At 48.1% G+C, this 142,544-nt stretch overlaps 7 protein-coding genes across 8 annotated transcripts; 3 read left to right on the top strand and 4 right to left on the bottom strand.

The window, feature by feature from the left end:
• Nucleotides 1-19,387: 19,387 nt before the first annotated feature.
• LOC127238650 (histo-blood group ABO system transferase 1-like) lies at nt 19,388-20,479 on the top strand. Its single transcript, XM_051207306.1, has one exon. It carries the CDS (start codon nt 19,520-19,522, stop codon nt 20,456-20,458), a length of 939 nt encoding a protein of 312 aa, XP_051063263.1. The 5' UTR covers nt 19,388-19,519; the 3' UTR covers nt 20,459-20,479.
• Nucleotides 20,480-32,750: 12,271 nt separating this feature from the next.
• Nucleotides 32,751-33,875, bottom strand: LOC127238902 (histo-blood group ABO system transferase-like). The gene has a single exon (XM_051207673.1). It carries the CDS (start codon nt 33,873-33,875, stop codon nt 32,751-32,753), a length of 1,125 nt encoding a protein of 374 aa, XP_051063630.1.
• Nucleotides 33,876-43,891: 10,016 nt separating this feature from the next.
• Nucleotides 43,892-54,352, top strand: Znf599 (zinc finger protein 599). 2 transcript variants are annotated; one of them, XM_051207284.1, is made up of 4 exons: nt 43,892-43,974; nt 48,907-49,033; nt 50,695-50,790; nt 52,562-54,352. In XM_051207284.1, the coding sequence occupies exons 1-4, from the start codon at nt 43,957-43,959 to the stop codon at nt 54,151-54,153; spliced, it is 1,833 nt and encodes a 610-aa protein (XP_051063241.1). In that variant the 5' UTR covers nt 43,892-43,956; the 3' UTR covers nt 54,154-54,352. The 2 variants fall into 2 exon arrangements, with proteins under 2 accessions (XP_051063241.1, XP_051063240.1); XM_051207283.1 differs by lacking the exon at nt 50,695-50,790.
• A 5,502-nt stretch (nt 54,353-59,854) lies between these two features.
• LOC127238658 (androgen-binding protein homolog) lies at nt 59,855-61,803 on the bottom strand. Its single transcript, XM_051207318.1, has 3 exons — nt 61,687-61,803; nt 61,028-61,209; nt 59,855-60,032 (listed from the first exon to the last, which is right to left on the bottom strand). Exons 1-3 carry the CDS (start codon nt 61,745-61,747, stop codon nt 59,931-59,933), a joined length of 345 nt encoding a protein of 114 aa, XP_051063275.1. The 5' UTR covers nt 61,748-61,803; the 3' UTR covers nt 59,855-59,930.
• Nucleotides 61,804-69,046: 7,243 nt separating this feature from the next.
• Nucleotides 69,047-69,687, top strand: LOC127238901 (major allergen I polypeptide chain 1). The gene is made up of 3 exons (XM_051207672.1): nt 69,047-69,107; nt 69,238-69,425; nt 69,517-69,687. The coding sequence occupies exons 1-3, from the start codon at nt 69,047-69,049 to the stop codon at nt 69,685-69,687; spliced, it is 420 nt and encodes a 139-aa protein (XP_051063629.1).
• A 15,355-nt stretch (nt 69,688-85,042) lies between these two features.
• On the bottom strand, nt 85,043-103,183 carry Wtip (WT1 interacting protein). Its single transcript, XM_051207294.1, has 8 exons — nt 102,576-103,183; nt 95,046-95,147; nt 90,982-91,049; nt 90,781-90,843; nt 90,537-90,667; nt 89,526-89,577; nt 88,710-88,778; nt 85,043-85,716 (listed from the first exon to the last, which is right to left on the bottom strand). The coding sequence occupies exons 1-8, from the start codon at nt 103,150-103,152 to the stop codon at nt 85,576-85,578; spliced, it is 1,203 nt and encodes a 400-aa protein (XP_051063251.1). The 5' UTR covers nt 103,153-103,183; the 3' UTR covers nt 85,043-85,575.
• An 8,824-nt stretch (nt 103,184-112,007) lies between these two features.
• Uba2 (ubiquitin like modifier activating enzyme 2) lies at nt 112,008-138,995 on the bottom strand. The gene is made up of 17 exons (XM_051207324.1): nt 138,787-138,995; nt 136,101-136,184; nt 135,163-135,233; nt 134,219-134,283; nt 132,732-132,832; nt 129,126-129,247; nt 127,248-127,315; nt 125,732-125,853; nt 124,501-124,600; nt 123,268-123,434; nt 119,962-120,055; nt 119,756-119,868; nt 118,321-118,476; nt 117,128-117,224; nt 115,785-115,890; nt 114,083-114,219; nt 112,008-112,810 (listed from the first exon to the last, which is right to left on the bottom strand). Exons 1-17 carry the CDS (start codon nt 138,922-138,924, stop codon nt 112,629-112,631), a joined length of 1,923 nt encoding a protein of 640 aa, XP_051063281.1. The 5' UTR covers nt 138,925-138,995; the 3' UTR covers nt 112,008-112,628.
• Nucleotides 138,996-142,544: the final 3,549 nt, after the last annotated feature.

The raw sequence follows: 142,544 nt of genomic DNA, 5'->3' as shown, positions 1-142,544 counted from the left end.
GCTGGATTCATTGACCTACTATACAAACCTGAGCTTTAAGGATGCCTCAATTATCAACCCTATAGCAGTCTTGATAATGAAGTCATCTTTTCCTCTTGCATTGGAGTCAGCTTAAGTCCTAAAAGAGGGGAAAGAATTAATAGTGAAAATGTGACTGTTCGACTCCGTTTACCACACAGGCCTTTCCTTGGTGTGGAAGTCTGAAGCCCCAGGTCTCCAGAAGGATGCCATACTACCATGGTTCAGTGTACACAAACCTTGTTATTAGAAGTGTAGAGTTAGAGACGGGGAGAACTCTAAAGGGATGGTCCAATGGGCACCTGGTGAAATATGGTGGCCCTGGGGGTACAGTGAGTAGCGGATGACCACCCTGACCCATGGTATCCAGCTGTCACACTGCCCCCACCTCACCGGCGCGGCGTTCCCCATCCTTGCCTGGGCTTAGTACCTTTAGCACATTCTACTGACTGACTCTTGGCAGAGCTGGACTTCCGCTTAATGTGCATTTCAGACAGAGTTGAGGGGTAGAAAACAAAATGACCTTGGGTTTTTGAATCATCTGAATTCAATGACCTTGGAAACTGGGAAAGCACTGTGTGACGGTTTGAATGAGAAGGGTCCCACAGGCTTCTATATTTGAATGCTTGGTCACCAGGGAATGGAGCTACTTAAGAGGAATTAGGAGGCGTGGCTTTGCTGGAGGAAGTAAGCCTGTGACTGGGGTGGGCTTTCAAAAGCCCATGCCAAGCCCAGTCCGTAATGTATTCTCTCTCTCTCTCTCTCTCTCTCTCTCTCTCTCTCTCTCTCTCTCTCTCTCTCTCTCTGCCTGTGGATCAGGCTGTAGCTCTCAGCCGCTGCCTGTGCCGCCATGCTCCTAGCCATGACGATGACAATAATGGATTAAACCTCTGAAACTGTAAGCCAGCCCCAATTAGATGTTTTCTTTCTGAAGAGGTACCCCGGTCATGGTGTCTCTTCACAGCAATAGGAACTCTAACTAAGACTATCAGTTCTCTGTTACTGTAACAAATACCCCCCCAAAAGTGATAATTTACCAAGAGGAAAGGTTGGGACCATTACCTGCATTGCTGTGGCCTGTGATGACCCAGTACTTTGTGGTGGAGATAGATGGGGAAGTTGGTCACCTTAGGGCTCAGATGTGAAGTACAGGAGGAAGAAGGGTCCCTCCTCCCTTGCCTCAGTGGCAGAACTTCCTGCTGCTACTAGGCCCCACCACTTCCTAATAGCATCAAGCTGGGAAGTAGGTTTTGAACACTAGGCCTTAGGGGGACGCTTTAGTTATAAACTATAGTGCCTCCTCTGCATTTTGCCTTCCTTGCCCACATTCAGGGAAGTGACAGGGTCCTGAGACTGCCCACTGGAGTCCCAGATGGCATTGGGCGGTGGGCCAGATGTCCAGAGTCTGTGTCCTTTCTAGAATTCCCTTCGTGAAGACAGGTGTGCAGGCGGTACCCCCAGACATGACCACGTGGGCTCGCTCAACAGGCTTGCATTTTTCTGGTAAACAGCAAGCTGTACCAGGATGGCTACACAGTTTCCAGTGAACTGCGGTGTCGGTTGTTTTGTTTTTGATTCTTTCCCTGCATACTCCCACCCGTGAAGTTTTGACATCTGGCCAACCCTCACCCACACTCTGAATGTGAAAGATTTCTGTATCAACGTGTCTGGTTTTGACCACAGCCCACCACACTCTTACCACTCCGGAAAGTCTAGAGTTGTTTTTATTGTTAAGAAGGGGATCTCACTGTATAGCCAGGCTGGCCTTGAGTTGGTTATTCCCCTGCCTCAACTCTCCAGGGGTTTGGGATTACAGGCCCCCACCAACTGTTACACCAGGCGCCAATTCCTTGACGTTTCCCTGTCAATCCCTGTTCATGTCTTAGGAATTCTGAAGCATTTCCACATGGTGACCGGATGTCTAGGGACGAGCTGTCAGGTCCTTGTCAATCACCTTGCTGGTGACGCGTGAGTAAAGCAAAGGAAGGCATGGAACATAAAAGTTCTCATGAGTACACGTTTGATGCTGGGCAGCTTGAGCCCGTGGTAGTGGCCAACCTTTACTGGTTGTTTTAAGCAATGAGATGGGACCACCAGTAACAGACTCTAACGGAGACCGAGGGACAGGTGACCAGACTGCAAGATGGAGGACACTGAGCTGTCTGTGGCCGTGAAAGTCCCCGGCTCTGGCTGTGTTTGGCATCACCACTACCACAGAGCCACTCAGACTTGCTTGGCCCCTGAGGCAGAAGGTTTTCAGTCATCTTAAGGATGTCCCAGGCTTTCTCTTCTGCTGGACCGGTATGCCCACCGTCAGACGCTTCCGGGCTTTCTCTTCTGCTGGACGGGTATGCCCACCGTCAGACGCTTCTGTAAGGAGTTAGACTGTGCTTGGTAACAGCCTTGTAATGCCAGCCCCTTATGAGATCGGAGTAGGAGAACTGTAAAGACATGGCCTGTGCGAGTGAGGAGAGGATTCAAGTCCAATCTGGTCAAGGAAGACTTAGGAAGAGCCTGTTTCAGAATAAATAGTGAATAGGGATGGGGGCACAGTTTAGTGTTTGAGCCCTTGCTTAGAATCCCCCAGTGAGGGGCTGGGGTGTGGCTCAGTGGTAGAGCCCCTGCCTAGAATCCCCCAGTGAGGGGCTGGGGTGTGGCTCAGTGGTAGAGCCCCTGCCTAGAATCCCCCAGTGAGGGGGCTGGGGTGTGGCTCAGTGGTAGAGCCCCTGCCTAGAATCCCCCAGTGAGGGGCTGGGGTGTGGCTCAGTGGTAGAGCCCCTGCCTAGAATCCCCCAGTGAGGGGCTGGGGGCGTGGCTCAGTGGTAGAGCCCCTGCCTAGAGTCCCCCAGTGAGGGGTTGGGGGCGTGGCTCAGTGGTAGAGCCCCTGTCTACCACATGTGAGGCCCGGGGTTCAAACTCTAGCACTGAAAAAAAGAACAAGGAAACAAGAATTAAGCTGAAGAGGAAGTCCTTGCAGTTTATATACCTTGTCTGCCGAGTATTAGCAGTGTACCCACCCGCCTTAAGAACTTTTAGGAGACTCTAAGGTGATCCTATAAGTAAAAGACTCTCCCAGGCTGGAGCCAGCACCAGAGTGTCCAGCAACTGTTGTAGGAAGCGATTGCTTGCTTTATGTTTCCAAGGAAGCGTTTGCTTCATGGTCACGATTGATCGTGACACCCACATTGTACAGGATGCCAGGAGCCAGATGCTGGGGATCAGAGCCAGAGCCTGTCAGTTCCCTACGTTGGTTTTGTTGACCTCACGGTGTTTTTCCACACTGCTTACTAGAAAAACTCTTTTAAAACTAGCTGGTGATGCCTGTATGTTTGCAGGGGGAACAAAGATGGGAGGAACTGTGAGGAGCCCTTTTCCTCTGGCTCAGCAACACCATCGCCATCATGAAGTACAGTTGCCTTGGTAACCTTCAGAAGACCTTGGCCCACAGTCAAGGCGAAAGAACAAACATAGCGACAGGTCTGTGGTAACAGTAGTAAGGCTCTAACATGCCCCGCTGGGAAGTGAGAGCAGGGACCCCCATCACAGGAGATTCTAGTCACCATTTTCTCCTTCCCAAGCTGCCTGTGGTCCTGGGAGGGCTGAAGCGTATAGGAAGTGGAAGGTTTACTGGGATTTGAGACTTTAAAGTAATGTTTAAAGAGATGTTCATGTTCTGGTTTATAACCTCAAACTCACTGGCGTGGATAGAATCTTCCTTTTTTCTTTTTCTTATTGATGTATGTATGTATGTATTTATCCGTGTGTGTGTGTATGTGTGTGTGTATTCACATGTGTCATAGCACTCATGTGGAAGTCAGAAGGCAGCTTGCATGAGTTGGTTCTCTCCTTCTACCCTGTGGGTCCCAAGGATCGAACTCAGGTTGTCAGACTTGGCAGCAATCACCCTCACCCTCTGAGCCATCCTGCCAGACCCAAAGAATGGAACGTTTCTGTGGGCTGTCAGTGCCCTCTGTCCACAGGATGTTTCTTCTCATCTCCTAGTAAGACACTCTCAAGGGACTTGAGCCCCATGTGTCCATGATCAGGCTGCGGAGAACTCTCTAAACCAGCTTCTTTGGTTAGTCAATTTCCCCCTTTTATGGATTGCAATTTTATGTACTTGGTTTTGCTTTTAGAAAACTGAAAGTTTTTAAAAATCACACACTGAGCCGGAGAGAAGGCTCAGCTGTTAAGAGTACTTCACTGCCCTTGCAGAGGACCCCAGATCACAGTGTGGCTCGCAAACACCTGCAAGTTCACTGGCAGGGGATCCAGTGCATCTTCTGACTCTTCGGGCTCCTGGATGTATGTGGTGCACAGACTCAGGCACACACACATAAAATAAACTAAATCGTTCTAAAAAAAGAAAGCCTCTGCCATATGGGGCCTATGTTAGTTTTTGTTGCCTTGGCAAAATAATGGACAAAGGCGGTTTTTAAGAGGGACGGTTTGTTGAGACTTGCAGTTTGGGAATATAGTCCATCATGGCGCGGAAGGCACACGGCGGGAACACAGGCATTCATAGTCGAAAGCAGCGGGGATGAAGGCAGCTGTCCAGCTTGCCTTCTCAGTTCAGGACTCCACAGTTAGGGTGGGTCTTCCATCCCCTGTGGAATTTCTGAACCCTCCAGTTAATTATCAAGATTAACCATCGCCAGGCATGGTAGGACATGCTTTTCATCCCAGCACTAGGGAGGCAGAGCATGTGGATCTTTGTGAGGTGAACTTGATCTATGTAAGTTTTAGGCTAGCCAGAGCTATGTCGTGAGACCCTGTCTCACAAAGCAAGCACATTAATCGTTGCAGAATGGGCTTCCACTTCTAGAACCGCGAATCGTGAGTCAAATAAACTTCTGTTCAGTCTGAATTGTCCAGTCTATGGTAGTCCATTAAATCCCTAGAGGGCAAAGATGGAGGCCACTCTCTCAATACTTCACGTTACACAACACCCCACTTGCACTGGCTACCGGTAAGTATTTTAAAAATTTCCGGTAGTGGGTTCCTCCGTCCATGCCATAAGCCAAATCCAGGGGAATTAATAAATCAGGCTTAATAAACAGACAAAGCACAGCAGAAAGGAGCAACTCCCAGCTAACGATCAGGTCTTAAATACCCTGTGGGCGTGGTCTTGCGTAGCTCTGGGGGAGGAGCTGACCCTTGGAGGGCTGTCAGAAGGGCGGGGCCTGGAAAGAGGTGAGTGGAACCAAGTTCCAACCAGTGGGGCGGTTTTGCAATGGGGGAGAGTGAGTCTGGAGTGGAGCTTCCGAATAAAACAGCTATCCTTTGTGTCACTGTGACCAAAATACCTGCCAGGAACAGTTTAAGGGAGAATGGGCGGGTCTGCTTCACAGTTTCAGAGGGATTTCTATCTAAGGTGGGGAGGAAGTCTTGGGAGAACAGCCCATCAGGAGTCTGTGCTGGGGCCTCCTCCTTCATGGTGGACCGGGAACATGAAAGACACGACAGGAAGCTAAGAGGACACCACAGGAAGCAGGCTGTAACCTTTAATGGCCTGTCCCTATGACCTATTTATGCCAGTCACACCTCGCCTGCATAGCCTGAATATACTGTCTGGAGTTGGTGGGGGGGAGCAGTGTTCAAAATATGAACCCACGAGGGCCGTTTTGGACTCACACATCACCTGTTCTCAGTTTAAAGTGATGGCTTGGCGTGGGAAAGTCTGTTCTCAAAAGACTTTATTGACATTTCCCTTTGAAAGTGCCTGTGCTGTGCTCCACACCTGCTGCAACAAGGCTCTCAGCTGATCTCTATAGGTGCTTGGACTTCCCAGGGTTCACAGCTGTATGGCAAGCCAAATTCAGTTGAAAATGAAATAGATGCACACTTACCATAAATGTGGACAGACTCGAGCTGGCAAAATGCTCGAGTATTAATTGTATTTACTTGTCTATTTATGCGTGTGTGCGTGTGTGTGCGCGCGCGCGCGTGTCTCTCTCTCTCTCTCTCTCTGTGTGTGTGTGTGTGTGTGTGTGTGTGTGTGTGTAAAAGCTCTCTCCTTCCAGCACTTCAAGCCTCAGGGACTGAACTCAGGCCATGAGACCTGGCAGCAAACACTTCTACCCACCCAACCGTCTTGCCCACCCTCTGATACTTTGGTCAGGGTGTTGAAAGTAAAGCCTAGACTCCTGGCCCTGGGGCCAGACAGCCTGAAAGAACCCTGGCTACTCCTGAGAAGGGGTAACCCTGTGCTTAAGTTTTCTGTAAAATAGTACCCAGTTTGAATTCTTTTTCAAGTTTTGTATACAATAAAAACAAATACAAATGGATATTACTGAAGTTATTATATTTTTAAAGACAAGGTCTCACCCTGTAGTCTAGGCTGGCTTCAAACTCATGGTAATCCCCCTGCCTCGGCATCCTAAGTGCTGAGACTTTGCTAACAGTCGAAAGTGTCTGTTTGTTTCCCCGGGGTGCTATGACAAATGACCACAGACGTAAGACTTGAAACAACAGAAATGCTGTGCCTCCTTGGAGTTCTAGAGTCAGCTGTTAGCCAGTCTATGCAGGTGTGAGGGGTCTATGTAGCTGTTAGCCAGCCTATGCAGGTGTGAGGGGTCTATGTAGCTGCGAGCAGGTCTGTGTAGGTGTAGGTATCTGGAGATCGACACAGGTGTAGTTGTCAGGAGGTCTGAATTCCTGATTGCCTTGCCTTTTCCAGACTCTCTGGCACACCTTAGCTTGTGGCTATCCCGTTCTGACTTCTGCCTCTGTCTTTGCATAGTACCCCACGCTACACACGCGTGCGCGCGCGTGTGCACACACACACACACACACACACACACACACGTGTCTCTCATGAGCACATTGGTTTTTTGTTTTGTTTTTGTTTATTTTTAAATTTATCTTCTTTATTGATTCTTTGGTAGTTTCACATCACCCCAATTCTGCTCACCTCCCAGTCCCCCCATATCTTCCCCTCACCCCTGATGCCCCCCACACAAAAGAAAAGAAATGAAGTAAGCGAGCAAACAAACAGAAACACGACAAAAACAAAAACAACAAAACATTTTGCTTCTCCTTCTTTCCTGACTCTCCAACACCCTTTCATTCATGCTGGTGGAATTGAGGGCCTCTGTGTGTCACGTGGTATAACCTATGTCCAATCAGCTTTCCTAGATGTCAGGGTGGGCCAACCCAAGGTCCAGCTCTGGATCTGGGTGATAGCTGAGCTGGTCAGTCCATGCCCTCATGAGGATATTTATAATTAGATATAGTTCCTTTCTGGTTGCTTGGTTTTTGGTCTTGTCAGGAGTGGGGAGCAAGGTCTGATCCAACCCAGACTGCCTGTGAGCTCACCATGCAGCAGTGGCCACCGTGATTCAGCCTCGAGTGTTGGGATTACATCTAGCCCAGAGGATAATCCAAAACAGCTTCAATTTGGGACCCTGAACGTTATCTCCTACAGAAATCCCTTTTCCAAATAGAGTAAGGACCACAGTGACTCGGGGTTAGGACATAGATATTTGGGGGACAGAACAATTCAGCCTGCTACAACACTCAGGTGAAGATTCTAAATGTCCACTGAAAAGCTATATATCTTGAAGAATTATATTAGCAGCTGTCTTCATAGTGGCCCCAAGCTTGAAGAACACAAATGTTTATTGAAGATAGAATGACTAAGCAAATTGTGATACATTCATGATACAGAATACTGTGCAGTAAGGGAAGTGAGCAAATTTACCATTGACACAGCTCCAGGCAGAACGAGGGGTTAGGAAGATGGCTAGACATGTAAGAGCACACATTGCTACAGTGGACTGAGTTCAATTCCCGGCACTCACATGATGTAGCTATGACTCCAGTCTAGGGGCAAGTGAGCTCTACAGGCCACTACACTCATGCACACAAACCCACACAGACTCACCTAAATACACATGACTTTAAGCTAAACGTTGTTTTTAAATCTTTCCATTTTTCTTTGCAAATAAAGTCACTGCTATCTTCCTTCTTGTGGGATTGCGCCTGAGCAGCAAGGGCAATGCAGAAATGCCCTGTCCGCTTATAACTGAGCCGTTGGTGTCTGGAAGGCCAAGCTGTGGCCTGGGAGCACAGGCTGCTAGAGCAGTCACTGGTCTCTGAGGAGAGCTGTGCTGTCATCTGCCTGTGTCCCCGGTGGGAGAGGTTGAGGCAGCAAGATAAGGAGTTCAAGGTCAACTTGGGTGACATGAGACCCTGTCTCAAGAACAGAAGAAAGGGAGGGAGGGGGATGAGAGGAGGGTGAGGGAGGGGAGGAATGAGAGAGAGAGAGAGAGAGAGAGAGAGAGAGAGAGAGAGAGAGAGGAGAGTCTACAAAGCAGGGAAAGACAGCGTGCCCTTGGTGACGGTCTCAGACTCAGCCAGCAGAACACACGCGTTCATCCTTGCTGGACAGCTCAACAGCCACTTGTTTTGAGTGTGAAGAGCAAGACCTACTCTGGCAGCTGACACTGAGGTCTGGGGTGAGGAATTCAGCACTAGAGGAGTCAACACACACTTGTCTGGGCAGGAAGTGGCTTGTCTGCCAGGGCCAGGGCAGGGCTGAGGGCAGAGGAAGGCGCAGACACTCTCAGGAACGATGCTAGAAGTCACATGGTTCCTGTCACCAGGAAAATGTCCTGACAGGAAGAGACAAAAGCTCTCCTCTCTTTCCACAAAGCTTCTGGTTAACTGACACGAAGGAAGACAGTCCCCCTCAGCCATGTCTGAGCCACAGTAACTTAAAGGCCCCAAAGGTAGGGGTTAGTAACCCCAGTCCTCAGGAGGCTGAGGCAGGAGGAATCACGAATTCAGGGCCAACCTGGGCTACATAGTATTTTGTCTCAAAACAGAAAAATGAGGTCTAGAGAGTTAGTTGGCTGGGCACTTAAGAACACTTGGTGTTCACGCATAGGAGCCAGGTTCAGTCACACACATGGCAGCTCACAACCATCTGTAACTCCAGTCCCAGGGGATCCAGTGCCCTCTTCTGATCTTTGCAGGCACCAGGCACGTTCTTTGTGCACATAAATGCATGCAGGCAAAACACTCATACACATAAAAACATAAACAAATATAAAGGAACCCCCAAAACAACAGAGCCCATACAAGAAATAATAATGGATGGACAGGATGGACATTGGAGGGAAGATGATTCATAGTATTTGTGTTGTTCAAGGGGAGAGGGAGTTATTGCGAAGAACCGGTGAGAAGATGTAAAACAATAGAGTATGGAATCCAAACAGAAAGCAGAAAAGACACCAAAGGAAAAAGAAGAAACATGGAGGAAAAATTAAGGAGAAAATAAACAAGACACAGCAGATGGAATTTTTAAAAACTGAACAACCTTAGGGCTGGAAGGATGGTTCCATGCTTATCAACCCTGGCTGCTTTTCCAAAGGACCAGAGTTTGGATTCCCAGGACCCACAACACTGGCTCACAACTGCCTGTAACCCCAGCTCTAGGAGGATCCAGTGCCCTTTTCTGGCCTCTGAAGGCACTGCACTCACATGCACATATACACATAAATAAATGTAAAACAAATATTTGAAAAAATGAACAATGATAATACGGGAAAATGGACCATTTACTGAAAGTTAAAAAAAAAAAAAACTGTCAAACAAGAAACAAAGATCTAGCTGTGCAGAATTTACAAGACAAATCACAGGCACATGGTAAGAGAAAGGACAAAATAACAAAAAAGCCGGTGTGGCTTTCACAGTGGACAAAGCAAACACATTCTTAGAAGGACAAACATCAAGGGGTGTGACGGCACACGCCTGTGACCCCAGAACTTGGGAGGTTGAGGCAGAGGGTCCTGAGTTGGAGGCAAGTCTGGACTACCTGAGTCCCTGCTTCAAAATAAAACAGGAAACAGATAACATTGATAGAGCAACACAAAAGTTCATTCATTGGGGGATTCTAGACTTGGGTACACTGATAAGCAAATTTCATACAGTTAGGAGGACATCCGTATTCATTTCATTACATATAGAAGACCGATAAGACTTTGGGGACATTGCCAGGGAAGAAAGGGAGGGAAAGGAGAGACAGAATGAATGTCAAAGAAGAAGGTTCTTATCCCACAGATATAAAACTTTATTGACTGTATTTTAATCAACTTCTTGTTGGTGTATTTAAAAACTTGGACACAGTGGTCCGATTCCTAGGAATTACTGAAATGTATTTAAAAAAAGCATAAGAAGTTACACTAAAAGCCAACAATTGAGCTACTAAATTGAACACATACTCACACATCTTGCACCTCAGTGTCTCATGTCACAGTCTCCACACAGACACAGACCAAAGGTTCTGAACCCGGGTCTCCAGGGAAGGATAAGCCCATCTAAATGAAATTCTCTCCAGAGAGAAAAGTGACCTGAAATTAGCAATTTAAGTGGGAACAGAGGCCACCACAACTAAATGGAACCCTGGGATTTGAACTCTCGGTAACAGCAGGAAGCTGGCAGAGAGTTTGCTGACACATTAGAAATGTCACACAGTCTCCAGAAGAGTCACAAGGCTCAGAGCAGCAGGCCTCAGGAATGGCAGGCCTTAGTGGGCAGAGGCAGCAGCATGTGTGGATTCTGGTCTGGCAGGGGGAGATAGGGCCCAGAGGCTGAGACAGGATCCAGTTTCCTTGACTGTTGGCCACAGGACCTGTCTTGGAGGGTGGAACAGTTGGGAACCTCAGTGAGTTCCCACCCTGAGGCAAAAGCCTCTGGGGCCCAGGTCTACAGGAAGGCTATTTCCTACTAGGTTTTTTTTTGTTTTGTTTTGTTTTGTTTAAGATAAAGTCTCTCTAGGTACCTCTGGCTGTCCTGGAACTCACTATGTAGACCCACCTATCCTTGAACCCCAAGATTTGCCCACCTCTGTTTCGAGCAGTTTTCCTGCCAGCCTGGTCCCACAGCCGTGTCAGCCCCAAAGAACACACAGGGACGCTGTATTAGATATAAAGCTGTTGGCCTGTGACTAAGGTTTCTTATTGGCTAGCTCTGTCTTAAATAGTAACCCATTTCTATCAATCTAAGTGTTTCCACATGGTCTTATCTTACCGGAGAGAGGGTCTGGACCTCTTACTCCTCCTTGACTCCTCTCAACTACATCTCCCAGAACCCTCCTTGTCTCCTAGTCCTGTCTATCTTGCTTTCCTATTGGCCAACAGAGGAACATATTTACAGAATGGCATCTCCCATCACACCTCTGTCTCTCAAGTGCTGGGATTAAAGAAAACTTCACGGACAACTGAGCATGATTAGGGAGGCATGGAGAATGCTCGGCACAGCTGATAAGTTGTAGGAACAATATTTGCTGGAATTTAGCTTATGTTCCAGATGTTGAAAGGACACTGGAAGATCTCGGTGGGGGGCAGGAAAATAACTATTTAACTTAGACTTCCATGCACCCACCAACCAAGTGCAAGTAAGAGTGGCCATTTGGGGGCAAACAGCATCTCAAAAGATTACCCGCGAGCACTCTTTGAGAAGGTTTCTGGAAGACATTTCCACCAGAGAAAAATGAGTGAGCCAATGTGGGTAGAGGCTGCCTGACGCGTCTGGCTCCGAGGCCGTGCAGGCTGGCTGGCTAGGAACCTTGTAATTGTAGAGGGGTGGGGTGCTGTTGAAGGACAGTCAACATTGTCTCAGCCTGTCTCCCGTCCCGTAATAGCCATGCATTATCGACCTGCACGTCTGACCTAATGTCTTCCAGCTCTAGGTAATGCATTTAAGAGTGCTACTGCCTAGAAGGCCACCGGCTCCCAGCCCGCCAACACTAAGGCTGCTAAAGACGGGGTCTGACACCTGTAGGAGAGATTTGCCCCTTTCTGTTTGGTACGGGCACTGCTTTGCGCCTGGGTCCTGTGACTTGTGAAGTTCACATGACTGTGAATGTGTCATGTGAGGTAGCCCGAGTCTGTGATCCTGGGCCACGGCCGCTCATATTTGGCTCACAGTGAATTATCTCTTTATGTTTTAAATCTTTTTTTAAGAGAATTTGTTTTTACTTATGTGTTTCTTTGCCAACTGTGTGAAAGTGCCCTCATGGTACAGAAGAGGTGTTGGACTCCCTAGAGGGGGATTTTCAGGCAGCTGTGAACCACCTAATGTGAGTGCTGGCATCTGATAGAACAGCAAGCATCTTTAACCATTGAACCATCTGTCCAGCCCCCTGTCTTTTTTACACTAAAAATGAAATTACTATTGCGCCACAGTGGGCACGTGGGGGTCAGAGGGCAACTTTGTGAAGCTGGGTCTCTCCTTCTACCCTTCCTTGTATGGGTCCTGGGGGTTGAACTCAAGCTGCCACGAATGCTTAACAAGAGTTTTTTTTACCCGGTGAGCCTCCTCACTAGCTCTGAGGGGGGGAAAAAAAAACTAGCCCCATCCCCTGTGGAGCAAGAGTTGTGTTTTGAGTTGACCCCATGAAACTGGAATAGGGGACAGACAGGACATGAGAGAGAGGGGGCATCCCAGCACGCCATAGTCTGGGCGGAGGACCAAGACGCCAGAGATGAACACGTTCAAACGGGAGAAAAGGACACAGCTGCAGGCAGAAGGAACAACGTTGAGGGATGAACAAGAAGGAATTCTAACAGCTGCACACACTTGTCTGGCTTTGGAGTCAGTAAGAATCAGGGTGTCAGTTTGGGGAAGGTGGCTGGAGAGGAGAGAAAGGCACGGGAGAGGAATGATGCTGTGGTCCTAATGTCCTCTCCAAAGCCATTGGAAGTTAAAAGGAGGGGCCCCGGTGAAGGTGGTTCGTTCACAGAGGGGTGCCATCACCATGGTGACCAGCTAGCAACCTCCGGAGTGGGTTCCTGAGTTTTTTGTTTGTTTGTTTTTGTTTTTGAGACAGGGTTTCTCTGTGTAGCCCTGACTGTCCTAGAACTCTCTGTAGACCAGGCTGGTCTCGAACTCACGGAGATCTGCCTATCTCTGACTCTCAAGTGTTGGGATTAAAGGCCTATGCCACCACCGCCCAGCTGTGTTCCTGATTTTAACAAGAGTGTCTCACACACACACACACACACACACATGCACACACACGCACACACACACGCACACACGGGCTGAGAAATGACCAGTAGGTAAAGTGCCCGCTGCACAAACACGAGAACCTGCGTTTGTGTGCCCAGCACCCAGGCCATGGTGATGCCTGTCTGTAGCCGCGGCCCTGGGGGGAGGACGGAGAACGGCTTTCTTTCTTTTATTACAAACAATCTTGTTTTACATGTCAATCCCAGTTCCTTCTCCCTCCCCGACTCAGCTGATTTTTAAGGTTAGCATACAATGGTGGGTTTTATTATTGCATTTCATACTTGCCTCATTCATTATAATTTATTAATCATGCCCTCCTCTATTGCACACCTCTGTCTCCCCATCCTCTGTTTCTGGTTCCTTTCTTCCCCCCCCCCAATCATCTTCCTTTCTGTTTTAGAATGTTGGGATGTTAAAAAGTACAGGGCTGGGCAGGGTGGGGTGGGGTGAGCTGGAGGGCCAGGAGATTGAGACAGGGTTAGCTGTGTAGACCAAGCTGGTCCTGAACTCACTGTGATTCTTGTTTCATAATGGATCATTATGATACCAGCATGGGTAGCCACATCTAGCTTGGAATGGGGGGGGAGGGACCTAAAGATTTTTTAAAATGCATGTATTATATACACATGTTTATATGTACATATACACACATATAACATGCACATATTCATGTGCATAAGTTTATGTGTACTGCATGCATACAGGTACTGGCAGAAGCCAGAAGAGGGAGTTGGATGCCACAGCAGTTAGGAGTTGCCATGTGGGTGCTGGAAACCAAACCCAGGTTTTCTCCAAGTGCAGAAAGCAAGCATTCTTAACTACGGAGACATCGCTCCAGTCACAAACAGGCATTTTTTAAAAACTCCAGCAGCTTTCACACATAGTCCAGGATGAGAACCACTGAATTCAGGCGCTCTTCCGTGTGCAGAGGAAATGCCTGAGAGTCAACAACCATGAATGGATCTTGTGAGTCTGGAGCTGGAGCCGGAGGCTCTGCCTCTGGGCCACAGCGGCAGAAAGGCGGCACCAGTGGAAGGCATCGGGAGCGTGGTTCTTGTGCCCTCTAGTGGTCAAAAGAGATCTAGCAGCCCCGGCAGAGAAGATAATGTCAGCAACCCTGAGCAATGCTGCTGGAGCCTTTGCGGAGTCCTCCTCCCTGCTCCTTCCCACGCCCAGACAGGCCCGCCTCTTGACTTTGGCCTTATAATAACCCGAACAGGCTTCATCTAAGCTGTCCCAACTTTAAAAGAGTTATTTTCATATGTGTGCACATATGTCTAGGTGAGCCCATGCAGGGTGTGTGGGTGTGTGGGTGCGCGCGCTCGTGCATCCTAGAAGGAAGGGGCATTCCCTGAAGCTGGAGTTGCAGGTGGCTGTGAGTCATCATATGGGTGCAGGGACCCAAACCCAGATCTACAGGAAGAGCAGCGAGTGCCCTTAGCCACTGAGCCATCTCTCCAGTCCCCCTGACCCATCCCAACTTGTCAGCTTGGTCTGTGCTAGGACAATCTGTCCCTCCCTCCCCTTCATCCCATCACCCCATCATCCCATCACATGCTTATCCTGTGTGTATTTCACTTCATTTTTATGGTCTTGGGAATAATTTAAACTCCAGGTTTATTTTCACACGAGAAAATAAAGTAACAGTAGCAGGACAAAAACCAAACAACAACAAGCTGTTAGATGCTAAATGGGTGTTGCTTTTCTGAGCTTTAGAGGTGCACATGGTATGCATCCCCCCCACACAGATAAAAATAAATGCATAAATAAATAAATAAATAAACGGGTGCCGTCTTAATCTGTTATATGTGTGGCAATCTATTATAGAGCCATAAAAGAGAAATGGTTTTATAGGCATCTCTGTCACAGGCCAGCTGAGGGTGGCAAGCATCCCACAGCCATGGCCAGTGACTGCTCCCGGAATCTGGCTTTCACAGCAAAGGCCACAGGGGTGTAACACAGTCTCGTGAAGATTATTCCTGCTCCTCCTTCTGTTGTGGGTACACCTCCCTTCGCCGTGTGGTGTTTACTATCATGGACTCCCACTAAAGCTGAGCTGGGCAGGAAATCAGGGGTGTTTGTCTGTCTCAGGTTGTATTTTCCCAGAGATGAATATCTTACAGATGTAGGAATATAGAAATAGGATCTCTGTCTAGATGGAGGCAACTCCATTACTACCTCCCTTGAGTACTGGGCCAGAAAGGTGCGGACCATAAGATCATGTACTTTTCCTCACCAAAAGAAATAGAAAATGTACAGTTTAAAGAGAAAAACACACCACTGAATTTAATATCACACCTAAAGCTTGTGCTGGAAGAGATGTGGTGATGAGCGCAATGAAGGGCAGGTCTTGGACAGTGTGTTAAGTAGCTGTTCACAGGGACCACAAAAGCAACTAAATGCAGATCATATAGGGATGTGACTCATGCTTGTCCCAAAGCCTAAGTGAGGTATAGTCCAGGAGATGAAGGGCTGGCATTGGTTTCTTCATCACCCAGACCTCCCAACCTGTTGCCCGGTGTGTGCTCAGCCTTAGATCTAGCTACACACTTGTGATGAGCAAGACTGCTCTCGCAGAAGACCTGAGTTTGGTTCCCAGCACTCACATTGGAAGGCTCTCAAATGCCTGTAACTCAGGTTCCAGGGATCCTTATGGCCTCTGTGGGTACACGTGTGCGCACACACACATGCACACACGCATGCGTGCGCATACACACACGCATGCGTGCACACACAAAGTAACTATGATAATGTTTTAAATAAAAACAAGTAAGACAAAATGATGTTCTTTCATTTATTTATTCATTACCAATGGGTCGACTTGCTCAGTTACAGTATTTCCTTTATTTATTTATTTATTTTGAGATAGAATCTGTCTTAGTCAGTGTTCTGTTGCTGTGAAGAGACACCGCGGCCAATGGCAACTCTGATAAGAGACAGCATTTAACTGGGGCTTGCTTACGATTTCAGAGGTCCAGGTCATCATCATCAATGCAGGGCGTCTGGAGGCACACAGGCAGCCATGGTGCTGGTGGGGTGGCTGAGGGTTCTTCACCCGGACGTGAGGCAGCAGGAAGAGAGAGACAGAGGCCTGGCTTGGGCTCTTGAAACCTCAAAGCCCACCCGACTGGCAACACCTCCCAATCCTTTCCACGTAGCGCCACTCCCGATGGCCAAGCATTCAGGTGTATGAACTTCCCATTCAGATCACCACGGGGCCTCACAATGTAGCCCAGGCTGGCCTCAAACCCCATCAGTGCCCCTCCTGGGGGCTGGTGTTGCAGGACTGCACCAGCATATCCAGCTTAGTGGTTTCTCATGTTTATGACTGTGCTGTACGTCATTTCAGAGAAATGCCCATCACTGCCTTCCCACAGAGTCTCGCATGCATTGTTACCCTGGGCTCTGTAGGTCCGGTGTTCCTATGCGTCATGGGCCCCAAGTGTGGCTGAATGCTCTGAGTTCTTCGTGTTGGCTTCAGGAGAGGACAGCCATGGTGATCGTCAGTATCACGAGGGAAGCATGAGCTGAGGTCCCTGTCTCCTAGCACTGGGAAGTGCTTGCTGTCTCCTTGGTACTGTCCAGGGAGCCATCTTCTCCAGTTGACATGTGTGGTGCAGGCGTTTGTGGGTGTACGATCTCCTGAGGCCAGGTGGGTCCATGACTGATAGAGAAGCATGCTATGGTGGGTTGAATGGGAATGTCGTATGCTTGAATAGTTGGTCCCCAGTTGATGGAACTGTTTGGGAAGGGTTGGGAGGCGTGGCCTCGTTGGAGGGGAAGTCTCACTGGGGATGGAACGTTGAGGTTTCAGAAGCCAACACCATTCCCAGTGTGCTTGTTCTCTGTCTTATTTGTAGATGGAAGCTCTTAGTGACTGCTCAGTGCTATGCCTGCCTGTCTGACCGCCACCATGCTTGCTGCCATGACGGTCGTAGGCGCCAGCCCTCTAGAACTCTGTGCCCCCAAATTAAATGCTTTCCTTTAGAAGTTGCTTTGGGCATGGTGTTTTGTCACAGCGATAGAAAAGCAACCAAGACCCGTGGCAAATGACATCAGTGAATAGGGAGAGTGTTGCAGAGCATTGGCAGGGACCTTTCCTAATAGTCAGAGTCCGCTGGGATTCTCAAGACCTTCCATCTTTCATTCCATAACTCGGGCGTACCCAGGCTTTGTGTGCTGAGTATTCAAGGCCACTGCTCCTTTCTGCGGTGCTCCCCAGGTGGAGCACTGAGGAGGAGCCAGCCATTCCCCAGTCCGGCGTAAAGGAGGCCTGGTGGTGCACACCGGTGACCCCAGCCCTATAAAAGTGGGGACGGGAGGGTTAGAACATTCAGGTTTATCCTCAGCTGCGCAACAAGTGTGAGGCCAGCCTGGGCTCCATTAAAGAATAGTAATGTATTCCCCTCCCACACACACACACAACCCTATCTACACCTTCTTTTTGCCATGTGCTGAGAAGTGCCCGAAAGGGACCTAAGAACCCCCAGCCACCTCTTCCACAAGCAGGCAGGAATAAATGTCACAGGTCAGCTTCCTTTTGTAAATGGCTGTGTTCTTTTCCTGCCGCGGGAAATCTCTGTCCTAGATTCTGTCAGTCCTACTGTGGGTCTGTGCCAGATTTATCTTGTATGAAGTACATACTTAGAGGAGATGTGTTGGTAGCAAACATAAGCAAGTAAACATTCCCCTTCTGCATCTAGAGCCGTCTTGGTTAGGGTTCCAAGTGCTGCCACAGAACACTGTGACCAAAGCAACTTGGGGAGGAAAGGGTTTATTTGGCTCACACTTCCACAGCCCTGTTCATCACTGAGGGAAGTCAGGACAGGAACCCAAACAGGACAGGAACCTGGAGGCAGGAGCTGATGCAGAGGCCGTGGAAGGTGCTGCTTACTGGCTTGCTCAGCCTGCTTTCGCATAGAACCCAGGACCTCCGGTCAGGGATGCCCCACCCAAACGGGCTGGGCCCTCCCCCATCAATCACTAATTAAGAAAATGCTTGCCTACAGGCTACAATACAGCCTGATCTTGTGGAGGTATTATCTTCAGGTCACCTCCTCTCAGATGACTTTAGCTTGTGTCACATTGACATAAAACCACCCAGCACAAGTAGGTGCTGTCTGAGAGTCAGCTGAAACACATTTGAAAAACGACTTGTGAGGAGGCTGGAGCGTAGTTCAGGCAGTAGAGTGCTTGCCTTGCAAGCAGTAGTCCCTGAGTTCTAGATCCAGTACCCACTTTAAAAAGCCTGGCTTGGAGAAGCTGCTGTCACCGCCACCATGCCGATGAAGGGTAGCTTCCCACAACAGGTGGTCTTGGGAATATAAGGAAAGAAACTGAACAGGGCAGGGGGGACAACCAGTCAGCAGAAGCCCTCAATGGTCTCTGCTTCGGCTCTGCCTCCAGGTTCCTGCCCTGGCTTCCCCTGATGACGGACGGACTGCATGTAACCTATAACCCAATTAAACCCTTCCCTTACCGTGTTGTTTTTGGTCATGGCCATTATCACAGCAAGAGAAAGCAACCCGGGGCATAAAATGACCCCCAACAGATACGTATGTGCGGCAGTAAATCAGGGGTTCAAGAGCTCACGCTTGGCATCAGTTGACAGTTGGCTTCTACTTTCCACCTGACGGTGTCACCCAGGTCTAGTGAGCCATCTTTCTGGGGCTTTCCTTCATCTTTGTTGGGAGGGTCCCCCAGCACACACACACACACACACACACACACACACACACACACACTTCTTCTCCGACATCAAACTAATACACGAATTTGGCAGTCTAACCCTAAACACAGCATGTGGCTTCCTGCCTCCTAAGTTAGACCCCTGAGGGGCTTTTGAATAGCGTCTAATGGAAGGTAACCTTTGACCTGGAGATTCCCTGCCCCTCTTACCAAGGCTTCGCAAACGATGGCTCATGTAAAAGGATGGGTGAAGGGCCGGCCAGGGCACAGGCTTTCTGAGCCCTTGGGGGCCCTGCCTGCCTTGCTTTCATCACAATGCACCCTTCATCTGTCCAGTGCCCACATCAGCCTCTTTCAGGAGCCCTGACTTCTGCTTTCTGGCCCTGAAGATCTGTTTGCCCGTCGACTGGGTCCCCCTGAGTAATTCTTTGGCATTACCTGAAACCAAAGCTGAACTTAACGACTTGGGTAACATCTCTGGAACGGCCCCCCACTGGGAGACCCTGAACACCTGCTTCCAGGTACCTCCGGAACTGTGGCAGGGGGCTCAGGAGGAGTGGGAGGAGGCCCCGCTATCATGCATTTCACCCCATCCCTTGGCAGGGGCAGGTAGCTGAGAGCATTGACGGACCCCGTCTCCATCTATCGGACATGGGCCATGGCCAGGCCACTGTGGACATCATGTAGGCAATACTTCTCCCTTCGCCAAGTGGCTTTTCTTCTCCTTGTTCTTCTCTTGGCCATTCTTGGTTATGGCTACTGGTACCAGAAGAGCCAGATTCACAAAAGTGAGCTAATGAGGGTGGGCATAGTTTCTAAAGGAAAGTACACGCTGCAAGAGAAATTAACAAAATTGATATATCCCCAGCCAAGTGTGCTTATACCTCCTAGGAAGGATGCCCTTGTGTTGACCAGTTGGCTTGCCCCGATTGTGTGGGAAGGGACTTTCAACATTAACATCTTAAATAAGCAGTTCCAGCTCCAGAATGTCACCATCGGATTGACCGTGTTTGCTTTAAGAAACTACACGGTGTACCTGGAGCAGTTCCTGAGGTCTGCAGATATATTCTTCATGGTGGGACACAGGGTGAATTACTATGTCTTCACTGACCAACCTCACACAGTTCCTCATATGCCCCTCCGTAATGGGCGAAAAGTGATCACCTTCCAGATCCAGAGTTTTGAGCGCCCACAGGACAACTCCATGCAGCGTATGGAGGTCATCAGCATCTATTCCAAGCAGCGTTTCTATGAGGAGGTGGCTTATCTTGTATGTTCTGATGTGGATGTCACCTTCCAGCATGCCGTAGGCGTGGAGATCCTCTCTCCTTTGTTTGCCACCCTCCATTTGAGCTTCTACATGAGCATTCGGGAGGCATTCCGCTACGAACGCCGGCCTAAGTCACAGGCTTACATCCCAAAGGATGAGGGGGACTTTTATTATACAGGGTCCTTGTTTGGGGGATCGGTGGCAGAGATACACAGGCTCACGGCAGCCTGCCACCAGATGATCGTAACAGATAGATCCAACAACATTGAGGCCCTCTGGTACGATGAGAGTTACCTGAACAAGTACCTGCTTTACCACAAACCCACCAAGATCCTTTCTTTAGAGTATATGTTCAATAAGAGGATGGCTTTCGAGAGGGGGCTGAGAGACCACCTCAATTTGTTCAGCCTCGTCAGGCATGTTAAAATTTTGGAGGTGCCAAAAAAATTTAATGCAGATGCATAATAAAGATATTGTCAGAAACTATGCAGAGACAGAGAGGGTGATGAATGCTGTGCCCTAGCCATCCACTTAGTATGCTCCCCTCCTCTCTTTTCAAAGATTTATTTTATGTGTATGCATGCCTGAATGTATGTATGGGCACCACATGTATGTAGTGTCCACAGAGACCAGAAGAGGGTGTCTGAACTGGTGAAACCAGATGTCTGTGAGCAGCCATGTGAGGGCTAGGAACCAATCCCTGCTTTCCTGCAGGGACAAAGAACACCCTTGACCACCAAACCCTAATCTCCAGCCCCTAGCTGGAGCCCCCACACCCTAGGCAATGCTTTCTTCATTTAAAGCAGTTTGACAGAAAGGGTAACTCTACATCGCCCCTCATGCTGAGAAAAATTGTCAGCGTCTCCCATCAAAGTACCAAATGTAGCGGAGCATAGACACAGACAGACATCACACACACACACCATACACATACACCACATACACACACCACACACACACACAGACATCACACACACACACAGACATCACACACACCCACCACACACATACTACACACATACACCGCATACAATGCCACACAATACACCACATACACACACCACACACACACTACACACAACACACCCGTACACACACCACACATACATCACACACATCAATACACACATACACCACACCCACACCACACCCAGGGAGGCCAGAGGCTAGAGCCCAAGCTCAGGTGTTAGTTCTTGCCCTACTATTGTAGAATATTAGTTAAAGATGTGTTGCATTCTTTTATATTGCCTTTGTTTAACTGTAAAACTGTGACTTTGCCTGTCTAATTTGACTGGTCTAATAAAGAGCTGAACAGCCAATAGCAAGGCAGGAGAAAGGATAGGCAGGGCTGGCAGGCAAAGAAAATAAATGGGAGGAGAAATCTGGGAAGAAGACCAAGGAACGAAAGAAGGGGAGGAGGATGTCAGGAGCCAGCTACACAGCGAGCCACGGAGTAAGAAGCAAAGAAAGGTAAGTAGACTAGAGAAAGGCAAAAGCCAGAGGTAAGAGGTAGATGGGTAATTTAAGAAAAGCTGGCTAGAAACAAGCCAAGCTAAGGCTGAGCATTCGTAAGTGAGAATAAGACTCTGTGTATTTATTCGGGAGCTGGGTGACAGGCCCCCCTCAAAGAGCAAAGAGTAAGAAACAAACAAACAAGCCAATGCTGCCGTCATCAATTTCTCCAAATACCCCGAAGACGGATAACATGGGTAGTCTCAGCTTGATGTGACATACAACACATCAGAGATGAAATTGCTCAGAAATTAAGGAAAAGGTCTCCCAGACACAGACTCTTGGCTACTCCGTCTGCTTTGTGTTACCTGCCTCCCCTCTTGAACAAACAAACGAGCACACCTTTTACTTGTAGATTCTGTCTAAAGTGGAAAGATCATCACCTCAGCGTGGGAGAGTATGCTTCTGGGTCAGATGGAGGTTGATTCCTCCAAGTCCTGTGTCCATAGTGCATGGTGTCTTCAGCAATAGGGACTCACCTTCAAATTCTTGGAGGCAACCAGTGGCAACAGCAAAAGTCTGTTTGGGGAGTTACTTGGACTCCATCTGACCAACAACTCAGAAGGGAGCTTCCCATGCCTGGTGGTGGGGTTTTGTTACATAGTCCGTGCTATTGGAGAGGAGCAGTGTCGCCTACATAGTAACTTCCTTTAAGCACTATACATATGTCTACTCATACACCTACATATTCCATATAAGTTTAGGTAAACACAAAGTAATATTCCCTATGGCTTTCTCAAACCGTGTTATTTGTTTCCCTCCTCTCCCTCTGCTTCACTGTCTTTCCTCAACCCCACACCCATCTTCACACTTCCTCTTCCAGAGCACCCATGTCCTGCTGTCTCCCCTCCAGAGGCAGGAACTCACTCCCAGAGACACTCTTCCTCCAAGGCCACACCTCCTAGTAGTGGCCTATGAGCCTAAGGGGGCCATTTGTACTCAAACCACCACATGGCCCATGGGGCAAATCCCCTCCACAGACTGCGTGTTGCTGTTGGGTTTTGGTTTTTATGTTGTTGGGGATGAACTTCAGGCTAGACAACTGATCTACCTACCACTCAGCTACTCTACCACTCAGCTACATATCCACTCCCACAGCCCATCTCTGTATGCCAGCATCCTTTAAGTGATTGTGATGTAATACCTTTGTAGAAAGAAGAAAAAGAGAAAAATAGAGGAGAATGCTCACCAGAGCCCATATTTCATCAGCATAATTAACTGGCACTTCACAGAAAAATAGGCCAACCCTTGCTTTCTAGTTTTCTCTGCTTTAAGCTACATCATTTGCATATGTATTCCCAAGTATTTTGTGTTTGTTACATGTTATCTGATGGGGGGATGTCCTCCTGTGTATATGTTTCTTTTATTGGCCAATAGCCAATAGAGGCAGGAAGATAGGCAGGACTAGGAGACGAAGAGAATTCTGAGAAAGGGAGGCAGAGAGAAACTGAGAAGAGCTGAGATGGAGCTGAAGGAGTAACATGCCAAACTATGGGTAAGCCCCAGCCTTGTGGCAATACATAGATTAACAGAAAAGGGTTAAAATGATGGCAGAGCTAGCCAATAAGAAGCCCTAGCCATCGGCCAACAGTTTTATAACTAATATAGTCCATGTGTTTGTTTGGGGCTGAAGGGCAGTGGGACCTGGTGGGACAAGAAAAACTACAGCAGAAGCTATTATCAATGATATCTTTAAATTTTTACTTTCCAGTTCCTTTTTCACTAGAAAATACAATTGACTTTTTCTACCCTGAAACCTTGCTGAATTCTTTTTGTAGTTTCTTAATCATTTCTAGATACACCATTGCGTTTTTTATTTTGTTGTTTTTTCCTTTGATTTTTTGATAGAGTTTCTCTGTGGTGTAATAGCCTTAGCTGTCCTGGAACTCACTTTGTAGACCAGGCTGGCCTTGAACTCACAAATATCCAACTTTCTCTGCCTCCTAAGTGCTGGGTTTAAAGGCATGCTCCGCCACAGCCCGGCCGCAGAATGATTTAGTAGAGGGTATTAAGTGTTGTCAGTCTCCCCACAGCTCTGAGTTAACACCACAGCTGGTCACACTATTGAGTTGCACCGTTTGCTTTCTGGGCATTAGACCAACCCACAAATGCATTCCTGGCACAAACCTCATTGGCAATGGTAAGTCATCATTTTCGTTATCGTTCTATTGCTATGACAAAACACCATGACCAAGGCAGCTTTTAAAGTATTTCATTGGGAGCTTGTGTACAGTTTCAGGGGGTTTATTTATTCCATCACCATCATGGTGGGAAGTACAGTATCAGGCAGACATGGTGCAGCTAAGAGCTTACATCCTGATCACCAGGCAGCAGACAGATACAGTGCAACACTGGCCTGTTGTGGATTTTTGAAACCTCAAAGCCCATTCCCAATGGCACACCTTCTCCAATAAGACCACACCTCCTCATCTTCCCTAAACAGTTCTGTAGTGAGATATTCATTTTGTCTGTACCTATGGCAGACCACGCCCATTGGGGGTGGAGACAAGGCCAGACCTGACCTGGGGGAACTAAGGCTGAGGAGGGGGCTTGGGGAGCTGTCTTGCTTGCAGCACAGGCACAGGAGAGCATCCGGAGGCATCCTTGGGACCAGGAACCTGCTGGTGTTCATCTGTCTATATTATAAGTTATTTCTCCCTGAATAAACATCTATTTGGCTTATTTGTTTCTCCTGATCCTTATTAAACATCAATACAGTTCCCCAACTGGAGACTAAGCATTCAAACGTATGAGCTTATGGGGGCCATTCTCTTTCAACCCGCCTTAGTCATCCTTTTTCCATGGCTTAGTTGGGATTTCCTAAAATGCTAATGGCTCTTTCATGAAGGGTATTAATCTTCAAATATGTTTATTGTTGGCCCGAGGTAACTCTGGCCTCACAGAGACAGCTAGGAGGAAAGCTTCCTCCTCTCCACCCACTAAAAGAATGTAACACAGGTAAAATATTGTTGAACCATGCTTGAAAGAGTTGGCTGGGTTTAGTGCCCCGTGGGAGGGGGTTTAGTGCCCCGTGGGAGGGGGTTTAGTGCCCCCGTGGGAGGGGGTTTAGTGCCCCGTGGGAGGGGGTTTAGTGCCCCCCGTGGGAGGGGGTTTAGTGCCCCCCGTGGGAGGGGGTTTAGCGCCCCCCGTGGGAGGGGGTTTAGCGCGCCCCGTGGGAGGGGGTTTAGCGCCCCCCGTGGGAGGGGGTTTAGTGCCCCGTGGGAGGGGGTTTAGTGCCCCCCGTGGGAGGGGGTTTAGTGCCCCCCCGGGGAGGGGGTTTAGTGTCCCCGTGGGGAGGGTGTTTAGTGCCCCCCGTGGGGAGGGGGTTTAGTGCCCCCGTGGGAGGGGGTTTAGTGCCCCGTGGGAGGGTGTTTAGTGCCCCCGTGGGAGAGGGTTTAGTACCCACCGTGGGAGGGGGTTTAGTGCCCCCGTGGGAGGGGGTTTAGTGCCCCCGTGGGAGGGGGTTTAGTGCCCCGTGGGAGGGGGTTTAGTGCCCCCGTGGGAGAGGGTTTAGTGCCCCGTGGGAGGGAGTATAGTGTCCCCGTGGGAGGGGGTTTAGTGTCCCCATGGGAGGGGGTTTAGTGCCCCCCGTGGGAGGGGGTTTAGTGCCCCGTGGGAGGGGGTTTAGTGTCCCCGTGGGAGGGGGTTTAGTGCCCCCCGTGGGAGGGGGTTTAGTGCCCCGTGGGAGGGGGTTTAGCGCCCCCCGTGGGAGGGGGTTTAGTGTCCCCGTGGGAGGGGGTTTAGTGCCCCGTGGGAGGGGGTTTAGTGCCCCCCGTGGGAGGGGGTTTAGTGCCCCGTGGGAGGGGGTTTAGTGCCCCCGTGGGAGGGGGTTTAGCGTCCCCGTGGGAGGGGGTTTGTTCTCCTTTCTGCGTGCTATTCTTTACCTGCTGAGACTGTAGTGGTGTTCTTGCTTTTCATTCCTGATATTATTTGATATTCCCCCCTTTTGATTTTTCCTTCCTTTTGTTGGAGACAGGATCTCACTATGTACACTTGGCTAGCCTCAAACTTGAAGAGAGCTGCCAGCCTCTGCCCACGTTGTTCTAGGGCTCAAGTCATGGCCCACCCGTTTTAATTACCCCTCCTCCCCCTCCTCCCCCTCCTCTTTCTCCAGGCTGGCCTTGAATCCACAGGGGTCCACCTCCCTTTGCTTCCCAGGTACTCTCCTCTCAGCTCCTCTTTTAATTTCTTGATCAAACTTACTACCGTTGTATCAGTATTAGTAGCCTAAGACCCACCTAGGATACTTACCAGGGACAACAGTCCTAGCTAGCTTCCTCCAGGCCTTTCCTGGATCTCATCAGTAGTGGACCCTTAATATGGTCATCTTCCAAGTGCCCCAGCTCTTAATACTGCTGCATTAGACTTTGAATGGAAAGTCTCAAGGGGACATGAAACATATAAACCATGGCAGGAGAGCCTGCTTGTTCCATTGAGCTTTACAATGAGCCTAACCCTGTTCCTTCCTTTCAATCATACCCTACTAGAAGGTACTTATTGGCCTTAAATGTTTTGGAAGTTGCTTTAGAGGGATCGGGTCTTTCCCCTTAGACTACCTACTCTGCCAGAGGGCATCAGTTGCTGGAGTTTTCTTGTTGCTGGGTAAAGCTTTAGCCCTGCACTCCCTCCTCAACCTTTGCAGAAGTGCCATAACACTGAGCTATGCAGATGGATCCACCTCCTCAGGATGCAGCAGAAACAGCAAATGCCACTAGGAGATTGATGTGTCTTGAGTTAAGCTGACCCAGGCCATCTCCACAGCTCCTGGATTGCTTGGATGGCATTTGTAGAAATAAAAGCCCTTGCCCTGCCTGTGGCCATTCACATTTCTTTTAAGTTTGGGGGCTGGGAAAGCCTGATATTTCATATGCACATCATTTAACCCTTGGAATAGATGTGTAGCTAAGTGGACAGAGTGCTCGCCTAGCATGCACATGGCCCTGGGTTTGATCCTCAGCCCTGCACAAAGCTGCTGTGGTGGCTACACCTGAGTAATCAGCATTAGGGGTGTGAAGATAGGAGAATCAGAAGTTCAAAGTCATCCTCAGCCACTTAGCAAGTTTGAAGCCAGCCTGAGCTACATGGGACCCTGTCTTCTAAAAATAATTATTTTAAAAGCCCACTTTATGGAGCCGGACAGATGAGATGGCTCAGCCGTTAAGAGCACTGGCTGCTCTTGCAGAGGACCCAGGTTTGATTCCCAGCACCCACATGGCAGCTCACAAACATTTGTAACTCTAGTTCCAGAGGATCTGACTCATTTTTCTGACCTCCATAGGCATCCAGCATGCAAAAGGTCACAGGCATAATGCAGGTAAAACACCCATACATACAAAATAAATTTAATAAATAATAAAGATTAAAATGCAGAATGAGTAAGCAGCCCTTGGGCAGATAAGATAGCTTGCCAGTTTCAGCATGATGTTTAGTTTCTCCCATTTCCCTGCAAACGAGATAATTTTCTTCTTTACAGTTGAGTAGAAGTCTGCTGTATGTGTTTGCCTCATCTCAGTTTATAATCCAGACTCTGCAAAACACGTGCTGAATGTCTTCACTCACATGTAGAACCTTGATATTATAAACACACACACACACCATACCACACACACATACACACTACACCCAGACACCACACGCACACCACACACATACACTACACACACACATACACACACCACACCACACACACATATACCACACACACACACATACACTACACAATACACCACTCACACACACACACACACACCATACCACACACACACACCATACCACACACACATACACACTACACCCAGACACCACACGCACACCACACACATACACTACACACACCACACACACACCACACACACACCATACCACACACACATACACACTACACCCAGACACCACACGCACACCACACACATACACTACACACACACATATACCACACACACACATACACTACACAATACACCACTCACACACACACCACACACACACACCATACCACACACACATATGTAAGGAGTAAGGTTTTTCTGCCTGCCGCTGGTCTTGTCCCACCGCTGTGCCAGCCCCAAATAACACACAAAGACTCTGTATTTGATATAATGCTGTTGGCCAGGTACTTGTTTCTTATCGGCTAGCTCTGGCTTAAGTATTATCCCATTTCTGTTAATCTATGTATTTCCACGTGGTCTCATCTTACCGGAGAGCCGGCTGGCGTCCTGCTCTCTCCAGAGTCTCCATCTTGACCCCTCCTTACTACTTCCTCTTTCCTCCTTGTCTCCTAGTCCCTCCTATCTCCTTTCCTATTGGCCAACAGTGCTTTATTCATTAGCCAGTATGAGAAACATATTTACAGAATGACGTCTCCCATCACATATATACTACATAATACACCATATATACACACACACCACAAACACACCACACACAGACACCACACGCACACCACACACAGACATACACCACACAACCACACACATACCATACCACACACATATACACTTCACAATACACCACACACACACACACACACCACAAACACACCACACACAGACACCACACGCACACCACACAGACACCACACGCACACCACACACAGACATACACCACACAACCACACACATACCATACCACACACACATACACTACACAATACACCACACACAGACACCACAAACACACCACACACAGACACCACACGCACACCACACACAGACACCACAAACACACCACACACAGACATACACCACACAACCACACACACACCATACCACACACACATACACTACACAATACACCATACACAGACACCACAAACACACCACACACAGACACCACACGCACACCACACACAGACACCACAAACACACCACACACAGACATACACCACACAACCACACACACACCATACCACACACACATACACTACACAATACACCACACACACACACACCACACACAGACACCACAAACACACCACACACAGACACCACAAACACACCACACACAGACACCACATGCACACCACACACAGACATACACCACACAACCACACACATACCATACCACACACACACACCATACCACACACACATACACTACACAATACACCACACACACACACCACAAACACACCACACACAGACACCACACGCACACCACACACAGACACCACATGCACACCACACACAGACATACACCACACAACCACACACATACCATACCACACACACACACCATACCACACACACATACACTACACAATACACCACACACACACACCACAAACACACCACACACAGACACCACACGCACACCACACACAGACATACACCACACACACATATACACACCACAAACACACCACACACAGACACCACACAGACACCACACACAGACATACCCCACACAACCACACACACACCATACCACATACACACCACACACAGACATACACCACACAACCATACACACACCATACCACACATACACCACACATCACAAGGGTAGAAAGATTTGAGATGACCAGGCTCTGGGGAGTGGTGGCAAAAGCAGGTGACAATAGGAAAATATTGTCAAAGTACATGGTTATTAAATTTAAATGCCATGTGACTATTATGTATATCATGATTTTGTACTATGTCACTTTATACATAATTAGTGGCAGGGCTGAGAATTATTCTGGCTCTGACTCCAGTCCTCACGCTCAATGCAACCACACATGTCACTTTTCACCGTCTCCCAAGACTCCTGCATTCTCTACACAGTATACAGACCCTGGACACCAAGGGCCGAGGCATTGCTGCTTTGTTAGAATCGCTGTGGTAAAGACCGCTTTTAGCTATAGTTTTAAAAACACAGCAAAACAGGAAGAAGCATCAGTTGCAAAGATTCATCTCCATCAGCGGTTTCGTTTCAAATGGACTCAGCATAGATGTTTCTCGCTCTTCTTACCATGGTGGTGCCCTGGAAGACAGCAAGATGGGCATTAGAGTTCAGATCTGAAATACCCCACCTGACCCTCCCTTACCCCATCCCGACAAAGCTTGTATGTCTCCAAAGCTGCAGTGACCAAAGGTGGGGCTTGGGAAAATGACTGGCTCCTGAGGACCTTGACGCTACTGACAGAGTCACAACAGAATGAGCCCTTCGAGGATGGTGTCGACCTTAGAAGCAAGGCCCAGTGGGGGGATGTGAGTCACTGCAGAGGAAGTTCCCTTGAAGGACAATTTTGTCTCCTAGGCTTGCCCTCTCTCTTGGTCTTTGCTCCCTGTTGGCTAGCATTTGAGAGTCTCCCCTGTACCCTCTGCCACAGGTCTGAAACAATGAGGCCAAGTAATGATGGGCCCGAGTCCCTGAGGCTGTGAGCCAAAAGAAGTTGGTTTTCCAGGTGTTTTCTCATAATGATAGGAAGAAGATGAGGATGGGATGCCCTCACTGACAGTTGCCGGGCTTCCGGAAGGACTTTTCAATCCTCTCAGAAGGACAGACACAGCTCCTTGACCCACCTCCTAACACTCCTGTCCCCAAGATTTTAACACGACTTTGACCTCATAGCAATGAGCTACAGAACATTAGACCCACATGCTTCCAAAATTAAAACAGCCCCATGAGAAGCATGATAAAGTAAGTCACATCAGTACAGGCCACAATAATTCGTAACAGGGAGCGAGACTTTTTTCTTTCTGTGGTACCAGGAATCGAACCCAGGGCTCCCACATGCTGGAAAAGTGTTGTAGTTAGGACTTACATTCCCGCTGGTAGTCCACCATGCTTACAGATTCACCACAGAATTGTAACACCATGGAAGGCCCAACATGAGAAACTAGAAATGCCACAATTACGCATGTGTCTTCTTGCAGCTGAATTGTAAGGACACAGATGGCCCCTGCTGAAATGAAAGACTGCAAAATCTGAGAAGCTGGTTCCAGGACAGCCCTGAAGTCATAGCCATGGCTCAAATGATGGGGTGGGAAGGGGATGATCTGGGCCTCAGGGCCTGCTCTGCTACTGAGACTGGCCCCCTGGCCCTTGGGAACACTACTTGTATTTTTTCAGTTTCTGTTAAGGAGACAACATTTTGCTAAATTGTTCTTTTGTAAAAATAGTTTCTCAGCATTGACATGATATATATATATATATATATATATATATATATGTATGTATGTATGTATATGTATATGTATATGTATGTATGTATGTATATATATATATCTGTTGGAACACCGTCCAAGAATAGTCATATGAAGAGACTTCTGAGTGTGTGTGTGTGTGTGTGTGTGTGTGTGTGTGTGTGTGAAAACACAAGAAAACAAGACAAAAGTCTCGTGACCTCAATTTCTTCGAAACATGGAATTGTTCTTGGATTATGCTTTTTTATCCCCCTCCCAGATATGGTAAATAGAAGTGAGTTTACTTCAGATTATTCCTTATAACTGGCTATTGTTATTAGTTCATATTCCTCTTTGGAAAAGCGTGTGATGTGCAGCTTGCCCTTTAAGCTGTGACCTTTACTCATGTGACTCCTCTTAACCCTAACTAAGTGTCTGATGCTCTGAATGAAGCTGGCTACTGTAGGAGACTGTAATCCTCCTCATTCATCGGCTCCATTCTCCCAGGCCCCACCACCTCTAGAGCAGTGAACCACCTACAAGCCTGAACATGATGGTGGTGGACGCCCTTAATCCCAGCACTCAGGCGGCAGAGGTAGGAGGCCAGCCTGGTCTACAGAGCAAGCTCTAGGCCTACACAGCGCGACCCAGTCCCAAACAACAACAAAACCAAATCTTAAATTTGGAGCCTCAAAAGAGAAAGGTCCAACAATTAGGACACTTTTCACGTGTAGAGGGAAACCAAAGGCCGCTGTAGTGTGACACTCTGCCCTTCTTTTGCACTGTTCCAGGGAAAAGAGAGAAAGAAAAACTAAAGCAGAGTCACAACAGTTACACTGTTGCAGGAGCACAGAAACGATTTCCAAGAGGGACAGAAGGTTTCTGGCCTCAGGAAATCGTCTTCATCCACTCATGGATCACGGAGAAGCTGAAAATGGGGATGGGGAAGTGGGGGGGCAGGGGGGCACACTGCAGGCAGCCAGCATGCTCGCTGCTGTCAATCAATACCCAACAGTGTTTTGAGATGGACAGAAGCCGGGCATGAGGACAGAGGGTCCTGGTCTGACATCACATCACATCTGAGCAAACATTCAAGTCCTCCATTGTCACAAAGGATTTGAAGAGGTGGCACACGTGCCTTTGATCCCAGCACTGGGAAGGCAGAGGCAGGTGGATATCTGTGAGTTCGAGGTCAGCCTGGTCTACAGTGAGTTCTGGGACAGCCAGGGCTGTTATACAGAGAAACCCTGTCTCGAAAAAACCAAACAAAGAATTTGAAGAGGAAGTGATTTAGCCTAAAGTTAACCTTAGCCAAAGACCAAAGCGGGTTCTGTGAGACATGCCTTGGAAGGCAGGAGACCTTCTGGAAAAAGGTCTTGTCTATTACACTTTGCTCACCAGCACAGGACGATACCGACCAGCCTCATTCAACCTGAAAGGCGTTGAAGTAAGAGGAAAGCAAGAAGGACTAACCTAAGAAATCAGCCCAGCTAAACGTGTGTTGGGGTGGGGTGCCTTTGTGTCTGGTAAAGTTGGGGTTGAGGGTGTTGTCATAGCACGCTTCAGCTGTCAACTTGACACACCCCAGGGTCACCTAGGAAGAAGGGACCTCAACTGAGGAAATCTCCATCAGATGGGACAGAACCTCCTGGACAAGTAGTCCTGGGTCGTATAAGAAAGGAAGCTGAACAAACCAATGGGAGCAATCTAGCAAGCTGAGCTCCTACCTACAGGTTCCTGCCTGAGTGTCTGCCCTGGCTTCCCTCCATGAAGGAGTACTGTAACCCTGAATGTGAAATAAACCCTTCATCCCAACTGGGTTTTGGTCAGTGTTCTATCACAGCAACAGAAAGCAAACTTAGGCCAGGTGGGGCGAGGGGGCAATTATTCCCGAGCATTTACTCCCCCTACCAATTGGAAATGTGAAGCCTATGCTCACACTAGTAAAAATCCGTACTCCTTTAATCCTAGCATTCGGGAGGAGAGGTGGACCGATCTTTGTGAGTTCAAGGCCAGCCTGCTCTACGGAGTGAATTCCAGGACATCAGTGGCTGCAGAGAAACCCTGTCTTGAAAAAGTAAGAACTTAAAAAATGATGGTTCTGATCTCAGACAGCATGTTAGAAGAGTGACAGGCTGTCACTGACCCAGTCTGAGATCTTTCTGGTAGTCTTGCTCAGCATCAGTCCAGGGATATTTGCTGACTCTTATGAGCATTCCCGCGTCTGTCAACACTTCTTTAAAGCTGTGTCCGTTTGGAAGTTTCTTATTCCACATGTACTCAGGAGAGAGGATCTTGGTGGGCTTGTTGTAAAGGAGATACTTGTTCAAGTAGCTTTCATCATGCCTCGGGACCTTGATGTGATCGGCCTGGTCCATCTTCATTGCCTGGTAACAAAACTTGGTGAGCCTGTGAACCTCCAGGACCTTTCCCCCAAAGAAGGCCCCTGAGTAGTAAAAATCTCCCTCGTTCTCAGAAATATAGGCTTGTGACTGAGGCTGCCTTTCGTAAGCCAACGATTTCCTTGGTAACCCAAAGAACAAAGGGTCCAGCGTGCCGAACAAGGAGGATAGGATCTCCACGCCCACGCTGTTGCAGAAAACGATGTTCACGTGTGCACAGACCAGGTAATCCACCTCCTTTGCAAAGCGCTGCTGGGAAAAATAGCTGATCACCTCCATTCTGTGGATGTGAGTGTTCCAGGGGTGGGCAGAGCCCTGGGCTTCCAGAATTACCATCTGCCTTCCTTTATAGGGCTTCAGGAATGGCACACTGGATGGCTGATCCGTGAAAATGTAATACTTCACCCGGTGTCCCTCCATGAAGTACATCTCCGCCGTCTGCAGGAACACTTTTAGGAAGGCTACATATTTTCCGGTGGCAAACACAACTAACCCAATGGAGACGTTCTGGAGCCGGAATTGCTGGTTCAGGATTTCAATTTGGAAAGTCCCATCCCACACGATGGGAGCCAGCCAAGGGGTCTGCATGACTATGTTTTCGCTGTTGGGTGCTATTAGTTTCGACTGATAATACATCCTGGACACATTCACTATTTTCAGGTGATCTACTTCTCTAACCGTTATGCTATCCTTCGCCAGCAGGTATTTTGGTTTCTGCTTATTCAGGCTCAAGAGAGTGTAGGCAAAAAAGGCCAATGTGAGGGTGAGTAGGAAAACAAAGTTCACACAAAGAAGTGAGTGATATTTTGATTTCTCTGATTTTGGCAGTAGTCGAGTCACGGCTGTCGGTATCTCGACCATGATGTGAGAGTAACCTGTTCTGGGTCAGATGGGCCAAATCCAAGGTTCTGAGATATCCGAGTCTCCCAACACACAGCCTACTCATCAAGCAGCCCTTCAAACTCCCCAGTACTGACCCAAGTGTCAGGCACCATGTAGTTCAAATGGAGAAAGTCTCAAAATCCCAATAGAACTCCAACAAAGTCAGCTTCTCTTTACAGTGTTTTCCAAGCAACGGCATGGCAGGATTCAGTCATTGGAGCATAAAGAACAGCCAGGAGGACTGAACTCAGGAGACTGGCTCAAAGGCCATCACTAAGCATGCCAAGAGAAGAGATTGTGATGAAATCAGGGCAGGGCAGACACCACCAGAAGTGACCTGGTGCTCAGGACACCCATGCTCCACCTTGTTCTCCACAGTTACTGCCTGTGAAACTGTTAGCAGAAGCCACTTCCCTGGAAAATCCACAGCCTTAGGGCTGGACTGTCTCTAACATCACATCTAGTTGGGCTGCTGGGGGCCCTCACTTGGAAGGACCTTTGGGTACCACAATAGAAGGGGATCAACGTTTGTTTTCCCCTTATTCCCCTAGTATCATGTAGAACCCATTGAAGATCTGCTTTGAGGTGGCAGGCTTCACATTGTTAGAGCCCGGAGGCTAACTTTAGTTAGGATTATCTTGTTCAACCATCACCCTATGTGAATGCAGCCGCGTTGGAAAACCCATCCTTGAAAGGTCCAGGCTCAGTATTGGTTTCAACCTTGAGCAACGTTAAACAGACTAGAGATTCCAAATTCAGCGGATAACTGCTTTGTGCTTTCTATTGCAGTGATTAAAGACCACGACAACAGCTACTTGGGGAGGAAAGGGTTTCTTTCACCTTACAGCTGGCTCACAGTCTATCATGACTGTGGGGAAGTCAGGGAAGGAACTAAAGCAGAGACCACAGAGGAACCATACTTTATGACTTGCTCTCCATAGCATGCTCAGCCTGCTTTCTTACACAGCCTGCCTAAGGATGGCACCACCCACAGTGGGCTGGGCCCACCTGCATCAATCATGAATCAAGAAAACGCCTCAGTTGAAGAGGCTGTTTTTCTCCAATGTGTACATCGGGCATCTTTAATAAAGATAGGGTGATTAGAGCTGGATGAGCTTCGATCCTGGTCATCTATGTCACCACCCCACATGTCTGTTTCTCTGCCAGTACCATACCGTTCTTGTCACTATGTCCCTGTAGTATAATTTGAGATCAGGAATAATGATACCTCCAGCATTATTATCTCCTTTGTCTTTTATATTTCCATTTGAGTTTTTTTTTTTTTTTCCAAGAGAAGGTTTCTCTGTGTAACTGTCCTGGAACTCACTTTGTAGGCTGGCCTCGAACTCACAGAGATCTACCTGCCTCTGCCTCCCAGGTGCTAGGATTAAAGATATGTGCTACCACTGCCCAGCTCCATTTGAATTTTTAAGATGGCTTTTTCTTCTTTCTGTGAAGAATAGTACAGTTTTGATGATGCTTGGATCGACGCTATAGATTAGTAAAGCCATTTTCACAATATTTATTCTCTGACTGCCTGAGTATGGGAAGTCTTTTCATCTTCTAGTGTCTTCCTCAATTTATTTCTTCCAGTGTTTTACAGTTTGTGTTGCAGACATCTTTCACTTCCTTGGTTAAGTTTATTCCAAGCATTTTATTAGTCTTGAGGCCATGTTGAATGTGATCATCTCCCTGGTTTTTGTTTTCCTCAGTATGCCTTTTATTGATATATGTATAGGAAAGCTACTGATTATTGTATGTTGATTTTCGTATTCTGGCACTTTGAAGGTAATCTCTAAGATGTTTCCTGGTAGAGTCTTTATGGTCCCTAATTGCCATGCCTGTGCAACCAGAGTACCAAGCTTGGTGGAGGGTATCAGGATTGAAACACTTAACAGACCACCACAAGAAGCGCAGAAGAAGCTGCTGTTTATTGCAAAGAGTAATGGGCGTAAATACCCAAGCCAGGAGATGGGTTAAGCATAGAAGGAAGTCATGCACCACCCACACCTGGGGTCAAGGTACTGGCACTGTGTACCAGAAAGTTCTGAAAACAACCTTGTTTGCTCAACCTTGTTTGCATGGAAGTTCTACAGCTGGGTGGGGAGGAAGAGAACTTTAAAGGACAAGTACTTGACTTTCCCAACAGTTCCTCCGTTTTTATTTTTTAAATGAGGTGATCCCTGTCTTAGGTTACCTGGGGAACAAATACCTCACCCGTCACGGGGAAACGCTCTCATCATTCCCTGTCTTAGGCGGCATTGATCCCGCTAGGAGTTGCCCGCTGTTGGTTATCGCTTCTCCAGCATCTGCAGCCACACTTAGGCTGATTCCTATTACATTGTCAAGGCCGTGAGCGCCTGTCAGGTGACACTTGCCTATTGTACTGGTTGTGGAATCCCGATGCAGGCACCGATACCCAGGACCCCGAGTAGGGATAACACAATAGACCCCGACCAGTGCTGTACCCATTCCCCCACAGGGGACATGAAATTTTACTAATTTTGTTTTTACAACCCCCTTTTCAGTCACTTTTCTCTGTAAACAATATTTGGGAATTTGGGCATCTTTCTTTCCAAACTGCTTCCTGCTGGTAGGGGGCGCTGTCATGGGGATCCTAAGAAGATGCAGAAATCCTGGCTGTAGTCTGCAAGGCTGCCTTGTCCCAGCTGTTTTGAATGTTGGATCACCTGGAACATTGTTTCAGGAGGTCTGGCTTGATCAAACCATGTTAGTCTGGAAGGAATCCACAGCTTTTTATTTTCTGTGGAAACAAAAATAGAAATCCTTTTCCCCAGTAACCTGTCCTTAGACTTAAATTTTGAAGTCAAGGCATTTTTAAAATCTATAAATTGGATTAATCTAGCAGCATTTCTTTTAACAGTTGTTTCTATTCCTCGTCTCCCTTATCTGAAGAAAGACCCTCACTACCATGTCCTCCATGAGTTTTGTTTTTTTTTTTTTTTTATGACAATGCAGCAGCTTACAGAGTTTTTCAATTTCCTCTATTAAAGTTTCCTCCTCCGAGTCCTCCTCCCACTCAGACTCAGAAGATGTTAACCATTTTGTATCATTCTCTTTACTGGGGGTCTGACTAATGGTTACTTTTGTCTAGTTTCCTCCTCTTGGACCTCTCTACAGGCCTGCTTGGTTATCTCTAGTTGTTTTTTCACTTTTACTTTGTTAGGAAGGCATCTTTGACTAACCTCCACAAAGAGGAGGTGGCTATCAGAACGCTGTCAACACCCTCCTCATGTAGCTTCTTCTGCAGGTCTGATTTCACTTGTTCCCAATCAGGAACATTAAGTCTTCCCCCAGTCAGAAACCAGGAACTAACTTTCCCTATGGTGTCTGTAGCTTTACTTTTAATTTCTGTTCCTTGTTGTTTTAAAAGCTTTCTTATTTGTTCCTTCCTTTCATTCTTACTTGAAGCAGTTCCCATATTGTTGTACGTACCTTGTTTACCCCAATGCGCTCAGGCCAGCTACAGAGCGACCCCGTCCTCACTTTCCAAATCTCGGTGGGACCTCCACTTTCCGCACCCACATGGCAAGAGTACTGAGCTTGGCGGTGGAGGGTGTCGGGATTGAAACACTAAACAGGCCACCATGAGAAGTGAAGAAGTTGCTGCCGTTTATTACAGAGAGTAATGGGCCCAAGCCTGGGGATGGGCTAAGCATAGAAGGAAGTCATGCACCACCCACATCTGGGGTCAAGGTACTGGCACTGCGCATTGGAAAGTTCTGAAAACACCTTGTTTGCATGGAAGTTCTACAGCTGGGTGGGGAGGAAGAGAGCTTTAAGGGACAAGTACTTAAATTTCCCAACACCTCATGTATAGAATCATGTCATTTGCAAATAAAGGTTCTTAGGAGTCTTCCTCTTCTGTTTGTATCAATTTTATTTTCTTCTCTTGTCCCCCTGCTCTAACTATGACTTCACACATGATCTTGAAGAGGAGGGGAGAGAGTGGACCCGCTTGTCTTATTCTTGATCTTAGTGGAATTGCTTTGAAGTTTTTCTGCATTTAGCGTGAAGTTGACTGTATGTTTGTCTTGTATATATAACATATATTATTTAGATATGGTTCTGTCACTAGAGTTTTGCTTTCCTGCCTGGTCCTGCTGCCACTTTAGCCCCAAATAAACACATTATGCTACATTAATTATTAAACTGTTGGCCAACAGCTAAGGCTTCTTGTTGGCTCTGTCTTAATTATTAACCCATTTCTATAAGTCTATGTATTTACACGTGGTCTTAGCTTACTGGAGAATACCTGGACCTATTACTCGTTTGGTGGCTACATGGTGTCTCCTCTCAGTCTCTCTCTGCCTACATTTCCCAGAATTCTCCTTATCTCCTAGTCCTGCCTATCTTTCTGCCTCTATTGGCCAGTGTTTTATTCATCAACCAATAAGAGAAACATATATACAGAAGGAATTCTCCCATCATAGTCCCTCCATTTCTAGCCTTTCCAGAGTTTTTGTCATGAAAAGACATTGAATTTTAACAAAAGCCTTTTCTGTTTCCCATGCTCATGTGATTTCTGCCATTGAGTGTGTGATAAGGCTCAGTGATTTACATATGTTGGTCCATCCCTGCAGCTCTGAAATGAAGTGAACCTGATGTGTTCTTGAACTCAGTCCACAACGACTTTACTGAAAATCTTTTTGTCTATGTTCATCATGGAGACCAGCCTGTAATTTTCTTTTCATGCATATTTTTGTCAGACTTTGGTATTGGGGGGGTAGGAGGATACTGGCTTAGCAAATAGAATTCTCTTTTTTCAGTTTCTTCAATAACTTAAGACTCATCAGTCTTAGTTCTTCTCTATAGGCAAGTTCCTTTACTTTCTGTCTTAGTTAGGTTTTCTACTGCTGTGATGAAACCCCATAACCAAAGCAACTTGTGGAGGAAAGGGTTTATATGACCTACACGTCACTGTTCATCACTGAAGGAAGTCAGGGCAGGAACTCAAGCAGGGCAGGAACCTGGAGGCAGGAGCTGATGCAGAGGCCATGGAGGGAGCTGCTTACTGGCTTGCTCATCATGGCTCGCTCAGCCTGCTTTCTTAATAGAACCCAAGACCACCAGCCCAGGGATGGCACCACTCACAATGGGCTGAACCATCCTCCATTGATCACTAATCAAGAAATACCAACTGTAGCACAAAACATAAATGACACAGAGACTGATATTGGGATTCAAGCTTCAAGCTGAAGATCAGAAAAGCAAAGCAGCTGGTCACTAGCTCTTACTCTACCTCATACTGAACAGGCTGATCCTGTCTCCACGAGCTCTCACCAAGCCTCTCTTCAGTGTGGCTGGAGAATCCTGAGTCTCCAATGTCTTCCTATCCTCAATGTGTCTGGAGAATGAATCCTGATACTGAGACCTTGCTCCTATCTTATATACCTCCTAATGCCGGGAATAAAGGTGTGTGGTCCCAGGTGTTGGGATCATCTTTGTGTGAGCTGTTTCTCTTTAGGTCTGGATCAATCTTGTATAGATCTAGGTAGACTCACAGAGATCCATCTACCAATTAATCCTGAGTCCTAGGATTAAAGATATGTATCACCACCTCCTAGCTTCTGGCTGTTGGGATTAAAGGTATGTTGTACCTGACTTCTATGTCTTGTGTCTGACTTTGCTTTCTGGGTCCTCAGGCAAACTTTAATAAATCCTAAGTAATACATCACCTCACTTAACAGGCTTGCCTATGTCCTGATATTATGGAGGCATTTTCTTAATTGAGGTTGCCTTCTCTTAAATGGCTATAGCTTGAATCAAGTTGACATAAAACGAGCCAGGATACATTATGAACTCACACACCGACCCCATTGTGTATCTTTTTAAAGAACCAGCTGTTTGTGTCATGGTTTTTTCATGTCTCTGCAGTTTTTCCCAGTTATGCTTCATTCATTTCTATCTGGATCTTAATCATTTCATTACATCTGCAGCCTTTGAGTGTCGAATGTTCTTGTTTTTCAGTAAGTTACTTAATTAAAGCCTGATTTTAAAAGATTATATTACTTTGTGTGTATGGGTGTTTTGACTACATGCATATCTGTGTACCACTCATGTGCATGGGGTCTGGAGAGACCAGAAGGGAGCATCAGATACCCTGGAACTAGAGTTACAGTGGCCATGAGCCACCATGTGGGGGTGGGAACCGAACGTGGCTCCTCCTGCAGAGGGGCCAGTGCTCTTAACTGTGAACTCATGACAACACCTGACTCTGATGTAGGCGTATCTGTTAGGACTGCTTCCATTACAGGGTTGGCTATGTTGTGTCTTTGTTTTCATTAAATTCTATAATTAAAAAAATTAGCTTACCATGGAGGGAGCATTTGTGCCTTGGGGTGTGTGGGATCAGATGACAACTATGTAGAATCTGACTTACTTCTCGGTCCATCTTTACATTAACTCAAATCTCATTTACTCCCTGAGCCCTCGCATTCCCCAGGTTTAGGATTCTTACATTTTCTTTCTTGATTTTTTTTTCTGTGAATAATTTACCATACAGTAGTTTAATTTGCAACTTCCTGTGGCGTCTCTGGCTAGTGGTTTCTAGCTTTGTTCCACTGAGATCAGATAGGATACGGATGGGGAGTGTCCTTCTATATATCTATTTCTCATATTTGTTGGTGAATAAAACACTGTTTGGCCAATAGAGGCAGGGAGCTAGGTGGGGCTAGGAGATGAGGAGAATGCTGGGTAGAGAGGAGAGGCCGTGAGGAGACGGCATGCTGCTGAAGGAGTAAACTGGATTATGGGTAAGCCATAGCCTCGTGGCAATACATAGATTACTAGAAATGGGTTAATAATTAAGACAGAGCTAGCCAGTAAGGGGCCCTAGCAATTTGGCCAATAGTTTAATAATTAATATAGCATCTGTGTGTTTCTTTGAGGCTAAAGGTCTGCTGGACCAGACTGGAAAGAAAAACTCTAGCAACACAATACAAGAAGTTATTTCCATTTTCCTGGTTTTGCTGAAAATGTGTTCTATTTAGAGAAAGTTCTAGCTGGGCAGTGGTGGTGCACACCATTAATCTCAGCACTCAGGAAGCAAAAACAGGTGGATCTCTATGATTTTGAGGCCAGCCTGGTCTACAGAGTGAGTTCCAGGTCAGCCAGGGTCACACAGAGAAATCATACCTTGAAAAAAAAAAGAGAAAGAAAACCAAAGAGAAAGAAAGCTCCGTGGGCTGCTGTGTCCAGCAATGTTTCAGTGGAATACCCTGTAGGTGTCTTCAGTCTGTCTGATGTGTGATGCCACTTAGCTGTAACGTCTCCCTCTTTGTTTTGTTGAAGAGAGTGGGCATGGAAATCACCCCTGTGTGTTAGTTAGGGTAAGCTGCAATGTTGTAACTTCTAGTTATTTGTTAGGGTATTTGTTACAAACTTGTCATCTTGATGGCATGGAGCCACTTTTTAAAAATCTCCCCCCCTACCGTGTTTTGTTTGAAGTCTTTGTCAGATAGTAGGTAGAGATACCTCCTTGTTTCCTGGTTCCATTGCTTAAAAATACCTTTTATCATATGATAGTGTCTATCTTTGAAGGCAACGTGTGTTTCTTTTTTTTTAATTATTTTGTTATAGTATGGTTGTTTTGCTTGTATATATGTGTTTACGCCATGGATACACAATGCCCTCAGTAGTTGGAAGAAGGTGTCAGATTCCCTAGAACTGGAATTACAGCTGGGTTCTGAACTATAATGCTGGTGCTTGGAACTGAACCTTGGTCCTCTGGAAGAGCAGCCAGTGCTGTTAACTGCTGACCCATCTCTCCAGCCCCCAAATGTGTCTTAGAGATGCCAAGTAGATAGAGTCTGGGTGTTTTTGCATTAACTATGTGTGTTTAGGTACACACATACTGCTTGTGTGTGGAGGTCAGAGGAAATCTTGCAGAAGCCGGTTCCGGGGATCGCCCTCAAGTGGTCAGACTTGGCAGCATGTGCTTTTATTCATGGATGCATCTCACCAGCGCTACATCCTGTTTTAGCACACGTGACTCTCGGAACAGCAGGTCATTCTTCAGTGACACAGTCCTGAGAAGGAAGGTCCAAAGTGTCAAAGCTGACGACGATAGAACTGGTGGACTTGCATAAGCTATAAGTTAAGAAGCATAGCCTTGCCTGGCATTGGTGGTGCACACCTTTAATCCCAGCACTTGGGAGGCAAAGGTAGGCAGATTTCTGTGAGTTCAAGGCCAGACTGGTCTACAGAGCAAGTTCCAGGACAGGCTTCAAAGCAATACAGAGAAGTCCTGTCTTGAAAAAAACAAAAAACAAAAAAAAAAAAAAAAAAAAAAAAAAAAAAAAAAAGAAAAGAAAGAAAAGAAAAGAAAAAAAAAGAAAAAGAAAAGAAAAGCATAGCCTCTTATATACTATTTTCAGGGGAGAAATGGGAGGAAGTCAGCAGAAATTATCATACAATGGGGTGAAGTCAGCAGCAGGCTAATCAAACTATGCTGTTCAAGGGGAACACAGGGTATCTCAAGAACAGAGGGAGCATATAGAAGCCTTGGGACCTTGGGGCTGATAACCATGGCCTTGAATCATGGGAAGAGTTGGGTTCTCAGAATCTGAAGCCACTGCTGCCTCAAGGCCCTGCCAAATATATTCCTAGTTTCGAGCAGGAACTCTGTTCCTTCCCAATACATAAGGACCTCTAAAGCCCAGCACTCAACATCCAGTCTCCCAGCTATGACTTTTAATTGGGGAATGAGATCATTAATAGTTAAAATTATTATTGAAAGATGTGTATTAATTCCTATCATTTTGTTGATTTGGAAGTGTTTGGTGTTTTCCCAACCCTTTCTTCGTTTAGTTACTACTTTGATTTATTCAATCTCTTCAAACAGGAAGCTTTCTTCCAGTTTTCTCTGTAGAGCTAGCTTAGTGGTCAAAATTCCTTAAGTCTATTTTTAGCATGAAATATCTTTCTTTCTCCAGATGGTTTACTGGGTAAAGGAGACTAAGTTGGCAGTTGTAGTATTCAGAATTTGAAATAAATCTCACTATGCCAATCTGGCTTTTAAAGTTTCATTGAGACATCAGGTGTTATTCTCATGCATGAGCTGTTCGCCAAGTCTCAACTGATCCCTCCCTCAGTGTGGCTGGAGAATGGATGCTGCATACGGACTCCTGATACTGACTTATATGCCTCTCATGAGTCCTGGGATTAGAGGTGTGAGCTATAATTCTCTTTTAGACTGGTTCAGTGTTGTCTGGATCTGGGTGGGTTTCAGAGGTTTAGTACATTATCATCATGACAGGACATGGCATGCAGTCAGACAGGGTGCAGGAAAAGGACTTGAGAGTTCTACCTCTTGATCAGAAGGCGGCAGAAGCAACTCTATCCCACACTTGGCCTAGCTTGAGCATGTATGACCTCAAAGCCCATCCCCACAGTGAAGCATCCTCCATCAAGGCCACACCTCTGAATAGTGCCTTTCTCTATAGGCCAAACACTTAAACACACGAGTCTATAGGGGCCTGCCACCATTACCTCAGACCCTTCTGAAGTGCTGGCCACTTAGGAAATTGGCCCTGGAGCATTTCTTCTGGGACCTTAAAGGGAAGAGAGGTGTCTTAGGACATGGGGACAAACACAGAGGGAGACAATCTAAGGACAGCCAGAGAGAAGGTTATCTAGTGTCAGGAATGACCCTTCTACACAAGTGTTTCATAAAGCTCACTGTTTTACAGAGAACAGGAACAGGAAGATTGCTTCCAGTGCCACTGGGATGTTGATTAAAAAAACTACATCTCCCAGAAGGTAGAGCGGAGGCCTGGAAGATGACGCAAGAGGAGTGAGCGTTCCTGGGGGCCGCGGGGGGCGGAGCTTCCGACGTTTGCTCTCCGAATGTCATTTTTGATTCTCCTCCCGCCTTCCCCGCGCTGGGCAGAAGCTAACTCCTGTGAATGGAGAGGAGCGAAGGGGAAGGACCCTGAGGACAGAGCATCCACTTCCACCTTCTGCGCGAGGCGCTCTCCTTCCCGGGCTAGCGCTACCCGCCTCACGCTCCTCTCTTGGGGCCGCACCTGTGGTCCCCATGGCGACGCCCGCACTGGTGAGTGGAGGTTGCCTGCTCTCGGGCCGTCTGTTTGGGTCCTGGATCCTGGATCCTGGAACTCCAACCCTTCCGCGTTGGTGCCCGGGGATCTGGAAGCAGCCGGGTCCTTAGGAGGCTCCAGCGTCGGGCTCTGACTTTGGGTCCAGCGCTTCGCCGCCCCTGGGGTCCCTCCCCTGGGTCTGTAATGGAATGTTCGCAATAATTCCGTCCGGAGAGATCTGGACCCGGTACGCGAGTGGCTTCTGTTCTTGTGCTCAGCAGGATCCAGACAGCATCACTCTGTGGGCAGCTTCGGGACATCCCTGTAGCCAGCAGGGTGGCTCTGAATTGCTACTTTGGTGTCAGCCAAAGGGACTGGGTTTAAATCTTCACATTTTTACCTGTACTGCAAAGCAAAACAGTTAAATTTTCGTTGATGACGGTGCTTTGGGGATGTACATATACAGGAGCGGAGCCACAGTAATTATTTCCAGCTTGCCACGCAGTTCACTGCCAGCATGGGCCTGATCACTTTTAGGACGACTTGTTCCGTCCCCGTCCCCCCCCCCCCGCCTTCTCCTCTCTCTCTCTCTCTCTCTCTCTCTCTCTCTCTCTCTCTCTCTCTCTCTCTCTCTCTGCCTCCCTCTCTCTCTCTGTCTTCCTCTCTCCCTCCCTCCTCCCCTCTCTCTCTCTCTCTCTGTGTTTGATGATATTGGGAGTCATCTTCCAGCAGTCTTCCAGGGTCTCTCAATCAAACCTAGAGCTTGTGGCTATGGCCAGGCTTGCTAGCCCGCTTGCTCTGGGCTCACCTGTCTCCTCCTTTTGAAGCTACCCAGCGTTTCCATGGCTTTTGCGGCTCTGAACTCTGGTCCTCTCAGTTACCCCCACGCTCTTTAACTTCCTCACCTGGCTTGCGGAATCGGTCCATTCCAGCCTTGCTCTGTCAGCATTTGGGGGGGGGGGGACAAGCACAGAAGGCACAGCTTCCCACTGTCCCCCCCCATAGCAGTCTGAGGAAACTTTTGGAGACCTCAAACTTGTGCCAAGCCACTGCTTCAATACTGAAAAGATTTTCAGGTTTAGCTCTGTCTGGATCGGAGTTGGGTTTAATGAAAACATTTTAATAGGGACTTAAGAGGGGAAGAGGTGGTCCTTACAAAGATCAGACACACCAGAAAGCATGGCTGTGGGCTTCTCAGAGAGAGGGGGCAATTGACTTTTACAAAAGTCATTGGGGTTTTGTTGGGGATTGACGTTACTATCATCAAAGGCTTTCTAAGAAACTAAATGAGACGGCAGGTGCTTCTTGAGGGGAACCTGACCGGACTACAGTCCATCGGGTGAAAATCTGGCTTACACAGTCAGGAAAGAGAGCCACCTTTACTGTGAACAGCTAGCTGACACAATTGAGTCTGGGGGGAGGAGGGAGGCCCCTCCCCAAGGTCACACATGTTCAGGCCTCAGTCTGACTTGTTCCCTTAACATAAAAATACCACTGTGTAGATGCTAACTGCACCAGCAGCCTTCACAGCAAATGTTAACAATGTTGCGTTCTTTTTTAAACTTGTATTTATTCATTTTATGTGTATGAATGTTTTGCCTACGTGTATTTATGTGCCTGGTACTCTGGGAGGTCAGAAGTGAGCTTTAGATTCCCTGAAACTGGAGCTACAGACAGCTGCCATGTGGATGATGGGAACTGAACCTGGGTCCTCAGCAAGAGCCACTGAGCCATCTCTCCAGCCCTACGCTGCATTCCTTATTCTAGCTGGTGAGGGGGCTTCAGTTAGACTCTAGAGGGATGAGTGAGAATCTTTCCCTCCCCAGGTCCCTACAATTTCCCTGTAAGTCCATCCTACCTCAGTTCCAGGGTCATTTCAGAGAGTCTTCTGATGGGAGATGTCATTCTGTATATATTTCTCATACTGGTTAATGAATAAAGCACTGTTGGCCAATAGGAAAGCAAGATAGGCGGGACTAGGAGACAAGGAGGAAATAGGAAGTAGTAGGGAGGAGCCAAGATGGAGAGACTGGGGAGACAAGATGCTGGCCCCTTTCCCCAGTAAGAAGACCACATGGAAATACATAGAAATGGGTTAATACTTAAGACAGAGCTAGCCGATTAAAAACTAGTACCTGGCCAACAGAATTATATCAAATACAGAGTCTCTGTATGTTAATTGGGGCTGGCGCGGTGGCGGGACAAGACTAGTTGGCGGGTGGAGAAAACCATACTTTTTACAGTTTTCCCCTGATCTGACGTCATTCAGTGCATATGCTGACACCCAAACTCGATTGTTCCAACTGGGGTTCAGACCCCAGTCTCACACACGTAAGGCACGTGCTCCGCCACTGTGCGGTATCCCCAGCTGACTTCCTGCAGGTCCACCCCCACCCTAGCATGTGGGTTCCTACAAAGGCTGGGGTTGGTGCTATTTAGTAAAGTGCTTAGTGAGTGAGACCCTACCCTCCGAGGCTCCTGTCACCCTCAAATTCGATCTCAGCTTCAAGCCACCACCCCATTTGTCTCACTTCCTGCCCTCAAGCCCCAAGCTTGTTCATCCTTTGTCACATTGACCCTGTTGTGTGACGCCATTCTTGGGGGAGTTGTGAACAAATACATGGGGAACCGGCAACAGACCGAAGTAAAGATGGGACCAAAGTCCAATTTGGTGGAGCAGTGAGTTTTATTGGGGTTATTTACAGGAATATTGGTAGTGGTTATTTCCTGGGGCACAATGACTGTGTCACCACAGCCAACTCCGTAAGGGTGACGCACACAAAAGCTGGCAATCTAGACCACACCGCACTACCCGCAGGCTTCTGAACAGTTTGGAGTGTAGCTCTTCCAGACACTGCTATGGTCGGAGCCTCTTCCGGGTAGCTCAGTAGGTAGTGTCTCTTGTTAGGCCTTACAACTTATATATACTGGGGGTGTCTTGGTTAAGGTTTGTATTGCTGTGAAGAGACACCATGACCACAGCAAACTCTCATGAACATTTAATTGGGTGGCGTACAGTTTCACAGGTTCAGGCCATCGTCATCATGATGTGACATGATGACTGATGACACGCAGGCAGACATGGCACTGGAGAAGGAGCTGAGAGTGGAGGAGGAGCTACATCTCGATCCCACAGGCAACAGGAAATGGTCTGAAACGCTGCCTGTGGCTTGAGCATGTACGAGGTCTCAAGGCCCGCCTCCACAGTGACGCACTTCCTCCAACATGACCACGCCTACTCCAACAAAGCCGCACCTCCTAATAGTGCCACTCCCTATGAGCTTATGGGGGCCAATTACGTTCAACTACCGCGAGGGGTGTAATGAATCTGGTCAGTTTCCAGGACTTCTTGGGCATAGACAGCTTCCCTGCAGGGTGGGGCCTTATGTCTTGGAGGAAGTTGCCGCCGTCCTCAGATCTATTCCAAGCTGCCCCTTAAATATGTGCTGCTTTACTCTTTCCCAGGGTGCTTCAGAAGGAAACTGGAAGCTCAACCAGTAACCCACAGCAGGGTAGGGAAGCCTATGAGTGACACCCAACATACCCTTTGCAAGGTTTTCCCTGGTGAGCATGGAAACGATGGGGATTTGAGGGACCCTTCCAGGCTGAGGCATCTCATGGGAAAAGTCAGGCTTTTTTCAAGGGAACACCACAAGACCTTGGGGGTCGTGAGCTCTCATAAGTTGGCCATGTGTTTCTAAGGAAGGTGAGATTGTGTGGCTGGCAAATCCTTACCTATGCCTTGTCCTTGCCCAGGACAGACATGCTCCAGGTTGCCGTCTGTCCACGTTCATAGAGCCATGGTGGCCATTGTCCTTGGTCGCTTGGTCACCTAGATATGTAAGTGATCTTAAGGAACTGTGTGAATAATGGCTAATTAAAAAAGAACCAACCAGCCTGTTGGAGCGTGCTCCAAGAATGGAGTCCTGTGAGGAGAGTTCTGCGAACTTGTGAGAAAACTCCAAGAAAACAGGACAAGAGTCTTGTAACCTCTTGAAACACAGAACTGTTCTCGGGATGCGTTTCCATGCTCCTCCAAGGTGTAGCAGTCAGGACTGAGTTTACGTCAGCCATTGTTACTCACGGGCCTCTATGGAAAACGTGGTTTTACCACGTGTGGCGGTGTGTCCCTGGGATTGGGCCATTGTTACTCACATGCCTCTATGGGAAAACGTGGTTTTACCACAAGTGGCGGTGTGTCCCTGGGATTGGGCCATTGTTACTCACGGGCCTCTATGGAAAACGTGGTTTTACCACGTGTGGCGGTGTGTCCCTGGGATGGAAAACGTGGTTTTACCACGAGTGGTGGTGTGTCCCTGGGATTGGACACTTTGCTTAGGTGACACCTCAACCCTTAGAGTATAAATTGTCTGATGCTCTGAATAAAGTTGGTTATCACATCATGTTTTTAGACCCTTCTCTTCCAGGTTCACACCACCAACTAGAGCAGTAAACACCAGCCCTGCCTTAAGTTACCTTTTTTGTTTTTTTGTTTTTGTTTTGTTTTGTTTTGTTTTGAGACAGGGTTTCTCTGTGTGTACCCTGCCTGTCCTGGTTACTCAGCGTTGATGGGCTCTGGTTAATAAATCATGTAGATCAATGAGGCTCAGCTGCTGGGGTGGTGATCATTGAATTATAGGTCCTCATCGCCCCCTCCCCCACCAAGCCCAGCTCGTCTAACATCACAGGTCACTGTTGGGTACTTACCATCACACACTGTTTTGTGTCCTTCTCCAGTGGCTTCTCACACAGGGGGCTTTTCTCTCACATCCCTTTGGAATCTGTCAAAGGCACCTCCATCTCAAGCCTCCGTGCCAGGCCAGGTACTTAGGAGAAGATCTGCAGCTCAGGCTTTGTCCCTGCAGTCTTGCCCATAACCAAGGAACAGACTTCGGTCTTGCGTGTGATCTACACAGTTTTCTAACCACTTCTGTTTATTATTATCTCAGGCCCTGGTTTCATTTGAAGATGTGGCTGTGACCTTCACCGTGGAAGAATGGGGACATCTGGACCTGGCTCAGAGGATGTTGTACCAGGACGTGATGATGGAGACCTGTGGGCTTCTGGCCTCACTGGGTGAGGGTCCATTTCTCTCCTGCGTGCAGAGTTAAAGCTGCCTTTATTACGCCCTCTGTCGGCATTGCTGGCTGAGGGCACTGCCCATCTTCCCGCAGTCTCAGCTTACCGTTGCGTGGTTTCTCGGCGTCACGTCAGGGATCTTTATGTAAGAAATGTAGTCCTCATCTCTGCCAGCCGGGCAGTCAGATGTCCCTGTCCCACATCCCCATAGAAGGGAAGTGACCAGCTCAGCAGGGCTGAATGAGCTGGTGTCACAGCCCAGCCAGCGGGGCCTGCTGGGATGGGGCTCTCCAAGAGGTTGGTCCAGCTGTGGTCCAGGCAAATGAGAGGCCAAGGAACAGGAAACAAAGCTCAGGGCCAGTTTGGGTTGTGTAGAGAGTTCAAGACAAAACCCCATCCCTCCGAAAAGACAATAGGATTCTTCAGACACCTGCCACCTCCATTATCGACACATATATCCTAAGGCCTGGGCCAAGTGGCAGCATCCTCCACTCTTGCAGAATTGTTGACTAGCTTCCTGGGAAAAGAAACCACTTCCCAGGCCCAACCTTGAGGGGGGCTTGTGAGCTTGCAGACTTCATGCTATTATTCGGGTGGTTTTATTTTTAGTGTAGCCTTTTAGTGACACCTGCAAAGCAAGTGAACCAATGTGTGACTGCCTAGAGCAGAACTTAGACCACCTCAGTGCTACAGTATTCTACATAACAGACAAAACCCAGTATTTCCCACCTAACCCACTTCACCTTCAGCGATCAGGGTAGGAACTGAATGGACGCCCAAGTCTCCCTTCCCTCGAATGCTCAGATGCTCTAGAGATGCTTCCAGCCTCCTGTCCACGTGAAGTAAATGCTGCGCTGGCTTGTGCTTAGTTTTGAGAGGAAGTGTTCCAGGGACAACACTCTAGAGTCCTTGAGGACAGGGAGCTCAATGGAGGGAGGTTCAGTGTTCTGCCCCCAAAGCTCCACCACTAAGCTAAGTGCCGGGCATGTGGCAGCTGTCAGCGAGCCTTTGCTAAGTGAATGCTGACTGTGTTCTGTCTGCCATGTGGTTTTGCTATGGCTACTTCAGCAACATGTGCTTGGCTGAAAGTGAAGGAGTCTTGTCATACTAGGTTTATCCTGTAAGCCTTGTCATACTAGGTTTATCCTGTAAGCCAGGTGTATGGGCCACCTGCTGAGACACCCAGTAGTGTGACTGGCTCCTGCGTGTAGTGGCCACCCTGTTCTCCTGTCATCTTCCTTCCTGCTGTAGGCCCTCAGGCTGCCCCTGGTAGGGGTGTGGGGTGATGCAGGACCAACTGGAGCGGTAGGCCAGCCTCAAACAGCTGTTGGTAGATGCCCTTCCTCACTTTGAGGGTCCCCAGTTTCCCATTCATCCTTAAATACCACAGTTACACAGGGGCTTTGAAACACAAGTGCTGGGTGATTATGGCCGGAAATGTCCTTTGATTTCATCTGGATTTGAACCACGCACTACTAGGGAAGTGTGCTCTCCAAGCAGGCAGGATGCCTCTGACTCAGACTGACAGAGAATGCCTTCCAAGGCAGGGCTGTGTCTCCCTCCCCGGTTTCCTGACAGTGCGCTAATGTACGTGCACGGTTGATATGAGTTTTTAATTCTACCCTTACCTACAAGTGCCACTTTATTTCTCATGCCAGGGCATCGCATTCCCAAGCCAGAGCTGGTCTGCTTCCAGGAGCATTGGCAGGAAGTGTGGACAGTGAAGAGGGGCCTCTCCCAAAGCACCCGCACAGGTAGGTGGCTGAGAGTTGGCAGGGGGTAACTGTGCTGACGCCACAGTTTGGTGGCTCTCGGTTGCTGAGCTCATGCAGCCCTCGCCTGTGGTCTCCTGACTTCACACCCACCTCACACTTACCCCTGTGAATAGTGCCGCAGACCTGGCTGTGCAAGTGTCTCTCTCTGTGCTGTGATGGCTTAGACGCCTTTGGGTAGAGCCACGAGTGGTGTAGCTGGATCATATGTCAGTCCTGTTCTAGGTGTTTTTGAGAAACCTCCAGTCTGATTTCCACAGTGGTGGTATGTAGGCAGACTTTTCTTTCCCTCCAGCCAGGACCCAAATCACAACATGGAGACGTATTATTGACTATAAATGTTCGGCCAATAGCTAATGATGGTTTCTAACTAGCTCTTACACTTAAATCAACCCCTATTTCTTCTCTACCCTCTGCCACATGGCGGTGCCTTCTTTCAGCACAGCACGCTCATCTCCTGCCTGCTTCCTCTGCATCTTGCTGGAGACTCCTCAGACTCCACCCTCCTCCTTCTTCCCAGAATTCTCTCAGTCTGCTTCTCCCACCTGACCTTACCCTGTCTAGCTGTTGGCCAGTCAGCTTCTTTACTAAATCAACCAATGTGACACATTCACGCAGTGTAAAGGAATATTCCACAGTGGCACTGATTTACATCTCAACCAGCAGTACGTTGGCCTCGTCCTCGCGAGCATTTGCTTTTGTTTGTCGTCCTGATGGTAGCTATTCATGTTGGGGGAGATGGGATTATATTGCATTAATTGATGAACTTTGGGGGAGACTTAACATTGTATCTTTAACCTCTTTTCCTATCGGTCCTTGTTATTTTTCCTAATGTCAAGATTTACCTATGTGTGACGTCACTGATTTCATGCAGATGCCATTGGCTTTGTGTCTGTTGTGTTCACTTTGTCCTTATTCACGATAGCAGAGCCAGTGCTTCTCATGCCCCTTCCCTCTGGCACATGGCAGGGTCCTAACGATGTCTGCTCTCCATCCCCGCCTGTCTCCTTCCTCATCTGCACAACCCTCACCTTCTTCGTGTCTTGCTTGGTATTCAGGGTTCTGTCCAGACTGTGTACTTTTCTTTTCGCACCTCCCACGGTGTCTGCTTGTCTGTCTCCCCTGACCCCACCCCTCAGTTCTTCCACTTAGCAACACGTACTCTCCCTTAGAAACAGGGTCACATACCAGTATTTTTTCATACTCTCTGCTGCTCTCTTCTGTCTAGGCCAAATTGAGTACAACTTCTCTCTGTTGTCATGGCATCATGATACTTCCTTACACCACACTGACTGCATACATTATACCCATTGCTTTGCCCACCTCCCCCATTCTGGAATTTGGAGTGACCTCTCTGCTCACGGTTCTCTCTCCCCTGCCCCAGCTTTTCCTCCTAGATTTCTACTGAAAAAACATTAAGAACCCAAGCATGAGTGAATGAAAAAGAATTTACAAACACGGTTTTAAGCCATGAGTGGCTGGGGATGGTGGTACACACCTTTAATCCCAGCACTTTGGAGGCAGAAGCAGGTGAATCTCTGTGAGTTTGAAGCCAGCCTGGTCTACAAAGCAAGTTCCAGGACAGCCAGAGCTGTTACATAGAGAAACTCTGTCTTGAAAACAAAAGAAAAGAAAAGACATAAGTGAATGCAATAATAACCTTCAGAGGCAATAATTTCATCATGTGCTATGTTGATATTTTTGTGGTTCTGTTACTAATAATAGACACCTGTTCTTATTGGATTTCCTTTAGGTGAAGAAGCAAAATCCAATCATGCCTCAATTGCCACTGCTTCTCATCTGGCTTTCTGTTTCCCAGAACAACTGTCACAGAGATCCTCAGAGGACTCCAAGTTAGGGCAGACCAAGGCTAAAGAAACTTGGTCAGAAATGCCAGGCGGGAACACAAGAACAACAGACTCTTCCAAGGAGGTGTGTCCTAGAAAGCTGAGTCATAAACATGATGCTTTGGAGACAGAAGATGGTCTCTGTTTACAAGTCTTACAGGCACAAGCAACTCCACGAGATTCTGCCCATAAGCATGATTCCCAAAGATCAGAAAAAGAGCCTGGGATGGATGGAGGGGGCCTTTATCAATGTAAAGATTGTGGGAAAGTGTTTAGGACTGAATGGACCTTAGTATGCCATCGACGGATTCATGCTGGAGTAAAGCCTTATGAAAGCGAGGGCAGGGAGATCTGTCCTGACATGGCCAACTTTATTCAGCATATGAGGATTCATACTGGGGAGAAACTACACACGTGCATCGAGTGTGGGAAGGCCTTCAAACGCAGTTCTCACCTCACTGAGCACCAGCGGATCCACACTGGAGATAAACCCTATGTGTGCAAAGAATGTGGGAAAGCCTTCTCCCATCGCTCCACTTTCATCCAGCACAAGACGACCCACTCTGCAGACAAGCCTTTCCTGTGCAAAGAATGTGGGAAGGCTTTTTACTACAGCTCTTCATTTGCTCAGCACATGCGGATTCACATTGGAAAGAAGCTGTATGAGTGCAGCCAGTGTGGAAAGTCCTTCACTCACTCCTCCACTTGTGTAAAACATAGGAGAACCCATACTGGAGAGAAGCCCTATGAGTGCAAAGACTGTGGCGAAGCTTTCACTCACCACTCCACATTTCTCCACCACAACATGACCCACACAGGAGAAAAGCCCTTTGTGTGCCCAGAATGTGGGAAAGCTTTTTGTGTCAATTCATCCTTCATTCAGCACATGAGGATCCACACTGGAGAGAAGCCATACGAGTGCAGCGAGTGTGGAAAAGCCTTCACGCAGCGCTCCACTTTCATAAGGCATAAGAGGACACATACTGGAGAAAAACCCTTTGAGTGCAAAGAATGTGGAAGGGCCTTTTGTGACACCTCTTCTCTGATTCAACATATGAGACTTCACACTGGTGAGAAGCCCTATGAATGCAATGAATGTGGAAAGGCCTTCACCCACCACTCAGTTTTCACCCGACACACTAGATCCCACAGTGGAGTAAAACCCCTAGAATGCAAAGAGTGTGCAAAGGCCTTTTACTATAGCTCTTCCTTCACCCGACACATGAGGATTCACACTGGAGAGAAGCCTTATGTTTGCAGAGAATGTGGGAAAGCCTTCACTCAACCTGCAAATTTTCTTCGGCATAGTAGGATCCATACTGGAGAGAAACCCTTCAAATGCACAGTATGTGAGAAGGCCTTTTATGACACCTTTGCCTTAATTAGGCACATGAGAATTCACACTGGAGAAAAACCCTTTGAATGCAGTGCATGTGGGAAAACCTTCAGCCATAATTCATCCTTCATTCAGCATCAAAAGATCCATACCAGGATTTAAAAGATGTGGAACATTGTTCACCTCCATCCACTTGAACAAGCACATACTAGCAAAATACTTTTCTATGTTATTATCAGGGGAAATCTTTTTTTTTTTTAAGTGAGAAATTTTATTAGAAAGGGGATGGAAGGGGAAAGAAGGAGAAAAGAGGTAAAAAGACAGAAACAGAAAGGACAGAAGAGGAGACAGAAGTCCTGTCTGTCCTGATGGAGCAGCTGGAAAGAGAGAAAGGAGTGGGTAAGCTATCAGGGAAAATCTTATGGCCAGAAATAATTTAGTTTCTGGAAACTCATACTGAAGAGACACATGATTGTCATCCCTGTAACTGCTTTTTGTGGCCAGTCATCATTAGTCATCTAAAGAATTATAACTAAATCTTTTCATCAGCCAATCAATAGCTAAGCTTTTTCTATTTAAACACATTTTATTATGTCAATATATTTATAATTACTATTCTGTATAATAAAGATTATTATGCTTTTTAATGTAATAGACTCAAGTACATTGTGTGCTAATTTGTTATATACATGCATGTGCAGTACATGTGTTTAGCACTTCTAAACAGGAAACAGTACCAGTTATAAGACTGTACTGTAGAATACAGTCATATAAATATATTCCTAAAACTTGAAGCCAGAGTAAACAATTCATTAAAATTCTAATTTGTTGAAGCTTCAGGGAAGTGATTGGAAAGTGTTCCCTATGATGCAACCTCTTCCCCTTGGCTTGAGAGAGAGGGTCATGAAGTGGCATAAGTCGAAGACAGTTATGAGAATTACATGTTCATGTGCTTCAGGAACTCCTTACCGATTTTGTTGACATTATCAGTTTCCCTCTGTACTGGCTTGAAAATTGGACCATCCACATCTATCTGGCTTTTCATGTAAAATGTTGTGTGTATCCAAATATATGCGAGACAGTGAGGTTGGGGTCATAGTTTGTATTCAGAAGCAGGATTTCATTTTTGTCTAATTGAAAATTGTACTGTCTTAGTTAGGGTGAAGAGACACTATGACCATACCAACTCTTATAAACAAAAATATTTAATTGCGGCTGGCTTACAGTTTCAAAAATTTAGTGCCTTGTCATGACAAGAAGCATGGTGGCATGCAGACAGACATGGTGCTGGAGAAGGAGCTGAGAGTTCTGCATCTTGATCTGCAGGAAGGAGACTGCATCACACTGGGCTTACTTGAGCATGTGAGACCACAACGTCCACCTACACAGTGACACACTTCCTCCAACAAGGCCATGCCCACTCCAATGAGGCCACACCTCCTAATAGTGCCACTCCCCATTGGCCAAACATTCAAATACATTTGTCTATGAGGGGCCATTCCTATCCTATAACCACTACATGTGCTAAGCCAGAATCCCATGATGATATAATACCTTAACTGCTGTGAGAGGAAGCACACATGGATTCAGGCTGTTTGATCACTGACTTCTGTGCTTCACATTCAGGCTGTTTTCCTTGTTTCTCATCCCATTTGTCTAATGGAATGTAAGGTAATTACCATATGGTAATGAATGGACAACTCCATAGTCTAATCTCTGGAATTCTCCATGTGCATAAGTCAGGAACACTTCCACAGTTCTTTATAATTATCTGTGTAAGTGTCCCCAATAAATACCCATTTATCATCTATGGGTCTAGTGAAATCTTTACCCCCCTAATACCAACAGAGTGGAAGGAATGCTGTCAGTGATGACAAGGACAAGCTAAGGATTCTGTGTTAAGAACCAAAGAATCCCCAATGCAGAAATAAATCCCTTTTCGATGTGAAGAAAAACCCAGGCTTTCTCCACAGGACCAAAAGGAACTCACCTGTAACCTCTGTGTGCTGGCAGACCTCTCACAGTGGAGATGGACATTATAGATGCAGTGAATGTGGGGAAACATTTAACCACAAAACTGGGCTAGGTGAGCACCAGAGTATGCATCTGGAAAAAGGCCTTATAAGTGCACTGGAGGTGAGAAAATTTACACAAGAAGACCCCATCTCATTAGGCATAAGAAAGTTCACCCTGGAGAAAGGTGTTATTTGTGTCATGAATGTGGAAAAAATCTTCAGCAAAAGTTATTGTTTGGTTCCCCATGAACAATTTCACACAGGGACAGGCCGTACTCCTGTAGCACACGTGGGAAACCTAGCACAGTCAATACTTCTTCAGCATAGAAGAGGCCAAAAGGGAGAAAGCATTATGAGTTCCCTAAGTGTGGCAAGTTCTTTGGCAACACTGTGACCTTATTGTACCCTAGAGAGGTTTACAAGATGGAGCAAGTGCTGTGGTGACTTTGGGAAATGCCTTAACCATAAGTCTGAGCTTGCTGTACACTGCAGAATCCACATCACTCCCGGGCCTTATGAATGCCACCAATGTGGGAAAGCTTTTAGCTGCAAACACAGACTTGTTCAATCAACATCAGCTAGTTCACACTAAATATAAGCTTTATGAGTGTAGTGACTGTGGAAGAGCATTAGTGGGAAGTTCAGACTTGTTGAGCATCATGAAATCCTCAGCACAGGAAATCTTTATGAATGCAGTAAAGCGGGGAAGCCTTTCTACAAAGCTATAACCTGCTCCAACATCAGAAATCCATACCGGGTTGAAATCTTATATGTGACACATTTGTAAGAAATTATTGAGCTATAAAAACATCCTTCTTTGGCAACAGGAAATACACTGGAGACACAACTTATCAGTGCACCAAATGTGGCAAGTTGTTCAGGCAAAGTTTGACCTTATTTCACATTAAAGAATTCAAACAGGTGAAAAACCATATATGACTGCATTCATTGTGGGAAATGTTTGAGCCAAAGATCTACCCTTAACCTGCATCAGAGAGTTCACACTGGAGAAAGACCTTGCAGTGAGTGTGGGAAAGCCTTCACACTTACATTACCACTTGCTCAACACCAGAGTATCCATACTGGAGAGAAACCCCATGGGTGCAGTGAGTGTGGGAAGTTCTTCATCCACGAAACCAGCCTCCCTAAACCAAAAAGAGTCCACACTGAAGGAAACCTTAAGCCAATGCCTCTCCCTTTCTTAGTACTAGAAAAGTCACTTTGAACAAAGGCTTTGGAGTTCAGACAGCATGTGACCTGCAATTAATGAGTAATCGCACAGCTAACTCAGGAAATGGCCTTTGTGATACAACCATCAACCACTAGTTGACTCCCATCTGGGCCTCCACATTGGAGATGTGACTGTGGGTGACAGGAAAGAAGCATCAGTAGCTGCTTTGCATTTTTCATCTGCACAAAGCCCTTTCCAGAGTTATATTACTGTTTGTACTTATGATTGAAGCTGCCCCACCTCTGGTAGCTGGCATGCATCAGGTTACTCAGTGCTTAGAGAACCTCATGTGCTATTCCTGGGACATAGCAGGCATGGGATAGCAGGCCAATTATAGTTTGCCAGATATACATCCATACCATGGGTTTGGTTAATAAGAGTGAAGGGCAGCAATCCAGAATGTTGGCCTCTAAATTTGCTTCAGAATGCTCTGATCACTCTAGCTGTGACAGGTGAGTGTATACAGATAGTCTCAAACTTTCCCTGGTTGTTTCTCTGTAGATACTCGGCAATGGCAGACGTTCAAATGATTCTGGATTACCAGGGCTACACGAGACAGAAAGTGGAGAAAGGAAAGAGAAGTTTGTCCATGTTGTGACCTGGGGCTCAAAGCCAGCCTTTATTGTTCATGATGTTCTGTGTCTTGGAGGTGGGCCTCCCTCCCACAGAAGGTGAGACCAGTGTGCATTGGGCAAACTTTGTGTTTTTTTTTTTTTTTCAGGAGACAGGAAATCTGTATTTTTGTGATTTTAATCATTCCTTGTGTATGAACCATTTAACTTATTAAAGCTCTGGTGAGGTAGAATTGATGTGCCCTGTGCTGTGCATATTTGGATTATAAGTGGTGGTAGCTTTTATGTAATGTGCAAACCCAGGAACTCATCAGGGCAGTCATGATAATAAGCATCATCAGAATTTGAGTACCTGACTGTTGTCTTATGAGGCAATTTTCTCCTGAATCATCACTTCATAGTTTATTCATGGGTTAAAGACATTTATCTCTCCTAGTTGGGATCAAGCCAAGTAAAGCTGCTAGGAACATTCTCCTCTGAGTCTCTCCTGTGGGTTACTATCCAGGCATCAAAGCCTCAGTGTCTTATTTCCACCCATGAGATTTTCCCTTCTACATATGACTTATGGCCTAGAAAAGTTGTCACTGAAACAACATATTACTTACATATCCCAATACATGATATGCATAATGCCACACAGTCTCATGAGAGACTGGTATTAAGCAGGAGGCCTCATCCTTTGACTGGGGATTCCACTGGCAGAGTAAACACTGCTAGGATTTCCTGGTTGAATAATCCCATGAGGTTGCAGATTTTAGTCATGCCTGGTCCTGAGGTGTTGGTTTGCAAAAACCCTGATTCGTGTGCTTAAAGGTGAAGCCAGGCTATAACTCAGGAGTCACTGGTTTGCACGAGAGCTGTGTTCCAGGTGAGGCCCTTGGGTCTTTCCAAGACCTGGCCAGCCTTCCTTAGGAAGCATTACAAGCTGTCCCATCAGGAAACCTGTGAACATGGCACTGTTTGGTCGTAGTCTACTTGCATGGTCATCTGACACACTGTGCCCTGTCTGTGTGACTCTGCTACCAGCAGCTAGACCTTCGCTGCTCACCAGCAGCGGCTCTGCTCAGTCTGACGTCTCAATATTTACCACTCCCTTAGCTGTGCCATCATTTTCTGTCTCCCTGTGAGCTAATGTTTATCATTGCTGCCTGGACCGATTGACATCCCTCTCCTTCCTGTTGCCTGGTTGTTTTGTATGTGAGAGCATGAGAGAGAGCATATACACACATGCCCCAGTCAGTGTACACGGGGAGGTCAAAGGACAATCTCGGGTGTCACTCCTCCCCTACCTAGGCTAAGTCAGGTCTCTCTGGGTGTCTGGACAGGAGAACTGGGATTATGGACGTATTCTGCCCAGATTGGCTTTGCATGGGTTCCGGGATTTGAACTCAGGTCTCATGTAATGCACAGAAGCACTCTATCCCTTGAATCTTCTTCCCAGACTGTCTCTCTTTTCTTTAGTTGAGCATCTACTCGCATCTTTTCCCCATTAAAGTTTTTTGTTCATTATTAAGGTTTCCTTTTCTTTTTGTGGCAGGGTCTTTCTATGTAGTTTTACTATCTTGGAACTTCACCCGCAGAGTCACTGCGCTGTTATGGACTGACGTCTAAGTTAGCAGCTGCCCTGTGACATTGAGGTCAGTAGCTGTGCATCTCATTTTTTCCCCACTGACCTGGTGACAGCGGTGGCTGTTCTCATGCTATTTACCCTGAGACAACTCCTTCCTTACAGTCTTACAAAGCCGCAGTTAGCTTGCTCTGGTGGTGATAAATGCCTATTATTTCAGCACTTAGGAGGCAGAGACAGGTGGACCTCTGGGAGTTTAAGATCAGCCTCGTCGACATAGCAACAAAAAAGGCTGCCATGGCTTTCCCATGACCACCTGACCAGTGAGTGCCAGTCACCCTGCTCTGAGTGCCCACACAAGTCACTTCTGTCACTGTGTCCCTGACCTTCTAAAGATGTCACATGACACCCGCCCAGCACACAGACATGGGGACCAGAGTAGAGCTGCAGGTGTTTATTAGAATAACAGACAGAACAAGGAGGGGACAGGTGTCTGGATTCCAACTTCAGGAGGGAGGGAGGACAGGGCTCCAAGACGGCACTGGCATCAGCGATCAATATAAAAGGCGTGTAATTTGGGAGAGTAGGGCTTTAATTTTTTGTAGCGTGTCTTCAGTAAAGTGTTGCCTGCATTCCGGGCTCAAGGTGATGGTTTGCTGGAAAACAAAAGGACAGAGACGCACAGAAGTTGTCACAGGCAAGGTGCAGGAGCTCTGCGGGCTCCCCAGTCACCCACGATGAGGCTGCTCCTTATCCACAGAGAAGAAAACCCCTTGCAGTGACTCAGGTCTCCACAACACACTGTGCCCAAGGGAGCTGCAGCTCATCCACAGCTGTCAGGAGGAAGTCTGAAAAGACATGCTGACCAGGCAGGGATGAAGGGGAGAAGGTGCAGAAAGGCATGATGGAGGCTAGTGTGCAGAGGACACAAGATGGCTGAGTATTAGTTTGGAAGATGTCTCCCATACCTCAGGACATGGTCCAGCACATTGGCCATAGGACCATGTTAGCAAAGCATCCCCTGTGTGTGTCAGAAGAAAATCATTTGGGAGAGTGCTGTGGTTTTGTAGGACCTGTCACTCAAACCTAAAGTACAAGCATCATGAGGGATGCACTATTCAAAATCCGCATCTCTGTAATCCAGCTTTGCTCAAGAAGGAGACAAAAAGGGAGACAAGGAACAGCTGTGGTGGGCAGCTGCAGACACTCCCCGGGGATGTGGGTGGCATCTGCACCATTCAGGGAGGCTCTGGGAAGCTCTGAGGAGGCCAGTGGGAGGGGGGCTCCATCTGAGACAGGGGAGTGGAGGGAAGGAGGCTCCAGAGACGGTGACACTGGCCCGTAGGCAGAATTCCAGACATCTTGGAGTAGACCTGAGGGTGGGTGCCCTGCCTGGGCAGCACTCAGAGCAAGGACTCTCCTGTGTCCCTGGCTGACATACTAGCAGAGAACCCGGGCTTTATCCATAGCGTGAGTGCTTTGCAGGAACTTGCTTAGAGCGGGCTGGCTGTGTACCAGGCGTGCTGCACTGACATGTGCTAAGGTGGACAAGGGTGAGTGCTCTGTTGTTGATCCCCTGACACACATGACTTGTACACAGCATTGCACCATGTGTCCATGGGGAGGTGGGGGGGGTTAGGGAAGAAATTACCACAACCGTAGTATCCAAGACTTTGGCCTCCAATCCTCCCTCATTGTAGCATTCTTGGATTTTTTCTAAAGCCTCCCTTTCCCCGGAAGTAGGGTTAAACTTGCTAAGGATGATGTTCAATAATGTCTTGCTTCCAACGACCACTGAACCAAAAGCTTCATAGAAAGGAAGGCAGGCTTCCGCTGCAAGCACAGACAGAAAGCAATCATTAAAGGGACGGCAAGCTGCAGAAGCACATATCCAAGGGTCCCTGCCACACCTGCAAATGTCTTACCTAACCTTCCTCACAGTGCCGCCCTCCAGACGGCGGGCACCGGCCTCCCAGATACGGTACCCAGTTTCCATAAACACACACTCAGCAGAAGGGGGCTATGTGAGTGTATCAGCCTGCATATCTGTCCTTCACATAAACCCCACACATGACCCAGCTTCAACTGTGCATGGAACTGCGGACAGGTCATCCCCACCACACCTCTGCCCCTCCATCCCACCCCCCCCAACCGCCTCAATCCCGAGCAGTAAGCTTCAAGGGTCTTCACAGGACTCCTGGCTAGTGACCTCCCAGGTACCCTGAGATGTGTCTCCGGGCACTGCTTGGAGAATGAAGTGAGAAGAAGGGGTAAGCAAGGATCAGAAAGGCAGTCTGTTCCCATTCTCACTTGTCTGGAAGCCCAGCTCTCCAGTCACCAGCAAGGCCAGCAGCAGCAGAGTCCCCTTCATGGTGTAGAGTGCTAAATGCTCTTCTCAGAGCAGATCCTGCTGCCTTATAAGCTGCTGTCTCCCTGAGCCCAGTCCCACCCACCCCACCCCAATCCTGTCTCCCCGAAGTTCCAAATGCCTTTGGGCAAGAGCCTGGCACCTACGGGTTCCCGTCCACTTGCGTGGGGGAGTGAGCACATGAGCCCCTCCCTCTCTGAAGAGCAAATGGCTGGAGACACCCTAATGTCATCCGTTTCTGGACAGACGCGGTTGTACCTTTGCCAGAGCCGTTAGGGTGACCTTTCTAAGAAGCCGCATGCCGAGCCAAGTGCCCTGCGTCCCTGTCCCAGCTGCCACCTCTGCTTCCTCCTCGCCTCTCCTGGCTGCAAGCTTGTCCTCTTCAGCTTGCAGGGGATCAAGGAGGGTGTCTGTGGCTGCTTTTGCCTGAGATCAAGACCTGAGTAGAAGTGTGTGTTCTGGGGGGGCCACACTGTGTCCCTTGGACAAATTAGCTGCTGTAACCTTTGGATTAAACCTCTCAGGACAGGGGGCACCAGCTGGGGTTTTCGTGAATCCAGCCAGGCAGCTCGCAGTGTTAGGTCATGTGGGCATCCTCAGGGGCCGGTGCTGTTTTACAGCATCAATGGCGTCATGCTGTAATTTCCCCTCACTGCCGCGGCAGCTCATTCCTGTTGTCCGCTCTTGGTCTTTCTCCCCTCTACCAGTGAGCAGGTCTCAAAGAGCTCAAAGAGTAGAGTCCCTGTACCATGAACTCTCCTTTGTCCACAGGCTACGCTGTGTGTGGACGGTCTCAAGTTCAAATCCACCCTCTTCCCTCAGATGGACCTTCTTTCACAAATGAGATCGTGTCAGGCAGGAGGCCGCCAGTGTGTGATGACTAATGGTGATGGTCATCCTGACTGGGTTTACAGTCACCATGGAAACGAAGCTCTGCCAGTGTGGGAGTTTTCAGGCAGTCTGACTTTCTGTGGGCAGTGAGGACTCGGGTCTATATGGAGTGGAAAGGAGAGAGCAGGCTGGGCATTCATGTCGCTCTGTTTCCTGGCTGTTGATGTCATCAATCATGAGGAATTCCTGCACTGGGCCTCCCCCACCATGATGGACTGCAGCCCTTCCAACTGTAAGTGCAAAGTCATTCCTGCTCTGGTGTTTTGTCCCTAGTCCACCAATACCTTACAGGAGTCCTTTTTACCATGTGCAAAGGCCTGAGCTTAATCCATAGCACCACACACAAGTAAAGGGATGGCTAAGGAGATGGCTCAGTGGGTAGAGTGCTCATTATGCAAGCCTGAGGCCCTGAGTTCGGATCCCAGAACCAAATGGTGGAAGAAGAGAACTGTTTCCTCCTAATTGTCCTCTGATGGTCTCATACACACACACACACACACACACACACACACACACACACACACACACACACACACAGGAATAAGGTCTGTGGAAATTGGCACAAGAAAGCCTAAAAAAGCTCTTAATGGCCAAATATCAAACAATTTCAATAACCAGCTAAATAGCATCATATTGGATTACAGAATAATTGTGAAATAATACATGAATCCATGCTGGCATGAATGGTTGGATAAATAGAAATGAAAGACAGTGTTCTTACAGAAGAAATCATGAGTGTTTATATATGCTCCTCTCCTCTCGGGAGGGGAATTTACTTCCTTCATCCTGCAGTGTTTGCTCCCTGTGTCCAAAAGAAAAAGCAAGGTGGGCTGGGGCTGCCCCAGTTAGGAAAATACTTGCTATGTAAGCTTGAATTCTTGTGTTTCAGTCCCCAGACCCATAAGGAAAGCCAGGCACAGTGGTTCGCTTGTAATCCCGGGTCTCACTGACCAGCCAGTCTTGCCAAATTAGCAAGCTCCAGGTTCAGCACAATATTCTGTCTCCAAAAAATATCAGGTGCTCAGCTGTTAGGAGAACTGAGCACCCACATGGCAGCTAACACCCACCTGTAACTCCAGTTCCCAGAATCCAACACTCTCCTCTGGGGTTCGCAGGCCCTGCACACACAATGGGTAAGACATTCATGCAGGCCAAATCTCCATGCAAAGAAAACAAAAATAAATGAAATCTTTTTGGTGAGAGCAACTGAGGGCACTTGATGCCTATCTCTGGCTGTCCTGTGCATGTGCGTATTTATGCCTTGTGTCTTAGTTAAGATTACTATGCTCAGGCAGGGGTAGTGGTGCACACCTTTAATCCCAGCACTCAGGATGAAAAGGCAGGCAGATCTCTGTGAGTTCCAGGCCAGCCTGGTCTACAGAGCGAGTTCCAGGATTGTAGCAGCTACAGAGAAACCCTGTCTCAAAAACTGAACATCAACAAACAAAACAGTTACTATTGCTCTTGCTGGGATAAAACACCATGGCCAAAAGCAAATTAAGGGGGAAAGGGTTTATTTGGCTTATACTTCCATATCACCATTCACCATCAAAGTCAGGGTAGGAACTCAAGCAGGCAGGGACCTGGAAGCAGGAGCTGATGCAGAGGCCATGGAAGGGAGCTGCTTACAGGCTTGTTTCCCGTGGCTTGCTCAACCTGTTATCTTATAGAACCCAGGTCCACAGGCCCAGGGATGTCCTCACTCACAATGGGTAGATCGTTCCTCCATCATAACTATGTTTAAAAACTGCCTGGCCAGTAGGCAGTGCTGTTAGCCTTATATCCCAGTACCTGGAAGGAAGAGACAGTTTGAGGCCAGCCAGGTCTACAGACTGAGATCCAAGACAGCCAAGGCTACAAGATAAACCCTGTCTTATGGTGGGGGTCAGTGGGGGTGGGTGCCTTACAGGCTTAGCTGAAATCCAAACCTTTTTTATTGTTGTTGCTTTGGAGGCTGTCCTGGAACTCACTCTAGACCAGGCTGGCCTCCAACTCACAGAGATCTGCCTGCATCTGCCTCCTAAATGCTGGGATTAAAAGTGTGGGCCACCAACGCCTGGCTGCAATCCAAACTTATAGAGGCATTTTCTCTCTTTCTTTTTTGTTTGTGTGCTTGTTTGACATTTTTGGAGACAAGGTTTGTCTGTGTAGACCTGGCTGATCTGGAACTCTCTGTAGACAAGACTGCCCTCGAACTCAGAGATCCGCCTGCCTCTGCTGCCTGAATGCAGGAATTAAAACTTGTGCACCACTGCTTAGTGGAGGCTATTTCTTCATTGAGCTTACCTCCTTCTGATGACTTCTCCCTGTGTCAAGTAGACATAAAACTAGCCAGCACATCTCACAAACGGACGTGTGTGTGCATGTCCACACCCACACATGCACACACATGAAGAAAGCCCACACACAAAAATACGAAAATGTAAGTGAATGGGAAAATAGTAGAAATACCTGGTCATGGAATGTTAATGGTTGAAGTGAGGTTTTCCAATCAGTGGGGAAAGGTGTAGATGTCCTATGACATGAGGGGTCAAGGCACTAAACCTCTGTGAGATCCACAGGAAGCCTAAGGCCAGCGCTGCAGGTGTCACCACCAGTAGACACTGGTGAGCCACAGTATGAACCCTGTCTCCATTCCTAATATTTCCAAGGAATAGAAAGGCCTTGCTGGGCCTCAACAGCCCTGGGGACCGGCAAGGTCATCAAAATGGATTCCGGAGGAGATAGTGGACAGCTCACAAGTGGGTCTTAGTGCTTGGCACTTCTTTCCCAAAACAGTTTCCGGATGTACATCCTGTTTGGCCCAGGCATCCAGTAAATCAAAAGGCTGATGCCTCTCTAACTCTAAGGCAAACTGTATCTGTCACCGCTGATGGAGAGAAAGTGACAGTCAATGCCTTTAACAACAGACTGCTTAGTTCTGACTTATCAAAACACTTAGAAGCTTTACTTTTAAACATTACTGCCAGCCAAATTATATAAGGACTTATATAAGGTGAATCGGGAGGTGGGGCCAGAGGTGTTGAGAGTTTGAGGCCAGCCTGGGCTATGTAGGAAGATACTGTTCTTTTCTGGTTTTAGGAAAGGTCTTCTTCCTAACTCTAATGCACAAACTGACTTAGTGGAGCCCATTCTATATGGAGATACCTTGCCCGGTCTAGACCCAAGGGCGTGGGGTGGAGAGGTGCCTTGGTCCTGCCTCAACGAGATGATGGGACAGACTTAGCAGACTTCCTAGGGGAGGCCTCACCCCTAGGTGAGCTGATGGGGGGAGGGGATAATCAAGGGAATGGCAGGAAAGGAAGGAGGGGGAGCTGGGATTGGAATGTTACAAATACATTAAGAAAAATAGCAATACAAAAAGAAAGGTCTTGTTCATAGACTTGAGAGGGAGCTATCCCTCCCCCATCCCATCTAGCACCACTGTGGAGTCGTCCCATGTGGAGTCCCTGGGATAGGGTGGCACCTGCCTTGCTCTCCTGAGCCCTTGGACACTAAGGGACACAAAAGCAGCCAAGGCAAGAGCAGCTGGCGAATAGGGGACAGGGTTTAGAGCCCCGCGCTGTGGTGGAGGCGGCTGTGTTCTCATGTACAGGGGTCCACGGGCACTGTGGTGTGGAAATCTGTGCGCCATTGCTCTGGCCAAAGCCCCCAGACTCTGTATGTGGGAAAGAAGGTAGTGTGGTTGGCGGTCTGGACCTGCACTGCCTTGCAGTGTCTGGACTCAGGTGAGGTTGGGGGGAGGGATGGGGATCTGGTGGAAGAAAGTGCTAGAACAGGATCTCCACCTGCTTCACCTCCCCCCACCACACACGGCCTCTGTCACTGCAGCCACCCTGGGGCCCAACGCCCAAGGTGGGCGTTGCTGTGTGTGGCCTAGCAGAGTTGAAACCACAGCTGGCTGCCCTTCTCATATGGCGCTTGATGACGCCCTAGGAATCGAGCATCAAATGCCACAGCCAGGTAAAGGGCCAGCACATCACCCAGTGAGGGCCCAGCACTGGAAGGCTGTGGTCCTCTCTGTGTTCATACTTATGGGCAACCTGGTACGGAGATGCTCAGATGACAAACAGTCCACGTAAATGATAAGTTCTAGTTTCAGGGGACCCAGAGTGGTCAGGTGACCTGCAGGGTCCAAAGAAATGAAGATTTGGTGTTTCCCTCCCGTAATCCCCCCTGTGAGGCTGAGGCAGGCGTGTGCCCAGTTAGCTGTCTGGGATCCTTTTGCTCAGAAATAGAAAGAAATTGTGGGTGGGGGAGGGGACGGCCTCCAGCTGCTGGCCTGGGCTGCTCCCTCCCTCCATGTATCATAGCAGGTGGTGCCCTCCAGTGGACAGGTTCACACTAGCATAGACCCAGCATCCCATGGTTAGGGGTTCGAACCTCCTTGGCAGTCACCAGCGCTGTGGCTCTGGGCCCTGGTGAGGCTCTTGTGTCTAAAGACACCACAGCTCCCAGGACCTACTCTGGCAAACAGGGTCTGCAGTTTCTGTCCCCTGGATTGTACCCTTTTGTCCTTCCTCAGCTCTGCTCAGCCCTCTCTGGCTGTGTGTGACCCTTCCGTTTCCTGCCCTGTCCCCTGTCACTTTCCTGCTGTCATTCCCCTGCCTCAGCCTTTGCTGCACGGTCTGCTGCCTCTTCCATCGCGGTCTATTCAGGCCACACTCTTGAAGGTAGCCAAGGAAAAGACCGCTCATCAGAACCTTCCATGGGGCCTAAAATGGATGGCAGTCCCGGGGAGAGAGTGAGTGTGTCTCCACAGCAGTCAACGTCCTGAGCAGCCTACCCCCATAGCAGAGGCTCTGGAGCCTACCACAGCCTGCCTCCCAGCACCCCTCTGCTAGCCCCCTGGGGGGGGACTGCTACCCCTGTGGCCCAGGTGGAAATGGTTGAAGGTTCTTATAGAACTGTGTGACAGCAAAACTCTGCTGGACACTCTGAAAGAGCAGGACTGAGGCTGTGCCTTCCGATGCCGGGATAACCAGCTCAGATTGACCTCCAATTTCCCCAAGGTGCAGTGGAGTCTTCAAAATGGCCGTGCTGTCCCCGGGGCAGTCATGCTGGCTTCTGAGGGGCAAGGCAACAGGAGCAGCAAGGCAGAGTCAGGCAGTGGCCAATCAGGGGGACAGCTTGCTCCACACTGAAAATCTCCACTTAATGATGAGAAAATGAGCATGAGGCTTTGCAGTATAGCCGTAGAGAACACGTTCATGTTGATATTAACAGGCTCTCGCCGTGTCTTTCTGACTGGCCTGGAACTCCCTGTGTGGACCAGTCTGACCCTAAGCTCATAGTGATCCTCCTGCCTCTGTCTTCTGAGTGTTGGGACTGAAAGTGTTTGACACCTCACCAGGCATTTGCTAATACGTTTTAACAGTGCTTACAATCAGCTACAGGGAAAGCTGAATTAATACACACACCATACACACACACATAGTAACACATACCACATACACGCTACATACCACACATGCTACACTCATACACCACACATACACACACACTGCACACATTATACACATACACCACACACACACACTATAAACATACACATACTATACACTCCGCACACACACCACTAATACACATACACCACAGTACACATACTACACACATACACTAGACAACACACACACACACACACACACACACAGCACATACTCCATACTTAGGGGGTTTGTGAACAGAAGGTTCATAAACCTGGGCAAGATCCTGTCTTTAAAAACCCAGAAACATCCACAAGGGCTCTAAGAGGTCCAGTTTGGCTGGATAGAGCAAACATTTAATCCCAGCACTCAGGAGGCAGAGGCAGGTGGATCTCTGTGAGTTCAAGGCCAGCCTGGTCTACACAGAGATGTTCAAGGACAGGCAGGGCTATGTCTAGAGACGCTGACTCAAAACTAAACAACCACGAGGAAAAGCTCAAGTTGAAGGATGACTACAACAGCAAGAGGAGCTCAGGTTAGAGAGTGGCTCAGGGAAGCCATGAAGCAGGTAAAGATGGAGGCAGGGAAGCGGTCAGGTCAGGGGGTCTATCCCAGGCATTGAATACTAGGGAGACTTTAGTAACCCTTGAGTTCCCTTCCTAACTGGGAGAGCTAAGCCTCACTCTGGAGGCCTGGTTAAGGGGACACTGGCCTGGGTCCCTGGTCATCATTTCCTTTGGTCTTCATATGACATGTGACCTTAAGCAGAACACTAAGAAGGTGAGCAGACTCAGCCAGGGCCCTTTGTTGACCAGGATCTCTTCCTCTTGCCAAAATACACACCTCCCCCTGACAGCGCCCCAGGGAGTTTCACAGTTCTGGGAGGAGCCGGGAGGGGCTCACACACTGCCCCTCCCTGCCCACTGAGCATGATGGGGCTTATAGAAGGGGCCCTAGCTGGGTAGGAGCACCTGCCACCATTACCATGAAGCTCACTGGTGCTCTCGTGTTGCTTGGGGCTGCCCTGCTCCTCATCTCAGGGGCAGGTGGGTACTAGGCTGTGGGCGTTGGGCATGCGGGGTCTCCAGGGCTTTCACACCTTCACTTTCCCAGGGAGGACTCATGTGTTCTGATGCCAGGCCCTCACGGGAGGATCACCTTTGCTTTGTGTTCCAGATTGTGAGATTTGCCCAGCTATAAAGGAAGACATTGACTTGCTTCTTGGCTCCTCTGTGGATAAATATGTTAGCTTCGTGGAACAATACAGGAATACCCCTGACATATTGAAAAATGCTGAAAACCTGAAGAAATGTGTTGATAGCAAGTTGACAGAGGAAGACAAGGAGAATGTGCGCAGTTTGCTGGTGAGTTCTCTTGTTTCTGATGCCCCGCTCACCCAGGTTAGCGATGGAGCTTGTGTTTCTTCCCACCACTGCAACTCCTCTGTGCATCCAGAAAGAAGCCTCTCCCAACTGCGGGTATCAGGGGGATGGGGCAGGGAGGGACGTTCTGCGGCCTGAGCTAGGCCTGGCTCTTCAGCTCAGCCCAGCCAGACTAGACCCTGCAGGATCCCTGCCCCTGCAATACCACTTGGCGTCCATCAGCCTGTCTGGCCCAGCCTTCTGAGTCCACCCATACCAGAACAGGGCCTGGCACGCCTTCTCCAGCCTGGAACTTTCATCCTAAATGTCAAGTCTCCTACCGCACCCCCAGAACACCCTTATTTTACTTTTCACCTGAATCTCCATGGCCACTATGCAGAATCCAGGCCTGGGTGACTCAGGTAGAGCATCTAATTAAGTATCCTCTTGTCACTAGAACTGCTAGGATAAGTCAGCGCCTTAGCTGCGTGTGTCTGAGGGTCATCACGTGACAGGAATCAGTTCACGTGTGGGGCCATAGCTGCCCGCAGCCTCACCTGGAGCCCCTTCAGGTCCTCCCCAGCTGCTTCTGAATTCTGTCCCGCATTGCCCGTGGTGTCCCCAGGGTAGGTGGCTCTTTCCATCAGGCTGGATTGGAGGCTGTTTACAAGGCTTGCCCTGATGTAGCTTGAGGGAGACAGGATGGAGAGGTATCTCCTGGTCAGATCCTGGTTCTTGGCAGATGGGTATAGGTCTCTCCCAACAGGTGTCCCGTGAAGACACCTGTGGGATCTCCTTCACCTCTGACACCTCACCGGCTCTCTCATTCCAGGCAAAAATAGAAGCTAACATAGTCTGTTGATGAATCTATCTTTGCTAGAAGACTCAAGGAAGCCACTTGCCTGCTCACCTGAACACATGTACCAAGCCCTACCCCTACCCTCCTGGTGTCTAAAACAAGGATTCCAACAATAAAAGCCTTGCAGTTCACAGGGGAGCCTGGACTGTTTGCATTTGAGATGGGGCATTGATTGGGTTGGAGAGTGTTGGGGGGAGCAACCAATGAACATTGATTGAACTATCATTGCTCAATTGCAGCAATGCCAAAACATCCTGGCAGAATGCATTAGGGGACGCTAGCAGACCACAGTCTGCTTAGTGTGGTGGGCCAGAGTCCATAGGGCACCTACATCAGACCCCGGATCCAACTTCCCAGGGGCACGGAACAGTGAACGGCCGGAGAGGCCGAGTGTATGCTGAGGATGTCACAGCCTCTACACAGCAAATTCTGTCCCTTCAGCTCCCTGCTGGGGACATGGGCCAGTTGTGTAGTGTACCTGTGTCACGGTGCTGCTCTGGTCCGTTGTGTCCCATCTATAAAACTCCCTATCTCGGTGGTATGGTGATGGTGCACACCTTTAATGCCAGCACCTGGGAGGCCGGTGGATCTCTGTGAGTTTGACACCAGAGTTCCAGGACAGCCAGAGCTGCAGAGAGAAACCCTGTCTCAAAAAACAACAAAAACCTCCCTCTCTCCATGCCTATAGTAAGGGTTCACATCCCTGGCACGAGAACAAGTATCCTTAAAACAAGTGCAGGACCAGGCCAGAGCCCGGGGTTCAACCTCAGCCTGTCCTAGTTCCAACTCCACAGTTCTGAGCCCATCTATCTCCGGAATGGATATTCTACCCTGAGGGACCCAGGACTGTAGAGCCTCAGAACCCGGGCTGTGACTGCACTGTGACCATGGCAGTAAGTCCTTTCCCACACCAGTGTCACCAGGCCATGGGCCCCACTGCTCCATCAACGAGCCATGTCTCCATGTGAGTCTCTGGTTTCACACCACCAGGCTCTATGCACAGGGACGTATCTAGGTTCCTTGTGATGCAGAGGCCTACAGGAGGCTCCGGGGCATGACCAGAGTGTATTCTTCTTTTATATAAGGCTGTGATAAAATACCTGAAGCCGGGTATTTATAAAGGAAACTGTCATCATTTTGAATGTCCAAGTCCTGCCAGGCTCATCTTTTTAGCCTCCAGTGAGGACCCTTTGATTGCATGTTGCAGAGGGACAGAAAATAGCACTAGTCACGTGGCCAAGTCAGTGTGTGGACGGCCTCCAGCAATCACACAGGGGGACTCAGTCACGCAGTCTGCAGCGCTAGTCTCTTCCCAGCAACACCCCAGGGACCTAACCGCCCCCAGTTGTCTCCCCTCTTGTACATCTCTCATGTCACCACATAGGGACCAAGTTTCCAGCACACGAGCTCTTAGGGAACACAAGGAAACCATATCCAAAGCAAACAGCCCAAGAGGAAGCCATCTTGTACGGACTAAGGCCTAATGACTGACCCACAAGCATCTGGCTGGACCATGCTTCTGAAGGGGACCTCCTGCCTGTGCAGGGACTGAGGGTAGACTAGGGGCTGCGCAGACCATGCCAGAACTCTTCAGTCCCATGTGGGACTCAGGAGGCTATTCTGCCAAGCTTCTTCCAACAGATTTAAGAACTCAGGGCTCCTCTCTCTGGGGCTTGGCTCAGCTCACAGCAGCTGCCCAGCATTTTCTGGCCCTTGGTCTTAGTCACACAGCTCTACAAAAACTAAGCCTGGGCTTCTAGAGAGAATGGCACCAGATGGATTATGCAGGCCTGGTCTTAGGCAATGGCGCCCTAGCCTTCAGTGAGTTTGAAGGTGTCATGTGTGAGAGGGCCAAACCCGAGAAGGGCGTTTGTCCTCACTAGAACATACGGGCTCCCCTCCCACACCGCGCTCTGGGGACACCGGCTGAGAATTAGCTGCTGCATCCTCTGAGCTGTGACATCAGAACTCTGTGGGGTCAGAAAGAGTCAGGATGACATGACCTTCCAGATCTTTCGGGTCTGCCATCCAAGCCAACCTACTGAGCTGCCTGCGGACTGTGCCTGTGCTCCGGGTTCCCAGCATTTGTGAGCTGACACCCATGCTGGGTGGGTTTTGGTGACTGTGGGCTTTCAGCTGTCTCTGAGTCATTCCTGCTCCTGTAAGAAACCCCAGTAAAATTCACTGGTTCGCCAATTGGACTGTTTTGGTATTTGTGCTTTTGTCTGCCGCTGGTCCCTGATGTGGAGTAAATAGACACTGTTCACATCTTCCTGGGAGCAGTGTCACACAACAGCCAGTGAGGTGGCTCGGTGGGTAAAGGAGCTTGCCATTAACCCTGACAACCTGACTTGGACCCCCAGGGTCCACATGGTGGAAGGAGAGGGCTAATTCCCACAGCTGTCCTTGGGCCTCCAAGTGCACAGCCTGACACGCATGTACCTATACATGCAGTTTGAAAGTGTAGAACAAATTAGTTTAAAGAAAGGGAGGCAAGGTGTGGTTGGTGCACACACATTTAATCCCACCCAGCACTCGGGAGGCACAGAGAAGCAGGCAGGTCTCTGAAAGTTCAAGGCCACAGTGGTCACACTGAATTCCAGAGCATCCCTGTTGTGGAACAGCTCCCTTCGAGAAGGAATCTTTCCATCCTGCAGGAAACTCTTCATGCAGCAAGGTAAACAACTCAAAATAGCTTCAGACTCACTAGGCCAGAGGAAGCAATGAAGCTTAGAGCCTGCCCATCCTGTTGAGGCACCCACAGGCTGTGCTCCAGGTTTCCATCGTTCGTGAGCTGTCACTCACGCTACCGTGGGCTTTGGTGATACAGCTGGCTGAGTCATTTCTGCCCATGTAAGTTACCCCAATAAAACTCATCGGTTCACCAAGTTTGGATTTTTGTACTTTGGTCACTCATGGGTTCCCTATCTGGGGTGAACAGAAGTGGGTTGGATCTCCCCAGGAAAAGTTTGGAGACTCTACCCTCTCCCGCCCCTTGCCCTGAAAAAAAAAAAGAGAGAGAGAGAGAGAGAGAGAGAGATCTCAAAGAGGAAGTTTGCTCAGTCTGGCATACAAAGTGAGTTCCAGGACAGGCTCCAAAGCTACACAGAGAAGCCCTGTCTTGAAAATCAAAAATAAAATAATATCCATGTTCATGGCAGAACTGTTTATAATCCCAAAGATATGACAATGACTTACCCTTTTCTTTGTTTTTTTTTTTTCTTTTTTTTTTTGAAACAAGATTTTTCTGTGTAACAGCCCTGACCTGACCTAGAACTTTCTCCGTAGATCAGGCTGGCCTTGAACTCACAAATATCCTCCTGTCTCTGCCTCCTGAGTGCTGGGATCAAAACTGTGCACCACCACATCCAGTTGACTTAAATGTTTTTCCAAGAGACAAATAATAGGAAAAAATGTGATACATCAGGATGGCTAAATTTTAGTGCTCACCTAGCCTGAATTAGACTCTCCAGCGAAACACACCTCTGCATGTGCCTATGAGAGTGTTTCCAGGAACTTCAGTGGTTTACCTGAGATTAACCCTGAATACAGGAAGTGACACCCCACGTGCAGGGAGCCTTGGGAACTCTCTGCTTTCCACAGATGGGATGTGAGCAGGTGCCTTCAGTTCCCGGGGCCATGACTTCCTTTATCCGTAAGCAGACGTTTCCTGTCCTGACCGCCTGTCCCAAATAACCAAACAGAGGCTTATATTAATTGTAAACGTCCAGTCAACAGCTCAGGCTTATTACTAACTAGCTCTTACATTTTAAATTAACCTGTGCTGTGCCTTCCTCTCCATGATGGGTCCCACCCTCCTGTGGTCTAAAGTAAGCTCGCTCTTCTTAAGCTGCTTGCAGCAGGCATGAAATCACAGTTTCGAGTAAAGGAGCTGACATGGCACATATATGCAGTGGCAGAAACATGTAAGCAGTGTTAACATGTAAGCACATATAAGCAGTGTCAACCAGCTTTGACAACGGGAAGGAAGGGCTGGAGAGACGGTGTAGGGCTGAAGAGCTCTTGAAACCTGAGGCCAGAGGACTCTCTCCTCCATGTCTGTGAGGGACCCGGCACACTGACACAGGAATGTCACTCACGGGAGCTGAGCAAGCAAAGATGTCTCCCTCCGGGGAGTGGAGGGTGTGCTTGTAGACACGTCCAGCGGTGTGACTCTGCCTAAGTGATTTTAAAGTTGCTCAAGCCAACAGTGAAGAATCTAAAGGTCTGGAGGAGGCGATGGGGAGTTTCTGAGAGTGTAAAATTTCCACTGTGCAAGCTGAAAGGTCTCTAGAGGGCTGGAGAGGTGGCTCAGTGGTGAAGAGCACTGGCCGTTCTTTCAGAGGACCCAGGTTCGATTCTCAGCACCCACATGTCAGCTCACAGCCAACTGTAACTCCAGTTCCAGGACACCCTATTCCAACCTCCATGGGAATTATGTACACACATGATTTGAAGACATACCTCATGCAGGATATATGTATGTATGTATGTATGTATGTATATAATCAGCCAGGTGGTGGTGGTGCATGCCTTTAATCCCAGCACTCAGTGTAGGGACCCACAAACAGGGCTCTTGTAGAGGCCTGCATGGACCCCCGAGGCACCTTGAGCAAGCCTGAAGCTGTTGGCCAGAACTCCTTGCCCCAAAGCTGTTATTGGTACTCTTCCCATTTTAATACACACCTCGTGAAGCCTGAAAATCTTGTTATTTTCCACTGTGCTGTAAGTCAGTATTTAAGCCCATTCCATCCCCTCAATAAATGGCAATTGGAATTCCAACATTGCCATTGAACGAATGAATGACCTGCTCTCTTGTCTTTATTTCAATCTCTAGGCCTTCGCCCGATTTATGGAACAGATCATAGTGTGGGCGCTACAAATGGGAAGAAAGGATCACCTAAGAGATCGCCCTTGAAGGCCGGCCGGCAAAGTAAGTGAATGAAGGTGTACTGAAGGGTGGGTGCCAGTAACTAAGGAAATGCTCCGTGGGCGGTTAGTGGCCCTGTTGAAAAGGCAGGGCACCAGGATTAAAACAAGACAGCTAAAGAATTCTTTGCCATAAAGTAAAAGAAAAACTGGCACAGATGATTAGGACACAAGATTTAGAATCTGTGAAATCTGTCAGGGAATAAGAGGGAACCCAACTAGGACATGATAGCCCCACCGTAACTGATGAAGAAGGTACTTTGGAATCAGAAACTGAAGCTGATGAGCACATATGCCGTCTGCCACAACCCCTTTTGTGATTCCTTTAGTAGGGCCTATGCGCCTCAAGGGTTAGAGGAAGAGGTCAAAGATTTAATAACCAAGGTAGAAGTGTTAGAAAAGGAAAGACAAACTTTTCCTGTGATTAAGACAGTGGAACTTTAGGGTAACAGGGTTAGGGAGCACAGCCCACTAAATTTCAAGGATATAAAACAACTTAAGGAGGCTGTCACTGCTTATGGTCCCCATGCTCCTATTACTCAGGCAATTTTTGAGTCTTTCACAGCGTTAAATTATACCCCTAGTGATTGGATGCAGCTCTAGAAGAACCACACTAAGTGGAAGTGATTATTTGCTCTGGAGAGGCGAATTTCAAGAATTTTGCAAGGAAACTGCCCAATGCAATGCAGCTGCCGGATTTCCTGCTGCCGGATATGCTCATGGTGCTGGGCAATATGCTGCCTTTGCAGCTCAAATTCTTTCTGACCCAGCGGTTTATGCACAAGTTGCTGTTGCTACTACTAGAGCTTGGAAAGCTCTGCCTAATAAGGCTGCAGGGGATCAATTATCTAAAGTATTACAGGGACCATCTAAGCCCTATTCAGAATTTGCAGATCACCTCCTACAGTTGTCTGGTCGAATTTTTGATTATGTTGAAAATGCCATGCCCATAGTTAAACAACTGGCATTTGAAAATGCAAGCGCGTATTGTGAAGAGGCTCTACGTCCCCATATGTCTGAAAGTCTTAATGACTATATACGCATATGTCGGGACATGGATGGCCATCACATTATGGGCCAGGTTATAGCTTCAGTTATGAAAAGAGGTGGGAACCATGGAGGAGCCAGGCCAGAGACTTGCTTTGGATGTGGACAGCCAGGACATTTCAAAAGGAACTGCCCCCAGAGAGCGACAATGCAATGGCGTCCTGGCCTGGGGCTTTGCTCACGTTACCGTAAGGGTCACTACTGGAGCAATGAACAGATGCCCTTGGTAATCTCTTACCGGCTCCAGGAAACGGGAAGCGAGGCCAGCCTCGGGCCCCTCGGGCCCCTCAAGCCCAGGTGTACGGGGCAATGGATACACCTGTAACTCCAATACAGATGATCCCTCAGAGAAACCCATTTATGTCCAGGACCTTATCAGAGGCACCCAAGAAGCTTAGGAGTGGACTTCTGTTCCGCCACCTGAGCAATATCAATACCACAAATGGGCACTCAAGCCTTAAGCTCATATAACCTTTCACTTTAGTGCAGGGTCTCTTAAATTCCACTTTTAAATTACTAGAGACCAAGCTATTATATAGTTAAGAATTGTCCCCTATGTGCAGAGTTCTTACCTGTTCCACACCTTGGGAGTTAACCCCCGGGATGTCACACCTAATGATATCTGGCAGATGGATGTTACCATGTTCCTTCCTTTGGTCGACTACAATTTGTTCATGTATCTGTGGATACCCATTCTCATCTCATATTTGCCTCTGCTCATACTGGAGAAAGGCTTAAGGATGTTAAGAGCCATTGTTTACAAGCCTTTGCTTATATGGGAATGCCCAGACAATTAAAAACAGATAATGGCCCTGCTTATACTAGTCAGGCTTTCAAGTCTTTTTGCAAAAAAAAATTTTTTAATCGCACATAAGATGGGTATCCCTTACAATCCTCAAGGTCAGGCCATGGTGGAGCGTGCACATTGCACAATTAAAGCCTATCTTCATAAAACAGGGTCTCCTCATAATCACCTTTCTCTTGTCCTTCATATTTTTAATTTTTTAACTATTGATGGTGCTGCTCGATCTGCAGCCAGCAGGCACTGGCGCCCTCGGCCATCTGACCATGGCTCAGTTATGTGGAAGAATGTCACTACTGGACAATGGTGCAGCCCTGACCCAGTTAAAGTGTGGGCCCGAGGGTCAGTTTGTCTTTCCACAAGACCCAGATAACCCTGTTTGGGTGCCTGAGTGTCTGATTCTCCATATGGGGAGGGACCGTGATTGCTATTAATTTTGGAGGAAGTCTCAATTGTTCTCAGCAGGTCTGCTGACTGGTTAGCTGCTGGATGCATGAAGTAACAGCTGTCGTGGGCCACGTATCCCACGTGGTACCTATGCCAGAGACCTCTGCAGATGACCACCTTGTGCAGCAGAGAGGAAAGGAGATTTGGGGATCACAGCTGCCAGTGCCGCCTTCACCACTGAAGCAACAGTTTCTATGGTAACCCTCTCCCAATCTGTAAATACTGCAAGCACAGTGGATCAACTAGCAGGTGATTTGGCTAAAGCCTTAGCTACCCAAAGCACACTTGATTATCTAGTACAAATTGGCTTTTTTAAACTAAATCTACAAACTAGCCTCCTATAGGAACAATTGGATTTATTGTGAGAGGATCATATGGCTTCTTGTTCTCTCTCAAACCTAACTGTGTTAATACATCAGTTTTTAAATTACACACATGCTTTGGCCATACAGATCATTAACATCAATGAAAGCCGAGTACCACCTGCCAGTGCAGAAGACCTTTCACAAGGACTTCAACTCGCGGGCAGATTATTTCGAGATTGGCAAACTCTCTCACAAGGGTTTGTAACCCTTGTACTTCGTGCTACTTCACCACAGCATTAGACAGGCCCAGGCCAACTTTCAAACAAGACAAGTTCATCTGTCTTTGACTCAAGAGAAAACGCCTCTGCCCACATGTGGCTGACAGACAAACTATTCACCAGAGACGGGTAAGGCAGAGAGGGCAAGTATCTAACCTAAGACAGGACGGTTACGGGCCTGAGTGACCTCTCCAATGATGGGTAAAGAATTATGCTGACATCCTCTGCCGCCTAAGACAGGTGTTAGTTTATATTTAAAGAAAGGGGGGCCTGTAGGGCCCTGCATGGACCCCCGAGGTACCTTGAGCAAGCCTGAAGCTGTTGGCCGGAACTCCTTGCCCCAAAGCTGTTATTGGTACTCTTCCTGTTTTGATAACACACACCTGTGATAACACACACCTTGTGGGGGAGGAGCTAAGCCTAAAAATACTGTTATCTTCCACTGTGCTGTAAGTCAGTATTTAAACCCGTTCCATCCCTTCAATAAATGGTGTTCGGCATTCTAACATTGCCATTGAACGAATGACCCATGTCTTGATTCTTTATTTCAATCTCTAGGCCTTCTCCTGATTCATGGAATCGTAGCGCGGGGGCTTGCAATACTATGTAATTTCCCACTAGAGTTTCTGAGACTAAGAATGCTATGCAGTACATCCACAGATTGCCAACATGAACACTATCTTAGTTAGGTCTTCTATTGCTGTGAAGAGACACCATGACCATGACAACACTTATAAAGGAAAACATTTAATTGGAGTGGCTTGGTTACAATTTCAGAGGTTCAGTCCATTATCATCCACACCTACTCCAACAAGACCACACCTACTCCAACAAGACCACACCTACTCCAACAAGACCACACCTACTCCAACAAGACCACACCTACTCCAACAAGACCACACCTACTCCAACAAGACCACACCTACTCCATCAAGACCACACCTACTCCAACAAGCCCATGCTAGTAATGCCACTGCCTTTGGGGGCCGTTTTCTTTCAAACCATACACACAGCTGTAAATGGATGCTTTTTGTCCCACCCAGTCCCACAGCTGCTTTGAAAATAACCACTCAGAGGCTTAATACTAATTCTAAATGTTAGGCCAATAGCTGGGGCTTGTTACTGGCTAGGTCTTACATTTAAATTAAACCCATTTCTATTCATCTATGTGTTGCCACGTGGCTATGGTATGACCTCATTTTTGCGCGCCTCGCTTTCTCAGTGGTTGGTGGTGTCTCTGGGACTCTGCCCTTCTTCTCTATCTCTGGTTTGGATGTGCCACCTGGCTCTATCCTGCCTTGCCATAAGCCAAAACACCTTTATCTATCAATCAATGACAGCAACACATATTCACAAGGTACAGAAAGACATCCCACAGCACGTAAGACACACCAAAGCACATAAGTGACTGTCATCACATAAAACGAGTAAAAATTTCAAAGGAAACCGAGGGCTAGAGAGATGGCTCAGAGGTTAAGAACAATTGCTGCTCTAGCAAATGACCTGGGTTCAACCATTTGTAACTCCAGCTCCAGGGAATGGCACCTGTGATGGGGATTGTCCTTCTGTATATTTGTTTCTCTTATTGGTTAATGAATAAAACACTGATTGGCTGATTGACCAGGCAGGAAGATAGGCAGAGGTAGGAGATGAGGAGAATTCTGGGAAACATAGGCAGACGAAGTCATCATGTAGAGTCCAGGAAAAGAAGACTCACAAGTCATTCTCTGGTAAGCTGAGACCACGTGGAAATCCACAGATTAATAGAAATGGGTTAATAATTAAGCCAGAGCTAGCCAATAAGAAGCCCAAGCCACCAGTAACAGTTTAATAATTAATATAGTGTCTGTGTGTTTATTTAGGGCTCAAGGGCCATGGGATCAGCCAGGTCTGACCTCCAGAGACACCTGAACTAACACGCACATACCCACATCTACACATAATTTAATGTGGTGATATATTGTTTATGATCTAATAAAGCTTACCTGGAGATCAGAATGCAAAGCTAGTCACAGCCATAGAAGCTAGGCAGTGGTGGCTCACACCTTTAATCCCAGGACTCCGGAGACAGAGGCAGATGGATCTCTGTAAGTTCAAGGTCACCCAGGGCTACATGACAGTTAATCAGTCTAAAAGAGAAACAGAGCTCACACCTTTATTCCCAGCACTAGAGAGTACATAAGGAGCTCAGTGCAGTCTCAGACAGCAGTTTGAGATTTGCTGAGGAGCAGTGCACTCTGGAGATGCAGTCTGAGGTTTGGTAGATCACCCCTTCAGTCTGAGCATTGGTAGAGGTGAGAGATCTCTGGTGGCTGGCTGCTTTGCTTCTCTGATCTTTAGGCAAGCTTTACTAGATCACAGACAATATATCACAATTTTAAACAAATCCCTTTTTAAAAAAAGAAACAGAAACCATAATTATCCTCAGTTACGTAGCAGGTTTGAGGCTTCCCTGGGCTCAGGGATCGAGGATAGATGGGATGGGCGGATGGGAGACACACAGAGACAAAGGAGAAAAAGTTTTGCTGAGAAAGGAAACAAAGGCCAGTATGGTTGGACGTAGATGGGGTCAGTGGCACCAGCTGCTCTCAGTCACTGTGACTGTCCCAGTTGGAGGTAGGCCTCTATCAACCTCAGCATATCCCAACAGCTGTTCACCTTCACACCCGTAATCTCAGCACTGGACTATGAACTCAATATTAGCATGGGCTACAGGGCTCTGAGGTCTCTGAGCTAGCAGGGTCCACACTCACATCTGACTTAAACGCTAACAATCCCTGGCTGATAGAAAGCCCAGGTGGGCCCCTAAGAGGGAGCATGGCTGGAATGCCTAGGAACCCAAGTCCCCTTCTCTCAGCACAGATCAGCAGCCAATTTCCAAGTTCCATAAAATGTTGCAATAAGACAAGCGGGTAACCGTCCCAAGTGTGTCCCCCGGCCACCACCATCAGTATCCCCAGGGCTGAGGGAACTATATTGTGACAGAGTATATGCTCTGGTGGTGTCATGCAGGGACACTGTGGGGGGTGTGACAGAGGTTTGTGACACCAGCACTGGGTGTGGCTGATGATGGCAGCTGGTTGTAGACGTGTTTGACAGTTGAACAGTATCACTGAGTACATCCTTCCTGCCATTACCTTTCCTCAGCCTGGGGAGAGACTCCCCATGGCTAGGGGGCAGAGAAGGAAGACGGGAACAGGGAATGGCCACCCATTCCCAAGGGGTTCTTTACGCACCTGGGTCCTCTTCAGAGCCCACACCTCAGACTCATTTTTTCAGATGTGTTTATTTTTGGTCTACGTGTATGGCTGTTTTACCTGCATGTATGTCTGTGAACCACACACGTGTCCTTTTCCAGCAGACGCCAGAAGAGGGCATCAGATCCCTGGGACTGGAATTAGAGCGAGCCAGCATGTGGGCACTGGGAATTGAACCTGAGTCCTCATAGAAGAGGAGCAGGGGCTTTTAACCACGGAGCCTCGCTCCGGGTCCCATATCCCTGAGCTGCAGTCCTCCACCCCTGCCCAGGTCTCTGAGTCCACGGTAAACCCCACTGAGTAGGTCTTCTCCCTGAGAACATCCCTCAGACTCTGGTCTGCCTCCATTTTTAGGTGACTTCTCTGAAGCCCTGCCAGGTCATTTACAGTCAGGACAAGACCCTGCTCTATAGGGTCCCCTCCTTATATTTAGCCCATGTCATCTAGGGAAGAACCCCTTGTGCCTTACCCACTAAACCCTACCCCCAGCCCCTTGTTTATTTGAGAGGAACTCACTACACAGCCCGAGCTGGACTATCTGCCAGCGAGCCTCCTGTCTCTCGAGCACCAGGACACAAAGTGAACTGCTACAGTGCCAGCTTGTCCCTGTCTCTCTCAGACCCTCAATCTCTCCAACTTCCCAGCCCCCTACCTTCTCACACATACACAGCAGCAGCAAAACAGACCAGGCACTCATGGGTCTGTGTCCCTGGCATGAACCAGGCTCACTACACACATGTAAGTGTACTGCATGAACAAGCTTGATGCTTGCATGTATGGATCCATTTCTTGGCCTTTGTATGCCACCTGTGTGATGGGGTTGTCCTTCTGTAGCTATGTTTCTCTTATCGTTTGATGACTAAAATCCTGTTTGGCCAATAGCCAGTAGAGGCAGGAAGATTGGCGGGACTAGGAGACCAGAAGATTTCTGGGAGAAGCAAGCTGAGAGGAAGCCATGCTGTCCAAGGAGTAACATGCTGGATTACAGGTAACCCACAGCCTTGTGGCAACACACAGATCAAGGGAAATGGGTTAATAATTAAGACATACCTAGCCAATAAGAAGCCCAAGCCATCGGCCAACAGTTTAATAATTAATATAGCGTCCGTGTGTGTATTTGGGGCTCAGGGGCAGCAGGACCTGGCGGGCCAAGAAAATGCCAGCAACACCTGTGGCTCCTCCATTTCCCTCAGTCTGAACCTGAACGTGCTAAACAATGGGAGACCAAAACAGTGCTTGGCTCTGACCCCTCTGGTCAGCCATGATTAACCCGGCTACATCACTACCAATGGTGGAGAAGATGTCAAAGATAAGTGACTTAGATACGTGAAAGTCCCAACACTCACCCAAGGCACAGCTGGAGTTGCCAGGTGCCCACATCAGCGGAGGGAAGCCAGAGGAGAGTAGCTGGGTTTGGCAGAGCGGGAGGCTCCTGGTCAACTCCAGGCCGGGAGTGTGGCTCTCCATCTGCTTCCTAAGTCCTAATCACCACCAGGTCACGGCAGCTCGTGATGGGGACTGGAGCTGCTGCACCTGCAGAGTGAGCTTGAAGAGCAGGGGTCAGAGACCCAGGGGTACTCAGTGAGGTCCAGCAGCTAGGAGCCCAATGGCTGACGGGTTTGATGAAGAATGAAGGCACAGGATTGGGCAGCTGCAAGCAGAAGGGCCTGGGCCAGGATAGTGGCTGTCATGAGCTCTGATGGGAAGCAGAATGGGGCCAGAGCCTGTGAAGAACAGCATGACCAAAATAAAGCCTCTGTCCCACAAATGCTGACAAAGCACGGGGTAAGGGGCATGCTGTGAGGACTCAGGCAGGTATAGGGAGGCATGGCTACCAAGGTGACACAGATGTGGCTGAAACAGTAGGCTCCACCTCCGTTTTGGGTTCAGAGAAACAAGTGGGAGAGCGCCACTGGGAGGGACCACGCTCAAAGCAGCGAGTACAAACACAGCGGTCAGAAGGAAGCTTTGTAACTAGCTAGAGAAGGCAAAGCCACTGGAGACAAAGCCCAGTGCTTCGCCTACCTTCACCAGTGAGGCCTGGGAATGTGGCTCTGGGTGGAGTGCTTAGCTCAAATTCAACAGTAACTACAGAGACTCAGAGTGTGGCTCAGTAGTGGAGTGTTTGCGTAACTAAACTCTATCAGAGAGGGGGAGGAGATATGGTACAACGGTAAAGCCCCTGCCTAGAATCCCCCAGTGAGGGGCTGGGGAGTGACTCAGTGGTGGAGCCCCTGCCTAGAATCCCCCAGTGAGGGGCTGGGGCGTGGCTCAGTGGTAGAGCCCCTGCCTAGAATCCCCCAGTGAGGGGCTGGGGTGTGGCTCAGTGATAGAGCCCCTGCCTAGAATCCCCCAGTGAGGGGCTGGGGCGTGGCTCAGTGATAGAGCCCCTGCCTAGAATCTCCCAGTGAGGGGCTGGGGTGTGGCTCAGTAGTATAGCATTTTCCCAGCATGTGGAAGTCCTTGGGCTCCATCTCCAGATTGGGGTGGAAAAGCAAACAGAGCAGCAACCTAGTTAGTTCAAAAGGAACTAAAAGCCAAGAGTGCACAGCCCCCTCTGGGAGTTTATCCTTTGGGTCCCACCAGGGTCACTTCTCTGGAAGCCACTCTGGCTGCTGTAGGAGTCCCCATCAGTACTCAGTACTGAACCGCAGTTTTAAGCATCTAGGCACTTGTTTGCTTCCTCAGCTCACCAAGGGGTGCCCTATTCCTAGACCTCAGAGCAGCTGGACCAAAGGTATTCATTCTCTGCTGTCCAGTCCTGTACGTCGTGTTTTGGTCCCTAGTGTGATGGCAGAACAGGAATGAGAGAAAGCTACATGAAGAGTAACATGAAAGCAGCCAGCGTGTAAAGATCAGGAAGCCAGCGTCATCTACAGACAGTGCATGAGCTGGAAACATCCAGGAGAGGCCGCACACCTTAAAACAGCCCATGCACAGGGAGGTGGGGGGCTGCGGGGCTGCTTCCCCGCTCACTAGCTTACTCTCTGCTGCTCTGCCATTCCTCATAAGCTGTTTCTGTTCCCTCGCCTTAGAAAATGTGCCCTTTATTTCATCTCTCCTAGTGGCTGCAAGTCTCGTCTAACCTGCACTGTTGACCTTAAACTCTAATTAGTTCTTGGGCTTCCTTCTGAGTCCATTTCTAAACTTATAAATTGAGATGAAGAACCCCAAAAGGGAAACCTGGGCTTCCCTGGTAACATCAGGGCTTGGTTCCATCAAATGATTCTATGAACACGGAAGAAACGCATCGATCCAGAGGGCCATGCAGGAGGCTCGGAAAGGCAAGGCCAGCCTGGGTGTCTACCAAGGGAGACCTCGACTCGAAATCAACAACAAAACCAAAGCAAAGCCATACCCATCACTGACAACGAAGGATTCCGTTAGCAGTACCCAGACAGGACTTGGCAGGTGCCAAACACAAGCAGCCTTCGTTAGCAGCTTCAACTTCCCAGTGTCCAGGAAGTACTCTTTCTCCAAAGAAATTCACACCTGGCTCGCGAGGTCCCTTTCCATAAGAGATTCTGACACCTGACCCCACACTGAAATCTGAAGGGGATGTAGAGGTGCTAGAATCCATGCAAAAATACTTAAAACTACAAATATTCTTACCACCTCGGCTCCAGCCACACAGTACATGAATGTGTGTCCGTGCGAAATTCTGCTATGACTAAGATAATAATCACCTCGGTCAAAGTGTTTAGAAGAAAACTATATTCTCTTAAAGAAAATGCAAACATCCTCCAGGGGGAAACTTAATTTAAGTCAAATCATATGGTTTTGTGGTGGAGCCTGACACAGTGCTTGAAGATGTTCCCCAGGGTCTTCAGGGAGCTCTTATGGGCCCTCTCTCTGCACCTGGCATTCGCTCACGGTCTTCTGAGGCTGAGAACTGTGGCTGAAAACACCCATCAAGGCCAAATCACGGTGTTTCCCAGGCTATTTCTGCTCCCTGGCTGAGTGCACAAAAATAAGGCACCCTTCCCCCATGGCACCAAGATCCTCCAAGTCCTGCCTCTGGGAGCGGAGGCCAGGCAGAGGAAGGCGGCCTGTCCCAAGGATGCAGGGGTCCTGGAACCCAGCAGGGGAAGTGGCTTGAGGCACAAAAGGTGAATAAATAGAAATTGCTTATTTGTCGCGGGGGTCCGGCCCCTGCGGAAGGGACAGCAGCTTGGTGGAGGGGAGGAGAGGGGAACGCGAGTAACCCCTCTCTCCTGATGGCTGGCTTCTCAGAGCTCAGTCACATGCACAGCTGGTGAAGGGAGAGGACCCTGTCCGAGGCGCCTCAGGTGGCATCGGCGGCAGAGCAGATGCCCCTCCAGGGGGTAGCAGCGGCGTCCCTCCTCCCCACTCAGCTGGAGCCCGCAGTCCTGCAGAAGAAAAACCACAACCCTGAGCAACCTGTGGTAAGCAGGAGGCAGGGCATCCTCACCAAAGGAACATCAGGGCTGGGGAGATATGCCGGCTAGGAACCCTCATGAAACAGCAGAGGGGCAGCCTCTGACACCCAAGGACTTGGGATCAAGTCCAGCCTCAGGGAAAGGACAGTGATGGCTAGTAAATGGGGTCTCAACCTAACAAGCTATACTGCTTTGTTTGTTGCTTGAAGCAGGGTCTCTCTATATCCCTGGCTGTCCTGGAACTCACTCTGTAGACCACAATGGCCTTAAACTCACAGAGATCCGCCTGTCTCCACTTCTAGAGCACTGGGATTGAAGGTGTGCGCCACCACCGCACCCAACTTCACTCTGGTGTTGAAGATCGAGGCAGGGCTGGAGAGACGGCTCAGTGCTAAGAGCTTGTGCTAAGAGGTCAGACTCCTGCACCCACAGAACAAACCAGACTGCCACCAGCTCCTCTAACTCCAGTTCCAACTCTGCACTCTACACACAGAGACATGATACCAACACACACACTCAAATAAAACTTTAAACTCGTTAATTAAAAAAAAGAAAATTAACAAAGCAATAGCCAACTCCAGGTGTGGGAGCCACATCTGTACTCCCAGCATTCCAGAGGCAGAAAGTCAAGTTCTAGGCCAGCCATGGCTACATAGCATGACCATGTCTCAAAAAAAAAAAAAAAAAGACAATAAAATCCCAAACATACTTAGTAGACTGTAACCCCGGAAGCAGGAGACTGGATTTGAGTCCAGCCTGGGCTACCAAAATAATTCCGAAGGCTGGAGATCTAGCACAGCAATAGAGTTCTAACAGTGTGCACAGGATCTTTGTCTGGGTGTAGACATACAGGGAGTTCAATACAGCCAGGCACCTTCTGATTGGTTTAATGAAGAACTGAAAGGCCAATAGCTAAGCAAGAGAGGACAGATGGGAATTCCAGGGAGAGAGGAGATGAAATTAAGCCCACACAGAGATGTCAGCAAAAGGCAGAGCAAAGCAGACACATACAGAATGGAAGGGAAGTAAAAGCCATGTGCAGAACACAGATTATCAGAAGCAGTTAATCTGAGTTACAAGAGCTACTTGGGGGAAAAGCCTAAGCTAAAGGCAAGCTTCCATAATTTGTAAGAAGTCTCCGTGTCATTATTTGCATGCTGGCAGCCTAGAAAGTGCAATGAGAAAGCTTACATTTTGCACTGGCGGAGAGCAGGGTCAGCTGATCGTTTCCTCTGTCACTGTGTGGCTCTAGCCGGTTTATACCCTAATATCTGATTCCTGAGCTTACTTATTAATAAAACTATAAAAGAAGCCGTTACATTTGGCATCCAGCATGTGGCACAACCACATCAACAGAGAAGTCACGCCAGCTGGCACTGACCAGAGTCACCACCCACAGCAGTGGGCTGCCACTCATGGGGACACCAGGAAGTGACCTCAGCAACTCCCCAGAGCTGGGGTGGTAAACGAGGTTCCCACTGCTACCCAGTCACATGAGGCTAGGCTCTCAGAACCCGGGGGCTCTGCCACCTAGCAGTTCAAACCTTGGCTCACATGGTCAGAGAACGCTGCAGGTGCTTAGCAAAGCCAGGTCTAGGCAAAAATAAATAAATAAATAAATAAATAAATAAATAAATAAATACCTCTAAGTAGGTACAAAATACTTAAAAATGGGTTTAAATGGCTTAAATGTTAAAGAAACACATGGGTATAGACAGTCATAGGAAAAAAGTTTAAAAATAAAGTCTTTAAAGAGAGTAATATATATTACATAACACACACACACACACACACACACACACACACGTGGCAAGTTAGTCACTGGGCAAGAAACTGCCCTTGCCTCAACTGCTGACAGTATGCTGTCCAAATGTCCAAATTGGACCAGCAGAACACAAAGAAATGTGACTGCCAAACTTTGCCATGACAAGGCAGGACAATCACTCAAAATTGCTGCTTCACAGAAAAGTCTGCCAGATATTCCAGGCCTGTAAGCCAAATATGGATGTCCCAACGTTGCAGAGGATCCCTTTTTCATGGAGGTGGTTGAACTGTCAAAGAGGTTTTGGCTCTTTGGGGAGATATCCTCAAGGGGACTCTGGAACTTTGACCTCTTTTTTTCACACATGGATTATCATTAGTGTTGTTTGGTTTTTTTTCTCAAGACTGGGTTTCTCTGTGCAGCCCTGGCTGTCCTGGAACTCGCTCTGTAGACCAGGTTAGCCTGAACTCACAGAGATCGCCTGCCTCCCGAGTGCTGGGGTTAAAGGTGTGCGCCATCACTGCCTGGCTGCAAGTACTATTTGTATGTGAATGTGGGTATGCTACCGCATGCCTGTGGGGGTCAGAGGACAACCTGCAAAAATCAGCCATCTCAGCCGGTATCCTTACCCACTGAGCCATCTCAAAGGTCTCTCCAGCCCTTCTTCCTTGGCCTTTTACCAGTTATGAGGTGAGCAGCTCTGTCATACCACAGGCCCAAAGCAATGGCATCAACCAACCACCATGGGATAAAACCTCTACAACCCAGCTGAAACAAACCCTTTTTATGTAAGTGGGTGACTTCAGTATTTGTTACAGTAACTGGAAGTGACATTATATTCATCCTCTGCTAGAAATCTGATGGACATATCAAATCTCCTATCACCCTTCAAATCTTGGGCTGGGTGTCACCTCCCCCAGGAAACCCTCTGTGATTTCTCAAGGTTCTGACAATTCCCTTCAACAGCACACATCACCTTATGTGGACACTGCCAACTCTAAATCCCATGTATTCTACTAAGTCCAATACCTGCCTAGTGAAAACGTGACTGTGTGAAAGAGAAATGGGCATGGGTGGAAAGGAAAAACACTTGCTGGGGGATGGGGGAGTCCATGAACAGACACCCGGGTGAAGGGGCAACAGTGGGGGAGTCTGCGGGGAGGGGGGGTCTGCAGCAGCTGTGTGTGAGGCCAAGACTTACCTCACAGTGGTAACACTCCACATGGTAGTCTCTGTCCATGGACACCACACGAATGGTTGTCTCACAGCCCTGGAGGAAGAGGCAGGATTCATACCTGTGCACTATGACCTGTCCATTAAAGCACCCCTCTCAGGCTGGAGATGGCTCAGTGGTTAAGAGCACTGAGTGTGACTGCAGAGGACCCAGGTTCAAATCCCAGCACCCACATGGCAACACCACAACTGTCTGTGGCTCCAGTTCCAAGGACCCAACACCCATGCAGAACACTAATGCACATAAAGTAAAATAAAATAAAATAAAGCACCCTCTGCACAATGCACCAAGTGACACTGTACTGAAGTGTGTGTGCCCTGGGCACCTTCCCCAACAAGAACAGCAAGAAAGTCACGTGGGTGCTCGCTCACGCATGCTGTTTCACTTCTGAGCCAGGAACTCCCACTACCAGCCGTGTTTCCTCGGGAAGATAAACAGCACTCATGCAGAAAGCTTTCCTGTCTGCTCCCCTGGCCCTGGGCCACCCAACACGCACTGCAGAACGGAACGAGCCCCGTGAGCATCCCCTCCTCTATGCAGGTAACGGGGCAGACTGCTACAGCAGGAGGACACGGGACTCGCAAGAAGCAGCGTAGCTCTTCCCCGCACCCAGGGTGTCCCGCCCCCTGCACAAACGTCCACTATATTCCTCAGCTCTGAGGAATGGCGAGCATGGCCACCTTCGCCCACTCCTCCTGGGGCCCGGGATCTGAGGCAGAGCAGATAGGAGTGAGCAAAGCCTCAGGGCCAGGTACCTGCTGCTTCCCTGTGAAGTGTTCCTACCTGTGCAGGGAGGATGGGGCGGGCACAGGAAGCACATTTTGGTGCAAACACCCTGGGAGAGTAAAGGAGAGTGGGCGTGAGAGGGTGGTGAGTAGAGACGAGGGCCCAAGGGCAGATCTACCGCAGCAGCTCCAATGCAGCCTGCTGCCTCCTGTGTGGACATGCAGGCGGTGCACTTTCTGCCGCCTTCGTACTATCTGTTGATGCTCTTCCTATCTATCCCCTCCCTCCTCCTCCAGGACGGCCTCAGGTTCTCCCTAGCCATCTCCCACGCATTCGCGAGCCCCTGATACCCAGACTGAAACCATCCCTAGGGGAGATCTCTACTCCATCCTATAGAGTACCAAGGACAAATGCTGACATCAATCTCCATAGTCAGCAGCAGCATAGACCCAGGGCTCTGAGGCCAGAGCCTGGAGTGACAGCAAGCAACAGATTGGCTGGCTACCCATAGTGCACCAGGGCCCTTCCCTTAGGAGCAAAAGGCAGATGGTAGGGAATAGTGAGGCGAGGCCTCAGGAAGGAGAGGGGTACATGCAGGCAAAGGCAGGCGCGAACTGGTGGCCAGACTACCCAGAAGAGGGGACCAGAAAGCACCAACGCCCCTCCCTGCCCTGCCCTTCTGGCTTCAGTGTGACCATCTCCCAGGCGCACGTGCCAGGGTACTCGCTCCCCAGCAGATGGTGCTGTTCTGGGACCATAGTGGTTGCAGCTCACTCCAGGTTCCTTCCTGATGTCCCCATCTTCTGCCACCAAAGCCAGAACTGTCCTCAACACCAGGCCTTGCCCACCATGGTGGACGTCTTCTAAAACCCTGGGCCCAAACCAACCTCTCCTTACACTTTTTGTTTAGACTGTCACCATAATGGGGAGTCACTGAGACACCTGCCCCAACTGCTAAGAAAACACAAAGGCCGACAAGAAAGAGGCCGGAGCCACAGAGGCAGAGACAGGCGGGAACAGCGGGTGAGGGCTGCGCTGCAGGTCATACGCCCCAGCAGGGAAACTCACGAGTGATAGTCTCTAACGCAGTAAATGTTGTTCTCCACATCCACGGTGAAGGGAACCCCATCCAGACACTCGTTGCACACTGAGCAGCGGAAGCAACCCGGGTGGTAGGACTTGCCAAGGGCCTGCAGGATCTGGGGAGGCACCGTGGGCAGGAGACTCAGCACCGCCCCCAAGAGGCCATGGAGGACCGAACAGGAGACCCCACCGGGGTTGGGGGACTCCCGGTCACTGGGGAGGTTCTCACCATCTCCATGATAAGGTGTCCACACACGCTACACTTGTCAGCTGTTTGCTGGAACCCGGAGTACTGAGAGGGGACACAGGATCCAGGACGTCACGTGACAAAGGGGCACTCACTGTCGCTGGCCTCAGGTCTGCATGTGAGTCCGAAGGAGGGTCCCGCCCCTGCTCCCACCCAGCTCGGCCAGCAACAGTGTAGACTCACCAGGAAATCCTCCTGGCAGTACACTTTCTCACCCACGTTATAGAAGGCCTTCCCGCGGAGTCGTCTCCCTGGAAGGGTAAGGGGTAAAGGGGAGGTCCCTGGAATGCTAAAACCAGGGATGGAGGAACCTGGCTTAAATGTTGGCACTCACCTCCAACCAATGAGAAAGAGAAATACGAACACCTCTAAACATCCCTTCATAAATTTATTTCATGAGTGCTCTATCTGCATGTATACTTTTAAGCCAGAAGAGGGCATCAGCTCCCACTATAGATGATTATGAGCTACCATGTGGTTACTGGGAATTGAACTCAGGACTTCTGGAAGAGTAGCAGCCCTGCTCTTAGCCACTGAGCCATCTTTCTAGCCCCCTCTACACATCCTGTTAATGCTATGCTGGTGTTATAAACATTTCAACCAGGAGCTGGAGAGATGGCTCAGTGGTTAAGAGCACTGGCTGCGCTCCCAAAAGTTCTGAGTTCAATTCCCAGCAACCACATGGTGGCTCACAACCATCTGTAATGAGATCTGACGCCGTCTTCTGTCCTGCAGGCACTGTATATATAGTAATCTTTAAAAATAAATAATCAAGCCAGAATGGTGTCTCACACCTGTAACCCAACATCCCATAGGTGAAGGTGGGACCCCAAAGTCTGAGGACAGCCTAGGCTACAAAGTAAGCCGTACTTCAAAACCAAATAATAAAATGGGGTGTGGTGGCTCCCTCTACTGTCCACCTGGCACTGCCATCCAGCAGGAGACGCACTACCACTAAGAAGGAACTTCATTCAGCCTGGTGAGTGCCCATGAAAATACTCGGCTGCATCAAGCACACTGGTGAGATATTAAGTAGTTTTCCTCTTGAACAGTTTTGTGGCAGAGTATGGTAGCCCACACCTGTAATTTCAGATTAAGAGGCAGAGGCAGTAGGAGTTCAAGGAAAGCTTGAGATATACAGGAACACCTTGTCTAAAAAACCCTCAGAGCTGGGAGGTGTGGCTCACTGGGGAACACCTGCCTAGAATCCCCCAGTGAGGGGCTGGGGTGTGGCTCATTGGGGAACACCTGCCTAGAATCCCCCAGTGAGGGGCTGGGGTGTGGCTCATTGGGGAACACCTGCCTAAAATCCTCCAGTGAGGCGCTAGGGGTGTGGCTCTAGGTTAGATTGCCAGTACCACAAAACAAACAAGATTATCCAGTCTTGAACTAGAAGTTCTGGGCAGTATGTAATAATGAGACATGTGGAATTAGAGGTGACATAGAATACTAAGAAGTAAAGCTATAATTATAGACATGATTATGTTGTAGAAAAAAACACTAGTAATACTCTAACCCTACTAAGTTTATTATAATTGCAGGATAAGATGGAAGGCCAGCATATAAAAACCAAATGTCCAAATGAATTTTTATTCTGGCAACAAATATTAGGAAAATAAATTTATAATTTGTTTTGTTTTTTTTGAGACAGGATTTCTCTGTGTAGCCCTGGCTGTCCTGGAACTCACAGAGATCCATCTGCCTCTGCCTCCTGAGTGCTGGGATTAAAGGCGTGCACCACTACCGCCCAGCCAGTAGTAGTATTTTTACAGTTATAACTTCTAAGCTTGAGGTTTCTAAGGGTTGCCACATAGACAGCTTGTGCAGCATGTCCCAGGATCACCCACCATCCCGTGACAGAACAGGAAGTGAGCTTGAAGACTCTGACCCCAGAAGTACACGCCTTCTGTCAGCACCATGAACAGTGGCATGCTACAGGGTAAAATTCTGAACCCTTCCCAGCTCATGACAGCAGTGTTCGCTTCAAAATGCTGCCCAATCTCAGCTTTTGGGGGGGGGGGGTAGAAAAAAAGGTACAAAGAGTGACAAGAGCTGGGGTGGTGGCTGTGACATGTGGGCCGCAGTTGAATCCCCGGGATCCACATAAAAAGCAGAGTGGCTGCATACCCTTGCAATCTCAGTGCTGAGGAGGCAGACGGGTATTTGCAGCTTCCTGGCCAGCTACACTACCCTAACTGATAAGCCTCAGGTCCTAGTGAAAGATGATCTTTCAAAAAAGAAGGAAAAAAAAAAAAAGGTTCCCAAGAAACAACATCTGGGCTGACCTCCAACCTCTGCACACATAACTCTAATATGAAAATTTTATCAATCTAAACATCAACAACCTAAACCGAGTGTGGCTGCTCATACCTGTAATCCCACCACACAAAAACTGATGAATTGGCTTCAGTCAAATTTAACGTTTCTTAACAAAAACATCACTAAAATAGTTTTGAAAAATCACACAAAGGGAGTTGGAGAGGGGCTGGAGAGATGGCTCAGAGGCTGAGCACTGACTGCTCTTTCAGAGGTCCTGAGTTCAATTCCTAGCAACCACATGGAGGTCACAACCATCTGTAATGAGGTCTGGTGGCTCCCTCTTCTGGTGTGCAGGCATACATACCTACAAGCAGAACCCTGTATACATAATCTTTAAAAAAATATCACGCAAAGAAAAACTGCTCACAAAATATACATCTGCCAAATAATCTGGACCTACATGTTTGTAAGTAAACTACAACTCAGCAATTAAAAAGCAAATAACCAGGAGGCAGCGGCAGGAAGATTTCAGGCCAGCATGGTCTACATAACAAGTTCCAGGCTAGCCAGAGCTAGCTAACTACAGAGAGAGATCCTGTCTCAGAGACAAAAACTCAAAACAGAAGCTGAGAGGTGGCTCAGTGATTAAGAGCATGTATCATTCTTGCAGAGAACCTGAGATCAGTTTCTAGCACCCACAAGGGATGGCTCACATACAACTATAACTCCAGCACCAGAGATGACACCTTTGGGCTCCTGGGGCACATTAACTCACATATACATAGTCCCCACTCAGTCAGAGAGACAGACACATGTACACACACACACACACACACACACACACACACTCATATGCACATGCATGCACAATAATTAAAAATGCCTCCCCCAAAAAATACAGGTGGTGGTGGTGGTGCACGCCTTGAGTCCCAGCACTCAGGAGGCAGAAGCAGAAGGATCTCTATGAGTTTGGGGCCAGCCTGGTCTGCAGAATGAGTTCCAGGACAGCCAGGGCTACACAGAGAAACTCTGTCTCAGGGGTAGGGGGAGGAGGCTTAGGCTCTCATCCTTGTGCGGCAAGCACGTTACTGACTGAGCCATCACACACACACACACACACACACACACACACACACACAGAGAGAGAGAGAGAGAGAGAGAGAAGGGTACACTTGTCTGTGCTGCAGACATGTATTTGGCGGGAATAGGATAAATGTGGATTACTGACTGAACCAGAGGGGTGGGGGACATGAGGTCTAAGAGGGATTCTTCACATCACAGTGAATAGGTTTGCCCAAACTGTCACCTCGAGGGATGGCAATGCATCCCTAGACACAGAGGGATCCCATTGTCTCTCTCTCTCAGGAAGGGTCTCTTCATCACTGAGGCTGGCTTTGAACTCTGCTTCTGCTTCGACCTCCTGAGTGCCAGTATTCCAGACGAGGCCCCTGTCCTCACACTCAAGCTTCTCTCGAGTCAACACTATGTATTCTACTGTGATGAAATAAAGTATGGAAATAGCCCATGCAGGGCTTCAGGTTCCAGCACCCACACGGTGACTCATAGCCATCCGCAATGCCAGTCTCAACAGACACACGTGTGGTGTGTACACATGGGTGCAAGCGAAGCATTCATATACACAAGGTGAAGAAATAACTCTAAAACAAGTTTACAAACATTAACCTCAGGCCCAGATGGTACAAGCCCCCTCACCCACGCCCTCATCCCTCCCGACCAGATCAGTGCCCTATGTGGATAGAAGCACCACAGCCAAGGACCAGAGAGGAGGCTGTAACAGCCGGCAGGGGATTCCCTGGCTCCTTCCTCAGGTGTCGGCAGCGTTTCAGATAGGTCAGGCCCAGAAAGGTGTCACGAGCCCGCCGTGTGCTAGGGAGAATGTGAGCAGCCTCCTTACAGCCCAGAGCCAGTGTTTCCTCTGTCCCAGGCCTGGGCAGGAGGGCGGGGGTGGGGTGGGGACTGTTACCTACCGCAGGAGTCGCAGATGAAGCAGTCGGTGTGATACAGGCTCCCCATTGCCTGGCACGCCTGCCTCGCTCCGTAGATGCCAAGCCCACACTTGATACAAATGCCTGTGAGGGAGGAGCAGGAGAGCAGCGGCTGGTACCGAGTCCCATAGAGCTGGTGGCCAGCCAGGCTCCAAGGCCAGCATCATCAGATCCCTAACAGCTAGCATTCACTACAAGGGCACTGCTGTCAGCAGAATGTGCTGCTTTAAGCACCTGGCTGGTGGATAGAGGCCACTAGAGGAAGGTCTGGAAGGCCGTAGTTCAATTCAGCTGCGATGTGTGGCACTGCCCCCTCCAGCTCCTGCCATGATGGACAGTACAAAACCTTGAGGTGAAGTAAGTCATCCATCCTCATTTAAGTGGTTTCAGCCAGGAAACCGGTCACCGTGATGAGAAAGTCAGGGAATACAGGCAGCACATAGGGCAGCTTCTGCTGTCTGAGCATTCGAAGAACTTCACTGAGCACAGGTAGGGGCGGAGCCCAGCTAAGTCAGCCATCAGGCCGGGAAATAGCACTCCATGCCCCTCCACCTCAGACTGAGACAACCTTCCTCCTGCCTTCCAGCCCACAGGCACACTCAAAGGCATCACTGCCCGACAGGTACCCTTCCTCATCTGCTCAAGCCTCGAATATTCTCTAGTGCATTCCACAAACACGGCCTGCTGCCTACTGACACTACTACTTCTCCTTTCCTTTCAAGACAGGTCTCTCTGTGTAGCCTTGGCTGTCCTGAAACTCACTGTAGACCAGGCTAGCCTGAACTCATGGAGGTCCACCCGCCTGTCTCCTGAGTGCTGGGATTAAGGGCGTGAGATGCCAACACCTGGCTCACCACCTCTAAATACAGAGAAACTATAGTGCAGAAAAATCAATCCCCGGCCCCAAGAACACATGTTCCAGAGGAGGGACACACAGCATAAGTCACATGATGTCAGATGAGTAGGGTACATGTCGGATGATTCATGCCTGTGACCCCAGCATTCAGGAGACAGAGTCAAAAAGAAAGCCGGAGGTCTATATGGAGATCCTGCTCAAACAACATCAAAACCCAGAACAGTGATGATGATGACAATGTCAAATGGAAACAAATACTGGGGAGAAGTACAACTCATTAAGAACAGATTGAGGGGGGCTGGAGAGATGGCTCAGTGGTTAGGAGCACTATCTGTTTTTATAGAGGACTCAGGTTCAATTCCCAGCAATTCCCATGTGACAGCTCACAACTCTCTGTTACTCCAGTTCCAGAGGGTTTGACAACCTCACAGACACAACACCAATGAACATAAAATAAAAATAAATAAGTCATTATAGATCGAGGTGGAAACAGATGCAGAGGCCTGAAGCAAAACATTAGGCAGAACTGGGGGGGGGGTCCCTAAGGAAGAGAGGGAAGGATTGTAGGAGCCAGAGGGTCAAGGACACCAATAGAAAACCCGCAGAATCAATTAACCTGGGCTCACAGAGACTGAACCAACAACCAGAGAACGTGCATGGGACTGACCTAGGCACTCTGCACATATATTAGCTGTGTAGCTTTGTCTTCTTGTAGGACTCCTACCAGTGGGAGGAGGGGCTGCCTCTGCCTGTTACCTGCTTTGGGGACCCATTCTTCCTACTGGGTATATCATCTAGCCTTGAAAAGACAGGAGGTGTCTAGTCTTACTGCAACTTGAGACGCCATGGCTGGGGTCTATCCATGGGAGGCCTGCTCTCTTTTAAAGCCAAAGGGAGAAATGGAGGAGTGGATGGATGGGGAATGGAGTGGGGAGTAGGGGAGGGACTAGGAGGAGGGAGGGAAAAACTACAGTTAGGATGTAAACAATAAATTAAAAATTTAAAAAGAAATAGTAGATCTGAGCTGGAGAGATGGCTCAGTGGTTAAGAGCACTGGCTGCTCTTCCAGAGATCCTGAGTTCAATTCCCTGCATCCGCATGGTGACTCACAACCATCTATAATGAGATCTGATACTCTCTTCTAGAATGTAGGAACACATGCAGAGAGAGCACCGTATACATGAAATAAAAACTTACTTTAAAAAGACGGGGAAAAATAGATCAAGGGACTGGAGAGATGGCTCAGTGGTTAAGAGCACTGGCTGCTCTTGCAGAGATCCTGGGTTCAATTCCCAGCACCCACTTGGTTCACGACCATCCGTAACTCCAGTTTCAGAGGGTCCAATGCCCTCTTTTGATCTGAGGGCACCAGGCATGCAAATGGTGTATATACATACATACATGCATGCGGGCAAAACACTCATAGACAGAGAATAAATCAGTCAAAAAGGAAAAGAATAAATCAATGCTGGAGAGATGGCTCAGTGATTAAGAGTAACTCCAGTTCCAGGGGACCAGACTCCCTCTTCTGGACTCTGCAGTCACTGCACATACATGGTGCACATACAGCTAAGCAGGCGCGCGAGCGCACGCGCGCGCACACACACACACACACACACACACACACGTAAAAATAAATTAACAACTTACAAAGAATCTGTTTTTAAAAAGAACAAACTAGGGTAGCTGGATTACACCTGTAACCCCAGCATGTGGAAGACAGGCCAGCTATACAGTGATCTGGAGACCAGCAGGGGCTATGAAAGACCTCGTCTCCAACAAAACAAAACAAAGAATAAGCCTAGAGAGCACCGGAGAGGTTGAAGTAGTGCATCTAGAGTTCAGGGTCAGTCTGGGCTCCGTGGAAAGTTCCAGAACAGCACAGGCTGTATAGTATGATTTGGTCTATACACAAATCTAGGGGCTAAAGCTTCAGCTTAGTGGCTCACACCCGACTCATGTGACCCCCACACATACATCTGGAGGTACACGATTTTTACAGGATGGCAAAGGACAGCCCCTCTGTAGTCTTTACATTATGAACTTACAGGACAGTGCTTTTCATGCACAGATCCGGTAATACCGGATGGAACTGGGACTACCCCAGCAGGCCACGTAGGGGGAAAAGGCTCAGGACTGAGGATGCCTGGCTCCGAGCCTTGTCCCTTTTAACCCAGCCCTCCAGGAGACCCAAAAGGCTGTCCCTTCAATTACCCAGCATGCGTGGCGGTTTGCCTGAGAGTAGCCCCCACAGACTCGTGTTTGAACACTTGGTCCCTGTTGGCGGAACTGTTTGGGAAGGAGCAATGGTGTGGCCCTGATGGAGAAGGTGTGTCACTGGGAGGGATCTGAGGTTTCAAAAGACTCAGGCCATTCCCAGTATGCTCTCTCTGCCTCCTGCTTTCAAATCATAATGTGAGCTCCCAATCAAGGGTGGCGGCACACCCCTTTAATCCCAGCACTCGGGAGGCGGATCTCAGGAGTTCAAGACCTGCCTGGTCTACAGAGAGTTCCAGGGCAGCCAGTGCTGGCTGACAGAGAGAACCTGTCTCACAAAAAGCAAACCTAAGATAGAAGCTCTCAGCTGTCCCTGCACCCATGCCTTTGGCCATGTGGGCCCCGCGAACTGAACCCGGGGTGTCAGGGTGAGTAGAAGATGTCTTCATGCCCTCACCTCACTGGCCCTCCCAGTGCTGCCCCAGCTAGTTTCCACACCTTGGGCTCAAGAACTGTCAACCTGCCTCCCAAGGGGTGTGCATAACGGCTATGCGCCACCACACCTGAGAAGGGAGGAACGTAAGACACGGCAGAGGGACTCCATGGATATGCGCTTAGAAGTTAGTTTATGCTTTGTAAGCAACATTTTTGTGTGCACATGTACGCACGTGAGTACGTGTGCATGCTATGGCACACGTATGGTCAGAGGACAACGTGCAGGAGTCAGCTCTCTCCTTGTGCCATGAGGATTCCGGGGACCAAACTTGGGAAGTTAAGGCTTGGGAGCAAGTTGCATCTTTAGCTACTAACCCATCTCACCAGCCCCGTCCCTGTGTGCTCTGTGTGTGTGTGTGTGTGTGTGTGTGTGTGAGAGAGAGAGAGAGAGAGAGAGAGAGAGAGTGGGTGTGTGTGTGTGTAACCCTTCTACAGATTTACATCCAATGGGCCATGGAAAGGGGGAGGCTGAAGCTGGTGGAAGAGGTTAGAGAGAGGAGACTGCTACCCTCCCAGATGGCAGGAGAGCGAGGCTGGCTGAGGACGGACTGAGGACGGAGAGCATGCCGGGAGCAACAGGAAGCCTGCACTTGTGGACCTCAGTGCTCGGAGTGAAATGGGAATCAGACGGGCGGCAGGAGACCAGAAGGCTGTTCAGGGGATAGAGAAGCAAAGTGATGGAGGGTTAGGGTAACAAGTAAAGTCCTGGAGACCACAGTGGTCAAAGACCAAAAATTATTCCAGGGCCAGGGAAATGGCTCAGGGGGTCTGGCAGCTAAGGCTGACAACCCAGGTTCAAGCCTCAAAAGCTACAGGGTAGAGGGAAAGAACCAACTCCCACAAGATGGTCTCTGACCACACACCACAGCATCCATGCATCTACACCGACAACCCCCCTACAGGAATATTTTAAATATTTTTTTTTTAAATCCACCCTGGTCCCAGGAGTTTTCTCCAAACTCCTCAAAGCCAGGCACAACAGCAGGGGGGGGAGGTACTGGGGGGGTACTGGGGGGGCTCAGTCCAGCCATTCAGAGTGGGGGTCCTGTGAAGAACCAAACAGGAGTGAGATCCAAAGGCTGCAGGAGGGAAGTGAAAACAGGGTGTGGCCCTAGGAGCCTTAGCAGCCAGCAGTTCCGAGGCCTGAGGCTGTTGGCCTCCTAATGGCCTCGGAACTGGGGAGGGGAAGGCAAAGTTCCAAAGACACAAGTAAATGGCACAGGGGTCCCTAGAGGTCAGCTGAAGCACAGCTAGGGAGGAGGGAAGCAGGCGGCACAGGCCGGGGGACACCCTGTAGACGAGGGTTTTAGAGGCCAGACTTCCTTCTCTAAGAGGTGTTCACTCAGGTTCAAAGATTTGAAATTTTGTTTTTATCAAGACAGGGTTGCTGCTATGTGTAGACCAGGCTGGCCTGGAACTCACTCTGTAGACCAGGCTGGCCTGAACTCACAGAGATCCATCTGCCTCTGAGTGCTGGGATTAAAGATGTGAGCCACCACCGCCAGCAAGACTTGAAATTTCTTTTTAATTGGAGGCTGGATATAGCCAGTCAGGGTGCCAAATACCTATAGTTCCCGCTTTTGTGAGGCTGAAACAGGAGGAGCTCCAGGATAGCCTCAGCCAAGGCTCTGGTCTTTAAATTAAAACAAACAAGAAGTTGACACATTTTTGCTTTCTGTTTTGCTGTCTAGATCCATTCTGAAAGGTAGACTGACCACATACTCCTTCTGTTTCCCAATGCCTGGGTTACAGGTGTTCACCACACCTAGAAACAGCCATTTCTTGGCAGCTCAAAAAAGTCAACTGTCATCAGATACACAGTTCAAGCAAAACTGCCCCTATTTTTAAGAACCAGGGAAAAAAAAATATGTTTTTGGTTGTGGGGGGAGGTGGAGGGGAGAAAGTCACTTAGACTAGGTATGGTGGCTCATACCTGCAATCCTAACACTCAGGAAGGAGACAGAAGGAAGGTGGATAGTTGGAGGTCAGGTTGGTATAGAGGGAGAAACTCTATCTAAAAAGGGGCGGGGCGGGGGTGCTGGGGATTTGGTTCAGTTGACAGAGCGCTTGCCCAGCATGCATGAAGCCCCAGGTTCCACCCTCATTACCCATCATCTGATTGTGTGGTGCTGCACACCTGTGATCCCAGCACTTGGGGTGAAGACAGAGAAAGGCTATCCTTGGCTGGAAAGCTCATTCTAGACCACCAGGCAGTAGTGGAGACCTTGCTCTCGGGGACTGTCTATAATCAGCCAGCTCTGTTTCCTCTGCGGCTTAAAAGAGCTAACGCTGGGCCCTCCCGCACTTTGGAAAGGAACCCTGACCTCTTGCAGTCTGGCCATCAGTGCCCTTACTTCCAGCGTTACCTACCCAGGGTGACATGCAGACTCACAAGTAGCCATAGGGGCCAAAGAAAGCTCATGTCCAGTGTGCAGGGGCCAGATGCTCGACCAAGAGCTCAGGTGTGTCCCCTTCACAAGATGACCCAATTCGGCTCCTGGCAGGAGGTCCCCCCCAACCACCTACTCCCAAGCCCACCAGCAGCAGCCACAACATCTGCTAAACCAGATTCCCATCCTGGCTTCTCCATCAGACCAAGCACCTTATTCAAAAGCCAGGCCAACCCTTTAACCCATACATGCCCTTGGCATTGGCCCGTCATGAACCAAACCCTTCTCACAACCTCACTATCTTACTCTGGAACGCACCCACCCGCCCAACCTGTCGAGAGACAGCCTCTACTCCTCCAAGATCTATTTCAAAGCAACCCACAGTTGCTAGTTCTACTGGACTGAGGAGGCTCAAAATCTGCCAGGCCTTCCCAGGCTTGCAAACCATGCACACCCTCCAAGCAGAGCCTCACTCCCCCTATCCTATTCCGTCAGGTACTGCTGAGCTAACGCTTTCAATTCCTTCACCAAGGCTGCCGTAAGTCTTAATTCCTTTCTTTGGTATTTGGTGGCAAAAAGTCCTTTTTTCTGTTGCCCCTATTTGAAACAAGGTCTTGCTATGTAGTCTGAACTTTTCCTTTGTATATCTGGCTGTGAGGCTAGTTTTGTGGTTCTGTTTTGCCTTGCTGGGGAACAAACCCAGGCCCTTGAGTAATCTAGGCAAGCACTCTACCCTGGCGCTAAACCCTTACCTAGCCCAGTATTCTTTTAGGAACCATCCAGTGTACATGACTCAGCCCAGAGCAGCCTGGCTTGGTCCCGTGGCCTCACACAGTCCTACCAGCACTGGTCTGTCACAGGGGTTCAGGGGTCCCTAGGGCACCCCACCTCTCTCTCACACAATCGGAAGGGGAGGGAGCCTTCCGTCCTGCTCTTCACCAGGGATTAGCAGGGTGAGCAGGATCGATGGGAAGGATGAAAAAGAATGCCTAGCAAAAGGTGCTGAAGGATGGATGGGTTAGCAACTAAGATGCTTGCTGCTCCTGCAGAAGCCTCACATTCCCTTTCCATCCCAGCATCAGTATCTGCTCACAACCGACTGTTACTCCAGCTCCAAAGGATCCAACACCTTCTTCTGGCCTCCTTGGATACCCTCACATTCCTACAACTAAACCCAGCCCTGGGAGGCAGGGGCAGGCAGATCTCTGTGAGTTCCAGACAAGCCAGTGCTACACAGTGAGACCTTGTCTCTTAAGTAAATCTTTGTTGTTGGGGGTGGAGGGGAGATGCCGAGAACTGAACCCGGTACTTCCTTAAGAGCAGCCAGCCTTCTTAACCACTGAGCCATCTCTCCATCCCCGTTGCTGGTTTTTTTTTTTTTTTTTTTTTTTTTAAGCGTCCAGAAAATGGCTTACTTTGCCAGTCAACGTGATTTTGTTGCCCCCCCCCCTACCCCGCGCCTCGAGTCAGGAAGCGTGCGACCCCGCATCCGCGGCGGGAGACCAGACCCCAGCGCGCGCCCAGCGCACCCCGGACCCCGGTCCGCGCGCTCACCGAAGTAGTCTCGCGCCGTGCGCGCTTCGAGCGCGCGCTCCAGCTCCCGCGTGAGCGCCTCCAGCCGCCGCTCGGCCGCACTCGGGCCGCCCTCCCGGCCCGGGGGGAGCGGCAGCGACTGCAACGGCAACGGGAACGGGGCGGGCTCCGGGGAGCGGGCGGGCGCGGGGCCGACGCCGGGCGGCAGCAGGTCAGCATAGGCGCCGGCTGAGCCGCGCGAGCCCAGGCTGGACACGCTGGAGCGCGCACTGCCCCCCGACGGCGGCCCGGGGCCGGGGCCGTGGCGCTGGTCGAAGCCCAGGCTGATGCCGCTGGAGCGCGCGCTGCCGCCGTCCGAGCCCGCCAGGCTGGCGCGCGGGCCTCGCTCGGGGCGGCTCGGGGTGTCGGGCGCGGCCTCGGGGCCGCCTCCGCCGCCGCCGCCCTTGCCCCTGCGGCCCGCCGCTGGCGCCGCGTCGTCCGCGGCCCGAGGCCCGCGCCGCACGCGCCCCGGAGAGTCGGCGGGCGGCTCCGGCTCGCGCAGGCCCAGCCCGGCCAGGAGCAGAGCCGCGTCGTCCGCGGCCGTGCGCGAACGCTGCATGGCCGGCGGCGCGTCACCTCCGCCTCCGCCGCCCGCCGCCGCTCCGACAGCGCCGCTGCATCGTCCGCCGGCCCGCGGCCCGCAGCCCGCCCCGGGACCCCTGGGCGCGGGGCGGGGCGGGGCCGGGGTCGCGGTCGCTCGGCGTGGGCCGCGCGCTCGCGCGGGGCCGTGGCGGGGAGGGGGGGAAGGAGGGGCGGGGGCGCGCGCGCGGAGGAGGGATGCGCGCGCAGCTCGGGGCCGCGCCCCCTCCGCTCTCCAGGGCCCGGCTCGGGAGGGGTGGTGGCGGCGGTGGCGGAGGGACTGCTTTGCCCCGGCAGGAATGCGAGGAAGGAGACTGCGCAGCGGCCTGTGGAATGCGGGGGGCGGCGACGGCCGGGCTGAGGGGCGCGGGCTGCACCGGGACGCGGCCGGGCCGACGACGGCCTAGGCTCTGGTCCACCCTGGGGGCCCTAGGGTGCATCCGTGTCCTCCCCCAAGGCTGAGCCCTGAGCCCACAACCTCCCCGTATTGGGCCCAGGCGCTTCTGCTCAGGGAGCGCAGCCCGATGCTGCTTTACATTCCCACATGGATGTGACACCAGTGTGGGAATCCTGGGAGTTTCCAAACGGGACAGCAGTGTGCAGATTCTGACAATTTCTAAAATGGGCCCGCCAATGTGGGCATTTTAGCAACTGCTAGGTATGCCCCTCCCAGATAACATTCTGGGATATATAGAAAAACGACCTGTTGTGAATCTGACTTCCACCAAAATCCTCTTGGGCTGGAGCCATGGCTCAGAGGTGAAGAGCACTTGTTGCTCGCTGAGAACCCAAGTTCAGTTCCCAACACACACACACACACACACACACACACACACACACACACACACACGATGGTTCACAACTATCCGTAACTCCAGGTCTAGGAGATCTAACCACTAGGCACGAACATGGTGCATATACTTACATGCAGGCAAAACACTCAAACACATGAGATGAAATCTTAAAAAACAAAGCAAACCTGTCTTGACATCCATGAGTCCCTATTTTAACTAGAGAGCCACAATGCATTTTTGTTTGTTTGCTTTGGGTGGGAGTCTCAGAATTATTGTCAGTTAAGAACCAATATCCACTAGGCCTTGGGAAGCCCACTTGCTCCCTTTTCTCAGAGGTACAATTGCACTGTTAGAACAGTTCTGGTCCCTCTGGGTAAGGGATACACAGAAGACTAGCACAGACTCCTGTATTGTGACATGCCACTTACTCGAGGGGACCTGGCCTTCCCTCCAAGGGGTTCTGTAACTGGGTTTGTAAACTGGCTCAAGCCTGGAAATGGGTTGACAGGCCATCAAGTATTGCCTTTCTTTCATCTGTTCTAGAGTTTTCTGCTATGTACATTGGACTAAAGGCGGCACCTCATGGCCCCTCTCATTCACGGGCGATGGACAGGGCTAAGCAACCTGCAGCCAGTGGCCATGGCTGGCCTTGAGGACTTGCCCTGTGGCTGTGGAAAGGCCCTGAGAGCTAGGTTAAGACTTCAGCACCTCGCTGTGACATCAGCACCTCGCTGTGATAGTGCTAGGGGTCACCTGGAAATGTGAGGGCCCCTCTTGTAGAGTACCCGGCCCTAGGACTTGGGGTGTGTCTAATGGATGCTTCTGAGTTCCCATCCAGTCACGTGATGTGGGGGAGCCACCGCCACCCAGGCCACCTGGGTGGGGACTGTGTCCCCAGACCCACAAAGTGAAAATGTGCCTTCTGCTGGTAGAGCAGTCACAGTAAAGAAAACCAGACCTCGTGTGTAGTGTCCCAGTGATCCAGGAAAGCAATGGTAGTTCTCTCTCTCTCTCTCTCTCTCCCCCAGGCACCTGCTCATGCACAGCGGGACAGGAAAGCACCCCAGTGCCCTGTAGGGGACTGGTCTGCTGCAGATTGATTTGTGCAGTAGCCTGGCCTCCATGTTACAAAGGGGTAAAATGAAGTATCTGTCCCCCCTTCCAGCCCCCCCTATCCTCCCCCACACCCCCGAACACTCACACCTATCTCCTAGGATCTGAGGGATTCCAGTCCTTTGGGGGAACAAATGTCCAGGAAACCACCTCATTATCTACCTGTCTGATGAGAAAGGAAAAACAATTTGGCCAATGATCACATTTCATTGACCGGACTTATCAGCCATTTAGAAAGGAAACTGTTGGGCACATGTGAGAAGGCTCATGAAGGTAAAAATCTCTTGGTGCACATGCCTAACATCTTGCTCAGTTCCTTCCCAGAACCCACAGAGGAAGGCAAGACCCAATTCCCAAAAGTTGTCCTCTGACAGCCATACGCATTTGGTGGACCGTCCAGGCAAATAAAACAGCTGGAGAGATGGCCAGCGGGTAAGGGGGATTGTTGCCACCCTGGCCACCTGCAGTAGATCCCCTGGACCCATATACTGAAGAACACTGGACAAGTTGTGGACTTCCACGTACCCACTATGGCACAAACACAGGCATGTGTACACACTAATGAATGTGGTGAACAATACCTTTATACGCACTAACGGTTTTTAAGGGATCTAGCCTAGGTAACAATGGTGCATGGCTGTAATCAGGAGGCAGGAGGATCACTTTTGAGGCCAGCCTGGGCCTGGGCCACAGCATAGCAAGATCCCCTAGAAAGTTTGTTTGTGTTTTGGTTTTTCGAGACAGGGTTTCTCTGTGTACTTTTGGAGCCTGTCCTGAACTCGCTCTGCAGATCAGGCTGGCCTTGAACTCACAAGAGATTCACCTGCTTCTGCCTCCCAAGGGCTAGGATTAAAGGCATGCGCCACCAATGCCCGGCTCCCTAGAAAGTTATTAAATGGCTCAGTCCAACTTGCCCAGATGGAGCCTTCAAGATTTAAGTAATATATTAGTGTCCAGGGTCAGTTAAAATCCATTGCTTACTCTAGAAATAGGTAGCACAACTTAAAACGCCCCACTATGGGAGAGCAGAATAGAGCAGTTCTATGAGACAGAGTCCCTTGTGTGCAGTTAAGTCTACAGGCCATTCATCCCAGCTCTGGAGAGATGGAGGCCAGCCTGAAGACTGCAGCGAAAGGCTACAGAGAAAACTCAGTCAGTTTGTTCAAAGGAGTGAGACTCGATCTCAAAACACAAAATAATTCAAGGAGCCAGGGGCAGGGAGAAGGGTCAGTGGAGAAAGACACTCCATCCCTGGGACCCACAAGGTAGAAGGAGAGAAGCCCTCCCTCAGAAGTCACCATCATCTCTGATCACACTAAATAAGTAAGCAAACACATCTGCCTAGCTGGACCCCTCACTACCACAAATGAACTGGTGTGTGTGTCTGTGTACATTATTTATGGTTGGGAGAAACCAAATGGGTCATAGTGGTCTACACTTTTAATCCCAGCCCTTGGGAGGCAGAGGCAGGCAGATCTATGTGAGTTCAAGGCCATCCTGATCTACAGATCAAGCTCTAGGGCAGGTAAGGCAACACAGACTCTGTCTCAAGCAAACAGAAGAATGGAAGAAAACCATGACAATGTGTATAGAAACTAGTATTCAAACTTTTGCTTTCATTGTAGCTCTCCCTGTGCATACCTGGGGCCCATAAGTCAGAAGAGGACAATGGGTCTCCTAGAGCTGGAGTCACAAACCACTGTGAGCCACCTTATGGGTGCTGGGATCAGAACCCAGGTCCTCTGGAAGAGCTGCCAGTGCTCTTAGCTGTGAGCCATCTCTCCAGCCCTGTATGTGTCTTCTTGTGAATAGAAGTTATTTGGGGGAGGGGGCTGGAAAGATGGTTCATCCACTAAAAGCACTTGTTGCTCTTGCAAAGGACCCAGATCGGGTGCCCAGCTCTCACACCGCAGTTTACAAACTGTCTGTCACGTCGTTTCCAGGAAAATGGTCAGCCTCTTCTGGCCTGGGTGGGCACTAGGCATGCACGTGATGCACTATCATACGTGCAGGCCAAGCACTCATACACGTAAGATAAAATGGTAGGGTTTTGTTTTGTTTTTAGACAGAGTCTCACTATGTAACCCTGGCTGTCCTGGATCTCACTCTATAGGCCAGGCTGGCCTCAAACTCAGGGATCCACCTGCCTCTGCCGCCCTAGTGCTGGGGCTAAAGGTGTGCGCCACCACTGTTGCCTGGACCCCACACTCAGCCACTCAGCTTTTTAAGTTACTTTTGGTGAGGTCCACCGTCTTAGTTCTTCTTCTCATTGCCGGGATGAAGACTTGTAAAAGCAGGCCTATGGAAGGAGAGGCTTATGTTGGCTCAAGCTTTCAGAAGAAACAATCCACCAGGCGGAGAAGCATGTTGCCAACATCTATAGTCAGGATGCAGGGAGAGAGGATGAACGCTGCACTTCCGTTCATTTTCTCCTTTCCCCCTTTCATCCAGGCCAGGGCCCCAGCCCCAGCCCCACTTCTAAGATGCTCCTTTATCAGGCAGTAGTATCTTCAGAATAAAACCAAACAGAACAGAGCACTGTGGCCCCACAGTTCAGCTTGGCTCATTTTCTTCCTTCCTTTCTTTCTTTCTTTTTCTTTCTTTCTTTGTTATTTCTTTCCTTCCCTCCCTCCTCCTTTCTGTCCCAGGCTGGCCTCAAACTTGCTCCATAGCCAGCAATGACTCTGAGCTACTGATCTCCCCCCCCTCCGCCTTCACCTCCCAGGTGCTGGGATTAAAGGCATGTGCTACCTCCCATGCCCAGTTTATATTTCTTTTCTTTATCGAGAGCGGTTAAATGTCTCAAATAAGCTTGCAGCTGCAATCTGTTGCATAGAATTGAATACAGGAGGAAAATGTTCCTTCTTCTATGTGTAGAATTCAAGTAGCTGGTCCCCAGTACAAAAGTATCTATAAAAATACTTCTCTAAATATATCCACTCTAAAAACAACCAAATGGAGAATTCTAAACCTCAGAAGTACAGCTTTAAAATACACAGAGGTTCCTTATCCTCTGACCTTCATACAAGTGCTGTGGCACACACACACACACACACACACACACACACACACACACACACACACACAGGGTCTGAGCATGCATACATGCAGGGTTTTTTTTGTTTGTTTGTTTGTTTGTTTGTTTTTTAGTTTTTCTTATGGAGTCTGTATGTTTGTATGTACACCTCATTTGTGCCTAGGGATAGTGGAGGTCAGGTGTCAGATCCCCTGTGACTGGAGCCACCATTTGGGTGCCAGAAATGGAATGCAAGTCCTCTACAAGAGCAGCCAGTACTCTTAAGTACCAAGCCATCTCTCCAGTGATAAAACACACAAAATCTTTTCTAAGTAATATAAATTTCAGCTAGGCAGTAGTGACACACACCTTTGATCCCAGCACTCACGAGGAAGTGGCAGGCAGATCTCTGTGAGTTCAAGGCCAGCCTGGTATAAAACAAAAGGAATTGGAAGCCAGGTGGTGGTGGCACATACCTTTAACCCAGCACTCAGGGTTACCCAGCCACGGCAGGTGGATCTCCATGAGTTTGAGGCCAACCTGTTCTACAGAGCTAGTTCTAGAACAACCAAGGCTGTTCAAAGAAACCGTCTTGAAAAACCAAAAAAGTAAAAACAGAAAAAGGGGGCTGGAGAGATGGCTCAGCGGTTAACCACATTGACTGTTCTGCCAGGGGACCCAGGTTCCACTGAGAGGCTAACAAATGTCTATAACTCATTTCAGGAAAATTGGTGCCCTCTTCTGGCCTCGTGATGCAGACAAGGATGCAGGCCACACATCCAAACACTTAAAATCAATCTTGTTTGCCAGGTGGTGGCGCACACCTTTAATCCCAGCACTTGGGAGGCAGAGGCAGGCAGATCTCTGTGAGTTCAAGGCCAGCCTGGGCTACAGAATGAATGCCAGGATAGGCTCCAAAGCCACACAGAGAAACCCTGTCTCGGAAAACAAAAAACCAACAAACAAAACAAAACAAAATCTTGTTTTTCATAGCACATGGTCTCTCTATAATGTGGCTCTCTGTCCTGTCCTGGATTTCACTATGAAGACCAGCCTGGCCTCAAAGTCACAGAGATCCACTTGCCTCTGCTTCCCCAGTGCCGGGGGGGGGGGGGGGTAACCTATGCCTGACTTAAAAAAAAAAAAAAAATCTAAAAAAAATATGGCTAGCCTGCCAAAGGCCAATGTTCTAAACATCTCTCCCATCTCTGAACCTCTTGCCTGTTTGCCCACCACCCCATGCCAGGCATTAATGAGGCAGGACTCTGCCACACCCTTCCCCATTACACCCATTATGAATTGGTGTGAAGTGAGTGTGAGATCCAGTCCCAACCAATGAGGTAAAACATTGTCACTACCCTGCATTAGGATAAAAGCTAGCTGAACTTCCTGAGTGCTTGCCTGCCTGGATTTAGGTCTTGGTGTACCATTTTGGAAAAGTCAATTGCTTTGTTAAATTACTTCCAATTTGCTTGTCTCTTTGTGTGACATAACAAGGCATACTCTTTTTAAGTTTTTCCAGAGGGTTTCTCTACGTAGCCCTGGCTGTCCTGGAACTTCTCTGTAGACCAGGCTGGCCTGGAATGAACAGAGATCGGCCTGCCTCTAACTCCCGAGGGCTGGGATTAAAGGTGAGCGCCACCACTGCCCGGCTGGAAATATTCTTTTTTCCAACACTCTTAGGGTCACAACAGTATACTTCCAGAGGTGACAAAGCTTAAAGTCTTTACACAGCTGACAAAAGGCAAAAACAAACATAACACACACAAAAAAGCAAAGCCCTGGGGAGGGGATGGAGATGGCTCACTGCCGAAGTGTGGACTGATCTTCCGGAGTGTTTCCTCCTGGTAGTCATGTTGGGCGCTCAGACCTGCCTATAAGTCCAACTACAGGTTCTGATGCACTCTGAACGCCACAGGCTCCAACACACGTGTGGCACTCACTCTCACACACATGACCGAAAGTCATTAATCCATAAACTAGGCGTTGTGGTACCTGCCTTCAACCCCGGAGCTCAGGAGACAGGGGCAGGTGGACCTCTGTGAGTTTGAGGCCAGCCTGGTCTAGAGAGTCTCAGGTCAGATTCTCTCTCAAAAATCTAAAACCAAACCAAACCAACCCGCCAAAAGCTGAGATTAAAGGCACATGTCACCACATCCAAAAACTTAAAATGTATTTAAAGGTCCCAAGACTATGATGTAGGTCTGTAATCCTAGTTCTTGGGAGGCTAGGGCAAGAAGATTGTAAGCTATCATATGCATCATTATTATTTTGGACAGGGATTCTGTGTAGTCCAAGCTGGCCTTGAACTCACAGAGATCCTCTTACCCCTGTCTTTCTTCCAAGTGCTGGGATTACAGGTATGCTCCACCACTGCACGGCCCTTGTGCATAAATCGTAAAAATTTGAATTTATTATTTTCTGAGCATCTTTCCTGTTGGCAGCTGCAGGAAAACACATCAGATCCTCTGGAAGTGGAGTTGTGAGCCACATGTGGGTGGTGGGAACCAAACTCGGGTCCTCTAGAAAAGCAACTAGTGCTGCTAATTGCTGGGCCATGGTTCCAACCCCAGGTCTTCTTTTTAATTATGTGCATGGTGTCTGAGTGTGGGTTTGTACCAGAGTACAATGCTCCTCACTGCTGAGCGTTCTCCAGCTCCACATCGCTTGCCAGCCAACCTTCCCAGAATGGAATTACAGGCCAGCAGCCATGCCTACCTGGTATTTAGGAGTTCTAGAGAATCCAAACTCTGGTCTTCAGACTCACTACTGATTTAGCTACTGAGCCATCTCCAAAGGCCCCTCATGGTTTTAAAAAGTAGAGTTGATAATTTTGTGTAACTGCGAGGTCCACCTGGCTGTAATGACAATATTCTTGGAGACCTAGAGGAGCAGGACCTGTTAACTGTAGCTTCAGCTGGGCCATGATCCATGCACCTACTGACGCACACTGCTGAGGAGCCCACAGGGCCATTCTCTCCCAAGGCCACCAGTCAGACTTATTTAAAAAAAAAAAAAAAAAAGGTGTGTGTGTGGGCAGACAGGTAGACACACTCCATGACACATGTGCGGGGGTCAGTCAACAAACTACAGAGAAGTTGACCAGGCAGTGATACCACACGCCTTTAATCCCGGCACTCGGGATGCAGAGGCGGGTGGATCTCTGAGTCTGAGGCCAGCCTGGTCTATAGATCAAGTTCCAGATCAGGCTCCAAAGCAATAAATACAGAGAAACCCTGTCTTGAAAAACAAAAGGAGAAAAAAAAAAAATTTTTTTTTTTTTAACTTATGTGTGTGGCATGCACATCATGCCTTAGACAGCCAGGTGTCACTTCTCTTGGAGCTAAAGTTACAGGTGGCTGTGTGGATACCAGGTCACCTGTGAGATCAACTGTTCTAACCTGAGCCATCAATCTCTCCTGCCCTCAGATTATCTTTCTGCCTCTACCTCCCTCCCAAGGGCTCAGATCCCACATGTGTTCAACCACACTCAGGAGAGGTAAGACTTGTCACTTGTGTGTCTGTGGAGGCTAGAGGCCAACTATGGGCAGTGCTTCTCAGAAGCCATATACCTTGTTTTGTGAGACAGGGTCACTAACTGGACCGGAGCCTGCAAAGAAGCTCGGCTGGCCAATGAGCCTCAGCGAAGGTCTGCCTCCCTAGTGCTGGTATTACAAGGTGTATACCCATGACATGCCCTGGCCTCAAACTCTGAGAGATCCACCTGCCTCTGGTGTGGACCACCATGCTGGGCTCATGCCCAGCTTTTTTTTTTACCTGGGTGCTGGAGACTAAGCGCAGGCCCCATGCTTGCATGGCCAGAGTCATCCCAGCCTGGAGGCAGTCCTTAGGAGTGTAGAGTTCAGCATGCTTGTGACAGATACGAACCCACTAAGGCAGCAGACGCAGATAACAAGTCTGCAGACGCCATTTATTTGGTCCATAAGTACAGTATATTTGTTGTTTGAGTTTACAAAACATCAAATATAAATAACTTGAAACTGTAACAAATACACAAAAATTGGCTTCTCACACAGACATACCAGGCAGTACAAACTGAAAATTTGAGTAAATTAACATTGTTTTACATTAATATACACAGTGTCAGGTAACATTTAAAAAACAAGTTTCAATGCATAGCACTTGACACTTATGTGATCTTTCAGGTAAGAGTATGAAAATGGTTAGATCTAGGCTAAAAATAACTCTTCTCTAGCCAAAAATAAAGGCATAATATTTATAACCAGGTCTCAGCGTTCCTACCCCACAGTATTTTCCACTAGGAAATGATAGCTAAGGCTATTTACAGGGAAGGCAACATGCACGCGCTCTCAGCTCATCACTGTTCCCGCCTGGCTTTGCTCAAAGGGTCCCGAACACTACACGCCTACTTCCATCCAGCAATGCAGTCTAACAGCCTCAGCGAATGGGTGCTTCCCAGGAGTGGAACCAAAGCACCGCCGCCCGCGAATTTCCCTCGGCAACAAAGGACAAAAGCTTTGGTTCCGACCAGGGCAAGGGCCAGGAGTCTGCTCAGTCTAGTGCTATGACGTCATCAAGATCTTCCGCCTGCTCCAAGCGGGACCTCTTGGCACCGGCACCCTCGGTGTCTTCCAGTTTCCGCTTGCGGGCTCTGCCGTCCTCGCTGCCGTCGGCGCTATTTGAAGGGCCTTCTTCGTCGGAATCAACTATGAGCACGTCATCTTGCTCGTGTGCTTATTTCGGAAACAATGCAAAGAGTGGTGAAGCGCGGGAGATAACAGTGGGTCCGGGGTCCCCAAGGCCTCAGACAGCAGAAAGCTCACTCCGAATCGAAGCCGCCCTCGCCGGCCACCCTCAGGGAATGCGTCTCCAGTGTTTTGTGTAACAAGCATGTCTACTTTGAGGAGAAGGGTGCTACTGGGGAACCGACCCAGGGCAGATTCCTGGTTTTTTTCCAAGCAAAACAAAAAATGTGACTAGCACGTAAATGCATTATCATGCCTCCTGAGTCTCCACTGAGAAGGGGAGGGACACCCTAGAAGAGGAAGGAGCAGCAACAGCAACAAGCCACTTACAACTGCCAGGGGCTGCTCTGAGCACTGTGCACAACTCATCTAATCACCCCTACAAAGAAGACAACATCATTATCCCACTTCCACAGCGGAAACCGAGGGGCACAGATGGGACTCCCCATGGCCACCAAATGTGGCCGGATCCCAAACTCCAAGACCCCCACCCCACAGTGGTGCTCTTTAGCCCTACCCACAAAGGCAGGGTGTCTCCCATGTGCCAAAGTTAAAAACTGAACCGCATCTCCCAAATATAAAAACAGAACCACATCTCCCATATGGTGACTTCAAAACCCGCCACAGTGGAGGGCAAGGCTCACAATCCCTTAGGCAGGGGGCGGGAGAGCAGGCCAGCCAAGAGGGCCTCCATCTATAGCCTCCAAGTAACCCCCAAGTCCTCAGAGGACGCTAAAGCCCAGAGCAAAACTCTAAGGAACATCAAAGGCAAGGGGTCAAGTAAACGGAAACAGAGGTTAAAAACTGTTAACCTTCAGTTTCCTGTACAAAAAGAACAGAGGGGAGGACAGGGGAGTTAAAGGTCCAACCAGAGAGCAGTAAAGGCCTGGGGATCTGAGAAGCCACCAGCTACCAGTGGCAGGGCCTTTGGGTGGTTCTCAGGTGGGCTCTGCTTAGGAGCGCTGCCTCCTGGAAGCCACACCCAGCCTCCAAGCACCTGCTCAAAGAGCCAGATGACTGATTTGAGACATCCAAATCAAACAGGCAGTTGGCAACTTACACAGAACAGGCAGCTTGCTGTGAGTTCAACTGGGGAGTCAGAAAACCATTCCTGAGCCCTCTAAGAGTATCTTAAAGGTCTTCATGGTTCACGGAACTCAAAGCTCCATTTTACAATCGATTCTAAACCAATTCAGCAGTAGCATTTCCTACTCGACGCCCACCACTTGTTCTAAGTGCTCTGGCTTGGAGGTGACTCACCTGTGGAGGTTGAAGGCTGGGCACCATCATCACTGCCGTTGGTGATGTTTTTGGCAGCATCCTCAGCTTGTTTGGGCCCCACTTTTTCTGGAGCATCACCAACAACCTCAAATTCAACATCTTTTCCCAGATCTTCGCTGTAAGAGAAAGGCAGGCTGTAAACCAGAGGCCAAGCCACGCATGTCCATGTCCTGAAGGTGCACAGCTCAGTGAACAGCACTCAGAAGGTTTTCACAGAGCAGAGCTTTTCTAGTTCAAAGGGTGAAAGCGGCTTTGTCTTTGTCTCTAATGCAGAAAACTGGACAGAACTTCTGCAGCCCAGCAACCCTGAGGCGTCTTTTCCCAGCGATTACACCCAAAGAGCCCTCACTCACCCCAGTTATGAGCTGACCTCAGTGTTCTGGGGACAGGGTTATGTGGTTTCTGGGTTTCCCCCAACTTTATAGGCAACTCCCCACTTTCACACACAAGTTCCAAGATGTGTGTGAGTTTGTGCGACAAGCTGAACAGAGGAGGCACATTCTTAAGGGTGTTCTGTCCCGAGACTTAAAACACACAAGACAGACGAACCTTCACCCTGACGGCGCTACTCCTTCAGACACTTCAACAGCCAGTCCTGTCCTGCACCCTTTCACAATAAACACAAGGCAGCCACTGGCGCCCAGCAGAGACAGCACGCCACTTGGAGCAGCAGACAATCTTTGGTGTCAGTTTGCTGGGACTCAGCATGCTGAAATCGCACTTGGGGGAGCTGGAGAGCCAGCCAGCCCAGCAGTGAAGAGCACTCACTGCCGCTCTTCCGGAGCCCCGCCCTACTGCTCATAAATACCTGCAACCTTAGCTTCAGGGGACACAATGCCACGTTCAGACACTGCGCATTCATGGTACACACACAAAACATCCCCCCCACACACAAAATTGAAAGCAAAGCAAAATGCCCACTGCAGCTAGCTGAAGCCAGGCTCTTGTGACTTCCCCAGATGTCATGACGCATAAGAATGTGTATACACATACTCGCTCACACTCTCATGTACATACAAACACACAAAGTAAATGTAATTTTAAAAATGTACAAGAAAAACATCAAGATCTCATTACAGTTGAATTATGAAAATAAATTTACCTTTACAAATTTACCTCAAAAGTTTATTATTAATTACACCTTAAGAGTTAAAAAATTTAGTTTGTTTAGTGACTGTTTCTCACAGCACACATGGAGGTAGGCAGACTTGCGAGACTGGGATCGCCCCTTCCACCATGAGTCCTGCAAGCACCATTAACCCGAGCCACCCTGCAGGCAGCACATCTATCTGCCTTTGAGTACCGCTGTCAAAAGCCTGGTGGTCAGCCATCCCATAAGCACCCAGTTTTTCATCGCTGTATTTCTGCACCCTAGCATTTCCCTGTAGGTACAGCCCTGTGAACACAATGGCCCAGCCCAGTCAAGCACAGACCAGACCCCCTGCGGCTCTGTGTTTCTTCTTCTTCTTTTTTAATTTATTTAACTTTATTTTATGTATTGGTTTAAAGGTGTCAGACACCCTGGAACCAGAGTTACAGACAACTGTGAGCTGTCATGTGGGTGCTTGGAATTGAACCCGAGTCCTCTGGAAGAGCAGTCAGTGCTCTTAATTGATGAGCCATCTCTCCAGCCCCCGCCCACCTCTGGTGTTTCTTACACCCCAGCACCAACAGTTCCTACCTATGAAGAATGTTGATCAGTAACGTGTAGTCTTGAAGGAAGTCGTCTGCTTGAAGTCGGCTGCCATTTCTAATTCCAAAATCAGACAACTTCTTGGGGTTATTAGCTGGATGTGAACAGAATGGAGATGTTTTAGTTATGTCTTCACAGTACCAGCAGGTTAGTTCTTAAAAAGCAAAATCCATTATGGCAGGACTACATCCCTCCAAAATTGGCATTCCCAAACCCTGACCCATAATACCCAAGAAAGTGGTTGCATTTCAATAGGCAGCTTTGTACAGGTGGTAACAAGTTAAAAATAGTCTTTCCCAGGCCTGCAACCCTAGCATTTGAGGTGGGGGCAGGGAAATCAAAATGCAGTCCTTACTCTTAAATAAACAAGGAAGGAAGGAAGGGAGGGAGGAAATTAAAGAATCGTCTAGAAGCCTGGTCACTCAGATATCAGGGGTGCACACCCTGTAAGAAAGGCCACGCGAAGGCACAGCAGGTGGAGAAGAAAGGGCTGGGCAAAGCGTGTGGCGGCCGGGTAAGCACTACAGGCTGTGGCATGTACAGTCACAGCAAACCAACTGTGCTATCAGACACTAAACTCAGCCCTAACACTCAGCAACCCACAGAAGCCTCCCATTCAAAGCAAACCGCTTTATACCAGATCCCCAAACGGCCAGCCAACATACACATAACCTGATAATAGTCCCAATAATTTTTCAACAAGCAAAACTACTACCAACACGGACCCTGATGTGTGTGTGTGTGTTTTCTTCTTTTAATTAAATATAGGGTCTTACTCAAGGATGGCCTTGAACTCATGAAGGTCCTTCTGCCTCTGATTAAGGTATGATGAAGGCATGTGCCCGCCCCCATGCCTGGCTGGCCTCAGATTGACCACACATCCAAGAGTAGCCTTAAACTCCTGCTCCCACTTCCCGTCTTGAGGGCTGGCACAGGTGTGTGCCGCCACACCTGCTTCCTGCATGCGAAGCCAGCGCTGTGCCAGCTGGCTACATTCACTCCTGTCCCTGACCGGAAATCTCACTCACACTCCCCAGCATGGCTAATGGCCTGAAGCCCACGCTCACCGTCAACCTCGGTCTAGGGCTCGTGATACAGACAGCATCCTTGGAAATGAACAAAGGTATCACAATGCATAAGCACTGTGCACTGGCACAAAAGCCAGACAGCCTCCAAACCTGGAGCTGTGGAAGGCAAACACTGCCCTGTGAGCCCTCCACAATGCACCACAGCGACTGCAACAGCAACAGCACACTAACACAGGCTACGAGCAGGGACCCAGTGGTCCCTCCTTCAGTCAGGCGCCCAGGCGAGGAGCAGCAGGCAGGTACCTTCTGTCTCTCCCTCTTCTGAAGATATCAGAATTGTTCCTTTCCCATCTTCTATTTGGACATCTGGTGCCACCATAGCAAACTTCTCTTTCACTATCTAAAAGAGGAAAAATTAAACATTAACTAATGCAGTTCATTAAAGAAACCCTATATTGCTTTCCTATAAAGGTTCACATTTTCACTGAAGGTGGCTCAAGTTATTCTTCAAAACTGACCTAAGTACTGTGTGTGATATACATGCGAGTGTGTATGCCCAAGCGCCACAGCACAGGTATGATGCTGTTGGAAGGAAGGGCTACCAGCCCTTCGGGTGTGGTCTGAGATGCTACGTGTAGACTGGTAAGGAGAGGAGAAGGACACTTGCTCTCTTGTATGGACATCTGATCGCAGCTTCTAGCACCCCCAGGGCAGAAGACCACAGTGACTCCACCTTATTAATATTTGTGAGGGACTCCCTAGTAAATATTTGCTATCCCTATATTTTGGGCTCTTGTGGACTCAATTCCCCAAATGCCCACAGTATGTATAGCCCATACAAAAGCTCTGGAATTGGGTCCCTCTTCCCACTGAGGGACTTGGGGACGGAACGTGGGTTGTCAGGTTTGTCTCTCTGCTTCTGACAATAGGAAACCAACGAGTTGCCCATGTCCCCTCAGTCTCCATGTCAACCCTGTCATGGAAGGTGCTAGACTTAACTTCCAAGATGCAACTTGAGTGCCAGCACTCTCATATCCTGCCTGCTCCTAAAAATGGAGGCTCCCGCCGTAAGGATAAGCACCAAATTCAGGGGTCCTTTCAGCTCCACAGCAAACTCCAACTAACAACTGTGTCACTGGAAAACACCTTACACACACTTCAAGATCAAGTTCCTCCTGGGCCTTTCTTCTCAGAGACACGGCGTACCCAGCCTTAGTCAGGTATTAGCACGAACTCGTTCACCACAAAACCGTTTGTCAGAGGCACTGACTTTACCCACTCACTGTCTGCCCACTTAGCACAATGCAGAAGAGATACATGTCCTGGAAGCAGACAGGGGGCAGCAGAACCTGGGCCTGGAAGTCATCCAGGAGTGATGCCACCCCCTGCAGCCAGGGCTTTCCAGGGCGAGCATCTGAGGCTAAGCGACACTGTAAAGAGTATATTCCACCCCTGACTCGCTTTGAAAAGGAAACAGAACCAGTCCTTGCACTTGCCTTATCCTGTAAGGTGAGGACAGTCACTCTGTGGACATTCAGCCGCACCGTCACCTCTGGCTTGCTTGCACAAACGTAGCAGTTGCTGTTGGGAGGATCCAGCATACAGGGCACCAAGAGCTTCTTTCTTGGGTTTGGCTGCTTATTCAAAAAAATCTTCAGGGAAAAAACAGAAACATGAGCTGCTGTTATATAGATGAATTTAGAACCTTCCTCCCCACACACCAGAGATCCATCTGCTTCTGTCACTCAGGTGCTGAGAGTAAAGGCATTTTTTATTTCTTTTATGAATTTATATGTAAGGGTGTTCTGCCTACGTATGCCTGTGCCCAACAACATGCATTCAGTACCCACAGAAGCCAGAAGAGGCCCTTGGATCCCCTGGCATTGAAGTTACAGTTGTAAGATTCAACACGGGTGCCGGAAATAGAACCTGGGTCCTCTGGGAGAGCAGCCAGTGCTCTTACTGACGATCTACACCTTTCCTTTGGGACTATTAGCTAGCTCTGTATCTAGGATCAATTAATTTTCAAGAAGAATCACAATGGTTTCCCCTGGGCCAAAGAAGTCAGGTTGCCATGCGGCACAGCCTCCTTCCACCTGGAGCTTCCCCAACGATGGACACCAGGCACAGAGCAAGACCAGAAGCAAGGGGCCTGGGGCTGTACAACGGAAGTCATAGCTGTAACACATGGCAGAGCGCATGCTTACTATGCACAGAACCCAGCTTTGACGCCAGCATCTAACAAAAGAAGTCAGGATGGCTGCTAACACCCAGGCTAAATATTATGAACCTGCTTTGACATTTAAAAACCAAGAACAAACAATTGAAACACAGCCATAGTAAGTATAAATAGCAAACAGATACTTCCATAAGCTTAATAGCATTGTTCGGAACTCAAGCTGAAAGCCACACAAAACATTTTAATTTATCATTAAAAAATTCTTAGGCTGGGTGGTGGTGGCACATGCCATTAATCCCAGCACTCAGGAGGCAGAGGCAGGCTGATCTCTGTGAGTTTGAGGCCAGCCTGTTCTACAGAGCGAGTTTCAAGACAGGCTCCAAAGCAATACAGAGAAACCCTGTCTGGAAAAACCAAAAATTAAATAAAAATAAAATAAAATTATTAAGAAAGGAAAAAGAAAACCAAAAACTGGATCAAGCTGGGAGTCGGGTGGGGTGTACAAGCTCTCAGGGGCCTGTGCAAGTCGTACTCAGCTACATTTCAAGACCAGCCTGGCCTACATGGATAGTCTCAAAATTCCAGAAGAATTTCTTAGTTCAAGCTCTGGGCTTCTTATAAAATCACTCTTAAAAGGAAGCAGAGGCAGGTGAGTTCAAGGCAGGCCTGTTTCTTATAGTGAGTTCTAGGACAGCCAGAACAACATAGTGAGGCACTATCTCAAAAATAAAAAAACAAGCAAAATTACGCACGGTTCTACACTGGTCTATTTTTCCAGATAAAATCTTCAATCCTTCCAACACTATCAAGCCGGCAATCACTGCATTAGTGGTGGCGATAGCAGGAATGATGTTCCCCGCCATTGCTAGAGGACAGAAAGAGACAAACAACACACTTAGCTGTCCAAACAGAAAACTCTGCATGGGTTTGTTACTGATACAACTGAAGTCAAACTTACATTTTATATCAAATCTGCTCTTCATATTCATGCTGAAAATGTGCATCCTGAGGTTTGCAGCAGAAGTGACAAAATCCATCGCTGGCGGGTCATCCTGTCAGTAACACAAATGACAAGCTTCATCCAATCAGAGTCATTTCACGAGACTACCTTCAACACAGCCACATTTACAACTGTGCCATTTGTAGCCACACAGCTAGAATAAGGGGTGATTTGAACCAGAGACTGGACAGATGAGGCCTCACAGGCTGACCGCATAGGAGTTCTGTCTGGTTCTCTGGTCGAGGAAGATAGTCTGCCAAGAACTTAAGAACCGCCATGCTTGCTAGGAGAGCACTCCTGCTTGAAGGCATGCACTGGTGAAGTGGAAGGATGGCCCAGTGGTCGGGTAAGAGAACCCGCAGCCTCACAAAGGACCAGAGTTCAGTTCCCAGCATCCATGTGGTAGTCACACCTACAACTAACTAGTTCCAGGAAACTCCATACTGTCTTCTGACCATTGCAGGCATCCCATGCATGGTGCACATACCCATATGCAAGCGCAACAGGTATAAGCATGAAAAGTAAATGTACTTTAAAAAAAACCAAAACCAAATGCACTGAGGTTGTGTGTACAGCTAAGCACCAATTCCATTTTTCATTGAAGGAAGCCCTCTCCGGGCCCATTAATAAGTAGTGAGGTTGCTAGACATGCAGAGAATAGGCAAGGATGACATGGCCTGAGTCTCTGGGAAATACTAGCAGAAAGAAAGGCCTTTCCCAGATGTGGCTGTGAACTCTGAAGCTTAGGTCTCTTTAGTGTGTAAAACAGGAGCCAAACAGATCCCACATGCAGTTCTGAGGACAGGGTTTCTCTGTGTATCCTGTCCTATATGCCCTGGCCTGACACTCACTCTGGCCGAGGCTGGCCCGGAGAACTCATGACTTGCCTGATGATCCCTCCTGAGTGCCAGGATTAAAGGAGTGCACTACAATGTCCAGCTCAGAGATTAGGGCCATTTTCTCACAAGTAAAGATGAGGAGGCCAGAGGTGACTGCTGCCACCCACAGCACATGCTCTCAAGTGAAGAGTCTGGCATTAGCTCACCGTGTACCCAGTTCAAACCCAAATGCAGCAAAACGCTACTCCCCTGCCTCATGGTCTCTACCTCAACTTGTTTTTGTTTTTTTTGACAGGGTCTCTCACTATATATCGCTGCCTGTCCTGGAACTCACTAGACCAGGCTGGCCTCCTGAGCACTGGGACTACACGTATGAGCCATCATGTCTGCCTGGCTATTTCTATTTTTGGTAAGTTCTTGATCGAGATGCAGTTGTCTTACACTGTAAAATGCCTTTATTCTGGCTTGTTTTTTGTTTTTTCTTTCAAGACAGGGTTTGTGTAGCCCTAGCTGTCCTGGAACTTGCTGCTCCCCACCCCTGGGATTAAAGGCATGTGCCACTCACTACATCTGGCTAGATGCTTTTATCCTTTAAAAAAAACATTTTTGTTGGTTTGTTTGTTTGTGGGGCTGGACAGATGGGTCAGTGGTTTAGAGCACTGGCTGCTATTCCAGAGATCCTTAATTCAATTCCCAGCAACAACATGGTGGCTCACATGATGGGAGGTTATTCTGTATATATTTCTTTCATTGGTTGACGAATAAAACACTGGTTACCCAGGTAGGAAGATAGGTGGAGTGAGGAGACAAGGAGAATTCTGGGAAGTGGAGGCAGAACGGAGTCATCATGTGATCCAGGGAAGAGAGGACTTGTGTCAGACACTCTCCAGTTAAGATAAGACCACGTAGAAATACATAGGTTAGTAGTTATGGGTTAATAATTAAGACAGAGCTGGCCAATAAGAAGCCCACGATATTTGGCCTACAGTTTTATAATTAATATAGCGTCCGCATGTTTATTTGGGGTTGATGAGGCTACGGGAGCAAGCTGGGGTCAAAGAACCCACGCTACACTCATAACCGTCTGTAATGGAATCTGATGGTCTCTGTTGGTATGCATGAAGATGGAGCACTCACAGACACAAAGTACATGAATAGAATCCTGAGCCACTGCCTCTCACAGGGCTGGCTCTGACACTATGGGCACAGTTACCAGGGCAGCAGTGCTCAGAGCAAATGAGCTCCTTATTTGGCCCCAGTAAAGAAACAGAAACTTTCCAAATCACTAGAATAACAACAAAGAAAATATTTTAAAACCTACCATTTACATCACATAAACCAAGAGACCAGTGTGTAAGATTTTCAAAAATCTAAACCCATCAGCTGTGTTTTCAGAGACCTGATTCAACCAAAGCTTCAAACTTTGAGCACACAGAGTTATCTGGGATTCTAAAATGGGCCAATCGTTTTCCTTTCTTTGAGACCCAGACCAAATCTTTCCTTTCCTTCCCATGTGGGCATGAAACCCCGGGGCCCACGTATGCTGGGCAAGTTAGCACCCCAGGAAAGAGCCACTGAAACATCTCAGGTCTCCCAGTAAAACTGCCACATTAGAAATAAACAAACTGTCACTCAATCAATTTTTACCACAATTCAAATGCCAATTAAACACAATGAACTAATATACAATTTCAACTTTAAGAACAATTGCATCTCCCTGGGAAGGTAGCTCCGTTTATACAACAGCCCTCTAGCAAGTGAGAAGCCAGGTTCAATCTCTAGCATCACATTACTATGCAAAGTGGGTCCAACCTGTGATGGGGAGGCAGTAAGGTCAGGAGGTCAAGGCCACCCCCAGCACCAGAGGGAGTTGGAGGCTAGTTTGCACTAGAGGCCCTGTCTCAGATACAATAAAACCAGGCTCACTCTACAGCCCAGGATGGCCTCACACAGTGCTCTGCCTCAGCCTCCCAAGTGCTGGGACTGTAGGTGTGGGCCACGCCTGGCTTTTCTGTTCCAGACTTCCAAAGTGCTATCCTCTTCAAAAGAAAGACAATCGCAGAGCTGAGTGTGGCAGCACATGCTTTCAACTGTTAAGGATAGCCTGAACCACACAGTAGAGCATGGACAAGGGCTTAGGCTCAGTCCCTGGGGACAAGTGTGGAGGCAATTTTTACTATCTTTAAAGGTCAAATCAGTCTCTCTAACTTAAACATCCCACTGTGATAAATCATTTTCTAGGTAATATATCAAGCCTTAAGTGTGTTGTTAGAAGACAAAACAAAATTTTGTGATATCTAAGCTTATGCATAGAAAATTCATATTCAGATATAACAACTGGAGATGAAACTATTCAAACAAAGTAAGCAACATCCCAAGTTGTTAGCCTTTGTACAGCAAGTGACCTACATAGCTGAAAACAAACCTTATCCCAGATGAGTTCAGCTCCATCCCCCTTCTCTGCTAAATGAACCCGCAGGGTCTCAATGCTCTTGGAGAACAGACTTGCATAGCTCTTTACATCCAGAACCTGCTGGTCCTTCAAACCCAACTGGGGCTCATTTTGTTGATCGGATGCATTGGCTTCTTCTCCTAAAAATGAATAAGAATTTTTATTAAACACCTATCTCAACCTTGTTCTATCCAACAGATTCAATTGTTGGCCATTAAGCTGTTTCAAAAAGAAACAAATTCCATTTGACAGCTAGCACTACAACTTTGTGCACAAGAAAACTGTTAAAGCTGTGGACTGTCTAAGACCATGTCAGGATCTAATGGTACTTTTGGAACATTCAAGAATGTTCCAAATGGCAGAGCTGGGGAGATGCTAGCAACTGGCTGCTCTTCTGGAAGACCCAACAGCCTCTTCTGGCCTTGGTGGGAACCTACACTCATGTGCGCATACCCATATAGGTGAAAAGTAAACATGAAAGCAGTTATGCTCCCATGTGCCCGACATTACACAATGTAATCGCTGAACGCTGCTATGTGCCACTCTGGAGACCTTTTAAATTCAACCACGCTGCCAGCTGCAGCAGAGCTCAGGAAGTAGTCAGTACAATTATCTTATTTCTTAAATATAAATTTTAAAAATGGGGGCTGGAGAGATGAGACAGCTCAGAGGTTGAGAGCACCGGCAGTTCTTCCAGAGGTCCTGAGTTCAACTCCCAGCACCCACACGGTGGCTCACAACCATCTGTAATTAGATCTGATGCCCCCTTCTGACATACAGGTATACACCATATACCTAAATCATCAAAAAAAAAATTTTTTTAAATGTATTTCTAAATTAAATCTTAAAAAAATAATTACAAGAATTCAAAGGCAGATTTTTACATACACCCACAAGACTTACAGAAATAATGAAACCACAACTTCCTAATCATTAACAACAACAAAAAGCAATAGAGAGAAAACAGCCAGCTTACAACAGCAGGGCTCCAGCTCACGGGGCGTGGTGTCTAATGACTTCTGTTTATATAAAAAGTCACCCCAACCACTCAAATGCCATGGGAATGATAGCATTCCCAAGGTATGTAAAGGACTAGCTTCACGTAGCCCCGGCTGGCCTCGAACTCACAGAGATCTGCCCGACTCTGCCTCCCAAGTGCTGGGATTAAAGGCTGCGCCGCCACCAGTGACTAGCTGCTTTGTTTACCTTGACTCTGCACTTCAGCCCAATCCAGTGGAACTGGTGGTTTCCTCTTGCGCCAGAGTTTGTCCATTGTCAGCAGATACCTAATATCATCTTTAAAAAGCTGAAATAAACAAGTGCCATGAATCATACAGAACTCAATTTCCTTACATACAGATCAAATTCTGCTGATTTACTATAATTATACCATGAAAGCAGGTTTAAAGCCATGGCACATGTAGGCAGAGTAACAATTCTGAAAATGCATGCAACAGTGTTCTCAGCTCTGCTAGGCACCCAGACCCTCCTACCTACCTCCCCAGCCATCCCACAAATCAGTCTGAAACACAAGGACACAAATTAAGCGCTCAACAAGACACCAGCACCCTGTCTCAAAGCAAAACAAAGCACACCAGCTCTTGGACTGTTTTGGACGCAATCCAGTCTCTCGATACTGTTTTTCAAAGAATACATTTAGAAGTCTTGTGTCCCATTTCTGCTCCTTTCATTTTGGGGGTGGGGTTAGTAAACCTCTTAAAGTTATAGAGTTGAGAAATTCTAGGATGGTTAAGAGAGTTGCCTGGCAGTGATGGCACACACACCTGTAATCCCAGCACTTGGGAGTTCAAGGTCAGGCTGGTCTACAGAGTGAGTTCCAGGACAGCCAGAGCCACATAGAGACACCCTCTCTCCAACCTCCACCCCCTACCACCCACTAAAAACCCAAAACCAGATCAGAAACCCACTGTTCACAAAGTTGAGTTTTGGTGCTACAGTATTCTACTTTGGTCAGTTCCCTATCTGGGGCAAACTGAAGTTTGTGCCTCCCCTGAATAGAATCACACAGCATGTTCGGAACCCATGTAAAGGTAAAAGTCCACAAAGTTGTCCTCTGACGGCCACATGAACACCACGGCCTATGTGTACTCTACTAAATAAAGTAAGCCTAGCTGAGAACGTTCAATGGTAGAACCCTGCTCATCAATGTGGGAGTTCTGGGGGCTAGAGAAATGGTTCTGGGTTAAGAGCACTTATTGGTTTTGCAGGACTGGGCTTCAGTTCCTAGCATCCATGTGGGGGATCACGATCACCCCTAACTCTAGTTCTCTTGGATCAGGCCCCCATTTCTGAGGTAAGCACCAAGACACATACATGTATACAGGCCAAACACTCATACACATATATAAACTTTAAGAGAGGGAGAGGGGAAGCCTGATGAGGTCAGGAGGATGAGGAAGACGAAAGCAAGCCTAACCTTGGTGAAAAGTTTCACTGGATCATATCCAGTTGACTTAGCCCATTCCTTAGTGGAAATACGCTTAATGTCTCCATCTTCAGTAGACGCTCTGGCTCTGGCTTCAGCTTCTGTTGGCTCCCCTACAAAACAAGCATCGTACTTCAATGTTCTCACCTGAGTGAGAGTCACTAAAGCAATGTAACACATTCAGAGTTCCGGGACAGCAACACGGGTACACGTGTATTCTAGTTTCTCCAAAGGCATGCACCACCACTGCCCTGCTGCCTGAGGTTTTGTTGTTGTCTTGGTTTCTCAAGACAAGGAATCTCTGTGCTAACAGCCCTGGCTGTCCTGGAACTCACTCTGTAGATCAGGCTGGCTTCAAACTCACAGAGATCTGCCTGCCTCTGCCTCCCAAGTGCTGGGATTAACCACCCAGTTTGAGTTTTTTTTCTTAATTTATATTTGATTTCATATGCACAGGTGGTCTGACGTACATGTATGTATGTGCACCAAGTGGCTGACTTATGCCCTTGGAAGTCAGAAGAGGATATGAGATCTCTTGGAACTGGAGTTTCAGAGAGTTGTGAACCAACACATAGTGCAAGGAATTAGCCCAGGTCCTCTGGCAGAGCAGCCAGTACTCTGATCCCCTGAGCCATCTCTCTAGCCCTGTACCCCAGCTTCTTATGGGCACAGTTCAAAGCACAGCCCTATATAGAATAGGGCACTGCTACCAGCCCTAATGATTAGATCTATGAAATGTCTCATTTTGATTTCTTCTCTTTTTTCTCCGCTGGATTTTTTGAGACAGGGTTTCATCCCCGACAGTCCTGAACTCCATCAATAGACCATGAGGTCCTTAAACTCAGAGATCCACCCACCCCTGCCTCCCCAGTGTGGGAATTAATGGGAGAGCCATCTTGATTTCTTTTCTTACCACTGAAACAGAGCTACCTCTTTGTTAAAAGCTTTATAAATATAATGAGGGGATGGGTGCCCTGGCATACACCTTTAATTCTAGTCCTCTGGAGAGAGAAGCAGATCTCTCTGCTTTCCAGACAACTAGGGCCACATAGAAAAGCCCTATTTCAAAAACAAATAAAAATACCTCTCACCAAACTACAAACCAACATCCCCCCCAAAAATTGGATAACAGGACTAGACACACATACAGGCAAAACACTCATACACACAAAATCGTAAGTCCCGTGTCATATCGTGTGCATGTGTGTGTGTGAGATCACCCCCCACCAAACAGTGGTGGTGCACTGATCCCAGCACTCAGGAGGCAGTCAGGTGGATCTCTGTGAGTCCAAGGTCAGCCTGCTCTACAGAGTGAGTTCCAGGACAGGCTCCAAAACTACACAGAGAAACTCTGTCTTGAAACAAACTAACAAACAATGTTTTTTTTTTTTTAAATGCAACAGCACAGTAAGCACATGATCTCTATGATCTCTAGCACTAACAGCAACCATGGCTGCTCCTTAAGGGTCCACCATTAAATCAGCAGAGCACAAGCTAACCCACTTACAAGCCGCTTCAGGGTCAGCTCTGTCGGGAGACACTTCTTGATCAGCATCTTCCTCTCCAAACAGCTGGCTGCAATTTTAGAAGAGTGAACATTTTAGGTAAAGGCATTTGGAACAAATGTGATTATTTTTCCAGAAGTATCTAATTTTCAAGAGTCCAAATGCTTAGCAGGGACATAGTAAACAACGGGTGATTTCCAGCCTGTACGCAATCCTAAGAGTGTCCTGTTTGTTCATGGCACCAAGGCTAGATGTTTTGTGTTACAAGATTAGTCAGGTTTCAAACACTTCAATATCAAATCTGTCAGCAGAAATACACAAGCTTCCTTCTTGAAGAACATTCTAACACCAGAAGACACTCACAAGGCACCTGCAGCTGGCTATTCCACGAGTATCCACCTCCTGCACACTCAAGCTCTTGCTTTAGGTGGGGACATTCTGCAGAGGACAAGGCACGTTCCATCTTTTGCTGGTGTGTGTTTTGAGACAAGGTGTCTCCGTGCAGCTTGTCCCGCTGACTCAGCAGCAGTTCCCTCTCCACACTGGCTCACTGGCTTGAGATCATTATAGACTCTAATAACATTCCTGTCTCTTGTGAAGATCTACCCTGTAACTGGTGTAATAAAGAGCTGAATGGCCAGTAGCTAGGCAGGAGGTGGAGAGAGAATGCTGGGAAAAAGAGAGCTGAGTCTCCAGCCAGACTCAGAGGAAGCAGGATGGGCAGCAGAGTGAGGTAATGACTCGTGGCAGAATGTGAATTAGTATAAATGGATTGATTTAAGTTATGGGAGATAGTGGGACAATCATAAGCTAAGGCTGAGCTTTCATAATTAGTAAGTCTCCATGTCATTATTTGTGAGCCGGCTGTTCTGACAAGAAAGTACTGCTACATCTATCGACCCACTTCTAAGACCTTTTGTATTTTGTAGTCTGCTGTATCCGATTTTAACTTATATTCATGTTATAAACCATACACATGGAGATATTTATTTTGCAGTACAACAGTATTAGTAATTAAGATTGGAATAAAAGAACGTGCATTTGCCTTGGCCAGGTTACCAAATGAGACTGTTTGAAAAATTGCTGCCTCCAAAGCAGCTAACCCTTACACATTTCCATCTTAATAAACCCCACACAGTGCAAAGACACAAACGAGCTCTTCTATGTGGCACAGTGTGTTGTGACAGGTGAGAGACACCATCCTAACTATAATCTCAAAACTTAGGACTCACACAGAGGAAGGGGAAAGCTGACTCCCACAAATCGTCCTCTCTGACTTTTCACCTAAAGAGCATGGCAACCCCCCCCCTCCGCCCCCAATAAATGCAGTGGGTAGGGACCAGGCTGGCCTAAAGCTCAGAGATCTGTCTGCCTCTAGAGTACTGGACATTAAAAAAAAAAAAAAAAAAAAAATCTAAATAAGAAAATGGATCTTTTGCCTGGATGCTGTTAAGTGTGTAGCTGTGTTAGTCGGTTGTGGGCAGTTAGTGAACAGGGTGAGTGACCCTAGCCAGGACCTCAGGTGGTACTAGGCAAGGACCATGCCACTGAGCTCCACCCCAGTCCCACTAAGGGTTTTACCTCCACTGTGATTTCTTCTTTAACCAATAGGTTATTAATAATAATGTTTTCATATTTCTAAATATATACATTTATACAAACATAGTTGCATGCCTGTGTCCAATACCAGACTAAACATCGAAAATCTCACCCTTTCACCCACAGGATGCAAAGAATGTCTGAGTTAAACCCAAGAAAACCATTAGTGTCTCTTCACCATATTTAACCATTATAAATACAACCTTTCAAAAACGATTTAAGTAAAAAAATGACGTGTCCCATGATCAGCTCTGACAACAAGGGATACATGACTCTCTTACTTGAACAAATACTTTGCCCAAACGATGCAGTGAATCGGTTCAGAAGGTGTGTTCCGGATCGTACAACCAGGGAATGTCCTCTGCGTTGGTTTAGGATGACATTCGTAACACTCAGTCACACCCTACAAAGTCGGGGCACAGGATAGCAGTTATCCCATGACGGTTATAAGTTAGTACAACTGAAGATACTTCCTTCTCTCATTTACATTCCAACCAGGTTTTATGTAGTCAAGAAAAATGTGAAATATTAGTGACTGCAAAATCCTTACGGTATAGTACATAAAGAATCCAGAGTCACAACACAAAGGTTAAATGAACTGACCACAGTCACAACTGAGGCAGAACCAGTATGCCCAACCCCCAATAAGTGAGAGGCAAATCCAGAAAGAAAAAAGCATCTCAGTACAACCCCGAGTCAGAAAATTTTACTTTTGATTTCACTAAATAACAAAAAATTGCAGGGAGCCAGGGAGGATAGTGGTGGCAAATGCCTTTAATCCCGGCACTTAGGAGGCGGAGGCAGGTGTATAGTGTGAGTTCCAGGACAGCCAGGGCTATACAGAGAAACCCTGCTCAAAAAACTCATAAAAAAAATTCTAGCACCCACGGCGAAACTAGCCAGGTCTACAGAGCAAGTTCCAGGGCAGCCAGGGTTATGCAAAGAATCCCTGTCTCGAAGGAAAGAAAAAAGGGGAGAGGACAAGGTACCCCCAATGTGGGACCATCAGATGAATCCCTCTTTAGCTCAGCATGTCTCAACCTCAGCCTTCACACAGGAGCACAAAAAACAATTTAACAGTAATGGCTAAAGAATCAAACCCCAGAAACTGGATGGCAGATTCAGGATCGCCTCCATTATGCTGCTATGCCCTCCAACTTCCAATAAATGTCTTGGATGAAGCCACTAACAAGTGTCACATTGTGTATGACAACTACTGCCTTGATGCAGCGGACACTTGAAACCTCCACTACATTCTATGAGCACTGACACACAACCTTGGGAAAACAGCACAGAATAAGCTTCTAAGACTAAAACAAGAGTCACGCTCTGTAACATAGATACCCATTTAAAAAAATATCAGACAAACCCGGCCAGTTAAAAAAATTACTTCCTAACCTTGAAAAATTCTTCAAATGTAGCCTTTAATGTTACTTCCTGAAGAAGCTCAACACAGACCTGAAGATTAGTGTCGGGATTTTGTAAAACTAGGTTAATGCACCCCACCCACCTACTCCTGCTCTTTAGCTTTACTAAACTGCCTAAAATATTTCACAAACAGAAAGAAAACAGGAAATAGCATAATTTAAACATTCTCCTTCACTCTTTATGCATTTTATGCAATTCTTTTGCTTATTTTTTTAAAAATACATTAGGAAAAAAATCAAATCATGTTTTGTATCCTCACAGATGGTTTTTTTGAGGTGGATTATATTCTAGAAAGACTTGATGGAAAATAATTTTGCATTTCAATTCTATGAATGCACAGAACTATCATCAACTCAGAGTCTAAGCATATATCCAATAGTTACTCTTTTATAATCATATAAGAGATGTGATTGTTTCCTATTCCATGCTTTACTGTTCAAGTTCTATAGAAAGAAAATTAAAAAATATGCAGAATTACATAAACCGATAAGACAGATTAATCCAATTTAGTCTTAAAATTGAATTTAAATTTGTTTCTCTAAAGATACCAACATTATTTGTTTAAATAGCACCAAAATACATCTGCTACTTAGCACTGGGTGAGATTTCCCGTATCTCTCAGGTTAAGGGAATGCCAGTTAGTGGAAAAAAAGCAATTTTAAGGTTATCATATAAGTGACAAAGAGATTAATATGACAAGACATGCTCAAGAAAACGAGGATACAGCTGCAGAAATCTTTTGAGCACTCTCACCCATAATTTCACAGAGCTTCGTATAACTAACACACTTCATGGGATTTAAGTAACATTTGTTGCTTCTCCATCAGAATGCAAACTCGAGAATGATACAGATCTGCGCAGGAGACAGGAGCAACTGTTCTCGGGGTAATAACTTGTGCATTACTTCCCAATGCAGACCGAGGTGACAGATACAGCACATCTCAGGTTTTACTGTGGAGGTAACAGGTGCTTTATCATAGCTACAAATGCTACAACCAGATGCTGAAAATTAACTAAAATTAAAAGGTTTACTGTCATCTTGGAATTATTAGTCTATGCTTCTTTAAATTCCTATTAAATGATAAAATCCACTTCTGTCTGATGAGTGCATATGTGTGAATAAATGGAAATACAATCGTGTAAACGATAAAGATTTAACCAGGTCATTACTTTCTATTTAGATAAGAAGCATCATCCCCTTCGAATCACCCAAGACAGCGCCTCTTACCAGCAGGAAGCAGTTTGGAAAGAACGACGCCCAAATTCCCAAATATTGTGTATGTTTGTTTTCATTTAATTGGACTTTGTTATATAAAATTAAATAAAAAAAAGCATCATCCCAGCAACAGGAAGCATTAGTAATTATTAATGGAAAAGATTATTGTGTGTATCTGCATGTGTGCACACGCTTACTTAATAGTGACACTATAATTATACTTTCTTATTTGGGATCCATTCTCTTTAATAACCCTGGATTGGTCAGTCATTCACTTAAGGATATAACTACTTCCCTGAATTATAATTGTGTAAAAAGAAAGCACTCTACAAACAATGCATTATATATGGAAATAAAGAAGTCTTAAACCAGGCCCAAAAAAAAAAAAAAAAAAATCACAAACACAACCAACCAGTTTCCCTTCTCTTCAGATCTGTATATCAGGCAAAAATGAACATTAGTTTGGATTGGTTATTATCCCATTTCTACAACTGAACTAGACTCCCAAACCCAAGAGTTAGCCATTGATTTCTTACACTTATTTAGTTTGTGCACACACGGGGTACCATAGCACACATGTGTAAATAAGAGGACTTGTGGGAGTTTTTCTCCTTCGAACACCTGGGCCCAAGAGCTCAACCCAGGCTGTCACTTAGCAGCAAATGCCTGCTGAGCAGCTCAGTGGCCCCAGAGTAGAGTAACTTTGTTTTGAGACAAGACCTCACTGTGTAGCCTATCTGGCCTTGAAATCAAACAGTTCCTCTTGTCTCTTCTTTGGTTTACTGGGATTAAAGAGGGCGTGAGCCACCATGCCTGGCCTACTATAACTTTTGGCAGTACTACTGCCCATCATCTCACAACCCAAAGTCCCCTGACAAAGAATTTTCGTACAGCTTGTTATGTCAGTATAAGGATTTCTGTTTGTAGGTTTTTAAGACAGGATTTCTCTGTGTAGATATGGGTGTCCTGGAACTTGCTCTGTAGACCAGGCTGGCTTTGAACACAGAGCTCTGCTGCCATGATTATAGTCATGCGAAACCAAGCCCAGCTGGGCTGAGGATTTTGATAGGTAAGTGAAAGGAAACAAAGTGGCAGAGTCAAAGCTCTTCCTTAGGGTTTATTTGGGAGCGGGAGGTTTTCTGGAAACCCAGGGGCCCAAGCATCACCCTGTCTTATTTGGCATGAAATCGCTCTACCTGGGATGCTGGCCTGATTATACTCTACACACCCAAAGTTTCTTTACCTTCTTGATAGTGGTCACTTGTCCAAGATAACCAGCAGTTCCACTTTCAATGAGCGGCACGTCAGCTGCTAGACACATTCTATTTACATGGTTCCGGGCAGCTGAAAGAAAAACACTAGTTAGCAAGAGTTTCTGATGACACCAACTTCATGGTGACAACTGTGAACAATTTCTTGCTTTCACTAAAGCACATGTTGACTATGGTGAGGATAACCCAACCACCTTGTCTACAACACTGGGACTATAGGATATCCAACAAAACCCAAAACTATGGAATTTGCATTGCAAATTTACTCTAGAAAAAAAGACTCTTAGAAATGATTCCCAAGTGCTGGAGCTGCAGGTGTAGCCTGTCTGGGCCGACATGAGGCTCTAGGCCTGACTCATGGAAGGCACACCTAAAACATCAAAAGCAGGACTGGAGGGATGCCTGGGCAGTTAAGAGCACTGGCTGTTGTTCCTCAGAGAACCCAGAGCTCAATTCCCAGCACCTACATGGTGGCTCACAACAGTCTGTACCTCTAGTCCCAGGGGCTCTAGCCTCTTCTTTTGGATTCCTTGAGCACCGGGACAGCTGTGTGTATACGGACATACATGCAAAAAAAAAAAAAACAAAACAAAAAACAAAAACAAAAAAAAACCACCCGCTCACATAAAGAAAACACCAAAAGCATTAAGACAACACAGTGAGAGCTGGGCAAACCGTTTCCATCCATTCCTCACTTATCACAGCTCTAACAATTGTGATCCATGGCAGAGAGTGGAGGAGGGGCACAGAACACTAACCCGCAGCCATTAAGGAAGTTTCGGATTAGGGGACACAAGAAGGGACAGGTTATAAGAGTCATTCAGGCTTTCAATGTTTCCCCTGTTAGTAATGACTATACATACTTTGCAGTATTACCCCCCCAACCCCCGGTCAGCTACTCAGCAAGTCTGAAGACCCTGTCTCAGCAACAGCAGGACAGCTAGTACCTCACTGCCTCACCCTAAGGCAGTCAGGGTCACCTGATGCCCGGGCCCATCTGTGTTGTCATCAGCCTGGGTGACACACTTCAGATTCACATTCCCTGTCTATACACAAACCAGGACACTGCAACCACCCGAAACAAACTCACACAGCGCAGGCAGCCATGCTTTGCAGAGTCTACACATGGTCTTCTATCTATATTCCTTGTAGAATTACAAAGTGTAAGGCAGCGGGGGGGGGGGGGGGGGGGGTGTTCAGACTCAGAGGAGACAGGTGTCAACCGACACTGCTTACACCTGAAATCCTAGCATACCAGAGACTGAGGCAGGAGGATTGTCACCAGCTGAGGTCAGCCTGGGGAACACAGTGGGCAACGGAGACTGCCACACTCACTCCCCCAAAGCTCCAGCTATTCTTTTTGGCTCTCCAGTTCTAACTCACATTTGTACACTAAATCTCTACCCGGCTTTGACATGGGGAAGAGGAAATAATGAGACATGAGACATTAAGACCTTACCTCTGTTATCTAACGCGTTCATAACCAATATAAACTGTCGAAAAAATTCCACATTATAGTCCGGGCTGGAAAGCAAAACAAAAAGGTCACCAACACTGGCCTCAAGTATGATTTTCTCAGTATAATAGTACCGAGAAGGATAAATAATTGCAAAAATAACTATTGGTGAGAAGTATATGCAACAGACATAGGAAGGTTGGAATTTTCATAACATGAGCACATTTTAAAGGAACTATTCTCAAATTTCTCTTTCTGACCAGCAATCTAAGGCACCAAGACAAACTCTTAAGCTGGCAGACAGCTGGCATAACCTCACCAGTGCCCCACCCCCTGCCCCCTTCTCAGCGTAGCAAGTGCCTGGGAACATACGAGGGGCACATTCCCAGGATCTGCTAGGCCTGTGGTTTCACCTCACATGGTCCCAGTGAGCCTGGGTTCAGGCCCCTCGGGGCTCTGCTTTTAGCAGCATTGGGAAAGCATTGAGGGGTAAGGGCAGGTCTACAGAACAAACATCCAGAGCTTTAGAAATAGCCCAAGAGACAAGTGCCTTGAGAATGTGTATGGCTCCCTCTAATTCTAGTGCTTCCCACAGCTACCATTCGGGAGGGAGGGGGGGAGTGCGTGCGTGCGTGCGTGTGTGTGTGTGTGTGTGTGAGAGAGAGAGAGAGGGGGGGGGGAGAGAGGGAGATTGTGGTGGGGCTCACACTCGGTGATCTTTACTGAGGTAAGCGCAGTCACTATATACAACATCAGATAATCCTCAGGCATCAAAGGACAGTCATTTCTAGGTTTCTGAGCAATATCCTCACTGAAATTAAAATATCTAAATAATTCAAAGGAATGAGAGCCGGTAAGAAACAACGCCACTGCTGTGGGCAGACTTATTGTGTAAGTATTCTAGAAGTTATCTTAAAAACGCAGCTTTCTAACAGAGTTCTGCGTACTTCATGATGCTGTCATGGTGAGCCTCGATGTTAGCTTGGGGGTGGAACTGGAGCACACTTTCCTTGGCAACCTGGAAAAACAACAGTAAATTACCGTGGAGACAAACACATGGTTACTTCACTTACTTGTAACATGGTAATCCTACTTATATACAAAAATGTGGTAAGGTTTCATTAAGGATACACATATTTATAAAATCAGTTTTCCCCATGCATGTGACCACTTCTATGTGAACGTCAAACTGCAGAGAAAATAGAACCCTCCATACCGGGGCTCTAAATCAGAGGTAAAGCATGTGTTTATCCCCAGCAGTATAAAACCAAACTAAAGTAACCTGCAGTAATCAGTGCTATTCATTCACTCAAGAGCCCAAGAAAAGAAACCGTAAATAATCACCCAGGTTAGCCCGATTACAAAATGTGATGACAGTTACCTGTTGGGGGGAGGGGAGCTGCAGTATAAAAAAAAAAGAAAGCAAATACAATGGTATGGGAGGGAAGGGGCTGGCAGAAAACAAGACTTCTGACTCTGCTGAGCCAGGAAGGGTATTCTAAGAGAAGCCCCTGGGATATAAAGGAGCAAACTTAAATATGAAGAGGACACAAAAGACACCTCAACTACACCATTCAAGAATGCATTTCCTTATTCCCGCTTGAGGATTCTACAGCTAAAGCTGAAGAGCTGGGCCTGTGTGTGGTGAAGGCTCATGGGCAAACACATTTACAGTCTCCCACGGCCCAGTTGACCCCTGACCTCCACTCCCATGCAGTGGCATGCATATGTGCTCCATACGAAATAAAACAAGTAATGCGATGCAACCATGGAGGAAAGAGAGAGCCAGCTTCCCGGCTTTCTCCCTCTACAGGGAGTCATGACCTTGTGTGCTTCGGGAAAGCCTCCTTGTCACTGGCTCTAAACACAACAGGGAAACACTTACCTGAGCCTTCGATCTTCCAACGTGCTTCTTTTGAAACAGGAACTGCCTGTTGAGGTTGCTGACATCGATGGTGTCCAGATCGATCTACAAATGCGAAAACCCAGATAAACCATCACACTGCTTGAGCAACATCACTCTCCTTCAGCATCCATAACCCAGAATTTAGCTGTACAAGTCACACCTGCACTGCTAAACTTACATCTAAAGCATATGGGAAGAGGAGCATCGACGTCAAAGGCACCTCAAGAATACACGAAGGATGGCTAGTCTTTCTTGTTTAATCTTATCTCAGGGGAATGCTTTAGAAAGCATAAAGGCTTTGGCTTATTAAAAATATAAAAATTTTCACTGGGCAAGGCGGTGCACTACGTTATCTGCAAGTTGTGGGCCAGCCTGGTCTCTATAAAAGTCCAGACAGCCACCGTTACATATTGAGACCATGCCTCAAAATGTAGATAAATAAAACAAGGCAAAATAGAAGGCATTAAAGTGCCTGTCCTGCTAGCTACGAGGACCCGAGTTCAATCCCCCCAAATCCACATTAAAACAAGCTGAGCACAGGGGTAAGCTTTTGAAATCCCAGAGCCAGGGAGGAGGGGATAGGGGAATCCTGGGACTCATGAGCCAGTCATAGTCTAGCAAATTTGGACAGTTCCAGAGCAATGAGAGACCCTGTCTCAAAAAAAAAAAAAAAAAAAAAAAAAGGCAGACAGTACAGGAAAACACCCTAAGTCTAAGTTGTCATCTGGGCTCCACATCCCAAATAAATAAGATCCATCTGTCTGATTATTTCGAGTGTAATATAATTTACTGTGCCCCATTGTTTTTCATTAAGTGATGTGGTCATCAGATTTGGACATGTTTGTTGTTTTAACTCTTTTTATACATATTCATCCAGGATTACTTGAGAAATATTAATGGTATTTCCTACATATGGAAAAAACAAAAAAAAACCCAAAGAATGTTTAAAATCTAACCTAGGGGCTAGGGCAGTGGTGGCACACGACTTTAACCCCAGCACTCAGGAGGCAGAGGCAGGTGGATCTCTAAGTTCAAGATCAGCCTGATCTACAGAGCAAGTTCCAGGTCAGGCTCGAAAGCGCCAAAGCCACAGAGAAACCCTGCCTCTAAAAACAATCTCCCCCCACAATCTAACCTCGGAGCTGGAGAGAGGGCTGATTAGTCAAGAGTGCTGGTTGCTCATGCTCAATTCTCAGCACCCACATTGGTAACATCAGTTCCAGGGGGATCCAATGCCCCCTTCTGGCCTGTGAGGGTACCAGGTACAGACACACATGGAGGCAAACAGGACCATACACATAAACTAAATGTTTTTACATAAAAATAAAATTGAATCTAATTGCTGTTATTTGCATTCTATTTCAATAAACTTGCATAAACAGCAAACAAAATGTTCTCATTATGAAAGATGCTGACAGTTCACGGTAGTTTGTGAACAATTACAAAACATATAAGCACTCAAACACCCCATCTGTACTTCAAAGTTCACAAAAATTAAAACAAGCCGGGCACTGGGGTGCACACCTTTAATCCCAGCACTCCGGAGGCAGAGGCAGGTGGGTCTCTATGAGTTAAAGGCCAGCCTGGTCTACAAAGCTCTGCCTCAAAAAAAAAAAAAAAAAAAAAAAAAACGCAAATAAATAAATAAACCAAAGAAAATCAATTAAAGAACAAATATTTTTTTCAATTCACTCCTGTCTACTGCAAAAACTACTCTTTTAACATAGCATCCAGAGTTACCAGCATACTGGATTTTCTGTGTACTGGAACTGGGTGTGAAGCCTAACCAATGAAAAATGCATTGACTTCAATTCCTCCTCGGCTTACACCGACACCTACAAGTTCATTCCATGTTTCTGCTAAACCTTAAGGCATTTTCAACTTACATCCAAGATCCAGATAGTATCGCCAACACTTTAACAAATTACAGAGGCGCACCCATGAAAACTTAGAATACCGACAACCGAAAACTTTTTTTTTAATTTCTTGAGGATAGGTCTTGTTACGTAGCTCAAGCGAACCCCAAACTCCCCATTCTACTGCCACCCGACTGCAGGGATGCCAAGCGATCACCCAATCGCGCAAACCCAAGAGAACATCTTTAATGACATAAACGAGTGTCCCATCTGCACTGTGCCCAGCCCAGAGGCGCGAGAGCCCCTAAGGAATCCATCCAGCCACTAGCGGCGTCCCCCTAGGGTAAGTTACTCAACCTCATAGCGTTTTACTTCCCTCATCTGTTAAAAATAAAACGGGATGGAGACAGAAATTTGCAACCTGGAGGAGGCCGGTGGCATGCTCGAGGGAATCCAAGTGTGCACGCCCGGGGTGCCGCCACTGGTGGCTGCAAGCCGCTCTACGGCGGGTCGTTACTTCGAAGTTAAGGGCCCGTTGGAATTAAAGTCACAGCATCCACAGGGGTCTCGGCCACTTCCTGCATCCCAGAGTAACTGGGGAAACTGTTTGGCTCGGGAGGCGGCGCGCGCAGGCCTGGGGAGAGGAGGCCCACGGACAGAGGCCGGGGAGCCGGGGCCCTCGCCAATCTGCTCCCGGGGCGGCGATCCTGACCCCCGGCCTCTCGGGCCGCGCCGCCCTGACTCCCGCCCAGGATCCGGGCCCCGCGTCCCGCAGACAGCCCGCCATTCAGCCGGAGCCCGGGCCTTACCAGGTCGATGTGGGAGAAGCCGGTGAGCACCAGGTTCTTGAGCAGCTCACAGCCGATGCCGCCCGCGCCCACCACCAGCACCCGGCCGCCGGACACCGCCTCGGCCAGCTCCTGGGGAAGCCCCCGCGACAGTGCCATGGCGGGATGTCCACGAGCCGCGGCGCAGTCGGAGGCGGGAGAACCCGAGCGGCAGCCGGAAGCCAGTGGGGGAAGGGCGGCGCAGCTTCCGCTCCTGCGCGCTGAGGCCGCCAGCCCGCGCCAGCATGGGGCCGGGAGACACGCTGAGGTCTGGGATGCCTCCCTGAAACGTTCTTGAGCAGCACAGGCTGGCTCTTGGCCTCACAGGCCTACCGTCGCCTTTTAACGACCTTGGTTTGAACTCCCAACGAAAACTCCTTACGTAAGAGTTTTTTAAAAAAAGCTACGAGTCTATATGTAAGGAGCACTTGTGAATTAAGAAAATTGTTCAAGCAGTATCTATTGGGAAAGGACCTATCCTGACACAAAGGAAATGGAAAACTTGGGCTGAGAATGTTGGGGTGTTTACCACGCTCAAAATTTTTAGGTTCCAGTCTCATTACAAAAAGCAATGCGGCCGGGTGGTGGCGCACGTCTTTAATCCCAGCACTTGGTAGGCAGAGGCAGGTGCATCTCTGTGAGTTCTAGGCCAGCCTGGTCTTTAGTCTCTAAGACGAGCAGGGGTAATAAGCCCACAGTTGGGGAGTTCCCTTACAGTTTGTCATATGGAGCTTTGTTAAACAGCATTAGGTGAGTTCCAGGGGACCTGGCACCTTCTTACAGACACATGTGCAGGCAAGACAACAATGCATATCAAGTTTTTTTAAAAAATTACATATATGTGTATATATACATATGCATACACATATACATACATACATACACACACACACATACATAGAATACTAGGTGGCTGAGCTTGCCCTGAACTAGCCTTTGGATCACGTTCCTTTTTGGCCTTGCCCCCAGATTGGTTTACTGGATTTCATCTTTCTTGGCCAACTTTCTGGCATCTTTTTCCTTGTCATTCTTGGGAAGTGTGTCGAAGCTCAGAAAGCAGTGTCAACCACTGCAGCCTCAATAAAGTCACATGCTAGGGGGAAAACTTAAACCTATTTTCTAGCGTGTCAACAATCCAAGTGGGAAATGGTCCTTTGTGTAGAATAAGGTGAGACAGAATGACAACCCAAACCAGTGTTTAAATTTTCAGTCTGCTCATGAGGCACCCACTCATCAAGCTTTTTCACTGTTCCCATTGGCTTCCAATGACAAATGGCGTTTGATTGAATGGTCCATGTTGAAGTCTTTGAGAATGGCTCCTGCAGATGTCAACTTCTGCTGTTACCACTCTTCACCATGAAGGCTCCCACTCACTGCTCCCGCAGAGCCCCTGAAGCCCCACTTCGTGGGCAGAAACAGGAAATCACTGGGACTCACTGGTTGCCAGACTAGCAGAAATACCTGAGTTTCAGGTTCAGGGAGAGATCGTGCATCAAATAAGATGGAGAATTATAGACGAGGTCATCAGTGCCCTCTGCTGACCTCTGTCCATACCTACACACACACACACACACACACACACACACACACACACACACAGCAGGTTTGGTCAGCAGCTTACCTTCACCTGAGAGTAGGAAATGGCAAGGCAGAGGGAGAATGGGTTAGTATGATGCCAACCTGGAATTGTGCCTCAGAAAACAAAATGGGTCTGAGCTTGGAGGTAAGTCAGCAGAGTGCTTGCCCAGCATGCACCGGGCCCTGGCTTTGATCCCCAATACCCTATAAACCAAGCATGGCAAGTTCCTTTAACTTTGGAAGTGGAAGGAAGAAAATTAGAAGTTCAGCACTTGGGAGTCAGAGGCAGGCAGATCTCTGAGTCTGAGGACAGCCTGATCTACAGACAGAGTTCCAAGACAGACACCAAAGCTACACAGAGGAATCCAGTCCCAAAAAAGAAAATTAGAAGATCATCATTAGCTACACAGCAAACTGGAGACCCTGTTCTAAAAGAGAAAAGCAATGTGGCCCCTAGCAATCAGAAAAGGTGTGATGAATGGCTTGGGTTTTTTGTTTTTTTTTTTTTTTTTTTTGTGTTGTTTTGTTTTTTTTTTGGTAGAGTTAGGGATGAAAGCAGGGCCTTGCCAAACTCTAACACTGAGCAAACGCCCAACCCAGCTAACACCCTGTATCCTCCTCATTAGCACCTGACTCAAAGAAATACAATTAAGCAACAACACTTCTTGTCCAGATGCCCCTTGGCCAGAGGGAACATCTGCCTGACCGTCTGAATAAACTCAAAGCCCCGCAGCGGTGACATAATTGGTCTTCTTCTGCTCTAGTTGGAGTAACTGGTCTAGCCAGCTGAGGCAGTTACTGTCTACAGCACAGGCCCCATAGAGACCGGAGGGGACTTCCTGCCATGGCAGAGGAAGAAGAGTGAACAGCTCTCTGCAGTGCTATCTATGCTTGGCCAAGCTCTGCTGGAGCCTCGCTGATCAGAACCTTCAGTTTGTACAAATGTACACACAGCCACTTTCCTTCAGAGAGAATTCACACCAGTTACACTGCACACGTGACCACATCCCGTGCTCATCAGGTTCCATTCACCTCACTGCATAGTCAAGAGCATGTTAGAACATGATTAGTGGGAGTGTTCCCATACTGCTGTTAAGGGAGAAGAAATGAAGGGGTTAGTGACATAGAGACTGAATGCAGAAAGGGAAAACCGGATAAGCGGACAGTTGGATGGCGGGCCATTGCACGGAGACCCTTCGTGGGATGCTGCAGGAGCATGTTGCTGAGTTAAGAGGCACAAGGCAGGCCTAGGCAGCGAGGGTCTAAGGGCAGGATGCTATGCAGGGCTGAGTAAGGGTGTAGTGTGTTACACTAGAGGGGGATGGGAAGTTGCTGACTGCTACACTATCGACGGAATGCCCATCAGGGTGTCTGTGGACAGGGTCACTGGTCTCCAGCCAGCACGAAACACTTTGTAATTGCTACCATGCAGAAGTCAGGAGGTGCTGGTTCAAGTCCCAGCACAGTCTCCAAAAGAAAGAAAAGGGAATATTAAAAATAACTGTTAGGAGGGAGGGAGAGGGAACTGGGATCAATATGTAAGATAAAAATAAAAAAATAAATTAAAAAAAAATTAACTGTTAAGATGGGTGGTGGTGGCACACGCCTTCCATCCCAGCACTTGGGAGGCATAGGCAGGTGGATCTCTGACCAGGCCAGCCTGGTCTACAGAATAAGTTCCAGGACAGCCAGTGCTGTTACACAGAGAAACCTTGTATTCAAAAACAAAACAAAAAAACGAAGAAAGTTAATAGGCAGTGGTGGCACACATCTTTAATCCCAGCACTAGGGAGGCAGAGGCAGGAGGAACTCTCTGAGTTAAAGGATAGTCTGGTCTACAGAGAGAGTTTCAGGACAACCAGAGCTGTTACAGTGATGGGAGATGACATTCTGTAATATGTTTCTCTTATTGGTTAATGAATAAAACACTGTTGGCCAATAGGAAAGCAAGATAGGTGGGACAAGGGGAGGTAGAGGATTCTGGGAAACATAGGAGAGTTGCCATGTGATCTCAGGAGGACAGGACTGGAGTCTGCTGTTCTCGGTAAGATGAGACCATGCAGAAATATATATATTAGTAATCATGGATTAATATTTAAGACAGAGCTAGCCAATAAGAAGCTCTAGTCATTGGCCAACAGCTTTATAACTAATAGAGTCTC

Source organism: Phodopus roborovskii, unplaced genomic scaffold, assembly GCF_943737965.1.
Source record: "Phodopus roborovskii unplaced genomic scaffold, PHOROB, whole genome shotgun sequence".
NCBI classification, from domain to species: Eukaryota; Metazoa; Chordata; class Mammalia; order Rodentia; family Cricetidae; genus Phodopus; species Phodopus roborovskii.
The sequence above is the reverse complement of the archived record's forward strand: the minus strand, read 5'-3'. Positions and strand labels throughout refer to the sequence as shown.

Excerpts from the sequence above, each read along its gene's own strand:
- LOC127238901 (XM_051207672.1), top strand. The coding sequence starts at position 69,047 with ATGAAGCTCACTGGTGCTCTCGTGTTGCTTGGGGCTGCCCTGCTCCTC. Across the intron at positions 69,108-69,237 it reads GCTCCTCATCTCAGGGGCAG|ATTGTGAGATTTGCCCAGCT; the intron begins GTGGGTACTAGG and ends TTTGTGTTCCAG. Across the intron at positions 69,426-69,516 it reads AGAATGTGCGCAGTTTGCTG|AAAGAAGCCTCTCCCAACTG; the intron begins GTGAGTTCTCTT and ends CTGTGCATCCAG.
- Znf599 (XM_051207284.1), top strand. Across the intron at positions 49,034-50,694 it reads TGGGCTTCTGGCCTCACTGG|GGCATCGCATTCCCAAGCCA; the intron begins GTGAGGGTCCAT and ends TTCTCATGCCAG. Across the intron at positions 50,791-52,561 it reads CTCCCAAAGCACCCGCACAG|GTGAAGAAGCAAAATCCAAT; the intron begins GTAGGTGGCTGA and ends GATTTCCTTTAG.
- Uba2 (XM_051207324.1), bottom strand. The coding sequence starts at position 138,924 with ATGGCACTGTCGCGGGGGCTTCCCCAGGAGCTGGCCGAGGCGGTGTCC. Across the intron at positions 127,316-129,125 it reads TGGGCAAAGTATTTGTTCAA|CCAGCTGTTTGGAGAGGAAG; the intron begins GTAAGAGAGTCA and ends CTAAAATTGCAG. Across the intron at positions 117,225-118,320 it reads TCCTCACCTTACAGGATAAG|ATAGTGAAAGAGAAGTTTGC; the intron begins GCAAGTGCAAGG and ends TTCCTCTTTTAG.
- LOC127238658 (XM_051207318.1), bottom strand. The coding sequence starts at position 61,747 with ATGAAGGGGACTCTGCTGCTGCTGGCCTTGCTGGTGACTGGAGAGCTG. Across the intron at positions 61,210-61,686 it reads AGAGCTGGGCTTCCAGACAA|CGGAAGCCTGCCTTCCTTTC; the intron begins GTGAGAATGGGA and ends CTGTGCTTGCAG. Across the intron at positions 60,033-61,027 it reads TCTTGGATACTACGGTTGTG|CAAACCATCACCTTGAGCCC; the intron begins GTAATTTCTTCC and ends TTTGTTTTCCAG.
- Wtip (XM_051207294.1), bottom strand. The coding sequence starts at position 103,152 with ATGCAGCGTTCGCGCACGGCCGCGGACGACGCGGCTCTGCTCCTGGCC. Across the intron at positions 95,148-102,575 it reads CACGGCGCGAGACTACTTCG|GCATTTGTATCAAGTGTGGG; the intron begins GTGAGCGCGCGG and ends CCTCCCTCACAG. Across the intron at positions 88,779-89,525 it reads GCCCCATCCTCCCTGCACAG|GGCTGTGAGACAACCATTCG; the intron begins GTAGGAACACTT and ends CTCTTCCTCCAG.
- LOC127238902 (XM_051207673.1), bottom strand. The coding sequence starts at position 33,875 with ATGGTCGAGATACCGACAGCCGTGACTCGACTACTGCCAAAATCAGAG.
- LOC127238650 (XM_051207306.1), top strand. The coding sequence starts at position 19,520 with ATGAGGGTGGGCATAGTTTCTAAAGGAAAGTACACGCTGCAAGAGAAA.